The following is a 144179-nucleotide window of genomic DNA, read 5'->3' as shown; positions in this document are numbered from 1 at the left end:
TTCCTTTCTTCTATTACAAATACACCTTTACTGAACTCCCTTGTACAAGTCTTTTTGTCCATGAAGTTCTTCTATGGTATTGGTAGAATTTCTAGGTGGGGGTATCTTCAATATTACTTAATCTTGCAGAATCACTTGTTAAGATATTATGAATTTATAATGTACCCATGTCATGTGTGTGTGTGTTTGTGTGTGTGATTTTTCAATCATCAGCCCAGAGTTTGGAAGAGAGAAAGTAGGTATTTGGTGCCATCTATGGTTGATGTTTTATTTGAAGTGTGACAGAGGTCATGGGTCAACAAAGTTGAAATGGTAAGAAAGGAAATGAGGACTGGAGTGGAAAGGTAAATTGAAAAGAAATGGAGGTTCAAGAAGTTGAAGATTGCAGTGTGGTCAAAAGCAAGTATATGAGAGAACAGGAAGCTCTAAGGCTAGGATAATGTGATGAGAGTGTGGAATATTGTTTAAGATTTTTGACTGTACATCAGTTATAGTAATTATAACATATAAATCTCTATAGCAGAAATAAAGTGGAGATGAAGGTGAATAGACTAGAACATTAACAGAACTGGGAAGACTGGGTGTTAAACACATCACTTATAATTGCCATTAAATTTGTCCAGGATAACAGTTGGAAGTTACCCTAGATTATGTCACACATTTTGAAGGATCTTTTTCTGCCAGTTAGCAGATGGGATGCAGACCCTGAAAATGCAATACAGCAGCATGTGATCTTTGCAGAAAGAAGTTGGGAGCGGTCTTTATTTTGGCAGAGAGAAGGCTTTGGAATAAGGAGTGCTTGGAATTAAGACACAGGGGTTAAGATGCAATGGTTATTGCATATGCTCAGTCTGATAAGTGGTCAGGGCTGAGTTGGAACAGATGGCAAAGAGGAAGGGACTGCAAATAGCTATTCATGTCACATTTTACTCTATAATTTGATGCTTTGGGATCAGTGGAGATCAGTTGCTCAGTTGGGATCTCTATGGCACATTTCTATGCTTGTGAACACATCCTACCCAAAAGCTGTTGATGCTACTAGTAGAGAGAGAAGCTTCAGAAGATGAGAAGTAAATGACTTTATGAAGATGGGACTGTCAAATATGCTTTATTCCCTTTGGTAATCCGCAAACGGTGGAAAGTCACTTCCCACCCTGGAGTAATGGTAAAGTCACCATGCCATATAGTACCTTAGTATTTGAAAACTGAATTTACCAGGCAGTTGGGGAAACTGCCCAAGTGTGTCATTTTGATTATAAAGCAACACAGGAGTGGTGGGGCCTGCAATCCTGAATATGGTTGATTATTCCAGGTAGATGTTGAGGAATCACATAGAGTTACAGCTCTATCATTCCCATTATTTTATATTGTTACTGAATCTTCTCTCAGTCCAGGCCAGCTGTGTTACAAGTTGTATCTCTTGTCTCTACAGTGGCAATTTACTTGACTATAGACCAATTTATCTATCATTTCTTCTTGCCTGAAAGTGGAAAAGCAGAAACAGTTACATGCCCTCAGTTGGAGACCCTGGAATGCTTTTTTAACTTTCATTTCTCACTTGATTGAGTGGTTAGAGTAAACTCTGTAGTTTGGTGAAAAAGTATTTTGTTTAAACCCTCTGAATTCTCTTTGTCTCTGAGTATCTGTCTTTTAAGAAAGAAATTCTGAAGTTTAGCTATAAAGATGGACATGACTGGTTATTATTTGTTCTTACTGAACTTTAATCCTAGCTTATAGGTATTGATTGTTTCATTTAAAATTTTGTTTATTTTTTTATGACAGGATCTTGCTCTGTTGCTGAGGCTGGACTGCAATTGTGTGATCACAGCCCACTGTGGCCTTAATCTCTCAGGCTCAAGCAATCCTCCCACCTCAGCCTCCCAAGTAGCTGGGACTACAGACTTGCACCACCGTGCCAGCTATTTTTTTTTTTTTTTTTTTTTTTAGAGGTGGGATCTCACCGTGTTGTTCAGGCTGGTCTCAATTTTTCCTTCTGGTACTACCAGCACAACTTTGTCACACTTTTTAGGTAGCTGTGCCTTACACTTCTTTGCAAGAAATACTCTTGAGATAATGCGTTGGGATGGAATTTCCAAAATTCTCACATCCTTAATATCTTTTGTTGTTGTTGTTATTGTTGCTTTGTCCCGACAGCACGTAGGGATAAAAATTTAAAAACTTTAAAAGGTTGTCTGACACCTGTAATCCCAGCACTTTGGGAGGCTGAGTTGGGTGGGTCACGAGGTCAAGAGATCAAGACCATCCTGGCCAACATGGTGAAACCCCATCTCTACTAAAAATATAAAAAATTAGCTGGGTATAGTGGTGCGTCCTGTAGTCCTAGCTAATTGGGAGGTTGAGGCAGGAGAATCGCTTGAATCCAGAAGGCGGAGGTTGCAGTGAGCCGAGATCGCGCCACTGCACTCCAGCCTGGCAACAGAGTGAGGCTCTGTCTCAAAAAAAAAAAAAAAAGAAAGAAAAAAAAAGTTGTCTGTTTGCTCCCCTCACAGCCCTGTTAACCCCTCTGACTGTGGTGACCCCCAGCCATCTTCCACAAATAACCAGCCTTTGTCTTCACAGATGTTTTTTAACTCAGCACTTCTCTGGTCACAGTGTTAACCCTCTAATTGTATTTACCATTTTTAGGTATGATTTCATTATTTTATAGGTAGATTTTGAGGCAAAATTAGAATATATATGAATATATCTCATTTGACAAATAATGTTTATAAACTTCACCTACAACAGTCTATACTCATAAAACAACTTTCATAACAATCTATTAGAAACGTAATTTTTACCAAGAGGTGTGGCTAGAGAAAAAGGGTTGAGAAGAAGGAATCTAATAAGTTAGAATTTTCTCTTCAATTCTTTTGTTTATTTTTCGAGTTTCCTTTAGCAGCATCCTTAAAGCTAGAAAATGAGTGGTTGGTACCATGCACTAATGAGTAATTTTGTGAGAAGTTTGTGAATTGTTTCAGTGACTATGTTGGGTGGCTGCAAATAAGACATGTGAAGAAAGGATTTTCACTGTGTGACAACCAGGTAAGTTCCAAATTTCCTCATAGTCAGAAAGTGTCCAGATGAAGCAAATGTATCATAATTGTTCTATGGCAAAAAGGGCTTGATCATGGTCTGACCACTCCAGGCTGAGTTCTGTGCACTAGGCAAAGGAGGGAAGGCTGGAAAGTAGGGGAGAAAATTGACTTCAAAAGGCTCAAGAAGACTTTAGTGGTGCTCTTATCTGACAATGCCCCTCTCCAGCCTTTATTCAGACAAGGGCAGGCAGCTTTATGAGTGTCGGTTGGTTATAGCGGCTCCTTGCTGATATAAGGCAGCATCCTGCTTAGGGGCCAGTATCACACAACTTCATTGGGCTCTTCTCATTGCTGTGACTGTTCTTTAGGTTTTGCTATGAGGAGGGATTTTAACTAGGAAACCACATATACACTCTTACATGCTCTCCAAAGCTCTGGGACTTTGTAGTAGAGCAGCCTCATTCTATGTATCCTTTGCTGTAGGAGAGTTTGATGTTGGGCAAGCTAGATAGTAAACTTCTTGAGGACAGGACTGCATATACTACCCACACTGAATTGCTTTGTAAAGCACAGAGCACACAGAGCCTTAGAACAAATAGGACTCTGTACCCTGTTGATATTGTTCACTGAGAACTCATAAACCCACTATTAGGTAGGTACCATTCTCATATCCATTATGCAAGTGAGAAACTGAGGCCTAGAGATGGTAAGTAACTTACTTAAATTAGTAAATGGCAGAGCTGCAGTTCAAAGCCAGAAGTCTGCCTCCAGAGACCAAATGCTTAACTACTCTGAGATTTGTTAAGTTAATTTTGAACACTTTAATAAGAGAAGAAACTGTTGCTAGGACAAGAGAAAATGCTTTTTCTAGGATTGTACTTACAGCTGTAAGTAGAGCCAGAAAACCTAAAGCTTCCCCTGATGGAGATGTCTAACAGACCATTTATATGATACTCACGAGAGTGATTGCAATAGCAGATAAAATTTTTAACAATAAGCAAAAAAAGTTGTATAATTTATTATTGATTCAAATAGTTAATTTGAGAAGTTACTTATAAACTGCTGCTTTTCAAAAAACAAAGAAAAAATATGGTTTCTGAATTCCTTTCAATTTATTTTCTTTTTCCCACAATGCAGACAATTTGAATTTTTGTAAAGATTTTGAGTTAATTAATACACATTTACATAGAGCCTTCGGGGACAGGGCAATTGCTACTTGCTAGGCAGTGAAAAAATAAAGATGAAAAGTCCTGACACCAAGGAGCTCCTAGTTTCACAGGAGAAGCATAGGGGCCAGGCCAGTGGTATGAGAGTGCAGAGAGAATGAAGAATGCCTTGGAGAGAAGGGAATGGAAATAGATGTATAGAGAAATCAAGGAGAACTCCCTAGAAAAGGTAAGTCTTGAGTGTCAATTTAAAGCAAGGACTAAACATGAATTGGCAAAGCCAAACTTATTTTTTATTATTTTGGGGTCTAATGGAGATGAGAAAAAGTACACTGAGTATAGACACCTTAGAACAAATAGTAGCAAACTAGAAAGGAAAAAGAGCTGTGGTGGGTAAGTCAATGGTTCGTTTATAGTTTCTTATGGAATCTAGTTAAAGAAAAATAAATGCTACGTTTGTCTAGTTTTAATATAAGAATTATTTTGGTTGCAATTGATAATTTAAGAGTTTAATTTTAAAAAGTAGGGAGGGAAAGAAGAATGCATTGATTCACTAGTTTGGTGTACCTAGATTTAGGGGCTCAGATGATTGGATCTCGCTCCATCCCTCATTCTGCTCATCTTTGTATTAACTTCTTTTAGGCAGGCTCTGTTCAGAAGGCAGTAAGATGGCCTCCAGAAACTCCAGACTAACCAATAGAGCCTCTCAGCAACTTTACAGCAATATGGCTTCTTTTTTCCTAAGAGTGTCTACAAAATTTGTAGGGCAACTCTGATTCATCTGTTTGAGTCAGTTACCTATGTCTGAGCGTTCCCAGAGGGATGCAAAATTCTGATGGGCTAAATCTAGACCCAGGAAGGGTAGGATTGCAGTCAGCCCCACCCAAGCTACATGAACTGAAGTAGATATGGTACCTTTAAAGAAAAAGTAAGATCCTATTACCAACAAACAATGCCCAGAAGGCAATAAACAACACAAGTTCACAGCAATAGTACCTTTTCTTTCTGTAATATTCCCACAGAGTATCTTATTCTGATACAGTAGAATAAGGCCAATTTAGCATGTGTGTGCGAGTGTGTGTATGTGTGTATATGTGGGGAGGGAGGAATGCTTCAGGACATTGGTCTGGGCAAAGATTTCTTCAGCAAGATCTCAAAAGCACAGGCAACCAAAGCAAAACTCGACAAATGGGATTTTTATCAGGCTAAAAACTTCTGCATAGCAAAGGAAATAATAACAAAGTGAAGAAGAAACCTAAAAATTGGGAGAAAATATTTGAAAACTATTCCACTGACAAGGGATTAATAATCAGAATGTATAAGAAACTTAAATAATTCAACAGCAAAAAAAAAAAAATCCAATTAAAAATGAGGAGAAGACCTGAATAGACAATACTTAAAAGATGACATCCAAATGGCCAAGAGGTATATGAAAAAACGCTCAACATCACTATCATCAAAGAAATGCAAATCGAAACCACGATGAGATATTATCTCACTATAGTTAAAGTGGCTAATACAAAAAAAAGAGTAAACGAATGCTGGTGAAGATGCAGAGAAAGGGAATGCTCATACACTGTTGGTGGGAATGTAAATTAGTACAGCTACTATGGAAAACAGTATGCAGGTTCTCCAAAAAACTAAAAATAGGCCAGGCACGGTGGCTCACGCCTGTAATCCCAGCACTTTGGGAGGCCAAGGTGGGCGGATCACGAGGTCAGGAGATGGAGACTATCCTGGCTAACACAGTGAAACCCCGACTCTACTAAAAATACAAAAAATTACCCGGGCGAGGTGGTGGGTGCCTGTAGTCCCAGCTACTCAGGAGGCTGAGGCAGAAGAATGGTGTGAACCTGGGAGGCAGAGATTGCAGTGAGCGGAGATCACACCACTGCACTCCAGCCTGGGCGACAGAGCGAGACTCTGCCTAAAAAAAAAAAAAGAAAAGAAAAAGAAAAAAACTAAAAATAGAAATACTGTTTTTTTCCAGGATGGTGGACTAGAGGCTTTTAGTGTACCTCAGCCATTTGGAAATAGCAAGACAGTGCATAAAGAGGAACTCTGTGAGCTTTAATTCAACAAGGAAAATAAGAATCTACCCGAATCATGAAGGTCATCCCAGATCCCAGGGAGAAGAACACCAGAAGACAGCGCCCATGATGGTATCTGGCTCATAAATAGATCCTGGTACAGGGAGGTCCTCTCTGCTTCACACCCAGACAGATCTCCAGGCATTTGGAACAGCCACTCATCTGGTTCAGCAACATGAACTGGCCGATTTTTCTTGGACATAGATCACGGTGTAGCTGGTCCCTCTCCACTCCATAGCTGGGCAGATGTCTAGGCATTCAGAACACTAGCTTGCCTGAATCAACAGCCTGAGCTGCCCCACCCTTCCTGTGCAGAGGCCCTGGTGCAGAGGAGCCCTCTCTGTTCCATGTCTTGGCAGATCTCCAGGCTAGTGGTGCGCCTACTCTCCTGGATTAGGAGTTTAGCCCATTCCCTATCCCCATGCAGATAACTTGAGGTTGAGGAGTTTTCCCAGCTCCACGGCTTAGGCATACCTCTAGGCACTTGGTGGCCACCCACTGGATGCTCCTTCAGTGCAGGGGCTTGTGCTTACCGTCAGAACATCTGTAGGCAGAGCTGCTTCGTCCATTCCCACCCATCATGGCCCCCACACCCCCCAGGACAGAGCTTCTGCAAGTAAACAAGCATCAAATATATATCCATCCATTTTGGCTGCAGCCAGCTCTTACCTATAAGTGCTCTCTACTGGTATATAAGTCACACAACACAGGCCAACATGAAACCTGCTGAAAGAAGTATATAGGGCTATAGAAGCAAAGCTAAAAGATCATACTCAGCATTCTCTACAGTTGTAAACCCAAGGGAGTGTGGAGAAGGGGGAAGGGAAAAAATCCCCACAGTAGTATTATAGAGAAAGAGAGAAAAAGAAAAAATCCTACCTGCAAGAAAATACTTACAAAAGTTAGAAGGGCCAGCATCTCGAAATGAGGAGGAACCAGAGTAAAAATTCTGGCACCATGAAAAATCTGAATGTAGTGACACCACCAAAAGATCATACTAGTTCTCCAGTGGTCACGGACCAAAATTGAAACTTAGTAATGACAGACAAAGAATTCAAAACATGAATTGTGAGGAAGCTCAACAAGATCCAAGATAAGATTGAAAATAAACACAAAGAAACTTCTAAAGTAATCCAAGAAATGAAGAAACAGATAAACATCTTTAAAAGGAAATTAATTAGAGCTTCTGGAATTGAAAAGCTCACTTAAGGAATTCCAAAATACAATTGGAAGCTTTATCAATAGATTGGACCAAGCAGAAAGAAAGAATTTCAGAGCTTGAAGACCAGTCTTTCAAACAAACCCAGTCGGACAAAAACAAAGAAAAAAGAATTTTAAAAAATGAGCAGTCTTCATGAAATATGGGATTATGTAAAGCAACCAAACCTACAAATTATTGGCATTCTTAAGAGAGAAGGAGAAAAAGCAAACAACCTGGAAAACATATTTGAGAGAATAATTCAAGAAAACTCCTTAATCTTGTTAGAGAAGTAGACATCCAGATACGAGAAATGCAGAGAACACCTGTTAGATACTATACAAAATGAATATCACCAAAGCATATAGTCACCAGACTGTCCAAGGTCAATGCTAATGAAAAAATCTTAAAGGCAACTAGAGAAAAAGTCAGATAACATACAAAGGGAACCCTGTCAGGTTAACAGTGGACTTCTCAGCAGCAAGCTTACAAGCCTGGAGAGACTGGGGGCCTATTTCCAGCATTTTTTAAGAAAAGAAGTTCTGATTAAAAATGACATATCCCGCCAGACTAAGCTTCGTAAGCAAAGAAGAAATAAACTCTTCCAGGCAAGCAAGCACTACCATAATTTGTTACCAGTAGTCTAGTCTTACAAGAGATACTGAAGGGAGTCCTAAACATGGAAACAAAAGAACAATGTCTGCTACCACAAAAATACACTTAAGTACATAGCCCACACACCCTATAAAGAAACCACACAATAGAAACCACAAAACCATCAGGTAACAACTTCAAAACCTATCCTATTGTGAGTAACATATCACTATTAACCTTGATGTAAATGGTCTAAATGCCTTACTTAGACACAGAGTGGCAAGTTAGATGAAAAAGTAAGACCCATTCAACTGCTGTCTTTTAGAGACCCACCTTATAGGGAAAGCCTCCAAGTAAAAAGTTGGATAAAGATCTACTATGCAAATAGAAAACAAAAAGGAGCAGGAATCACTATTCTTATGTCAGATAAAACAGACTTTAAACCAACACAGTAAAAAAAAAAATCTTAAAGAAGGGCATTAAATAATGAAAAAGAATTCAATTCAACAAAAACTTAACTATTCTAAATACATACACACCCAATATTGGAGCACCCAGGTTCACAAAACAAGTACTTCTAGACCTACGGAAACACCTAAACAGACACACAATAACAGTGAGGAACTTGAACACCTCACTGTTAGCATAGATAGAAAGCATTGTAGCAGAAAACTACCACAGAAATTCTGGACTTCAACTTGACACTTGACCAATTGGACCTAATAGACATCTACAGAATACTCCACAAATCAACCAGAAAATGCACATTCTTTTCATGTGCACACAGAACAAACTACAAAATGGACCACAGCCTTGGCCATAAAGGAAGTCTCAATAAATTTAAAAAACTTGAAATCATACCAACCATATTCTCAGATCACAGTGGAATAAAAATAGAAATCAATACCAAGATGATCTCTCAAAACCACATAATATATGAAAATGAAACAACTTGCTCCTGAATTTGGGTAAACAATGAAATTAAAGCAGAAGTCCAAAAATTATTGGAAATAAATCAAAACAGAAACACAACATACCAAAATCTCTGGATTGCAGCAAAAGCAGTGTTGCAAGGAAAGTTTATTGCATTAAACATTTATCTAAAAAAGTTAGAAAGATCTCAAATTAACAATCTAACATCACACATGGAGGAACTAGAAAAACAAGAACAAACTAGCCCCAAAGCTAGCAAAGGAAAATAAGTAACTAAAATCAGAGCAGAAGTGAACCAAATTGAGACCCCAAAATCCATTCAAAGAATCAGTGAAACCAAAAGTTGTTTTTCGAAAGGAAAAACAAGATCAGTAGACTTCTAGCTAGATTAACAAACAAACAGACAAACAAAAAAGAAGCTCCAAATAAGCACAATCAGAAATGACAAAGGTAACATTGCAATCGATCCCACAGAAATACAAAGTATCTTCAAAGATTATTATAAACACATCTATGCACACAAACTAGAAAATCTAGAGGAAATGGATAAATTCCAGGAAACAAACAATATTCCAAGGTTGAATCAGGAAGAAATTGAAACCCTCAATAAGTCAATATTGAGTTCCAAAATTGAATCAGTAATAAAAATAACAATAAAAAAGGCTACCAACAAAAAAAGCCCTGGACCAGATGGATTCACAGCCAAATTCCACCATATGTACAAACATGAGCTGGAAGCAATTCTCCTGAAACTATTCCAAGAAAACAAGGAGGAGGGACTCCTCCCTAACTCATTCTATCAGGCCAGCATCACCCCGATACCAAAACCTGGCAAAGACACAGTGAAAAAAGGAAACTACAGGCCAATATCCTTAATGGACATAGAAAAAAAATCCTCAACAAAATGCTAGCAAATTGAACCCAACAGTACATCAAAAATTTAATTCAACACTTTTAATCCTAACACTTTGGGAAGCTGAGGTGGGCAGATCACTTGAGCCCAGAAGTTCAAGACCTGCCTGGGCAACATGGTGAAACCCCATCTCCATAAAAAATGTACAAAATTAGCTTGGTGTGGTAGCATGCTCCTGTAGTCCCAGCTACTCTGGAGGTTGAGGTGGGAGGATCACCTGAACTCAGGGAGGTTGAGGCCACAGCGAGTCGTGATCACAACACTGCACTCCAGCCTAGGAAACTAGAGTGAGACCCTGTTGCAACAACAACAACAAAAAATATTAATTCGCAACAATCAAGTAGGCTTCATTCCTGGGATGCAAGTTTGGTTCAACATATGCAAATTGATAAATATAACTCACCACACAAACAGAATTAAAAAAACACTATATGATCATCTCAATAGTCATGGAAGAAGGTTTTGATAAAATCCAACATCCCTTTATGACCAAAACCCTCAAGAAATGAGGCATTGAAGGAACATGCCTCAAAATAATAAGAGCAATTTTTGACAAACCCATACCAACATCATACTGGATGGGCAAAAACTGGAAGCATTCCTATGGAGAACTCAATCAAGACAGGGGTGCCTACTTTCATTACTCCTGTCCATCATAGTACTGGAAATGCTAACCAGAGTGATGAGGCCAGAGTAAGAAATAAAAGGCATCCAAATAGGAAAGCAAGAAACCAAACTATCTATCTTCATGGATGCTATGATTCTACACCTAAAGACTCTGCCAAAAGGCTACTAGAACTGATAAATGTCTTCAGTAAAGTTTCAGGATACAAAATCAATGTACACAAATCAGTAGCATTTCTATGCACCAATAATGTTCAAGCTGGGAGCCAAATCAAGAACACAATCCCATTTACAATAGACACAGGCACACACACACACACACACACACACACACACACACACTACCTGGGAATACATCTAACAAAGAAGGTGAAAGATCTCTACAAGGAGAACTACAAAACACTGCTAAAAGACATCGTAAATGAACAAACAGATAAACAGAACGAAAAACATTCCATGCTCATGGGTTAGAAGAATCAATATCATTAAATGGCCATATTGCCCAAAGCAATCTATAGATTTAACACTATTCGTATCAAACTACCAACATAATTTTCCACAGAACTGGAGAAAGCTATTCTAAAATTCACAGGAAGCTAACAAGGAGCCTGAATAGCCAAAGCAATCCTAAGCACAAAGAACAAAGCCAGAGGCATCACATTACCTGTCTTCAAACTATACAATAAGCCCACACTAACCAAAACAGCGTGGTACTGGTACCAAAACAGACATGGACCAATGGAACAGAATAGTGAATCCAGAAATAAAGCTGCACACCTACAGCCATCTCATCTTTGACAAAGCTGACAAAAATACGCAATGGGGAAAGAATTCTTTATTCCATACATGGTGCTGGAATAGCTGGCTAGCCATACACAGAAGAATGAAACTATACCCTTACCTTTCATCATATATAAAATTAACTCAAGATGGATTAAAGATTTTAATATAAGGACCCAGCCTATAAGAATACTAGAAGAAAACCTAGGAAATACCTTCCTCGACATTGGCCTTGGGAAAGAATTATTGACTAAGTTCTCAAAAACAGTTGCAACAAACACAAAAATTGACAAGTAGGACCTAATTAAAGAGCTTTTGCACAGCAAAAGAAACTAACAACAGAATAGACAAACTACAGAATAGGCAAAAATATTTGCAAACTACTCATCCAACAAAGGTCTAATATTCAGATTCTGTAGGGAACTTAAACGACTGAACAAGCAAAAAGCTAAATAACTCCATTGAAAATGAGCAAAAGACATGAACAGATTACTCTCAAAAGAAGACATACAAGTAACCAATGAACATATGTAAAAATGCTTCACATTACTTATCATCAGTGAAATGCAAATCAAAACCATAATGAGATACCATCTCACACCAGTCAGAATGGCTGCTATTAAAAAGTCAAGAAAACAAGAAATGTTGGTGAGGCTGTGGAACGAAAGGAATGCTTATACACTGTTAGTGGGAATGTAAAGTAATTGAGCCACTGTGGAAAGCAGTTTGAAGATTTCTCAAAGAATTTAAAACAGAACTACCATATGATCCAGCAATGCCATTCCTGGGTCTATATCCAAAAGAAAATAAATCATGCTACCAAAAGACATATGCACTTGTGTTTTCATTTCACCATTATTCACAATAGCAGAGACATGGAAATCAACCTAGGTGCCCATCAATGGCAGACTGACTAAAGAAAATGTGGTACATATACACTGTGGAATACTACACAGCCATAAAAAAGAACAAAATCATGTCCTTTGCAGCAACATGGATGGAGCTGAAGGCCATTATTCTAAGTGAATTAATGCAGGGACAGAAAACCAAACACTCAATGTTTTGACTGATAAGTGGGAGCTAAACATTGAGAACTCATGGACATAAAGATAGCAAAAATGGAAACTGGGGACTACTAGATGATGGAGGGAAAGAGGAAGGCAAAGGTTGAAAAACTATTGGGTTCTATGCTCAGTACCTGGGTAATGGGATCATTAATACCCCAAATCTCAGCATCAGGCAATATAGACATTTAACAAACCTGCACACGTACCCCCGAAGCTAAAACAAAAGTTGATTTAAAAAAAGAAATACCATATGATCCAGCAATCCCACTGCTTGGTATATATTTAAAAGAAAAGAAATCAGCATATCAAAGAGATGTCTGTACTCCCATGTATAAACTTTGATATTCAGAAAAGCCAAGATTGGAATAAACCTAAGTGTCTATCAACAGATGAATGGATAAAGAAAACGTGATATATATACACAATGGAATATTAGTCCTCCATTTAAGAAAAAGTGAAATCCTGTCATTTGCAACAACATGGATGAACTGGAAGACATGTTAAGAGAAATAATCTAGTCATATAAAGACAAAGGTAACATGTTCTCACTCATATGTGGAAGCTAAAATGTTGACCTCATGAAGGTCGATAGTGGAATGGTGGTTACCAGAGGATGTGAAGGGTAGTGGGGAGCAGGGATGAGGAGAGTTTGGTTAATGGGTGCAAAAATATAGTCAGATAGAAGGAATAAGAGACAGTGTTTGGTAATACAACGGGATGACTACAGTTAACAGTAATTTATTGCATAGTGAATTAATGCAATTTGGAAGAAATAACATAATTTGTTGTACATTTCAAAATAGCTAGATGAGTAGATTTAGAATGTTCCCAACCATAAAGGAGTTATAAATGTCTAAGGTGATAGATACCCCAAATACACAAATTTGACCATTACACATTGTATGCTTGTATCAAAACATCACATGCACCCCATAAATATGTACAACCATTAGGTGTCCATAAAAATTAAACAATACAAAATTTGGACAGAAAATAAAATAGTTTTAAAAACACCTGAGGTCTTCTTGTATGCTTTTCTTCTTGCCTGAAATGTGGCTTCTACCTTCACCCCCTCTCTAAGCTGGTTAACGTCTATTCATGCTTTATGTCTCAGCATGAATGTCATTTTTTGCAGGAAAGTCTTCCTTGATCTAGCAAACAGGTTAGTGCCTCTCTCACACATAGCCCTCAGCACTTTGTTTTCACATGCCTGCCACAAGCCTTGTTATTTAGTTTTACTGTGATATTTACTTAACTATTTGTTTTCCCTGACCATTTTGCAAGCTCCATGAGGACAGGCAATGTAACTAGGTCATTCACTATTGATTTGCCAGTGCCTAACACAGTGTCTGGCAAAAGTAGGTACAAAAATATGTGTTGAATTAATAAATAACCCAAATTAAGCTGTAATAATCTGAAATATTTGGTTAAAATTTAGAAAAACAACCCACCAAACATTCTCCTTTTTCTGTTAAAAGCCATATCTAACAACTATGTACCAAGATCTTGGTACCCATAAGATCTGTGCTTTTGATGAGATTTACAGTAGTTTGCTTTTTTCCTTAAGGACATTGCAAGCCTTGAAACTAATCATATTTTTCTCATTTACTGGAATTCTAGGAAGGTGAAGGATGAACTTTGCTGAATTCGTTAAAAATTTTATCCTGTTCTTTTGTAAACTGAAATACCCTTCAAACCCAAATAGGGGATAAGGAAATAAATAATAAAGAGTAATAGTATTTACTTTCTGGAATTAAACTCAAAACCAGAACAGGTATTTGGTATCCTACAATTATCTTTGTTAAGCCCGTGGTGGGTATCTGAAAAGAGCTGAGAGTAAAGGAGAGTTTTAAGGGGCTGTAATTCTTGCATTGGAGCATATTTTGGCTTGAAAAATTTTAAAGCTAATTACCAGAAGAAGAACTGAGTTTATTTATGGTGGATTATACTCCAGAGAGATCGCCTCCCATTTGCTTTCAGAACATTCGCTATCAATAGATTTATGTTCCTGAGGTTTGTGTAATCTGCCTCACATTGTAGTTACGGATGCTGGAAGTGTGGATCAGGGCAGCAGCTGGTTTGCCATCTCTTCTTTTTTCTAGGATTCCTCCTTTTGAACTAATTTCTGTAGCAGCCATTTAAAATGGAGGCAAAGAGTGTACCATGGAGATAAGAACCAAAGTTACCCCCACTACAGGATGGGTCTGATAGCCATGCACTTCTCTGGGAGGTGAGGTCCCAAGAATCAGGTCCCATGATCTTGATTATCACCAGATTTCTCTAAAGTTACCTTAGGACCTTGAGGTAGAGGAACGAGAGCAGAGAAAGTCTGTTCCTTGAAGATCCTGGTTAAGCATGAGACTCTTTCATGGAAGGGTCATGTTGAAACAATGTGCTTCTTGTGCTGGGTTTAATGGAGAAGCTTCATGTGACATGTTTTCCTAATTCTATTTCTATACTTGTTCCAAAGTATATTATTAAATTAAATCAGTTTTGTTGAAATACTGTTTTCCTTGATGATTCTTCTAACTGGCAAACCAACTTATTTGGTTTTGTGAAAAATAAAATATTATAGTTCTGTACAGAGTAGATGGTATAGTGACATTCAGTGTTAAGAAAGAAAGAGTTCTTTCTCACCCTCCTTTTAACCCATGGCCTAGTAGTTTAACACATTTAAAAACACTCAAGCAAGATGACCTCAAATAATCTTTACAGTGTTCCTAAGAAGCTAAGTATAAGTAAATGGTAACATATGGGATTCATTTTTAAAAAAATAGATTTTGATTCTAAACTGAGTATTTTTAAAAATATACTTTAGATTTGAGCAAGTTTAAAATAGCTAGAAGTAAGTTCAAAATGTTTATTGAAATAGTCTCCCTTTTCTACTTTTATTTATACTCAATATGTCTTCTCTCACCCTCCCTGTCCATTGCCCAAATTTCAGTCAAGAATGGGCAGTATAATGGGGTAAGACCATGTCCAAATAGTATCTAAACAATGGGATGAAACTAGTGAGAAATTTGTAAAAGCTTTTTTGGCATTAGAAAGAGAAAAAAAATTAAAGAAGCTAGTGGTGGTAGTCTGGTAATGGGGTGGGTTTTTAAAGTACTTTTCTCCTTCTTGGGCTCCAAGTCTACTGTTTAATTTTTCTTTGTTTCATAGAAGTCAAAGGACTATTTTTAATTGGATAAGTTCAATGAGGGGGGAGAGAAGATGATAATTGGCTTTCATTGTTGTTTGACTTCAGGGAAAATAGTTGTGGGAGAAGACTCATAGACAGAACCATAACCTAAGAAAGTTTAAAACAGAGGATAGGAGTAATTTGAAAATAAAAAAATTGTATTAGTGATAAATTACTTATTGAATACAGCAGGTGATAATCCTCACTATTTTGTGAAAGATTGGCATTATGCCCATCTGCCATGGTTGCTGTTCTTAGTCTATTCACCAAACTGGCTTTGTAATTTCTCCCCTTACTTAAATGATTTCTTATTTCTGCAGATGAAAAGAAATGCCAGAAAGAGCTAGAAATTCTTATCACAACTTGAGGATTCTAGAATTAAAATTTCAAGTCACTATAATGATCACTCATCAATGACCATGAAGAGCATTTCCTCATCAGAGGACTTTGCATGTTCAGCTTGAACATTTGGCAAGCAGGTGAAAAAAGGTAGTTGTGGCAGACATACTCCCAGGTGGCCACCAATGAGTGATGCCCTTGTATAATCCCCTCCTATTGAACCCACAGGGAACCTGTCATTTATTTCCAACCAGTGACAATTGGATGTCACTCTCATGAATATGTTTATTTATATAAGAGAGTGAATGACATCAAGGACCTAAAGACAACCTCCAGTCAACAGCTAGTAAGAAGTCAGGACCTTCGGTCACAAAGCACAAGTAAATGAATTTTGTCAACAATCTGAATGAATCTGGAGATGAATTCTGCCTAAGTTGAGCCTCCAGATGAGAACACAGCCTAGTCGACTTCCTGATTGTCGCCTGGTGAGATGCTGAGCAGAGGCCTCAGTTAAGCAGTGCTTGGACTCCTACATACAACAACTGTAAGATAATAAGTGTGTGTTGTTTTAAGCCATGAAGTTAATGGTAATATGTTTGTAGCATGGAAAGTGAATACAATAGTTGACTTGCTCCAGCTACTCCTTCCAAAGATAGGCTGCTGTTTTATTTATCTCTCCATGATTGCAAAAGATCTCATCACTTCCTTGGAAATATGAAAAAAAGGAAAACAAAACGGAAATTCATATCTTAATAAATTAGTTTGCACAAATAGAAGTAATGCCATTAGTAGACCTCCTTGAAAGTGGAAAAAGCAATTAATAAGAGAAGTGTATTAAGAAGCTGTGAAATAACTAAGTTATAAGGAAGTTTAGAATAAATACAGGAAATCAGTTATCTGAGAAATTAAAAAGACTTGGAAAGTTAGAAGAGTTTAATAATTTTTTGGAAAATCAATATATATTCTATGTAGGGGAAGTTGTAACAGTGACTGGGGCTTTTTTTCTTTTTAAGTAAATTATCTTAATAGTCTACTCACAGCATAATATTTATTTCATGGGTATTCACGAAGCATAATTGACTATCAACTACATTTTGAAATCTGCTGAATTTGACATTATTTTCCTTGGAGCCAATGTTCTATATTCTTTCTTTTACTTAGCATCTACTTAAAGCCTTTTTGCGTTCTCCTTTCCTTCCTACCAAATTCAGTTCTGATAAGGTGGTCTGGTATCAGGCATCCACTTTTTAAATCAGGGCTTTATATTCTCAGGACAATTTGTACTTTTAAGCCTTCTCTTGTTCATTCATTCATTCATCTGATGCATTTTTTTGTTGAATATGATCTAGATGTCAATATGTTAGATGCTGGGAACATTTAGCTATTGGTGAGCAAAACAGACCTTGTTTCTGTTCACCATCTAGTGAGGAATAGGAATATTAATAAACTAATATCAGAAATTGCAGCCTCCAACCAGCATGGGTTGGTGCATTTTGAGGTTAGCCTCCTCTGTATCATTGATACTATAATATCTCTTGGCCCAGAGAGACCTACTCTTGCCCTGGATAGACCTACTTTTTGAAATCTATGCACATGCTGCAATGATTCTATGATTAATGGATTGTTGAAAAGAGCATCTTTTTTTTTTTTTAATAGGACCATTGCATATACTCTCTGAGTACTTCAGAAACGCTGGCAATGAAAGCATGCTCTATCTGTGGCAGAGGGGAGGCACTGGGCAGCAGCAAATGGGAGCTAGCTTCATAGCTTCTTGCTCACTGTAGTGGAGGAAAATTCAGTGATGAAAGAGAGACTAAGCAGCAACATCTTCATCATCAATATGAGCTTAATTTCCCTGAATAAACACTTACACAGCTAGGAGCTGTTTTTGAGGTAGGCTAGGTTGCTCATTGCTGATGATGTCTGAAATCAGTTCCGAAAAGATTAATCTGACAATGGCCCAGAGTTTGGGGTCAAACTGGTGACAAAAAGAAAAGAAAAAGAAAAATGAAACCAGTGTGTATAGTTTATCTATTGAGCCTAAGACGTGGAAGAGAGTTATCAATGGGATGACAGGCTAACGTATCCCATACGTCTCTTCATATTTTTTGTTCTTTTAAAAATTATTTCCAGCTGGGAGTGGTGGCTCACGCCTGTAATCCCAGAACTTTGGGAGGCCGAGGCAGGTGGATCACCTGAGGTCAGGAGTTCGAGACCAGCCTGGCCAACATGGCAAAACCCCATCTCTACTAAAAATACAAAAATTAGCTGGGCATGGTGGCAGGCATCTGTAATCCCAGTTACTTGGGAGGCTGAGGCAGGAGAATTGCTTGAACCCACGAGGTGGAGGTTGCAGTGAGCTGAGATTTCACCATTGCACTCCAGCCTAGGAGACAGAGCCAGACTCCTAAAAAAAAAAAAAAAAAAAAAAAAAATTCCACTGTCATTCTCACCCTCTCACAAATGCCTGTATTTTTTTTGTTTCTATATGTTTTTGGCTTTTTTGTTCCTTACTTCAACATTTAATAGCTCACTCGTATACCTTTGAGATAACCTATTAATAAACTGAAATTAATGGGTAATTGAAAAAGTAACCTACTACACCCAGGATTCTTTGGTGTGTAATAAATGTGGAAAATGCTGATGATGAATCTAGACACTTTTCTGGTAGTGTTTTTAAAATAATGTATAAGAAATAAAAATAAAATCGGTTACCTCATACATAACTCATTTTACTCCCTATACATTTTATGTTTGACCTGTTTGTCACAAATATGTACTGATAAGCTTCAAATAAGCAGATGTTGTGGTTAATAAAACATCAAAATATTTTTTAATCAAGAAATATTTTGAAAGATTGGTCCCCACAGTAGATCATATTGTTTAGGGTGAATTTTGACTGTGTGACTTTGAGCAGTTATTTAAAATTCAACTTTACAAGATAATGCCAAAATTTTCTCAAAGTAGCTGCACATGTTTATCTTCTGCCAGTGGTGAATGAGAGTCCTTCTTGCTCTACATAAATTTACTTTTTTTTAAAAATTTTTGCTAAGCTTGTGGGGTTAAAATGGTATCTTATTGTGACTTTAATTGCTAATGAAGTTTTACATATTTTAAGATGTTTAATACATTTATTAGTTATTTCGATTTTCTTACCTGTGGAATGCCAGTTTATGACTTATGCTCTCATTTTCTACAGGGTTATCTATTTCTTACTGACTTATATGATGATGTTTTTGTGTATTATTTTTGGTATGAGGTTAAAATAATATTTCTAGTATATATCTTTTTCTCTTCTGTTTGTTTGTGTGTGTTGCAAAACCTTCTCCAAGTTTATAACTTGTTTATTTTTTTCTCACTCTATGGCATCTTTTGGTAAAAAAAATATTAATTTTTCCTTGGACAAATTCACCAGTCTTTGCCTTTATGGTTAGCACATTTTGTGTCTTAAGAAATCCTTTTGTTCTCAGGTAATAAATGCATTAGCCTTTTGTTCTCCCTACAAGTCTGACAGGTTTGCCTTCTGCATTTAACTTTTAATAATCCTAAAATTATGTTTTGTACACCTACCTTCATTGTGCTGTTTTTATATTTATGCAGCAGGTGCCTATGGCTGTCAACTGCCATCATGTAAGTTAGGATGCCTTACAACAGATGTGCCCAAATATGAATACTCTACAAATCAGAGCCACCAACTTTTCATCCTGGGGCAGATTTGCAAGCTCAGCTCCAAAATGCAACTTGTGACTTCTTGGAAAGCAACAGTTCATTATTTCAAATATTTTAAAAGCTGCATGATAATTTTGTATTTCAAACTAGGCTCTCAAAATTTTTAGTATTTTTGGTCTTTAGATGGCTAACTTGATGTTTTCTCTCATCTGGAAGAAAACGTTTTGTGACCGTGTGAGATAAAGGAATGATTAGAGGTGACACTATGAGAAACATCATCTAGAAATGCTAGATGACAGTAAAAGTAGCCGATGTTGACGAGAGGTGAGCAGCAACTTCTGTTCCTACTCTTTAAAAGAGTTTATTTTAAGGCTGTTAATAGTGACTTTGCATATTTTAGCAAATTCAATGTCTAGGGGTCTCATTTTTACACGGTAAAAATCCCGCCTTACATGAACTAAGAACAGTATATTCAAAAAATTGTCTGGAATTTTATGTTTGTTCTCCATGAAATGTCTAATTATCCAGAAGCTCTCGACCCTTTTCTCCTAAAAAGATATTAGGGCAAAGTTTTAAGGATGTCTAGTCTCAATGGAAAACTATGGAAAATGGCTTTAGTTTTTTTCTAATATGACTTTTTCTGTAAGAAACAGTTAAATACATGATTTTTTCTGTCATTTCTTTAGGGAATAAAAGGAGATCCAAATCATATTGACTAATACTAGTAACACTTGCATTAAATTGCATTGACATTGGTCTTCCATTTTATATCTGTGTCAAATTAAGTGATAAACTTATACTACATCAGATATCTGGCCCTGGGAAGATCTAGGACAATCTTATATGAAATTGATGATTTATTAATAGTTTCCAAAGGTGGATTTAGGCTATCCTAGATATTAAGCAAATTTAGAGAATGCCTTAGTTATTTTCTTGAGCTTTGTCTTAAAAATATGGGCTGAGAGCTGAGCGTGGTGGTTTGTGTCTATAATCCCAGAGACTCAGTAAGGCTGAGGCAGGAGGATCATTTAAGGCCAGGAGTTTGAGGCTGCAGTGAGCTATGATTGCCTGGGTGGCCGTGTGAGACCCTATCTTTAGTAAAATAAAATAAAATAAGAATATAGGTTGAAGGTAGTGTCATTTGGTTGAAACAATACAAAATAGTAAATTTTCAAGGGTATCAGAATGAAAAAGAGGTAATGTAGTTAAACTTAATCCCAAGTAATAACTATCCAGACCACTGGCCCGCTTTTAAACTGAGAACACACTTGCTTTCCTTTGCATCCTTTGCCAGAATGTGTGTAACACTTCGAGGTGGGATTTCAAGGACAGTCAATACAAGATTACTGCAGAATCTTATTTATATGACATCCTGGGTGTTCTGAGAAGAACCTGGGAAACCTATGCAATAGTTTATAGACGAGCAGGACTTCCATATTAGGTTTTGCCTTGGCTGTGAGCATGATATGGGCCCCTATTGCATAATCCCTCTTGATGGAGAGGTACCTCTTGCAATGAAAGTCAAATGCATTATTTTGGCTACTCAGTCTTCCCAGCTGCCACATGTCTCATTTTATGTCTAGTGGGCAGCTGGTTACAGCTGCCTGGAGACAGTTTTATTCATTAGAGTCTTTTGGTGAAGTCTGGTGCTTCTCGAAACTCATATCATGGGTAGTAAGGTGTCTCTCCACAATGATGCTGATGAGAGAGTCCATGCAGCTTTGGGGGCTTTCCGAGGACTCTCCTGACTGCAGAGGGATTCTGAAGCCTCAGTTTCCAATCCCGATCCAACATTCCATGTTTTATGGACTAACCATTCATTCTCTTCTAAACTTTACTATTTTTTTTTTTTTACCCAATGATCTTGATTATCCTACATCTATCTCTGAATCCTCAAAAATGGATAGAAATATCGATGCAGGGGAGAGACATAGGATAATGGCCTTCTAGGGTAATGCCTCTGCAGAATGACCAGTATTTTGGCACTATTAAAAGTGTGTGCTCTTGAAAGATGTTGTTACAAGTCTTGTTTCCAATTTGTGTAGGAGATCTAGTGACAATACTGGATCATGTGAGGGAAGTGTGTTGTGACAACAGAGCCACAGATGAGGAGGAACAAGCAAAGCAGTTCTAATGCTTACACTGGACAGATTTCTGAAAACCAAAGTACAACACAACAAAACAAATCTCTTTCTTGTTTGAGTCCTGATGTGTGTGCATTGCATTTGTTGGAGCAGTCAGACCAAACCTTCACACCGATAATACATCTTTTGTGCTCTCTTTCCCTTATGAGAAATTAGCATTTATGTTATCTATTAGAGGTGTTTTGTGGTATAGATAGGCAGAGATGTTGATAAGTCTTAAAATCTTAGAGTAGGGCACAGCACTAATCTACCACCTAATGGAGAAATCTCCTTTATAATTGTCAATGTAAGTGCCCACCCTCTGCTGGAATGCCATCACACTGCTTGAGGCAGCACCAAATGCCATAGGCAGACAACGTAAACTGAAGCTGGAAACAGAAAGGACTCCTTCGACTCCTAATTCACAAATTAACTTTCAAACTTTATTCATTTTTTTCTTCTCTTGAATTTAACTCTGTCTCTTTGTAACCTCATTTATTGGTCCTAGTTTTGTCTACTGCAGGTACATAGCAGAGTGTGCATGCCTTTCCATAGGATATGTAAAGAAAGAATGTGCTATCTTAATAATAAGGAATACTTATTAAGTACCAACCATCTGCTCAGCTCTATTCTCTGCTTGCAAAACATGGCCTCATCCAATCACTGTAATCCTATTGGATAATTCTTATTAATGTCCTGATTAATTTAATATTAGAGGCAACCGAGTCAGGCTCTGAACTCTGGCAGTTCCATGCCAGAGCCCATACTGTACCACTTCTCTTACCTTACCTCTTCTTTTTCTTTTTAACCCTCTGAGATCTAGACATCCCCTCCTCTCAGTAAGTTATCCTACAACAGAGTCTTCATCACTTTCTCTTGTTCATCCATGGTCATTGTTATTTGTCTGGCTTGAGGTCCTCCTCCTCCAGGTGGTCACACTGGTGATGCACTCAGTCAGGTTGTAGATGAGCAGGAAGGCCAAGCATGTCACTCTTACTGTGCATAACATCGAGTCATTAGTCAGCCTTCTTTGGGCTTTTCATTCACTGTCTCCCTTGGTGAGTGAGCCTTTGTCAAATGTTTGCAGATTCAAAAACATAGTTTTCTTCTTCCTTTGTTATCAGAAAAAAGTGCACTACATTTTACAACAGTTCTAATATTATTTTCCCTTTATTACAGATGGTTTAGCATGTACATTTTAACTTAAAGGAAGTCATTGGGACTATTAAGGACTTCAAGAAGGTAAACATTTTAGGAACTATAATGATGTGCTGAACTTAGAAAGGACAACAAGCAGGCAGCAAACTGTAGAAAACAATGCAGCTGTTCCATCCAGGTTTAGTAATTAGAATAATAATGGTACATTTGAAAGCTTTCACTTGTTTTCCTCCATTCTATTTAATATTGCTATATGATTAATACTTTTAGACAGCATACTATATCCACATATTAAGATCGTTTTGTCAAAATACATTAAAGATGCGCATGACTCACAAACTAACTTTTCTTATTTTATGGATAATGCTCATTCTTGTATTAGATCTCTGCTTCTTCTCTGTATTACTGTAACTAACTTTCCATTTCAATTCAGGAAGATCAAGGAATCCTAGGTCAAACCTGGTGAAAGTTCAATTATAATATGAGTTGAATCAGGTTGAAATCAGCCAGTAGAATGAAAATAAATATAAGAAATTGTTTTTCCTGATATTAAGTATTTTACTATGTTCACATTGAAGTGTACATTTTGTAGGAACTCTAGAATTCAGAAATAAAGTCATAATTTGGTTGCTCCTCTCATTAATTAGATACCAGTGTACCCTGTGCAAGGAAACACATGTTGGATATCATAGTACCTGCTGTATTAGGTTAGATACCCTTTTATATCATATGACATTATGAAAGGGAAAGAGGAGAGACAGTGTCAAGAAAAAGGAGGGCTGCTGGGTGAACCACTCAATTCCCCCCTCTACCCCAATCACATTTAATTTAATTACATTGAGATCCCAAACACATTTAAAACTAGGATCTCACTAAGATTGTAGGATCTCTGGAAGGGAAATAAAAATAAATGCCACCAAATAACGGTGCAGCAATTTTCTTATCAACCCGATGTTTGGGCCACTCATAGTTCATAATTTTTTTTCTTCATTACAGTTCTGAGAGGCAGGCTAAATTGTTTTAAGACAGCTTATTTCAAATGTCTCTGGAGCATTTGTGTTAAAAGATACCTTGTGCAAAAACATTCAAAAGTTAGATATGGTTCAAATTGTTTTCTTTACTCCCAGGTTTCTCAAAACCTTTAATATGGCAATGCACATTGAGAATCCAGGGAATATCGGAGTTCTCCAAACTTACTTGACTGCAGAACTTTTAAATTTTTTTCTGAAGAAAACCATGCAAAAATTAATATTACATGGGATACACTTTTAAAAATGCTCTTTTGAAGACTCATTGGCTAGCTGCAATGTTAAAATCAATATGGTAAAATTTGTTCAAATTGGGAGTTGAAATAGATTAGGCCTTACTTATATTAGTAATGACATGAGTTATTAATTCCTGCACAATATTTTGTAAATAACTCTAGAAACTCTGAACACTAACTGTAAGTTAGAGGAGGGATCTCAGGAGTTTATAATTTCGCTATTATAGCACCCACTAAGATTCCAATAACATTTGGAAAGTCTTTTTGCTTATAAGAAAATCCAAGCTTGGTTGACAAGCCATAAACTTTGCCTTCCTTTCTGGTGTTCCATATATCTCATGTCCTCTGAAAACCTTTTCAGTTTCTATTGAGTTTTTAAAAGTAATGTGTCAGGTTCTAATGCTCCTGCTGGTTTAAGGAAAAATGCTCTCACTAATAAATTATAATGAATTGTCAGTCTCAGCAGGCCTGTGACCTTCAGTCTGTGGGGGGTTCGAGGCTAAACTCTATTTCCCCCTCTTCTTGTTGGAGCCACTTTTCTTGTTCTAGCCTGTCCTCTTAATTTATGGGTGGGCTGCCCACAAGACAACTCACCTGCAAAAATAGTTCATGCTGTGGTGTTTATTATACTAAGTAGGTTTCATGCTGACTGAGAGTTTTTACAAGGGGATGGAGTTGCTGTCAAGATCCTCCATCATCTGAGCAAAGCTAGCACTCAAATTCTCTCATATTTCAGCATATTAAATTTAGTGGGGGTGGAAATGGGATGGCTGAAAGTGAGAGAAGAGACAGTGTTGTGAAGGCAGCTTAAGTGTCTTGTTCAGGGGCTTCTGCAAATGTGACTTCAGTAAAATGTATCAACAGGACAGCCAAATAAAAGGCATGCATTAGAAGCATTAAAACCATGCTCTGCTAGCACAAGGTAATGAAAAATCTCTGCAGCCTACGTGAAGGAATGCTGAGATGTGTAGCTTTAAGTTGATTTTTTGGTAAGCTGAGTGAAATATTCACTGGGTATGTTTTCTTTATTCTCCAGTTTTAAACATTCCTGGCTTATTAAATTAATATGTTCTCTTTATAGAGAATTTGAAAATAATAAAATACTGTCAAAAAAGAGAGAAAAAAGTCCTGCTCTGCTCTCTTAGGAGCAATTATTCTTAACACTGCAGTTTTCTTTCCAGTGAGTCTTCTGTGCAATTTTTCCATAGCTATGACAGTATAATACATAAAGTTTTGTTCCTACTTTTTTACATGACATGATATTATAAGCATTTCTCGTATTACTGAAAACCCTTTGCAAATTTATATCACTTATGCTAAACAGTGTTTTACAGCATGCATGTATTGTTATTTTCTTGTTGTGGAATTGCCTTAATACTGCGTTCAGTAGCTCAGCAACGTGGGCTTTTATGACTGTCTTCTTTTTCTTCTTCTTTTTTTTTTTCTTTGCAAAGTTTTGAAAATCTAGTTCCTTCCTGGAGCTCAGGACCTTTGCACTGCCATTTCCTCTGCCTGTAGGACTTTCCCCCAGATCTGCAGAGGCAGGCCGCTGGGAAACACTAGGAGATAGTCATTCATTTACTGTATACTCTGGCCCCTCTGGATCATGAGCTCCTTATCTGCCTTATTGTGCACTAACTCTCTAACCCTTTAGCAGGCCTGGCACATTGTAGGTGAGCAATAAATACTTATTGCATGAAGTTATAACATTGAATGATTAGGTTATTTCTTTTTTGCCTTTTTAAGCTTTTATTAATATTATTAAAAAAACCTTTGGGCTTATATTTTTATCTGCATTTTGGATTCTCTCCTTAGAATTGATTATTAGAATAAAAACTCCCAGGCCAAATGCTCAAATCTGAGCATTTTAATATTTTTGATACATGCCAGTTTTATCAGAAGAGAAGGGGCATCTTCTTCTAAGCTTAACCTTAACTCTAATTTTTATTCTCAGCAGAATTGGCTCATTTTTAAACTAAATCCAGTAAAAGTTGCTGAATTTTTTTTGCTAAATATTTTATGCAGTTTTAATTAGATTTCTTTGATGACTGCAAATTTGAAATCTTTTATTATCTGTGTTTCTTCTTTTATGAATTGTATAAGTGCTTTACTCAGTTGTCCCTTGGGTATCTTGGTATTTTCTTATAAATTTCCATGGGAATTTTTTAAAGCTAAAATGTGAGTCTTTTGTGTATGACATTTATGAAAATTTTTAGTTTTAAGAATCAAATCAAATCAAATAAAAATTTTATTTTTGAGTCATTTAGAATTCAAATTAATCAGTCTTTTTAAAAAAAATTGTTCCTTTCAGCAAGGAAAAAAAAATAAACCCATCAAAAAGTGGGAAAGGATGCAAGACATTTCTCAAAAGAAGATATACACACAGCCAACAAACGTGAAAAAATGCTCAATATCACTAACCATCAGGGAAATGCAAATTAAAATCACAGTGAGATACCACCTCACTCCTGCAAGAATGGCCATAATTAAAAAGTCAAAAACCAAGAGACATTGGTGTGGATGTGGTGAGAAGGGAACACTTCTACACTGCTGGTGGGAATGTAAATTAGTACACACGGAAAACAGTATGGAGATTCCTTAAGGAACTAAAAGTAGAACTACCATTTGCTCCAGCAATTCCACTACTGGGTATCTACCCAAAGGAAAAGAAGTCATTATATGAAAAAAACATATGCATACACTTGTTTATAGCAGCACAGTTCACAATTGCAAATATATGGAACCAATCTAAGTACCCATCGACCAATGAGTGGATTAAAAAAATGTATTATATCTATAACATGGTATATACTCAGCCATAAAAAGGAATGAAACAATGTCTTTGTAGCAACTTGGATGGAGCTAGAGGCCATTTTTCTAAGTGGAGTAACTCAGGAATGGAAAACCAAATATCATATGTTCTGACTTGTAAGTGGGAGCTAAGTTACGAGGATGAAAAGGCATAAGAGTGATGTAATGGACTTGGGGAACTTAGGGAGGATGAGGGATAAAAGACTGGGTATTGGGTACAGTGTAGACTGCTTGGGTGACAGATGCACTAAATCTCAGAAATCACCACTCAAGAACTTATCCGTGTAACCAAAAACCACCTGTACCCCAAAAACATTAAAATGAAAAAAATTAAAAATAATAATTTGTTCCAGAGTTTTTAATCTGAGAAAATCTTACCCTATTCAAAGATCAGATAAATATTCACCTATCTTATAAATTTTTTAATGGTTTGATATCTTTTTATAACTTTAAATTTCTTAATTGTCTGATTTTGTTTTTGTATATTGTATAAGGTGAGGATCTAAACATAATTTTTTCCAAATGTCAAGTAACTGTCCCTGTCTTTTCAAGTTATTCATGATGCCTCCTTATCTCGAAACACTTTTGAATTAATACATACAAATTCAACTATTGTTATTAAAATTAAAACAATTTAAATGTCTTCATATCTTTTAGAAAACACCTGATTTTGTTCTCTTAAAACGTGAACAAACTTATTTGGTTGTTTTACTGACTGCTGAGAAAGTGTTTTGGAATATTAGTGAAGACTTTGCAAAATCCTTTTAAATTATGTAACTTTTAATATCAAAATTAAAAAAAAATGCTGGTATAAGGAAAGATATCAAAATTATAAAGCAAGACAAGGTTGAAATAAAATATAATAATGTATAATACAATGATTTAATATCCAGAATACATGAAGAACTTGTATAAATCAATAAAAAGACAGCCAAACAAAAAAATGGGAAAAAAGTTAGAAATAGGCAATTCATAGAAGAAAAAATGAAAATGGCTAATGAACTAATAAAATATGCTCAGGCATGTGTAATTTAAAGCTGTAATTTAAAACAGAAAGATCAATTTGGCAAAAACATTTAAAAGGCTGATAACACTCAGTACTTTCGAATACTTTGTTGGATGTGTAAACTAGAAGTGTCATTTTGAAAAGCATTTTGGTAATTCATCTATGTGAATTAAAAATGAATATACACTTCAAACTAGCAATTTAATTTTCAGATTTTTAGACTGGGAAACTGCTCAGATATATCTCTGGAGAGACATTTTAAAGACCTTTTAATGGATGCTTAAAAGATTGTAAAACTGAACCATTTTTTTCACAACCTAAATTTTCATCAGTGGGTTAGTGGCTAAATTAAACATAGTACAAACACACTATAAAATACTATTCAACATTTAAAAAGAATGAGATAATGGTATCCTGGCATAGAGAGAACTGCTAAATGTAAAGAAAGTTTTAGAATAAAATATACAGCATAAACTAATCTGTAGTATGACTGTAGCTACACTATAGTCACGAAGCAATGCACTATGGTTTTAGATTCTGTTATCTACTTATCAATCAAACATCCAAAATATGTAAGTATATAGGGAATAAATCTGGAATGACAGATACTATAACAGTAATAGTAGTTACCTGAGAAACAGAGAATGGGGATTGATTGATGGTAAAGGCAGATTTCTACTTTTTTCTTTAGTTTTCAAATGCAGATTTTGAATAGGGGTGCCATTTATTTATTTGCTTATTTGGTTGCTTTCTAATTTTGTTTTTTACAAACCAATGCTGCAATAAAAATTTTGAAAATTTCTCAGGTATAAATATTTACTTTATTTTAGAAATAACATTGTATTATGTTAGGTGAACATGACCTGTATCATATTAATTTTTTAAAAAATTACTAAAACTTTCTCTGTATCTGAGTAATGGACAATACCTGTGAATATTCCATGTGTGTTTTAAAATACTACCTATTTTACCTGGGCTGAAGTATATATCTATACAGATAAACTTTTCATTGTATTACTCAAATCCTCTGTATTTTATGATTGTCTATTTTATCTGTTGATTTCTGAGAAAGGTTTATTAAAGGCTAACTAAATTATGGTAGATAGGTCATTTTCTCAGCTTTTGCTTTATGTATCTTTAGGCTGTGTTGCTGGGCATTTAAAATCTCTGAGATCTACCCTCTTGGTGGACTGTCTTTTATATTAATAGTAAATATCTCTTTGAGATTTTTACTTTAAACTCTATCTTATCTGATATTCATTAACATTCATTAATGCCACAATTGTTTTCATTTTATTAGCATTTTCCTGATATATTTAACCATTATTTTCAATGCTATTTTATTTTAGGTATGTTTCATATATATCATATAGCCACTTGTGATGTAATAAAAATATATCTGGCCAGGCATGGTGGTTCATGCCTGTAATCCCAGCACTTTGGGAGGCTGAAGTGGGTGGATCACTTGAGATCAGGAGTTTGAAACCAACCTGGCCAACATGATGAAACCCCATCTCTACTAAAAATACAGAAATTAGCCAGGCGTGGAGGCAGGTGCCTGTAATCCCAGCTACTTGGGAGGCTGAGGCAGGAGAATCACTTGAACCTATGAGGTGGAGGTTGCTGTGAGCAGAGATCATGCCACTGCACTCCAGCCTGGGCAACAGAGCAAGACTCTGTCTTAAAATAAATAAATATATAAGTAAATAAATAAAATAAAATATATTTGATCTTTGTCCTCAGTTCCTGGCACAGAAGTACTAAAGCCATTGGAATGTCCTGAGTGATAGGATGCCTTTTGCTATTCCACCACGCATGAACTTATGCTAGTGAGGTGAGTCAGGGTGGAGCCTGCTATAGCTTCAGGATAGGAACTGGTCACCAGAAATACTAAAGACATGATTGGAGGATGGGAACTTTCAGCCTCATTCCCTGACCCCCAGGGAGCAGAATGGGACTGGAGATTGGTTTATAAAGAATCTTGAACAAGATGTCCTGAGTTTCTGTGTTGGTGAACACATTGAAGTGCTAGGTGGGTTGGTACACCCCAGGAGGGTATGGAAACTATGCCATCGCCCCTCTCATGCCTTGCCCTATGCATCTTTTCCAGTTGGCTGTTTCTGAATTATATCCTTTTTAATAAACCAGTAAACATAAGCCAAGTATTTTCCTGAATTCTCCAAGTTATTCTAGTGAATCATGAAATCTGAGAAGAGGGTTAGGGGAATGCTCAAATTGGTAGTTGGCTCGGTAGAAGTATGAGTACCTGGGACACCATTTGCAGTTTAAGTGTCTGAAGTGAACGAGCCTTAACCTGTGGCATCTGTGCTAACTTCAGATAATTAATGTCAGGATTAAACTGAATGGTTGGACAACCAGTTGGTTTCTGAGAATTGGTTGTTAATGTAGAAAAACCACATTTGTGTTAAAAAAAAATCCTGCATGGCATTCTTCTTCTATTTTTTCAATGTTGCTATGTATCCTTTCATTCATTCAATATGACATTCAGTCATATTCCATTTTTATGCCTTTTATATTTGCTATTATCTGCATGGATTTGGTGTAGGCAGAGGAGATAATAGCATGTGCTCTGAACATCCTTAAATCCAAAATTGATTTTTACTCAGTATACTTTGGTATAATTTGATATCTTCTTAATGAAATATATTTGTAAGTTACTTGTATACATCAATGATTGAAACAAGTAATTACTTGTATGAGGAAAATGATACCAAATTTTTGTCACCTTAGTCTTGTACTAACTACCATCATTCTGCTTTAGCTGAAATTCTCATTATGAAATACATTTTGGCCCATTTTCTAGTGTTAAGTAAATATAAATTAATGGCAAATATGATTTTTTTACTTTATTTTTTGCCTGGTAAAACAATAGCAAAGTAACATTTTAGCACTCTTCAAAAGTAGTTGGTGTCACAGATACTTGGAAAAGAACCTAAAGACTATCTAGAAAGTTCTCAAATAAGGGGTTTGAACAGTGGTGAACTGTATCTAGATAAATCCTTATTTTCTTTAGTCATTGGGAAAATATATCAATATAATCTATTTCTTGAAGAAGCCAATAGTCCAAAGATTGGGTGTATTGTTATTTATGAGATATATTGTTGCAGGTTAGTGCTAACACCCTAACCCATACGGCCTAATGTGGAAAGGAAAGTGAAAACATTGTAGAAGAGAAATAAGTACAGCCTAAGGCTCTGTGAGAGGCACACTGTCCTTGTGACCACCCCAGCTTCCAGCCTCATTCATTCCTGTCTTATATATTATAGATGTTCAAAGACATATGTACATACAAAATACATACAGGAAATTTGCCAGAATATGCACATGTATGTTTCAAGACTGGGTTTTAAACTGAAATACTGGATTTTTAAAATCTGGAATTCTGGAAACACTGTGTGTGTGTGTGTCTGTGTGTGTGTGTGTGTCTGTGTGTGTGTTTCTTACATGAAAGAAATTTCCAAGGGATTATGAACACACACACCCACACACACAATTTCTGTACTTGCGAGACAGTCACATGAGTGTATAACGCTTATTTAAAGGCAACGAAATTCATTTTTGAATTCGTTATTTTTTTACCTCAATTCTTAAAATTAAGCTCATTTTAAAAACCTTGAAACAAATTTCTCCCTGCATTTAAGGTAATTATTTTTGACTACATGCATGTAGGTAGCCAAAAATTGCCTGCTTTTTTTTTTTTTTTTTTTTTTTCTTTTTTTGAGATGGAGTTTCACTTTTGTTGCCCAGGCTGGAGTGCAATGGTACAATCGCCGCTCACCACCTCTGCCTCCTGGGTACAAGCGATTCTCCTGCCTTAGCCTCCTGAGTAGCTGGGATTACAGGCATGTGCCACCACACTTGGCTAATTTTGTATTTTTAGTAGAGACGGGGTTTCTCCATGTTGGTCAATCTGGTCTCAAACTCCCGACCTCAGGTGATCGCCCGCCTCAGCCTCCCAAAGTGCTGGGATTACAGGCCTGAGCCACCAATCCCGGCCCCGTTTTTGATTTTTGTTTGTTTGTTTATTTTTTGTTTTTGTTTTTGTTTTGGTTTGGTTTTTTTGAGACAGAGTCTAGCTCTGTCACCCAGGCTGGAGTGCAGTGGCGTGATCTTGGATCTTGGCTCACTTCAACTTCTGCCTCCCGGGTTCAAGTGATTCTCCTACCTCAGTCTCCCGAATTGCTGGGATTACAGGTACACGCCACCACACCCAGATAATTTTTGTATTTTTAGTAGAGACGGTGTTTCACTGTGTTAACCAAGCTGGTTTCGAACTCTTGACCTCGTGATCCACCCGCCTTGGCCTCCCAAAGTGCTGGGATTACAAGCATGAGCCACCATGCCCAGTCCCTTCTTTTTTGTTTTTTATAGACTTTAATACAATGCATTAAGTTTGCCAGACATTCCATTCCTCCTAATTGTGAAGCTTCTTGATGAAGAGGGAGTGTTGGGGCATGGGGGATTCTTTGAAATTTTTTGTAAGTATTGACAAATTATTTCAAATATAATCTTATGGAGCAGTGTTTCATCTACAGATATAAAAATAGATCTATTTGGCCTGCTATTGTCATGTTAATATTTCCTTATATTTTATTTCAACTGCTAAAACAATATGACTAATCAAAGAATATTCTATCTTAACTTAGACATTGAGCACTGGGCTCAGGCTGTGCCTATAAATCACACACAATTGACTTTTTAGTGATCAGGTCCTATTGATGTGAGATATGAATAATATTTTATATTAATAAAATAGTTAACTAGAAACTGACATCAGCTTTATACATCAACATAAGCAAAATAACAAATATGTTTGAAATCTACATATTTTGTAACTTTTAATTAGTGTTCCAAATCCTTAAGCCTTGCAGAAAATATTCATCTCTGGTAAAAGTATTTCCCACCAAGTTAATTTATCCAAATTAAGGTAATCCCTTTTCCTATTTTCTTTTACTTGACCAGTTGGTGTTTACAGATTTCTAGGGTATTAACCTCTCAAGTTTCCATGTAGAGAATGTGCTTCCTTTCTGCTGAAACAATGGACCTCATGACTCAGTGTTTGCTTTGATCCTGAGTTTGATTTTATCTAGATCTTGTGGCTAGTATTGTTTTGATTACTGATGTGATAGTGCAGAGACTCTTTCTCACCATTATTCCTGTTTACTTTCCTCATGTTAAAGTATCTGAGTACAGAAAATCTGTAGAGAAAGAAATTGCAAAAATTAAGAATTTTAGTGAGAGCTCTAGAGCTGTATATCCAGCTTCCTACTCAACAGCACCTGATGTCTAATAGGCTCCGTAGACTTACATGTCCAAAGAGATCTTCTGATTCTCCAGCCCCACAACACTACATGCAACTGACACCAACAACAGAAAACCTCCACATCCCCTGTGTTTCCTCAGCTCAGTACATGGCATCACCAGCCACCTACTCCTCAATCTCAAATTCCATTAAACAACTCTGATTCTTTCTCTCTCTTATTTGTAACATCCAGCCCATTAGTAAACTAACTGACTGTTTTCCAAAGCACATTATTCTGACTGCCAGTACACCAGTCCGAGTCACTATCACCTCCAGCCTGGATTATTACAATAGCCTACTAGCAGTCTCCTTACAGTGTTTCATAATCTAGCTCTTGACTACCACTCTGACTTTATATACTATTAATAGATTTTAATTTTTAGAGTAGTTTTAGGCTCACAGCAATATTGAGTGTAAGATACGGAGATTTCCTATATAGCCCCTGCCTCTACACATGCATAACCTTCTCATTATCAACATCCTTCACCAGAATGATGAACCTGTACTAATGCATTATTATCACCCAGAGCCACAGTTTACATTAGGGTTCACTTTTGTGTTATAAATTCTGCGGGTTTGGACAAACTTGTGATAACATGTATCCAACATCATAGTATCATACAGAGCAGTTTCATTGCCCTAAAAATCACTCTTTTACATTGTGTTATGCCTCTTTTTTCCTCATACCTCAGCCACACTCACCTTTGGTCTTTTCCTCTAACTTGGTAAACCCCTTCTTGCTTTGAGGACTTTGTATCTGTTTCTTTGGCCTGGAATGATTGTAATATTTTCACAAAGTCAGATTCTTCCTTCCATTTACATCTCAGCTTAAATTTCATCTCCTTACCGATGATCCTGACCACATAATCTAAAACAGTGTTTTCAGTCACTAAATATTCTCTTGCTTTGTTTTTATCTTAATAGAATATGTCTAACACATATTTTCAAGTTTATCACCTGTAAGTTAAAAAAAAAAAAAGAGGTGCTTTGTTTTGTTTGATACCATATTCCCCAAGTCAGAAGAGGCCCTGGTATGTGGTGGGTGTCCAGCGAATGAATTATTAAATAGATAATAATAACATCCTGGAATCTATGGTCCTAGTGAGCTGAAGCTTGTGATTTATGCTTCACAACCTATGGAAACCTTCTGCCCCCTCTCTCCCCTAGTGACTATGTTGCCTTTTTTCTCTCTCACTTTCCCTTTTCCTTCTTACTGCATCTATACTTCACATTTCTCTTTACACAGCTTCTTCCTCACTCTACTTCACTATCATTCCTACTCTTCTTGCTCTTTGCCCCAAACTGGACATGAAACGTGCCTGATAATTCTTTTAAAAATATTTATTTTACTTGTTGAATAAATCTTTCATTTCCTTGTTCTTAATTTAAACAGCACATGAGCTGAATGTTTTATGTTTTTCTAAGAAAAAGCTATATACTTTTTTTTATTACTTCTGTATGTTGGTGATCCTGGAAAGATGGGGAAAATCTTCCCTACTCCTGCTTCTGTTCTGTTTTAAAGGTAAAGTCTTTTGAACGGCTGTAAGTCTGGAGTTTTACTGGAAGAGAATCATTCTTAGGAAGAAGAGGTACTTAATGAGCATCGGAAGTAATCTAGAAATCAACTTCCCACTCTCCTCTCCCTTTCTGAGGTCCTCTTCCTAGGGCTAACTACCTGAGACATGAGGATGAGAAGCTGGAGGAGACTCAGAGGGCACCTCAATGGAAGACAACTGTGACTCCAATGACCCAAAGCACACATTGTCACATTCCATGTGCTCAAATATGACACACTTCACTGACAAAGAAGGTTCGTTGGTTTTACTACACTACTTGTCATCAAAATGTAGCTGATTTTCATAGTTTGGAAATAGAATGTGTGCTAATGGTCTCATCGGGAAATGTGAATGTCCTGGGTGTTTTGTCTGGTTATGGGGTTCTGAAGAAAAGAGCTGCTCTGCAGAGATGGTAAGCTATTTAACAAGGGTATGTTTTTTAGTTTAAGCCAACAAAGAATTAAAATAACAGTGGGTTGCTAGCCAGGATAAAGTCATATCTGGGGTGTGTGTGTGTGTGTGTGTGTGTGTGTGTGTGTGTGCATGACATCAAAAGAATAGGGAAGAGAGCTTCAAGTATTTACTCTGATACTTTTAGAAATTTTAAGGTTTTAGGTACATTTACTTCCTTGTTTTTTCCTTGTGTTTTTCTTTCCATAGTATTCAAACAAAATATTGGCTCACCTCCCCTAAAATTAGCTATAAAGAATTGCAGATCACTTCTGTGCTGTGGGATGCAGGATTAGCTGGGAGGTCAGTTTGGTATGAAGCATTTCTTAAACCTACCTGACCTTCGAAATCATTTCATTGTTGTTGCATCTCTCAGGACTGGACATTTAGGGAAACTCTACTATAGACCAGTAGAACTCATTTGGTCATTACACCTACCAAATAATACATCTTCAAGAAATAAACTGTACTAATTCATTGTGGACTTAATAGTAGAACAGTATGGAAAGTTACCAGAGTTATCATTACTAAAGACTGGTATTAAAAAAAAGTAATTAAAAAAAGTAAAAAAAAAAAATTAACTTTCTCACTTACCAAGTTGCTTGGTTCTGTTCAGCCTGACTCATCATTCGTAAAAAGCTTACTCTCATCTTAACTTTTTCAGGGGCCTCATCTACTCCCCTTAGCTACCCTAACCATTCTTTTGAAAGATTCAAACTTCTCCATTGAGCTAAGAGTAGTTGGTCATGTATTAGTAATTGGTCTCTCTAATCTTCTCTTTGCTTTTTATACTTCAAAAAATTCAAACTACTTTTTAGATGAAAGAGAGGGAGAAAGAATATATGGAGAAAGAGAAGTCACCAAATTAAAATTAAACCATATAGTTTGTTTGGTTATAGTCTCAAAATAAACAATGATGGTATTTGAACATAAGGACACCAAATCAATGTTTTCTTGTGTTTGTGAAGTTGGTAAGAGGACTTGAAAACTATTTGCCACTCATTATATTCCTAAATTCTTCATTTAAAATGTGAAATGTCTAGGAATATTAGAGTTGACTAAGCAAATTATAAAATATGATATTAAGTCCTGCATGTATTGGAATTGCTAAGATAAAAGAAGTCAATTTTGTTTAATGAAGAAAATATTTCAGTTAAACAGGTGGTTTTATTATGAATGCTTGTAACTTTCAACTTTGGATACAGATGTGAATTCTAAGATGTTTTGACAATTAAAAAAATTTGACATGTAACAACTGAGAAAAGTTGTTTATTTATCTGAGAAAGGAGAAAGAAAATTCCTCAAGTGGTTTCCATTCTTTCATGCCAATCAGGATATTCACATGTGAACAGCATGGGTCTTGGGAGGGGAGAGGGGAAAAGGAGAAAAGACAAGAAAAGAAAAGAAAATATTTAAAATTTTGAGTAGTGCACCAAGGACAAAAACATGAACATATGTGTGCTTCTACCCAGACTGTCACATATCTGGAAAGTAAAGTTGAGGCCCCATTAAGAACTGGTCCAAGATGTAATAGTATCTTACACTTGCAAATGACATGTAACTTACAGATTTTAGCTGTACAGCTGTTGAAGACACCTGCCAGTGCCCTCCAACTCCTCAGATTTCTTGCCTCTGCCTCTGCATTATTGAAAGATCTGATCTGATTTCCATGAAGATATTTCTCCCTGTCGATCTAGGATATGGTAACTAAAAATGTATTATTCAGGCCTCATATGCCTTCATTGTAAATGCTGCTTTTTTGTTACGGGGGAGTAAATTACTAAACACTCATTCAGCAATTTGAAAGCATGAAGCCACTTATGATCGCTCCTAATTGTCTATGTAGTTCATCAGCTTCTTCATTCCTGGTTATTAGGTCATCAGGATACGATCTGTCTTTAAATTGAAAGGATTGGTGATATATCCTTAATGAATACAGCTTTTCTTCAGAGCAAGATAATTTTTTCCAGGTCCCTGACTTTGACATGGAGAAAGAGGTCTTGATTGCTGGACTCCCCAGGCATGACCCACCTGAGAGCTCCTTCTCAGGTGGCCATCACACTCAGTCCTTTAGAAGCTCTCTGAAGACTGTAACCCGCCAAACCTAAGCTTCGTGGGCTCCAGGATCAGAGGGCTCATTCATTCATTCTGCTCTGTGCAAGGCAGTCCATGCTGCAGTCATTGGGCATATATCAGAGTATAAAACAGGCAGAAATTTGTTCCCTCAAGGAGCTGATGTCCTAGTAGATGCCATAAATAAATAAGAAAAGTACATAGCATGTTAGAAGTGATAAGAGTTAAGAATAAAAAAATAAAAGAGTGAAGAAAAATGTAAAGTATCACGGTGGGGAGAGTGCTAAAATTTAGTTAGAGTGGCCAAGGAAGGCCTCACTAAAAGATTACTATAGTGGATACTGTGGTATGTCCTGCAGATCCCCCTTCTAGGCTAGACACATGTTCCCCCAACTGGCCGAGTGCTGGTAGCTGCCAGATCTCAGCTGAGTTACTCTCAGGGAATTACCTTCAGAAAAATCTCTCGACCGAGGTCCTACCTGGAGGTAGCCCACATTCAGTGATTGGTGGGGAAGGGGCCTAAAGACCAAGTGCCTTTGTTTCAGGTCAGTAAAATATTAAAAGGTCATCCCAGCATCAGAGCCTCCATGAAATAGACTGAGGCCTTGGCGTGACTGTATCACAGTTTATCTCTTTCCTCTTCACAGGAACTGGAATCATAGCTTATAAGAATCTCAGGCAAAATCCTTCCTGTGTTCCACTCTCCTGAACTATTCTAATTGGCAAATGTGAGGAGCAGGTAATACAATAAGGAGTGGTGCAGACTATGGTAAACTGGAGGGTACATGACCAGTTTAACAGGGAAAGTCAACACCCAGCACCAGCTGATTCGTTACCAAGCCAAAATGGGAGCCTGATGTTGCCAGATCTACCCACTTTATCTGGATTAAAATTAAAATTTTAATTTATTTTAATGTAAACACTCTGAATTTTAGATGTTTGACAACTAAATCAAATTTTTAAAAAACACTGCATGTCAAACTGCAGCTGTGGTCCATAGTTCACTAGGAAGCTGCTTGTTTGGGCCTTGACACTGATAGGAGATTTAGAGATCTTCACACAATTACCATTTGAAACCTGAGCTGGCTACTTTTCATATAACCCTGCACATAATGTATCACCTCTTCCTTGAGGAATTTGTACATATGTATTTTCCCCACTTGCCTTTGGAGAGAATAATTGGGTTGTATCTCTGTATCCCGCCAGCCACTAGCACAAAGCTTTACATGTGGGAGATACAGGTACATGTTTTTTCAATAAAAGAACAAGAAATACCATAGATTTTTAACCTCCCATAGATTTTCAACCTCCCATAGATTTTTAACCTCCAGTCCTGTTTTAAGCATTTCAGGTTACAATATTATGGGAAAAACGAAGTAAAATGGGTGTGAAAATCAGTCTTTGCAGAAGAGGTTTCCATTAAGTTGACACCAAAGGGCTTCTTAATAAAACTCTCTAACTTTGATTTAAATAATAAATCAGAATTGGTTTTCTGCTACTGTTACCTAAAGTGTGGTTAAATTTTGGTAATATAAATTGCTAACGTGTAAGTTGCAACATGGTGTATACTGAGGTGTAATTACAAGAACGTGGAAGATTAATATTTATATATGACAGGATTAAATATTATTATGCACTGTAAGTGTCTCTCTGTGGTAGCAGTATAGCTCAGATTATAAAGATATCCTGAACCACTCTTGAAATCTTTTTTAACAGAAGAACTTCCAAATATCAATACGTGCATTTAGCACATTTTAAAATAAATTTTATTTGATTTTGGATTCAGAGGGTACGTGTGCATGCTTGTTATATGGGTATATTGCATACGGGTGCGAATTGGGTTTCTAGCATACCCATTGCTCAAATAGCAGGCATGTACCCAATAGGTAATTTTTCGACCCTCCCCGCCTCACTCCCTCCTTGCTTTCGGAGTCCACAGTGTCTCATTTGGCACATTTTACTAACATTGTTACTAGCAGAAAAAGCCTCTGTGTTTTGCTCTTTATAAAGCACTTTCATTTGCCTTATCTCATGTAATACAACTATCTGCATGCGATATGGAATTAGTGAGATTATTTGCAAAAATCATATTTTATTTACAAAAAAAGCAAATTTCACATTGTGCTTAGTTAATGAGGTTATGTATTCAGGCACTTAGTAAAATTTTTAGCAAAACAAATAAAGATAAAAAAGCTAAAAAATACTTCTCTAATACTATTAGAAAAAGCAGAGTAGAATATTTTTATAAGCTTAGTATGGGGAGGATTTTTCTCCGTAAGAAATGAGATTTAGAAACCATAAAAAAAACCTGGCAGTTTTTATTACTTCAAAATTAAAAACTTCTGTATAGGAAAGACACCAATACATACACATTTAAAAAACAACCGTGAGAAAATATTTGTTTCTTTCTCTCTCTTTTCTTTCTTCCTCTCTTCCTTCTCTTTCTTTCTTTCTTTCTTTCTTTCTTTCTTTCTTTCTTTCTTTCTTTCTTTCTTCTTTCTTTCTTTCTTCTTTCTTTCTTTCATTCTTTCTTTCTCTCTTTCTCTTTCTCTATTTGATAATAGATGATAAATCTATCATCTATCTACCTATGAATTTATCTATGCTTCTATTTATCTAATCTGTATCTCAGATTAACAAAAATAATAAATTAACAAAAGTGTTAACAAAGTAATTAGAGTATTAACAAAAATAATACATCCAGAGTTACTAGCAATAAATAACAAAGAATTAAGCCACCCAGATCGTGGGAAGGGAGATGAAGTGGCAAGTCACTGAATAAGAATAAGAATAAGTAAGCTACAAACAATTGAAAAAGTATTTAATCTCAATAGCAATCATTCAAATTAAAATGTTAATAACATACTTTTAATTTTTTACTATCAAATAAACAAAAGTTTAAAAGCTTGATGATAGTGAGTATTGGCTAGTATTTGGGCAAACAAGGGGTCATACATTGTTTCAAGGAATATAAATCGGCACAAACTCTTTACAAGGCAATTTGACAGTATTTGTAAAGATAAAAATACACATACCCTTCCATCTGTAATTGTAGTTTTAGGAATTTATCACACAGAATGATGCCCTGTAAGTATTCTGAGATGTCTATACGGCATGCAGCATTCAGCATTGTCAGCAAAACACTAAAACAACTGACATGCCTGTCAGTAGCAGACTGGGTACACTATGATTCAGCTATTATACAAATAATACAGCTGTATCTATGTTCACCAACGTGAAGAGATGTCTACAATATAGTGAGTGAAAGCATACAAATTATAGAAAAAAGTTCAATTTTTAAAAATTATAAAATGTTTCTATATACACATATGTATTTAAAATACCTTAAAAATGTAAGAAGTATCCAAAAAGAAAAACACGATAAACACTATGAACTCTGGATAGTGGGATTAGGGAGGAACAATTTTTAATCTTATACTCTTCTAATAATTTTCATTATTTTTAACAACAAAGATTCTGCTTTTTCCTTGTATGCCCCTAGAGAGAATGCTGTTTTATTAGACCGACCCTCAGCATGCAAACTTGTATACCATATAACTTTCATGTCATAGACATCCAATTTTTTTTTAATGAAAAGTCTTTGGGGGAAGGACTGGTGGGGGAGACATGCTGACTTGGGGAATCACTGGGGCCTATGGGGACATTGTCCTATAGAATCAGAAATGGGACTCTGAATTTCTAGAGTGGGATTCAGGCTTGAGAGGTACGTGAGGGAGCTACTCCTACATGGATAGCTGTAAGAAATTAACGGAAGTAAAGAGAACCTTTATTTATAGATGATATATAATAATATGTTAGTACCAGCATTATTCCTGCCTAAAGTAGACAAAGGCTTCTGTCTCACTACATGGGCAATGCCCGCTGTCTGAGATTTAAGAGCTAGTTTGATTATATAAGATATAGTAAAAGTCATCCTCTTTTCTAAAGAACAACTAAAGCATTTTAAAATATAACTTACTGTTGCCTGAATTCATCTCTACTGTGGATTAAATTATTACTCTTCAAATATCACTATGTACAATAAAAGCCAAATATGCTCTGAGTCATGCATATCAACATGTTTTATAAAGCACATCAGACACTATTATGTAGTGTGTTCCCTGGATTCTCAACAAAGCTTTGAGGGATTCGTACTATTTTATGCCCATTTTACAAATAAGAAAACTGTATGCTGCCTAAGGCTATGTAAGTAATAATTAATACAGCCAGGGTTTTAACCCAATGTTTTAGGGAAGCAATCTGGTATAGCAGAAAAGCCCTAGACTTCTAGGCAGAAAGAAATGAAAAATTTGCTTGATGACAACACAATAAGCTACGTAACTAAGAAAGAACCACTTCTGCTGTTGTAGGTTGTAAGATCAGGTAACAATACTGCTATATTGGTACCTCGTCATTCTATAACTGTGAATTGGCCAGGTAATATACACTGTCCTTTATGGATGAATCCAGGAATATTTTTTCAGGTAACCTTTATAGCATGTCTTGAGACAGAGTCATAAGAAATCCTGGCCACAAAGCCAGTTACTTTCCTGCTTAACAAACTTAATACATCGTGGAATTTACTGTTGTACTCTGCCACTAAGGCAGTCCTAACGTAGGAACACATGCAGAGACGATAAATTTGTGAGTGTGTCTGGTAGGAGAGCTGAAACAGATGTGCAGAGTGAAGGACATCAAAGTTAAAACAATTACCATCTCAACAAATGGGTAGTTCTTCCAGATACAGGCTTAGCATTTTTAAAAGACCTGGGAACCCATTATATCATACTGGCAAATCAGAGGTGGTATATTCGGATGTGAAGCATTTGTAAATCACTAAACCAAACCAAAACAAAGATGAGTGGCCATTAGTTGTATTAAAAGATACTATCATTCAGCAGCAAATGTCGTGGCATACATTCAAATCATCTGGAGGAACAGTCATTTTTTCTCCTACCTTCCATCCCCTTCCCCAGCTGCCTCTCCAACATGGAAACATCTGCCATTGTTGTCTTGGCAAGGTTGAGAGTTGGGGCCAGCAAAGACCAGTCGTCTACTGCCAGGAAATGTTGACAATGGGGAAAACAGTGAGTAAATCTGTGGAAATAGCCACGTATAGGGGCAGATGTGGCTGGGTGCAGGGTGCGGGTATTTCTGGTTGGTATGTTTCATTCAGATGCTGGAATTAAAAACAGTTTCAAAAAAAAAATCACAACCACTTAATGTTCTGTTTTGCCTGTCAGATACAGAGGAGATTTGAAAAGCATTTTTTGTTAAGTGATTATTACATGGTTTACTGTAAGGTTATTAAAATATATAGGGCCTGGATTTAATAAATTAATAAATAAACAAATCTTGGTGCCTTTGACTTTGCATATAGGTATTTTCATATGAAATATAAATGGACCAAAACATAACTTTAAAAACATATTTTATTTTCCCTACCTGTAGCTTCATTGTCTTATCTTGAAAACCTCAATAACTGAAAAGACTTGTGCCTGAGATTATTTCAAAGAGTCCTTTGCCTGAGAATGGTATTTATTTGGCATTTTAGTAGATTTTAAATTCTTCTGCTCTTGTTTAACAATCTTTAAGAAAATACAAACTACTTCTCTGTATTTCTGACAAATCATAAATTGCCTAGATAGAAAAATAGCATTATAATGTATTAATAGCTGATGGCTGTTCAATATCAGATCTGAAGACTCTGATTTTTCATCATGTGCCCCCAGTGAAAATGCTGTTCTATGAAAATGACACCTCAGCATGCAAACTCATACTCCATTATGACTTCCCTGTCACAGACACATAGTTTACTGGTTCAAAAAAAAGGTGTTGTTATGTGCTGCGCTACTGGAATTGAATTAAATTATTAAACACAAGCTGCCAAAGAAATAATGGTGCCGCTGAATATTTCTGTGGCTTTGCTGATGATCCTCTGTGTTATTTAATGTTTGGTTGCAATTACAAGAATTCTCCAAAAGGGATGACAGCAGTTTTGAGTTGCTGTCTCCAAGAATAAAGAATATGCTGTGTAGCAAGGGGAATAATTAACTTTTGACTCTCATTTCTAAAAACAGATATAAATATAATTTAGTATGTACATTTAGAAATTGTTCTTTTAATTTCTAGGGTTCTGAGGTTATATAGTGAAGTTTTTTTTTTATGTGTGGCCATATAGAATAATATCACAGGGGTAGAGTTTCTTTTTTTTTTTTTTTTTTTTTGAGACAGAGTCTCGCTGTCGCCCAGGCTGGAGTGCAATGGCGCGGTCATGCATTGGACTGAAGCAATCACTAGTTTGCCAATTGCATTTATCTTGCCAGTGCTTTCTTATATCAGACGGAGTCCATGTGTGGACCATCCATGTGAGAATAGACTAGCATACTGTAGCTTTGTGTTCTAATTTCCCCATTTATGTATGCCTTACAGATAAGCCAAGATATTTAATACATTGATTAAATGGCATATTGAATTGTGTTGAACTCATGGACAAATAGATGAGTAAAGATAGAATCTGTATCCCCACTCACCACTGTTCTGAACTTGAAATATTTGTCCAAAGCAGGCTGTGTAGAGTCCTGAGGGACCAACTCAGGATACAAATTTAGCATGCACTTTAAACTTTGGTTGCTCTATCTTTCAAGCTGAATTTAAATCTCATTAATTTTTAGTGGAAGCACAATAGTTAAATATCTTGCAGATGTAGCTTGTGTATTTAAAATTCCTTAGAAGGTTTCCATTTAGGGTTTTTACTACATTAGCTTGATCTACTGTGCATGGCAATATGGCATATGCATTTCTCTCAGGATGTGCAACTTGATTTCATACTGTGGAAAAATCCAGAGCGTAAAATATTAGCATGAACGGTGTCAAGTGTCAATGCTAATTCTTTTATTACTGTGACATTATTTAAGGACAGCAATCATTCAACGATTTTAAATGATAGATATTAGGGCTTGAAAAATAGCTATGTGATCAGCTAAGACATTTCCTTGGAAAGGACAAAGTTCCAGAAAGTTCTAGAAAGATGACTGATATATATCTAATCATAGATTTCTCCTGCTTGTGCAAGATTACAGGGGACACAGCTGTTAACATCAGTGAATGAAATCAGAATGTAACTTTTCAAAATTGTTGCATGTATGTTATCAAACAAACTTGCCAATATTCCTGATTACAGGCTAAAAGTATTTATTTCCAAAGAAGTATGGTTACCTTCATTCTCTAGCAGACCCACATATTTTAGCACTTAATGAAGATGCCTTACAAGATGACAAAAACATATTTAATACTAATATTTGTGACTTCTAAAGAATTGAAGAGTTGAAGTCTTGTTTTTGAAGGAAAATTATTTAAGAGAAAAATATTCTAGGTTACATTGCGTATTTAAAAAGCTATGCTAAATATAAATTTCTTGCAGAAAATGTAGAGTAAAAGAAAATTCCATACAACTGATTTTCTCTTGGATTCAAATTTTTGAATCCTGAATGTAGGAATAGAACAACAAGACTCTTTTCAAATACTTTATGGAAAGACTATAATATAATCAGTGGAGGGATGCAGCAATAATATTTTACTTTATCACAGTATTTTCACTGTTGACAGCACTGTCACCTATATTATGTTCTCAAAATACATTCAGAATGAAGGTATTTATCACAATTTAAAGTTCTGGAAGTAACAATTCATTTATTCAGTGAATGCTTTTGAGTGTCAAGTAAGAGCACTTAAAAGCTACTGGGTTAGATGTTGGACATGAAAATACATTACACATTGTGTTAGTGGAAAAAGATAAATATAATATTCTAGCTTCTACAACGGGGGCAAACACAAGAGGTAGCAGGACAGCTAATCTGCCTACGGGAGTAAGGGCTTTGGTCCATGCAGAGAGGCTAAGGAAAGGCTAATTGTCAGTAGCAACCTGAAGGACGCTGGAGTCAGTGGGTCAGTGGGCAGGTGGGGGTGTGGCAGACTAGACAGGGAAGCCAAAGGCCAGAGCTGTCAACAAAGATGACATGCTAGGGACTACAGGAAAGTCACTCTGGCCAGAGCACAGAGTTTGATTTGAGGTGAAACTGTGGTTGAAGCTGGGATCAAATCATGCAAAATCTTGTGTGCTTTACAAAGAGGTTAGATTTAATTCTGTAGGTAAGAGAGAGCATTAAATTTTGAACAGGGGAATAACATGCTCAGACTCGAATTTTCATTCTGGCACTGGATTGTAGAGTGCATGGGAGGAAAACAATCTTGAATAACTTTTGAATTCTGGCTTGGGTGGATTTTGGTGCCATTGCTGGTGAGGATGGTGAAAGAGTGAATGATATGGTGAGATCAATGTGAATGTGCTGAGATTGGCAGGAGGAAGAAAGATAAGGTTTCTAGTGGTCACGTTTTAGTAAGAAGCTAGCCTGAAATGCTAGTGAATATAAAAATCAGCTAGTTATGAAAATCACCACAACTGGAGAAGTCATAGGCTACCAGTCATTTGGAGCTGGGGATCCCAATCATGAAGAGTAAGAGGAGTAAGTGTTAAGACTGGAGCCAGACTGCCTGGGTTCGGATCTTTACTTTCCTACTTACCAGCCCTATGACTGAAGGCAGCTCAATGACCTTGGACAGATTACTCTCTGTGCCTCAGTTTCTTTAACTGTGAAATGGGGATAAGAATTGACCTTAAAGAGGATTAAATGAGTTCCTAAAACTTTCATATTTTATTCAAATGTAAAGCACTTGGGACATTATTACCATTATTATTATCTTTATCATTCCTCTCTCAAGACTTCACACTGGGATGACTGTGTGGCCCATTGGACTACAGTGGTTCAGTTTTGTTCTAGCTGGACTGAGGAATTTAATAAGAGGTGGGATGTTCTTATCTCCAACTCAAAGCTCTTTTATCTACTTCGTGAGAACATGGGTTAGCAGCCAGGCCAATTTGAGGGAAGCTTGTAGGTGGCTTTGGGAATATAGAATCAGCTTGGTAGAGCCTATCTTACTTGAAGGACTGGAGTTACCTCGCGGAACTGGCTAAAGAGAAAATGGGGGAGGTGGGGCAATGAGCTGTTCCAGCAGAGGCTTCTGGAGGCCGGGTAAATGGTGACACAGCTCTAGAATCCTGTGGTGAGAAATGTCCAGACCTTTGAGTGTCCCCAAGGCATTCCACCTTGATGACTCATCATTCCAGGTACACTTTCTGGGAATCTGAATTAAAATCATGACTTAATATTTTGCTTATTCAAATTTAACCTAACCTTCAAGATTCAGTTCAAATCTTGCTTCCTCTATAAATCCTTCCTTGGGTACCCTAAACTAAAATAATCTCTCCCTTCTAATAAATATTTTTGTTGTGCAAACTATTGCAAAAATGGATAGAAAGAAATCTAACATTTGTTAAAAGCCTGCTAGTTAAGCACAATTTAAGAATTTTGCATGTATAATTTTATTTAATTCCAACTGTGGGATAGTCTTAATAATAATTGCCCATTGCTTGTGAATTTCTTCATTGTTGTCTTCAGTTGTTTCTTGTATAGTTTATATTTTATTTACATAATGCATTCTTCATTTTTATTTATATACTTTCTGTGAGCTTATTCCTAGAGTATTACAATCATAGAGCAGGAAGCATATGTTTTCTTTTTTAGAACTTAGTGCAGTGTGATCCTCTTTGATTTGCTCTAATAGGATCGGGGCTGTCATGCTGTACAACTCCAGAGAGTTTCCATTTACCTGGTGGTCTATGTGTATGGGGCTCCTGGCAGCTATGTAGTGTGCAGTGCATTTGCATTGATACTGGATAACATGCTGTTGGACCTATTAGTGAACTGAAAAGCTACGTTGGAAAAGGACTGGTGAGTTATTTATCTATTTGTTTGTTTCCCTGTGGAAGACTAAGCTCTTGGCAAGCAGGGCCTAGGTGATTCTGGTCCTGCCCTATCTTTCATAGCACTTAATACAGGGCTTTGTTAAAATAATATCTATAAATGATATTTCTTTGAGAATAGGGCAAGGGGGCTGAGCCAAGGTGGCTTGGCCACCCTACCTGTGCTCTTTCTTTCTTTTGCTCTTAATAGTAGGATAAATGGCTTTCTTGCACTATGGAGTGAAAGAAATAACCCTAAACACATTTAAGAGAAGATGGATAGAAAATGAACTCCACAGACGGTTACAACTCGTCCGTCCCTCACATATTACAAGATAAGACTAGGCAGGCCAGAGAGGTTAAATGATTTACCCAAGGTTACACAGCTTGCTGGCAGTGGAGCCTGGTCTAGTTTATAGGTCTCTGACTCCCAGTTCAGTGATTTACCATTACACACTGTCAGAAAGAATATCATGAAATGATTTCTTTTAAAGGAAAGGAAATTCACGTTGGATTTTATAGATTGTTTCCAAATAAATGTATTTTAGATTTCTGAAATTAACCTAACTATTGCTTATTTGACAAAAGCCCTCCAAACTCCTTTCTCCTAACACCCGCAGATTTTTGGGTCTTTAGTTATGTATCAACATATGGAGATACGTCTCTAAGCTTTTACATTTCTGATCAAAATTTATTCTTACGTATAATGCTGAACTGATTTAGAACATTTGCCTTTGTTGAAACAAAAGCAATTTATTTCATTCACATCAATAAGATGTAATTGTATGTACAGTGAGCCGCGCTCACCCGGGCTAATGAATATTCAACCAGTAGTGAGAGGAGGGCGCCCCTGGAATGATTACTAGGGTCCCTTTCTGATTTAGCATCGCACCCAAGAGTCAGGCAGGGACAACACAGCTTTCTCTTCCCAGCTCGATAGCTGGGCCCCGTGGCTCCGCCCACCCTGACGCAGGGGCCCGCCTGTCTGATTTGGGGGCTCTGGCAAAAAGCCTGAGCCCATTGATTACAGATCGCTGTTAATAAAGAGCATTTGTAATGCAGCAGTGGCGAGGCGGTCTCCGCACGCCGGTTCATGATGGCCCTTCAGGCTCCACAATTAAGTCGTCCAGCAGGCATGCCCCCTGTTGCAGCTGCTCTGTCAATCTCATTTTGGAGCACAAATGATCTTAGACCCGGTGTTTGACATGGGGTTTTAACACCAAAGAAGGCAATTCTGCAACTTCAAATGAGCCTAATTGGCTGAGCGCTCGGGCGTTCACTCAAGCTGCTTCAGTCCATCAGAGTGAGATTTCCAGCTAATTGAACTGCTCAGAAGGAAAAGGACCACGAGGAATCAAGAGGTGCCAAACCATTGGAGAGGGTGGTATATATTTTTTTCATGATAGCAAACTTAAAAATACATTCCTCCTCCTTAATCAGCCACCCGTCAACATAAAAAAGGTAGTTATCACTGCAGATGCTCACGAAGTTATGAACTAAAATTGAGTTGTTGCTGTTAAGAGTATAAACGTACATGTGTTGCTGATAAAGGACATTTCAAAACACTTGGTCTGTACAGCATTTTTCTGCATCACTCTCAAGGCTACCCTAAATAAAATCATGCAAATCTTAGCTGTGTGCAGATGATGGAGGAAACTAATTAAAAGTGCCTCAGTTAGAGTCAATGTGTGCTCATCCATCACCACTTTCTGTCTTGATTCCGCTGTTAAATGGGGATCATATGGGGAGAGATGTAATATCTATATCTGTAGCTTTATCTATAGCTGTATCCATATTCATATCTACGTAGCTGATATAGCCATATCAATATCTATGTATATTTCATCAGTAACCAAGAATAAATATTATTCTGTGGACAACAACAATTTATATCCCAATAGTAGGAGTATGATGAATAATCATTTGTACAACTCTTTGTGAAATATTGGTATAGTAACATGTTAGGTAGTATCTTGGAACCGAGGGAATTGATTTAATGTAAATTTTTCCAAACAGAAGCATTTCTTAAAAATGATTAATAACTTTTTAGGGGATGCTGAGTTCAACACACATATGTCTAATTTACACAAATCTGGTTTTACATAAGTCGGTGCTAGTTGAAAATAATTAGGGGGAGTTATGAAGAAGACACATAAAAAGATTTAGGGTGGGCTCAATTTTATGTAGATATGTTACTTCAGATATTAAAAGAGAGGATCCAGGAAATATTTTACTACATATTTTAAGATATGCAGGCAGTGAGTGAAATATGCTTAGCATCAGCCAATTTCCAGCCTGGTAGTATGTAGTATATACATTTTATGGTGCCCAAGTCTAGGGTCTAAGGAAGAATACCTATGTTCAGGCTCAGTATTTTAAGTCTTTAGAGTTGGTCAATTGAATTCCACCTCTGCTTTACTTTGTCACCTTTGGTAAGCCATTCAGGTCTCCTTGGCCTCAACTTTTTCATTTTAAAAAACAGCAGGACCAAGTATGCTCTACCAGCATTATCCTGAGGCTGCCTGATGAAAAGGGTGAAATGGTGAAGTGGTTTCTTCCCACTTAATCTCTTTACTGGCGGGACCTGTAAGATTTTATACCCTGTATATAGTAACATTTCTATTCAAAACCCAAAAGTGATTATATCCTCTTCAATTCCCCACTCAAGGCAGATTTAGCAAATAATCCTGTTTCAGAATTTGTCCAATTGAGATGAGTGAGTTTTGGAATCAGCATTGTGATACCTGCATGCTTAGAGTTCTAGAGCAATGTGGAATGATGTTTTGCTGAAACAAGGTAACTCTCTAAAGGCTAAGCTGGCAGTAAAAAACCCAAACTTCTCTTAAATTTAATTTTTATTTTTATTAAAGTAATAAATGTACATAGCTAAAAGGTCAGATAGCACTTAAAAGCTTGCACTAACGGTTACAACCTCTACCCAACCCCACTCTCCCCTAATTCCTGCTTTTCACAGGTGACCACTTGCTATTCTTGGAGCTTCTTCAGCATAATCACCTCTAATTTCTTTTTTTTTTTTAATTATACTTTAGGTTTTAGGGTACATGTGCACAATGTGCAGGTTTGTTACATATGTATCCATGAGCCATGTTGATTTCCTGCACCCATTAACTCGTCATTTAGCATTAGGTATATCTCCTAATGCCGTCCCTCCCCCCTCCCCCCTCCCCCCTCCCCCCCCCCCACAACAGTCCCCAGAGTGTGATGTTCCCCTTCCTGTGTCCATGAGTTCTCATTGTTCAATTCCCACCTGTGAGTGAGAACATGCGGAATCACCTCTAATTTCTAAGTACAATCCTGCCTCAGCATCCATGGGGAATTGGTTTCACGGCCTCAATTCGATATGGGCCAAACTCAGTATGGATACAAAAATCTGTGGATGCTCAAGTCCTTGTATAAAATGGTGTAGCATTTGCATATAACCTATGTACATCCTCCCTTATATAGTACTTTAAATCGCCTCTAGATTACAGATAATATCTTATGCAATATAAATAGTGGTTATAATGCATTGTATGGGGAATAATGATTTTAAAAAGCCTATATATGTTGAGTATAGACACAACCATTGTAGGCCTATCTACATTTTCCACCTGCAGTTGGTTGAATCTGCAGATATGTAGGGGAAATTGTAATATTGTCTAGTATTTCTTGATCCGTCCATTTTAGACACAATCTATTATTAATTTCTTGTTATGGAAGATGAGAAATTATTTTATGACTCTCTTAACTTTCCTATCTCCACCTTCCATCCTCCTAGTATATCTATTTTTTTGTTAAATCAATAATGTACATTTTGATAACTATGCAAATGCATTCATATAATGTGGCATAATTATTTTTGCTCTCTTGAACACCATTTTACTTTCCTTGGAGTCAAAATTGACCTCATTTCCCCCTTCATTTATTTATTAGTTTGTTTGTAATGGGTTTATTGAGATATAACACAAAGTTCCTGTGGTTGAAGTGTATAATTTAATGTTTTTTCGTATATTTATAGCTTTTTGCAACCATCACCCTAAACTAATTTTTGAACATTTTTACCACTCTGAAAAGAAACCTAGAACTCATTAACAGTCACTATCCCCTCTCCTTTTCCAACCACTCTGGTTGTAGGCAAACACTAACTTCTATTTTATCCCTATAGATTTATCTATTCTGGACATTTCATATAAAATGGAATCATATGATGTGTAGCTTTCTGTGTCTGGCTACTTTCACTTAGTATAATGTTCTCAAGGTTCATCCAAGTACCATATATCGGTATTTCATTCCTTTTAATTGCAAAATAATATTCTATTTTATGGATATACGTAGATTTTCATTCATCAGCTGATGGACATTTGGGTTGTTTACACTTTGACAATTATGAACGATGCTGCCATGAACATTTATGTATCCTCCATTTATTTTTACTTGTAAAGTTTCCTTTTCCTCCATCCTTATTTTTTTCTATATGTGCTTTCATATCTGATATATGACTATTACTGTTTTTTTTCTACACTGTTCAAATATATCAGATAAAATTTTCCCCCTTTTCTTCTGGAAACCTTTCATGTGGGCCTTCTTTTACCTTCTCTAATCTGCACGGTTACCCTGAAATCTGCTATATAGCTTTCTTACTGCAACATTCTTACAACGAACTCTATGCCACAGCCCTTATTTCCTGGATCCTGTGTCAATTTCTTTCTCAGTTGACCCCCCCCCCCACTGCCCCGCCCCCTTCCCCCTATAGCTGAAGCTGTGTGGCGCATGTGAAGGCACCTGGTCCAACTGCTGTGTATATACACATGCTTTCAATTGACTTCTCTTCATCCCCCTCCAGTCCCTGAGCCTCCTGGGATTCCCAGGTGAATTGGCTCACTTCTCATTGGCAACCGCTCTGTTCTGCTTTCATCTCCCAAATATGTATGCAGATGTCTCCTCTTTAGTTCTCTTTGTCCTTAAGATATTATATTTCGCTTTTCCCTTCACTATCATCGTGAAATGGTGATCCTGTGAAAATTCTTTTATATACAAAATATAACGAACCTCTCTTTGCTCACAGTTAAAGCTTTTTTTTTTTCTACCATGTTTCCTTAGTAGGGATGTAGAGTCTCTGGTACAATTAGTTTTGATGATTATCAAGTCTTTCCTCATTTTCTGTGTCTTCATGATTAAAAATGAGGTAAATAATACCCAGCACTCAAGGTTGTGAAGATTAAATAAAGTAACACGTGAGAGTGGCTACTATAAAATCTGGCACCCTATAAATGCCAGAGTTCATGCTTTATTTTCCTTTAAAGTAAAGCTGTCATATGAAACCTTACATTGATATAAGGCAGGTATACGATATATCTAGGGCCACTATTTGCTTACTATAGAAAATGTTATGGAATTCCTTTGGATAAATTTTGACTTACGAACATTTTGTCAGTAAACTTCTAAGTAAAGTTCACTCATAAGAATCTGGTTAGTACTGGATATGAGAGGTGAATTTCAATGAGGTGTTTCTGTGGGTGTGTTCAATTCTGTTTCTCAGCCCCCCTGCACTGAGTCATGCCCTGCATTGCCATGCTGATTGCGGTATCTCCCATCAGCATAAATTGTTGTATCAACCAATTGCCTCAGTTTGGTATTTTGTTTTTCCAAGGAAGCCCATGTTTAGGAAAATTGTGTTCTAAGATTATTATCTCTTCTTTATTCTTAAATAGCTTGTTTTGGATTTTGGGGAATTCTTTTGTAGTTTTTTCCCCTTTGGGGATGTATGCTTAAATAATGACACTGTGCCAATTTGGAGATCCATAAAGCTAAAAGTGCCATAGGTATCAATTAGCCTTTATTTCACCAATGAGAAAACTGATACCCAGAGAAGGGGAGTAACTTGCCCAAAGTCCTACAGCTAATTTACAGCCTAGTGTTCCTGACCTTTAGTCTTGCCCCCTCTCTTGCCTGCATCCTGCTGAGCTGTACTCTGTTTGTTCCAAACTATTATTCTTGCATATCTGAGTCATTTAAAATTCTGTCTTCAAGATTCATTTAGATAATTAAGTTAACATTTTTAAATTTTAAAATAAAAACATCTATTTAAAAGTACAAAATGTATTGTAAATCTCTAAATCATTTATTTCTCTCTCCAATGTTTTATTTTGAAGAATCTCAAACCTACAGAAAAATAGAAAGAATAGTACAGTGAATATTGTATAACCCTTTATTAGGATTAATTGTTGTTTTTGCCACATGTCTGTATACAATATATAAAGTACGTGTATGTGTGTGTGTGTGTGCATGCACATCCAAGTACTTAGCACGCATGTCCTAAGAACAAGCATATTGTCTTACATAATCACAATATCATGATTACATCTAAATAATTTGACATTGATAGAGCAACATTATCTAATAAGAAGTCCTTTTCAAAAGTATCCAGTTGTCCCAAATAAGCTCTTTATAGCTATGTGCTGTGTTCAGTTTTTGTCATCATTGGCTATTAATGTGTAACAAATAAATTCCAAACTTGATGGCTTAAAGCTATAACTATTTATTTATTTATTTAACTTATTTCTCACATCTCTGTGGGCTGACAGGGGTAGTTCTTCCTGAGGTAGTATCAGCTGGGGTCACTCATTTAACTACATGCAGCTGGCCGCTGGAAAGTTCAAGCACTCTCCAGCCAAGTCCCTTGGCTGTGGACTGGTATCACTCCTTAGCCTGTTAGGAACCAGGCTACACAGCAGGAGGTGAGCGGCAGGCGGGCAAGCATTACCGCCTTAGCTCCACCTCCTGTCAGATCAGCTGGAGGGATTAGATAATCACAGGAGCACGAACCCTATTGTGAACTGCCTGCAAGGGATCCAGGCATTGCGCTCCTTATGAGAATCTAATGCCCGATGATCTGAGGTGGAACAGTTTCATCCTGAAACCATGCCCCAGCCCCGTGGAAAAATTATCTCCCTTGAAACCGGTCCCTTGTGCCAAAAAGGTTGGGGACCACTGTCTTAAGGGCTTATCTGAAAACAAGGTCCACTGTCTTGTATTGGTCAAAAAGCCAGCGCAGGTTCAAGGAGGGACATAGACTCATCTCTTGATAAGAACAGAGTGCATGTACAGGGAGGAGAAGGGAGGGGTTACTGGCAACCATCCTTGGAGACTACCTACCACATCTTTTCTTTTTTAATGTCTTTCAGGACATTAACATTTTTGAAGAGCTCATGCCAGTTGTCCAGCAGAATTTTTACAATCTAGATTTGTCTACTTCCTCATTATTAGATTCAAATTAAACAATCTTGGCAAGGACCTCACCTAGATAATGTGTTCTTAGGAGGCATATAATGACAGTTTGTGCCATTGCTAGTGGTGCTAAGTATGATCACTTGGCTAAAGTGTGTCTGTCCACATTGTAAATGTACCTTTCCCTCTGTAATAAGTAAGATGTGGGGTGATTTTTTTGTGTGACTTTCCCAGCAAACTTGCACCCAATTGTTTTAGCATTCAGCAGTTATCCTTGCCTGTACCAGTGGTAGTTATACATTGGTGATTTAAAATCATATCTTCTAATTTACTGGTTGGTATTCTTCTTATTATTCTCACATACTTCCCCACTCCCTTATTTTTTATTGTTATTATCACTATATGGATTTTTAAAAGTGAAATATGTTAGAATCCATTAATATCATTATTATGTGTGGTGTTGAAATTGTCCCAAATTTGGCCAGTGAGCTCCCTTCAACCTGGCTTCTGTAAATTTTTGACATGTTCCTGTCAGTCTTCAAAAATGTTCTTGCTTATGATACAAAGCAATATTCCAATAAATGAACATGGTTTTTGTTCTATTATCTGTGTCATTCATAGAAGTTTTTCAATAAACTGGATTCTTTCTCAACTTTTGAGAAAAATTACTATTATTCCTCTCCAAAATGCTATTAACTCAGTTATAAGTCCCTTTGAAATTTCTTAATAATGTCTGTATTAATAAACCATTCTGGTTTTCCTGGGCTAATGGGCTTCCTGGAATGCAGGATCTTTAGCTTCAAAACCAGGCAAGTCCTGGGAAAACCGAGATGAGTAAGTTACCCCCATGCGAATAAATCTTTCATTTTAAAATAGAAAGTGCCTCTAATTTCATTATATTTTTCAAAGTTCTGTTGCATGCACTTAAGTTAATTTTTAAAATCTTCAGGTAATTAGATTACACAGTTGTGTACGATGTACAGTCAAGCATCGCTTAACAATGTGCGTATGTTTTGAGAAATGCCTCTAGGTGTTTTGCCATACGAACCTTATGGTGTACCTACACAAACCTAGATGGTATAGCGTACTACACGCTTAGGCTATAGCGTACAAACTATTGCTCCTAGGCTACCAACCTGCACAGCATGTGACTGTACTGAATACTGTAGAAAATTGTAACACTGTGGTAAGTATTTGTATATCTAAACATACAAAAGGTACAATAAAAATGTAATATAAAAGATAAAAAATGTTACACCTGTATAGGGCACTTAGCATGAATGGAGCTTGCAGGACTGGAAATTGCTCTGAGTGAGTCAGTGAGTGAGTGCTGAGTGAACATGAAGGCACAGGACCTTGCTCTACACTACTGTAGACTTTATAAACACTGTACCATCAGGCTATACTAAATTTATTAAAAATGTTATTTCTTCAATAATAATTAACCTGAGCTTACCGTAACATTTTTTTCTTTATAAATGTTTTAAATTTTTTTAACTTTTTGACTCCTATAATACTTAGCTTAAAACCCAAACATATTTCAGCTGTGCAAAAAATATTTTTTCTTTATATCCTATAAAAAGCTTTATATTTTATAAGCTTTTTTCTGTTTTTAATAAAACACACATATTAGCCTGGACCTACACAGGGTCAAGATCATTAATATCACTGTCTTCTACCTCCACATCTTGTCCCACTGGAAGGTCTTCAGGGTTACTAACACACATAGAGCTGTCATCTCCTATGATAAGGAAGCCTTCTTCTGGAATATCTCCTGAAGGACCAGCCTGAGGCTGTTTTACAGTTCATTCTTTTTTTTTTTTTTCCAAGTAGAAGGAGTACACTTCAAAATAATGACAAATGTATAATAAATACATAAATTAGTAACATAGTTGTTTATTATTATGGTCAAGTATTATGTACTATACAAAATTGTATGTGCTAGACTTTTATATGACTGTCAGGGCAGTAGATTTGTTTACACCAGCATTCTGTAGTGAGTTACACTCACAATAACTGTACTACAGTGTTATAATGGCTACGAGGTCACTAAGAGATAGGAATTTTTCAGCTCCATTATAATCTTTTTTTTTAAATTATACTTTAAGTTCTAGGGTACATGTGCACAACGTGCAGCTTTGTTATGTATGTATACACGTGCCATGTTGGTGTGCTGCACCCATTAACTCGTCATTTACATTAGGTATATCTCCTAATGCTATCCCTCCCCCCTCCCCCCACCCCGCAACAGGCCCCGGTGTGTGATGTTCCCCTTCCTGTGTCCAAGTGTTCTCATTGTTCAATTCCCACCTATGAGTGAGAACATGCGGTGTTTGGTTTTCTGTCCTTGCGACAGTGTGCTCAGAATGATGGTTTCCAGCTTCATCCATTTCCCTACAAAGGACATGAACTCATCCTTTTTTAAGCTCCATTGTAATCTTAAAGGACTACTACTGTATACACTGTCTATCGTTGACTAAAATGTTCTTATGTAGTATATGACTGTACTTTTGTTTAAGATCTTATGACTAATTCAAATTAAAAGAAAAAATGAAATAATTAAATGAAAATAACATTTAAAACCTTTTTTAACTAGAAAAATCAGGTAGATTGGTTACTGGCTGCCCCTGCAAGTCCTCAAGAGCCCATTTAACCGGGGAGTATTTGTGGTGTGTTATGGTGAAGACTTAATTATTAGAGTACTAAACATTCATATTGTAGTTTTTGCAGAGCTTTTCCAGGATTTCTCATTTATTTTTACATCAAGATTTCAGAGTAGGTAGGATACTGACTTGTTATTACTGCTGAGAAATTGAGATTCAGATTCAGAGTTACTTAAGATATCAGAAATTAGAGGTAAGAGCTGGGATGAGCACCCAGTTTTGTTTACTGTTTTGTTTTTTAGATAACAAGAAGTAAACTGAATTTTAAAAATAGACAAATAAATATGTGTGTTTATACATCTCCCCCACCCCACCCCAGAGCCTAAAAAATGGTGAGGATGGCTTCAGAATCCCAGAATTATGATTTTTAAAAATAAATGTATGAGGCCGGGCGCGGTGGCTCACGCTTGTAATCCCAGCACTTTGGGAGGCCGAGGCGGGCGGATCACGAGGTCAGGAGATCGAGACCACGGTGAAACCCCGTCTCTACTAAAAATACCAAAAAATTAGCCGGGCGTGGTGGCGGGCGCCTGTAGTCCCAGCTACTCGGAGAGGCTGAGGCAGGAGAATGGCGTGAACCCGGGAGGCGGAGGTTGCAGTGAGCCGAGATCGCGCCACTGCACCCCAGCGGGGAAAAAAAAAAACCCCCGCCAAACTACATCTCAAAAAAAAAAAAAAACAATAAATAAATAAATAAATAAATGTATGGAAAAAAAATTCCACAAATTTGACCAGAATGAATTTCTCTGAGTCTTCAGACGCTTTCCTTTTGCTTAAGAACTGACATTCACAATCTGGTAACTGTGGACGGGTGAATGCCTCTGTCTCCATCTCTTTTGTACCTTCACCTAGAAAGGGACTAGGCCCTGTGCAGCAGTCACCTTAAAAGCTCACTTCAAATTCATTATATGGAAGTCAGACAAGCTTGCATGTCAGGGTAACTGGTAGGCCGATGGGTGCTAACCTCATGTCTCCGCTCTGGGAAGATACTGCAGCCGATGACAGACTTTATCTTTCCAGTGGGTCAAGTGTAAAATAGCTAAGAGCCTTCTTGCAAATAGCCCAAGTTCCAATACTTCGACTTCTCAGAGGAGACAATTAAAAGTGGAGATAAATGCTCATAAAATTTCCCCCCCAAAATAAGGAAATTATTTTGCAGGAAAAGAAAGTTTAAAATTACATGGATCCTTTCAATACCATACTTTTGGGGGAATGAACAAGGTTAATGTTGGTGGTGAATCATGGTTACAAGAGCTAGTGTCACCCTGTCAGGCTGGAGTGTACTGGCTTGTGGCTACCTTGCTTGGCATATTTTTTGTAGAGATGAGGCCTCGTTTTTTATATCTGGACTAGTATTGAACTCCTGGCCACAAGCAAATACCCCAACTCGGCCTCCCAAAGTGCTGGGATTGAAAACATGAGTCACTAGGCCCTATTTTTTTTTATAGCACTTATTACTTTCTTGCATATTTATAATTCACTTTTCTTATGTTTATTTTTTTCTTCTTGTTTTTGCACTAGAATGTAAATTCATGAAGGCAAGGATTTATGTCCGTTTTGTTCTCTGATGCAACCTAAGCCCTTCAGTAAAAATTGTTAATTGAATTTCTATGAGAATGTGTCTGTATATGACTAAAGTAGTGCCTAATATAAAAAATTTTTTTTAAAAATCTTGGTTAGTATTTCTTTCTTTTTTTCTTTTCTTTTTTTTTTTTTTTTTTTTTTTTTTTTTTTTTTTTTTTTTTTTTTTTTTTTTTTTTTTTTTTTTTTTTTTTTCTGAGAGCTAGGGTGTTGCTCAGAAAGAGCCCAAGCTGGAGTGTAGTAGTACAATCATAGCTCACTGTAACCTGAAACTCCTGGGCTTAAGCAATTATCCCACCTCAGCTTCTCTAGTAGCTAGGATTACAGGCACATGCAACTGTGCCTGGTTAATTTATTTTTATTTTTGTAGAGATGGAGGGGTCTTGCTATGTTGCCCAGACTGGTCTCCAACAACTGGCCTTCAAGTGATCTTCCTGGCTAGGCCTCCCAAATTGCTGGGTTTAAAGGTCTGAGCCACCACACCCAGTCTTTGATTGGTCTTTCTTATGATGAAAATAACATATGCTAATAGTAACAAAATCAAACAAAACAGAAGTGTGTAAAACAAAAGAACATCTGCCTGCCATTCTCACTCATATCCCTGGAGATAATCACTGGAAATAGTTTGATATATCTTCTTCCTGATATTTCTCTGATTACACAAATGTATGTATTCCACTTAATGTAGCTTGTTCATCTTTCCAAGTAAGTAAATTTTTCCTTTAAAAAATTAAAAAGGTTTTTCTTTTTAATAAACGCATGTATTTATTCTGGTTGCTATAGTTTGTTGATGGACATTTATGCCACTTCAAATATTTTTCTCTTACAAACAATGATACAATGAATAGCTTGTATGTAGGAATGTGGCCATTCCTGTGGGTATTTCCAAAGATAGATTAGAATTCTTCAAAGACATGTACATTCAAGATTTTAAAATAGTCTGCCAACATGCCTCCAAAAAGGTTGCACCCATTTCCACAAACTTTAACATTGCCTGACCTTGCCTCTTTCTCCATCCCCTCGTAAGCACTAAATGTTTTGCTCTTTGCCAATTTTATAAGAAAATAGATTTTCTCTCAGCATTCTCTGATTGGTAGTAAAATCAAGTGACTATATGTGTAATTAGTAGTTACGGGTATTTATTCTATAAACTGTTGATCAATTTGTTCCCATTTTTTCTGATGGGTTATTTTCTTTTCCTTGAGTTTTTACAGGTTAGATAATATCCCTTTACTGATTAAATGCATTATAAAATTTTTCAGTCTGTCATTTATCTTTTCACTTATTTACAGTACCTTTCACTATACAGCAGCTTAAAATATTTACATTATTAAATCTGTCAATCTTTTTCCTTATGATTTCTACGATTTGGATCTTTCTTACCCCCAAACAGTATAGAAAACTTCTATGTTTTATCTTTTAGAACATCCTTAGATTCATTTTTGTTTGGCAATTTAACTAGAATTTATTTGTGTATCTTTTGAAGTTTGGATCTAAATCGATTTATTCTTAATAAATAATCATAGTTTTACCTCAAATAATTTACATAAATCAAGCTCATTCCTACATTTTAAAATGCCACCTTTATAAGTTCACTTAATATTCATGAATGATCTTCTGGACTGTCCATACTTCTCCATTGATATATTTGTCTTTTTTGCACCAGCACTACACTATTCTAATTACTGCAATTTATAGTATATTTTGATATCAAGTGGAGCAAGACCAGAACAAAAAAATTTTTAAATATTTTTATTTTTCTTTCTTCTTACATTGCCCTTTCCCAACCTAAATGCACTCTCTGCAGTTTGCTATGACTGTACTGATTTTCGTGTTTATCTTGGCTTTTCAAGATCTCATACTTTACATTCTTCTGCACTGTAGCCATTTTCCTCTTCCTTTCAGGCTGGATCCATTTGGTACAAGTAGTGTTGTTATTAAGATTCAGAAGAATTTAAACTTCATCTTTGCATGTCAAGTGAGTTAGACTTTGAATAATTAATTGACTACAGACACCTTTGGGTAGTGCGATAATTTCCAACTCATTTGGCTGAAAAGTAAAAGCCCCTGAATTTCATTCCACTTCATCCTCAAAAAATTATCCCATTTTGGCTTACCCACTTGGACATGCCAAAATTCATAATTTTAGAAAAGAAAAGCAATGGATTACGTGATAGTTTTTTCATTCATTTTAGCTGTTTCAATGGACTGCTTACTATACCTATACAATAATTTTGGCCTGGTAAGATCACTGATATGTTAGTAAAGAATAAGAATTAAAATTTCATTTGTAATGCCATCATTTTTCTTAATAGATGATGATAATAAAAAATATTATATTTGCAATGTATTTTAGATTTCCCTTCAAAATGGAATCTCATTTGACATAGGATGGATGTGTGCCTGGATATAGGTATGTTAAGTGAATGATACCTTAGGGACATTGCATACCAATTAAAATTAAATTTAACAGTGAAATATTAGAAGAAAATAATTTTTATTCTATTTCCACACAGAAAATGGAGTTTTGATTTCTGAATTTGATGGAAATAACATGATGGCTTTGGCTATAATTTTTTTCATACAATGTTTTAGATATAACATGGAATGTCTCTCTTCCCCCACCCCATATTGACTGCTGCTTCCCTAGCAGTGGGTTGAATGTGGAGTCTAGGCTCCCCTGCTGTTGAACATAACAAACATGCTGACCATGAGATTCCAGATGTTTCTACTTCTTTTTGTTTAAGACTATAGGACCTCCCAGGAGCAAATGTCAGCAAGGTTGAGTGGTAGACCCTGTCCCCTTCATATTAGGAACAAAAGTTTTCACCTTGAAGCATTGCCAAAAATTTAAACCTGGGTCCCTCAAAGAAGTAGGTCTCACAGATCCAGAGCATCAACTTGCATTGCCAGTGATATCAGTCAGAAAGGGAGCTGTCTAAATTGCAACATTACAAGTACATTTAGAAAGCGTGTGCTAAGTTGAAAGACAGCTGTACTCAGTTGATGCTGTAAATGGGCCACATGAATTTTTATACTGGGCTCTGATGGATGAACACACAGGGAGTAGTTTAGTTGTGATTTTTAACATTGGTTGGGGAGGAGAAGGATGTTGTGGGGAGATTGGAGTGGAAAATTGATGGCATCTAATTGGGTTAAAGAGAACTCATAATAGAGGCTCTGTCAGGAGAGGAAAAGGAAGGCTGGTGGAGTGAGTCATCAGGTGTTTGGTTTGATGAAACTCATTGTTTACCTCATTTACTCTGCTTGTCGTCCCAAATGTGCATTTGGAGCTCAGTCAGCAAGAGCTGGTTTTAAATTGAGAGAGCCTACTTAAAAACCCATTGACAAAATCTGAACTTTTGAAAAACAATCCTTTCACATTTTAGTGGTAAGTGAGCCTGGAGGTCAATGTCATGGAATGAATTAATCTCCTCAAGTACACGCTGTGGCTTACATCTGAGTTTAATGTGGTTGTTTTAGACTGATAGCTTATTAATTCATGTCTGTTTTCATAAGTTCTTTTTTCAGTCTTGGAACAGTCTTGAAACAAACAGTCCTTTCTAACAAGCCCTCTAAACTTCTACTTAAGGTACCACTAATACTGCATGAAGCAATTAGTGAGAAGAATTGAGAATTATAAATGTTCCTCACAGTGGTCGTTAGGAATTTGGGTTTTTGAGGGAAGAAAGGTGTGCTGCTTGGAAAGAAACACAGAACTATCAATACTGCTAATTTTTAAAAAGTCAGTCAGCAAGATGAACTAAACTAGGCAATAAATTTCAAGAGTGGTTCACACAGAGAAGCATACACTAAACCATGGTAAAAGGCAAAATGAAAGAAGTAAAATATTTCTTCATTTCAAGACTATTTTCAGACCAATGGCAAATTTTTCATAATGTGAAACTGGTGCTTTTGATTTTCTGGCACTAGGTGGACTGCAGGACGGTTACCCCATGCTTCCACTTCACCTCCCTCCAGCCTGCCTGCGCACTGTTAGAGTTTTCGCTGAGCTGAAAACTGCTTGTACATTGGCCATTTGACTTGCCAGCATTCTGCTCTGCTGTGGAAAATGTAGATCTTCAGCCACAAAATGTCTTTCCATTAGCGATGGCGGCTCTCCAAAGGAGGGCTGTGGTTTCAACACAAATGGGCAGTGTCGGCCAAAATGAATGCAAGTTTGAGTCTTCTATCTTTAAAAGGTGGATCTGGAGGCAATTTAGTGAGTGTAAATTACAATTGACTTTGGAAGAAATAACTCATACTCTTGAACCTCCTCAGATGTGTAGCCAATAGGGGGTAGCCAGGCTAACATGAAATTTTACACATCCATCAGCTAAAGAAGAGATCCAAATGTAAAAATCTAGCTATCATATGGATTCCCAACACCCCCTGGAGGACTTGCAGCCCACAAATCAATGAATGGTTTATGCTGAGCCAAAAATGTACTTTCACAGCGCTTCTCATTTTCCTTAACCATTTCAGAACACCATACATATGTGAGAGGCACAACAGCCTGAGAATTGCTCCTGCAGAAGGCACTCCTCAGCCATGAGAGAGGTACTCTTAAGGCAGCCACCGGGCATGTCATTGCTCAGCTCCTTAGCTCTGACAATGAACCATATTTAGTTACCTTTAAAATAGTCCAGGGAGACAATTCTGCCATGCCGATGTTCTGGTCTGCAGTACTCTAGAAGGGCTCAGATATGCTACTCAGTATCACTGATTCTCTTCATTGTTATGTCACTAATCAGATAAACAGCCTGATTTTGGTCACGGTCTTGCTCTCTTCTTTTGTGTGTGTAAAACCTGCACTTATTCACAGGGTTTCTTTTCTCTCTGTGTGTTCTGTCTTTAATGTTGCTGAATAGAAATGTATTTAATGTTAGCTCTGCATATGGATAAAAGGGACTTTTATGTGGTTAAACATTTAAAATGTTAATAATGAAATTACAAACAGCAAGGACTGTTTATTAGCAACTAAATGAATAAAGGTAATTTCTTTTTGGACAGCGTTACTGTCTAAGGCAATATACATGATAAATTTATATTATTTGTAAAAGATGTTTGATGTTTACATCTCTTGAATATATTGGCTTTTTAAATTAAGCAAGTTTTAATGACAAAATTTTTCTTCACTCTCCACATTAACAAATAATCAACTAAAATGTTCAAAATAAAGTCTTAATGTGGATTCTATATGAACTATTCTAAACAAGTAGGTATGGAAGAAAAAGTTTATCATTTGCAATAATATATGTCTTGGAATTCCAAGTTTGTACTGCATTAGATATGTGTGTATATATATATATACATACACACGAGCTTTTGCTGTTGTCATTACCTAAAGTTTTGATTACGAATTGCTTCCATCTGCTTCAGGGATCTAAACAAAACAGTAGTTTAAATATATCAGAACTTTCTTTTTCTGTCATGTAAAAGAATTCTTGAGGTTGTCAGCTCAGGGTTAGCATGGTGGCTCCATCATGTCACCAATGATCCAAGACCCTTTTAGCTTGCTGTTCTGTCATTGCTAGGGTAGAGAGTATGGCCATCCTTGAATATGCTCAGAATGGCTGCCAGTGTTCCAGACTTGTAGGTGAATTTCAGGCAAGAATATAGAGAAAGTAAAGGCCAAGGAAAAATGTTTTCCAACTGAGTCAGCCCATTTAAAGGGCTCTCCCATGAGCTCGGCCTGGGGACTTCCACTTAGAGCTCATTGATAAGAACTTTGTCACATGATCTGCTGCAAGGAAGGCTGGGGAAAATAGATTTATAATGAGGCACATTGAAGCCCCAAATAATATCAGAGTTCTGTTAGTAAGGCAGAAGGGAAAGATACATTCAATAGGCAAATAATGCTGTCTGCCACAGCTGTGGTTTGCAAGGTGCAACTGATGGGTACAGTGCTAAACCCATGGAGCAATAAATGTATTGCTTAAATAGGGATGTCTTTAAGGTAGTTTAAACTTAAACTTCTATTCTTATATGGACACACTAATAAACATAATGACTGCCTAGCATGTTCTTTCCTAGAATCCTTTCCCTTTGTGTCCCCTTTGCCTGGAAAACATTCTTCCCAGGATTTTGCATGGCTTTGTGCTTTACTCAGGTCTCTGCAAAAATGTCACCTTATCATTGAGGTCTTACCTGACACCTGGGAATAGATTCAGATTTTGCAGGGTTTGAAACTTTTATAATTTTGAAGGATGCTTTAACAATAGAAAGAAAGTTATGAATATCAAATTAGATATTTACACATGAAAATGAGTATTGATTTAGAATGGGAAATCACAACCAAAAAACATATAACTATCACAAATATCACAAATCTAGAAGAATAACAAAATAATTTGTATTAATGACTAGACACACCTCTTTAATGCTTTTCCCCCAATTTTTTGACCGTATATTCTTTGATCCCCTCTATATGTGACAATTTAAAAATATTTTCTATAAAGAGAATAAAAAGATAACCAAGTCTTTCTTCTATCATATGTTATAAGAACACATGTTTTTAAATTATTTATAATTGAAAGGTTCCCTTTCAGGTTCTAAACAACTTGTAATTGGTAATATCATGTAAATTTTTATGATTGTCAAATTTAGGAAAACTCTATCAAGTGTTTTTGATAGATAAACTTTAAGATTTTAGGGAATATCACTTTTCTTATCCATTGACTAATCTTAAATGTTCATTAAGACATTAATTAACCTGTTTATCATTAATGTCTTTATTACAGTGGCCTTTGTATTATCTTTGTTTAATTATCTTTGTTGATATCAGTTTTGTATTGTATTTGTTGATACCAATTTTTGCCCAATTATCCATAAATTAATAATCTGAAGACTGTTTCAGACTGAGAGAAGATCATGGGTAAAGGTAGGGATCAGTAAAGGCAAGGATTTCAGTTTTGGGGGAGTGTTTTTCACAAGTACAGCACGATGAGAGATAAGACTGGAAAGACGCATTGGAGCCAGGAGGGACAATTTTCAAACGCTGGTATGTGGCCAAGGATGCCTTCAAGTTATGATGCCTTTAAGTTGAAACATGGGAAGATCCCTTAATGGAAAATAGGGTGTACCAAAAGTAATAAAGCATTGGCATCCAGATTGTACAAATCTTTTATTTAAATCCTAATTCTAGTGCTTGTTGGTCTATGAAACCTTTCTTGAAATACTATAAGCAGAAAAAACAGTGAGCTATGTAACTGAATCTCACTAAATACAAATAAAAATATATTTCTAACCCAATTTTCCATTATCCATATCCTCAACATGCCAAACACCTACCCAATGCTAACATCTTAACCCCTGCCAACAGTCAATCTGGGCTAGTCAAAGTTTATTGGTTCATTTGGGCCAGCCAAGGATCTTTCTTGAGATTTTTTCTCAAACTACGATTGAGGGAAGAAAGATTTTTCCTTTTTGTCCATGGAATTTCAAGTACATGAGCCTGGCAGCTACAGTGGAGGACTGTCTCTCATCATGTAGGGAAAGTGGGCCTGCAGAAAGGAGAATGAAGCTGACCGAGAAACTGAGAGGCAGAGCTCTTGAGATCAGTGCTACCATGGGCTTCCCCGCCTTTGGTAAGTCAGCTGGTTCCGTCTCCTTCTCTTATCTCTTCCCTGCCTTGTTTCCTTTCCTCTCTTCCTTTTTCTTAAGCTAGGATATATGGATTTCCAGCCGTGGCAACCAAAGTCCTAATTAATACAAAGTCAAATATTGTCTTCCTTACTCAGTAGTCCAGAAGTCAATGCAGATATAACCAATTTAAAAAAAAAACTATATATTTTTCCTGAATAGAATTTTTCCTCAAGATTTTTGTTTCTGTCATTTAAATAAAAGAATATTTGAAGAAAAATATATATTACTGTCTTTCCGCCATTGGTCAAATTCTCTTTGAATAGATTCGTAAGGCTTCAAGAACAAGATGACAGGGAATGACTCTCCCCTGGCATCTGTGCAATAGTGCTGCCTAAGTGCATGACTGTAGTGTGAATATGGTCCCAAATCAACTCACAGGTATAGACTGACAGTAGAGCTGGCTTCTGGGGTGGGAACTATGGAAGATTTGTTACTCAGAATAAGGATGTTAAGGGAACTGCTATATTCTGGCCCAGGGACGATGAAAGCCTGATTTTCTCAGGCTAAGGAGGTTATTTCCCCCATTTCCCCAGGTTGCCAATCATGTATGTGTTCAGAGGCTCTTAGAGTTTTCTTGTTGCTCTTCTCGCTTTCACTCTACTAGGATGGGCTTGTGCGTGCCAGTGTTCTTTTCAGTCACTGAAGCCCTGGGAGGTGAGTTTCTCTCCTTTTACAACCATATGCGCTGTAATATAAGCCTCAAAACACAGGCTTCATTTATCCATTCAACCAATATTTATTGTTTTTGTTTGCATTCAATTATGCTGTCAATGATTTTGTACATGAGTATGCAATAAAAATGACAAAACAAACTAGAAAAAAAAAAAAATAAAGAAATAAATGAAAAGATAGTCATCTAAGACACAACCATTGACTGCTTCCTGGGCTTTGTGGCTGCCGCTTTTGTAGTTGTCCAGCTTCTGTCTGCCTTTCTTCTGCACAACTAGCCAGTTAACCCATTCTTTAGAAAATTAAGTTTTCCATAACTGTATGTGTTGGAGAATGTGTTGCTAGAAACCTGTTATATTAGAAGAGGGAAATTCTGGTAAACATGTCAGCTTGAACAATAAAAAACTCTATATGTACTTTGGAGCAACACTTGGCAACCAAATATCTTGGTTGTCAAAATGGGTCATTGAAGCTGGGCAGGAGGGGTGCACCTGTAATTCCACCTACTTAGGTGGCTGAAGCCAGAGGATTGCTTAGCTTTCAGAAGTTAGAGCTTAGCCTGGGCAACATAGTGAGATACCATCTCTAAAAAAATAAATAAAAATAAACCAAATAAATAAAATAATGAAATAAAAAATGACAATCAACTGGAGTACATACTTATAGTGATATTAAACAATAGAATATAATTTAATAAAGAAATGAAAAATAGCAAATATATAAAGTCACTTAGCTGGGAAAAAAACAGGCTTCAGGTGGAAATGTAAAACGGTGCCAATACCATGGAAAATAGAATGGCAGTCCTCAAAAAAATTAAAAATAGAATTAACATATAATCCAGCAATCCTACTGCTGGGTACATAGCCACAAAGACTGAAAACAGTGTCTCAAAAAGATATTTGTACATCCATGTTCATTGCAGCATTCTTTACAATAGACAAGAAGTAGAAGATACCTGAATGTCCACCAACAGATGAATTGATAAAGAAAATATGGTGTATACACACACACACACACACACACACACACACACACAGTGGAATATTATTCAGTGCTAATGAAAAGAAATTTTGTCATGTGCTACAACATGGTTGAATCTTGAGGACATTTTGCTAAGTGAGATGTAAGCCAGTCACAAAAAGACAAATACTGCATGATGACAATTATTTGTCAACCACCGAAACAGGAAGTAGAATGGTGGTTGCCAGAAGCTGGAGGAGCAGGGAAAGGGAAGTAGCTATTTGTTCAAGGGGTATAGAATCAGTTTTGCAAGATGAAAAAGTTCTAGAGATCTGTTACATAACAATGTGGATACAGTTAACACTACTGTACTGTACACTTAAAAATGGTTAAAATTGTAAATTTTATGTTACGTGTTTTTATCACATTAAAAAGATAGGCTTTAAGATTAGATTTCCTTCTTTTAACTAGAGATGGCATACAATGTCTTACAGCTGAGAATTCAAGGCTTCCTTTCCCTTGTCTCTTGCTCAGTCAATTTCCGTCTCTTTTTTCTTCCAAAGATGAGCCAGTCTCTGGCTCTTGGATTTTCTGGTGGGCAATCAGAAGGATGTGGGGAAGTGAATAAGACAGCAAAGAGTCTAAAGGGAGAAGGATGAAGTTGTATCTCAAGGATTTCTAAAAAGAGGAGAGTGAGAATCTCGTATGGAAAGATCAGGACCATCACTAGCCTATATAAAGCCTTTGGGTAGATTGAAAAAGGGGATCCTCTGGGTCAATAAAGTTCACCTGCTTGGTGTCTGGAATTTTGTTTGAAGCTGTAGAGCCTCTTGCTCCAGCAGGTAGAATCCTATCAGTGCCCATCATTTGATGTAAGAGTGCAGGCTAGATTCTGCTCCCATTTCCCCATTGTGCAATTCACGGGACTATTCAAAGACACTCTGGTGTATGGGAGATGAAAAGACAATTTTATAAAAAGATGTAAGCAGAGCCAAAAACTGTGTCTCTTTCATAAGCTTGATAAATTTTTTTCAGGGACTTAAGATTTTAAATAATGAGATAGTTAAAATAATTAAACCATATAAATAATGATGCAATAGACTACCCATGCATAGCTTCAAGATTTAATCTGAATCAATGTATGGCCATATTTTCTTCAGATAAGGTAGTTGAAGAAACTTCTTTTGTTTTTTGAGACAGAGGCTGGCTGTGTCACCCAGGCTGGAGTGCACTGGTGACTCATATGCAGCCTAAAATTCCTGGGCTCAAGTGATCTTCCAATTTCAGCCTCCCAAGTAACTAGGACTATAGGCTTATGCCACCATACGCAGCTAATTTTTTAATTTTTTCAGACATAGGATCTCACTATGTTGCCCAGGTTGGGAAGAAAACTACTATTGTAGCAGGTGGAGCCAACATGGCCAAATAGGAACAGCTCCAGTCTACAGCTCCCAGAGTGAGCGACGCAGAAGACGGGTGATTTCTGCATTTCCATCTGAGGTACCGGTTTCATCTCACTAGGGAGTGCCAAACAGTGGGTGCAGGATAGTCGGTGCAGCACACCATGCGCAAGCCGAAGCAGGGCGAGGAATTATCTCACTCGGGAAGCACAAGGGGTCAGGGAGTTCCCTTTCCTAGTCAAAGAAAGGGGTAACAGACGGCACCTGGAAAATTGGGTCACTCCCACCCTAATACTGCGCTTTTCCAATGGGCTTGGAAAATGGCACACCAGGAGATTGTGTCCCGCAGCTGGCTCAGAGGGTCCTAGGCCCACACAGTCTCGCTGATTGCTAGCACAGCAGTCTGAGATCAAACTGCAAGGTGGCAGCGAGGCTGGGGGAGGGGCACCCGCCATTGCCCAGGCTTGCTTAGGTAAACAAAGCAGCCAGGAAGCTCGAACTGGGTGGAGCCCACCACAGCTCAAGGAAGCCTGCCTGCCTCTGTAGGCTCCACCTCTGGGGGCAGGGCACAGACAAACCGAAAGTCAACAGTAACTTCTGCAGACTTAAATGTCCCTGTCTGACAGCTTTGAAGAGAGTAGTGGTTCTCCCAGCACGCAGCTGGAGATCTGAGAATGGGCAGACTGCCTCCTGAAGTGGGACCCTGACCCCCGAGCAGCCTAACTGGGAGGCACCCCCCAGTAGGGACAGACTGACACCTTACTGGGCTGGGTACTCCTCTGAGACAAAACTTCCAGAGGAACGATCAGACAGCTGAATTTGCGGTTCACGAAAATCCGCTGTTCTGCAGCAACCGCTGCTGACACCCAGCCAAACAGGGTCTGGAGTGGACCTCTAGCAAACTTCAACAGACCTGCAGCTGAGGGTACTGTCTGTTAGAAGGAAAACTAACAAACAGAAAGGACACCCACAGCAAAAACCCATCTGTACATCACCATCATCAAAGACCAAAAGTAGAAAAAACTACAAAGATGGGGAGAAAACAGAGCCTCCTCCAAAGGAATGCAGTTCCTCACCAGAAATGGAACAAAGCTGGACGGAGAATAACTTTGATGAGTTGAGAGAAGAAGGCTTCAGACGATCAAACTACTCCAAGCTACAGGATGAAATTCAAACCAATGGCAAAGAAGTTAAAAACTTTGAAAAAAAATTAGATGAATGTTTAACTAAAATAACCAAGGCAGAGAAGTGCTTAAAGGAGCTGGTGGAGCTGAAAGCCAAGTTTCAAGAACTACACAAAGACTGCAGAAGCCTCAGTAGCTGATGCGATCAACTGGAAGAAAGGGTATCAGTGATGGAAGATGAAATGAATGAAATGAAGCGAGAAGGGAAGTTTAGAGAAAAAAAAGTAAAAAGAAACGAACAAAGCCTCCAAGAAATATGCGACTATGTGAACAGAACAAACCTATGTCTGATTGCTGTACCTGAAAGTGACAGGGAGAATGGAACCAAGTTGGAAAACACTCTGCAAGATATTATCCAGGAGAACTTCCCCAATCTAGCAAGGCAGGCCAACATTCAAATTCAGGAAATACAGAGAACGCCACAAAGATACTCCTCGAGAAGAGCAACTCCAAAACACATAATTGTCAGACTCATCAAAGTTGAAATGGAGGAAAAAATGTTAAGGGCGGCCAGAGAGAAAGGTCGAGTTACCCAAAAAGGGAAGCCCATCAGACTAACAGCTGATCTCTTGGCAGAAACTCTACAAGCCAGAAAAGAGTGAGGGCCAATATTCAACATTCTTAAAGAAAAGAATTTTCAACCTAGAATTTCATATCCAGCCAAACTAATCTTCATAAGTGAAGGAGAAATAAAATACTTTACAGAAAAGCAAATGCTGAGTGATTTTGTCACCACCAGGCCTGCCCTAAAAGAGCTCCTGGAGGAAGCACTAAACATAGAAAGGAACAACTGGTACCAGCCACTGCAAAAACATGCCAAATTGTAAAGACCATTGAGGCTAGGAAGAAATTGCATCAACTAACGAGCAAAATAACCAGCTAACATCATAATGACAGGATCAAATTCACACATAACAATATTAACTTTAAAAGCAAATGGGCTAAACGCGCCAATTAAAAGACACAGACTGACAAATTGGATAAGGAGTCGAGACCCATCAGTGTGCTGTATTCAGGAAACCGATAAGGAGTCAAGACCCATCAGTGTGCTGTATTCAGGAAACCCATCTCACATGCAGAGACACACATAGACTCAAAATAAAGGGATGGAGGAAGATCTACCAAGCAAATGGAAAACAAAAAAAGGCAGGGGTTGCAATCCTAGTTTCTGATAAAATAGACTTTAAACCAAAAAAGATCAAAAGAGACAAAGAAGGCCATTACATAATGGTAAAGGGATCAATTCAACAAGAAGAGCTAACTATCCTAAATATATATGCACCCAATACGGGAGCACCCAGATTCATAAAGCAAGTCCTGAGTGACCTACAAAGAGACTTAAACTCCCACACAATAATAATGGGAGATTTTAACACCCCACTGTCAACATTAGACAGATCAACGAGACAGAAAGTTAACAAGGATACCCAGGAATTGAACTCAGCTCTGCACCAAGCGGACCTAATAGACATCTACAGAACTCTCCACCCCAAATCAACAGAATATACGTTTTTTTCAGCACCACACCACACCTATTCCAAAATTGACCACATAGTTGGAAGTAAAGCTCTCCTCAGCAAATGTAAAAGAACAGAAATTATAACAAACTGTCTCTCAGACCACAGTGCAATCAAACTAGAACTCAGGATTAAGAAACTCACTCAAAACCGCTCAACTACATGGAAACTGAACAACCTGCTCCTGAATGACTACTGGGTACATAACGAAATGAAGGCAGAAATAAAGATGTTCTTTGAAACCAACAAGAACAAAGACACGACATACCAGAATCTCTGGGACACATTCAAAGCAGTGTGTAGAGGGAAATTTATAGCACTAAATGCCCACAAGAGAAAGCAGGAAAGATCCAAAATTGACACCCTAGCATCACAATTAAAAGAACTAGAAAAGCAAGAGCAAACACATTCAAAAGCTAGCAGAAGGCAAGAAATAACTAAAATCAGAGCAGAACTGAAGGAAATAAAGACACAAAAAACCCTTCAAAAAATTAATGAATCCAGGAGCTGGTTTTTTGAAAAGATCAACAAAATTGATAGACCACTAGCAAAACTAATAAAGAAGAAAAGAGAGAAGATTCAAATAGATGCAATAAAAAATGATAAAAGGGATATCACCACTGATACCACAGAAATACAATCTACCATCAGAGAATACTACAAACACCTCTACGCAAAAATTGATAAACTAGAAAATCTAGAAGAAATGGATAAATTCCTTGACAAATACACCCTCCCAAGACTAAACCAGGAAGAAGTTGAATCTCTGAATAGACCAATAACAGGCTCTGAAATTGTGGCAATAATCAATAGCCTACCAACCAAAAAGAGTCCAGGACCTGATGGATTCACAGCCGAATTCTACCAGAGGTACAAGGAGGAACCAGTACCATTCCTTCTGAAACTATTCCAATCAATAGAAAAAGAGGGAATCCTCCCTAACACATTTTATGAGGCCAGGATCATCCTGATACCAAAGCCTGGCAGAGACACAACCAAAAAAGAGAATTTCGGACCAATATCCTTAATGAACATTGATGCAAAAATCCTCAGTAAAATACTGGCAAACTGAATCCAGCAGCACATCAAAAAGCTTATCCACCATGATCAAGTGGGCTTCATCCCTGGGATGCAAGGCTGGTTCAACATACACAAATCAATAAATGTAATCCAGCATATAAACAGAACCAAAGACAAAAACCACATGATTATCTCAATAGATGCAGAAAAGGCATTTGACAAAATTCAACAACTCTTCATGCTAAAAACTCTCAATAAATTAGGTATTGATGGGACGTACCTCAAAATAATAAGAGCTATCTATGACAAACCCACAGCCAATATCATACTGAATGGGCAAAAACCGGAAGCATTCCCTTTGAAAACAGGCACAAGACAGGGATGCCATCTCTCACAACTCCTATTCAACATAGTGTTGGAAGTTCTGGCCAGGGCAATCAGGCAGGAGAAGGAAATAAAGGGTATTCGATTAGGAAAAGAAGAAGTCAAACTGTCCCTGTTTGCAGATGACATGATTGTATATCTAGAAAACCCCATTGTCTCAGCCCAAAATCTCCTCAAGCTGATAAGCAACTTCAGCGAAGTCTCAGGATACAAAATCAATGTACAAAAATCACAAGCATTCTTGGACACCAATAACAGACAAACAGAGAGCCAAATCATGAGTGAACTCCCATTCACAATTGCTTCAAAGAGAATAAAATACCTAGGAATCCAACTTACAAGGGATGTGAAGGACCTCTTCAAGGAGAACTAGAAACCACTGCTCAATGAAATCAAAGAGGATACAAACAAATGGAAGAACATTCCATGCTCATGGGTTGGAAGAATCAATATCGTGAAAATGGCCATAATGCCCAAGGTAATTTATGGATTCAATGCCATCCCCATCAAGCTACCAATGACTTTCTTCACAGAATTGGAAAAAACTACTTTAAAGTTCATATGGAACCAAAAAAGAGCCTGCATCGCCAAGTCAATCCTAAGCCAAAAGAACAAAGCTGGAGGCATCACGCTACCGGACTTCAAACTATACTACAAGGCTACAGCATGGTACTGGTACCAAAACAGAGACATAGATCAATGGAACAGAACAGAGCCCTCAGAAATAATGCCACATATCTACAACTATCAGATCTTTGACAAACCTGACAAAAACAAGCAATGGGGAAAGGATTCCTTATCTAATAAATGGTGCTGGGAAAACTGGCTAGCCATATGTAGAAAGCTGAAACTGGATCCCTTCCTTACACCTTATACAAAAATTAATTCAAGATGGATTAAAGACTTAAACATTAGACCTAAAACCATAAACACCCTAGAAGAAAACCTAGGCAATACCATTCAGGACATAGGCATGGGCAAGGACTTCATGTCTAAAACATCAAAAGCAATGGCAACAAAAGTCAAAATTGACAAATGGGATCTAATTAAACTAATGAGCTTCTGCACAGCAAAAGAAACTACCATCAGAGTGAACAGGCAACCTACAAAATGGGAGAAAATTTTTGCAACCTACTCATCTGACAAACGGCTAATATCCAGAATCTACAATGAACTCAAACAAATTTACAAGAAAAAAACAAACAACCCCATCAAAAAGTGGGCAAAGGACATGAACAGACACTTCTCAAAAGAAGACATTTATGCAGCCAAAAAACACATGCAAAAATGCTCGTCATCACTGACCATCAGAGAAATGCAAATCAAAACCACAATGAGATACCATCTCACACCAGTTAGAATGGCCATCATTAAAAAGTCAGGAAACAACAGGTGCTGGAGAGGATGTGGAGAAATAGGAACACTTTTACACTGTTGATGGGACTGTAAACTAGTTCAACCATTGTGGAAGTCACTGTGGCGATTCCTCAGGGATCTAGAACTAGAAATACCATTTGACCCAGCCATCCCATTACTGGGTATATACCCAAAGGATTATAAATCATGCTGCTATAAAGACACATGCACACGTATGTTTATTGCGGCACTATTCACAATAGCAAAGACTTGGAACCAACCCAAATGTCCAACAATGACAGACTGGATTAAGAAAATGTGGCACATATATACCATGGAATACTATGCAGCCATAAAAAATGATGAATTCATGTCCTTTGTAGGGACATGGATGAAACTGGAAAGCATCATTCTCAGTAAACTATCACAAGGACAGGAAACCAAACACCACATGTTCTCACTCATAGGTGGGAATTGAACAATGAGAACACATGGTCGCAGGAAGGGGAACATCACACTCCGGGGACTGTTGTGGGGTGGGGGGAGGGGGGAGGGACAGCATTAGGAGATAATACCTAATGCTAAATGACGAGTTAATGGGTGCAGCACACCAACATGGCACATGGATACCTATGTAACAAACCTGCACATTGTGCACATGTACCCTAAAACTTAAAGTATAATAATAATAGTTTTTTTAAAAAAGAAAACTACTATTGTAGTACTAAAGATATAGGAAAAGTTGAAATCCACTTCCACTCTGTTTCATGTCTCCTCTTCCTTCCAAGAAGTAAGCTTCATACTGAAGTTCGTATTTCTCTTTCCTGTGTTTACACCTTTACTACAGATAAAGGTATAACGTAAATAATATATAGTATCTTTTGACATATTTAAATATGTAGTACCTTTTTGTATCTTGCTTTGTGCATTCAATGTTATATTTTTCAGATATTTTCATCTTACTATCTGCAGATAAGTTCTATCATTTTAACTCTCCTGTAGTATTCCATTGTATGACTATATCATAATTTACTTATCTATTTCCCTATTGAAATAGATGACTTAATGGCTTATTTGCAATTAAAACCAATTTAATCCTTGTATGCACGTTTTTATAAACCTAAATGAAAACACACCCATTCTGTTCCTTCCCTCATGCAAATAGAACTGCTGACGGACTGCTCAGAAAACCCAACATTCCTGGAATAAATATTCATATTAGGCCTCTGTTGTCAAAGTTGAGGCACTCAGAAAAAAAAGTTCATTCTTAGAAACTTTCTGACTCTGCTCCTGGCCTTCCTCTTTTCTGGGAGCTCTTCACAAGTGCTCTCTCCGTCATCAAGGTCATGAAGTGCTTTGATTCTTTATCTTGCAGAAACATCGTGCAGAAGGGAATAATATTCCTGAGTTTGAGTCCATATTGAAATTTAGCCCTAAGATTGGAAACTTGATGACAAAAGTAGAAGTAAAACAAAATATTACATAAAATCTTCAGCTTTCTCTCTTCCCAGAAATGGAACGGAGGCTGGAATACAGGTTAGGGTAGATCATCTCTTTGCCTGGGGCAACCTTTTGAATGAGCCATTTAGTTTCACAAAGGTAAGTAGTAACTACAATCAAACGAGATGCTTGAGATTAGTGGCTCCAGGGAGCTCCAGATAAAAACATATTGTCTAAGTGGTAAACAGAGTCACATCTTTACAAATATTGCTTTTGGGGCCAATTTTATTGTCTAAGCAGAGTTGAGCCTCTTTGCGCCTGAATAATGTTGTTAGTACTTGTGGAAATGAATAATTTGGAAAATACTGTCTAGTTGAGCTTACACAGAAGTGGAAGGAGTTGTTTTCATGGAGCATTTCGTGCAGCTCTGGCCACGAGCAGGGCTCTTTGGGGGCATGGCTGCCAAATAATTATTTAAATAAATTATAATTTATTTATTTGAATAAATGTTGAGTAAATGAAAGCAGGCTTGGAGTTGGAGTACAGGCCATTCTTCATACCTCTTTATGGACTGTGAGATCATGAAATCCATGAAGAGGGGCAATATGAGGACCTGCTATAGCTCGTGTGCAGGAGAGCAGGGAACCCAGAAAAACAGAAAATAAAAGAGCAAAGGCAGCCCTCTGGCTGTGGTGGAGGGGACCTTTGGTTAGCACATGTGATTGCCTCTTTGGGGTCTAGAAATATCATAGGGGCACAGAAATCATACAAGTGAGGAGACATTGCAATTTGAACACTGAGCATTAATACAACCTTATTTATATTCACAGGCTGTTGAAGAACCTGTGCCAGTGAAGAATGGTTAGAAGTATAATCGCTTTCTTTTTCCTTTTGAGGAACAGTGTTAAAAAGAAATGCCTGTGGTTTTTCCTGTCTATATGCACAGAAACTCTTTGGAAAGTGGCAAATTTTGCAGGGAGTATTTTAGGCTTGAAAATGAGGCAATTATAGAAAAGAAATGTGAAATATTTTTACCTAGCAACCCCAGAGGACTTGATTTACAAATGTACTTCATATATATTTTGCCTATAATTCCCTCAATATTAACCAAAAAAGGGCCAAATTTGTATGCCTTTTTACTAGCTGAGGCTGGGGTTTCACGACAATTTTTGTAACATTTTAATCTCAATATTACTTTTACAAATTCTTAAATTATTTTTTCTGTGATATCTAATTATTGATTGGATTGAGATGCTATATTTCACTTTTGACTACATTGACTAGATTTCCCAAATACATTTGACATACATAGATAATGAACGTGCATACTTCCATATGAATTTCCATACTTGAGGGCTGGGAGACACCTCATTACTTGTCTGGATCACTTCGGACTGTAAGGTTCTAGTTTGTAAAGGAACTCGTTTATTGTTGCTTTTAATTTCATTTTCAATTACAGAGCTCTCTGAGACCTTGCCTGAGGGGCTGTATGAATTTATTACATTGTTCCTCTACTGGTCATACATTATCCGTGCAGTATTAATGGGAAAACCAAAGGAGGTAAGGTAAAACCTTACAGCCTTTCGTTTTCCTCTTTTTTTCCCCACCCTCATCATTTGTCTGTCTCTGCCTTGTTCCGTTAGCTTGTTAACAGTATAGTTTCTATAGCAACACCTACTGGTTGTTATGATAATGAAAACCACAGCAAGATCTCCTGCAGAGAAATCCTTGATGCTGACAAGATCAACTCATATTTTCTTTGTCCAGTGTTTTCTATTTCTTCTTGGAACGACCCTTTCAGCAGAATATAAAAGATCTTCACTAATTATCTATGAAATAAACAGCTGAAGTCAGGCAGCCCTGACAACACATCAGATGTTAGCTTTATTCCAGTGCTGGTAAGACAGTGCCTGAAAGAACAAGCTAATTTATTTAGCTATAAATTTTACTACCCAGCACAGTTAACATGAAATAAAATGAAGGTCAGTCCACTTCTTCCAATTTGAGTTAAAAGGCTTTATTTAGAGAAAATTTCCCATGTACTCAGGTTTTAAGACTTCATCAAAATAGCCAAAGGAAATGTCTGATACTATTTTTGATGTGTGATAATAAGAGATTAAGAATAAAGAGAAAATAATACATTAAAAATAAAAATAAAATGTTGAATGTTAATTCTGATGAGATAGGCTTGGATAACCATTTACGTAACCACTTATGCTAAATTCCCTCTTTTGTCTCTATTTTAGAGATACTAGGTGCAAACTTTCTATCTTGTGTTCCCTTTCTGAATTATTCAGATACCTACACTGTTTATTCATTTTGCTTTATGTGACAGAGTCATACATATTAACTTAAAATGGGATAAATTGAGAAGTTATAGGTTTTCTTAATTGCACATTTACCCATTTTACGTCATTAATTAAAAACAAAGAACTATTGCTTAAAATATTGATTAATGTTTTAGCCCAAGCCCTTGATGCATTTAGGGTTTCCGGCCTTATTTCCCATCTATTCCAGGTTCTTTGTGTGTGTGTGGGTTGAGGGGGATGGTGCTGCTTCCTGACTCCCTTGAGAGCTCATCTATACATTTTTGTTTTAATGACATCTTCCTTCTAATGAACAAAAAAGTTAGCATTAAGTTGAACCCTTTGAAAATCTACATTAATTCTTTCCAGTCACATACTATTCATTCCATAAATTTAAATAGTTTTCTAAGGGTCTTAAAAAGTTAATCCATCTTCCAATAGTTCAGACATTAAATATCACTTAATGTCTTAATGCCTAGGAATCAAAAGCAATATTGAATGATACCATGCTTTCAATTTCAATTATTAACATTGAGTATGTATGCAAAATATTTAATTAAATTAAAACCCAGAAACTGATAAACCAAGACGTCAAGGGCCAGAATTCTTGTTTCCCTTTCCAATTTTCTTCACATCTTTGTATTTAGAGGAGGTTATAATATCTACCAAGCAAACTGGCAATTTCCCGAACTTGCCATCTCTTTAAAATACGTAGAAACACACACACATGCACGCACACATGCATGCACGCACACAATATACATGTTTGGTTCTGGGTAATGGGGTTAAAGATTTTTGTTTTTCTCTTAATACATTTCTGTATTTCTACCAAAATTTATTTATCGAGAGTGCCTTATTTTTATAATTAGAAAAAAATAAGGAAAAACTTCTTGGTAAAGTTAATTATGATAAAGACCTTCCTACTTGGCTTCATAAATTCTGGACAGCCTCTGGGTGTTACTTCATCTTGAAAATCTATAAATCTCATCTCCGGAAGAAGTAGTTATGCTAGAGACAATAATGAAAAAGCATTAAGGACCTTGATTCCTGAATCTCAGTGAAAACTATCTGAACCCCACATATTCCTTATTTAAGGTACAAAGATACCCAGATTCAAAATTCCACAGTCTAGCATGCATCTGAAAAGTACTTCACCACACACTCCTTAGAAAGTTGGTATCAGAAGCAACCGTAGGCTATGTCTGCTTTTCTGATATATTGGGGTATCCCTAGAGCACTTCTTGATTCACTTGCCTCATTATATCCTTCAGATTCAGGTATTTTTTCGGGCCTGGAATCCCAAATGGCTGTCATCCACTGAAATTTTCTTCAACTCTATAATCTTGAAGTTAAAATTTCTATAACCACAACCTGCATATTTCTCACTTTCATAGCTATTAAACCTTCACTCCAGCTACACCAAGCCTCCAGTTATCTGATTCTTCCAATTTTATCCAGACTGTCACTGGGTTTCCCTTGGAGCCCATTTTGTCTATGTGCCACAGTCAGTGGCTTCAGTGCTTTGCTCCTTCCTGTCTTGACTTGCTCAGCCACTGACCAGCTGTCTGCCTGTAGTGCTAATCTCGGTTATTCCCAGTGCGTTTTCTGCATATCTCCTCCCCCTTTCTTTCTAGTATGCACAAAGCTTATAACTTCTATCAAAGCCAATCAACACAAAAACTTTCCAGTGGACTATTATCTGTTTAACCACTCTCCAATTGATTTCTTTCTTTTTTGTATCAAACTCTCCGACGAGTGATCCAAACTCTCTTCCTTCTACTGTGGTACCATTTAATTCATTCTATAATTTCTTGTAGAAGCAAATTTCTGCCTCCATTTTTCTTTTAAAACTGGTCTCTCAAAAATTGCCAGTGTTCTCCTTAACAAACACAGAGGCTGTCTGTCTTTCAGCCCCCATTCTCCTCAGGCTTTCTGTAGCATACACCTGGGCAGACGGTTCTCTTTCTAAATGCCCACTTCCCTTGGCCTTCATAAATACCATTGTTTTCTGTTCTTTTTCAATAAATTTTATTGTATATATTTAAGGTATTATATATATATACCATATGTATGGATAGTAAAATACTTACTATAGTGAAGCAAATAAACATATCCATCATCTCACATAGTTACTGATTTTGTTTTTTGTGGCAAGAGCAGCCAAAATCTACTCTTTTAGGAAAAGTCCCAAATTACAATACAATACAATACAATACAATACAATACAATACAATACAATACAATACAATACAATACAATACAATACAATACAATACAATACAATGCAATACAATACAATACGATTACCCATACTCCTCATGTTGTATATGAGATCTCTAGAGTTGTTCTTTCTACATATCTGCTACTTTGTATCCTTTGACTTATGTCTCCCCATTTCTTCCCCGCTCCACCCCTGCCCTTGGTAACTATTTTATTCTCTATCTCTGTATATTTGACTTTTTATTTTAGATTCCCTATATAAGTGAGATTATATAATATTATTCTTTCTGTGTTTGGCTGATTTCACTTAAAATAGTGTCCTCTAGTTTTCTCCATTTTGTGGCAAATGAAGAATCTTTTTTTAAGGCTGAATAATATTCCATACACACACACACACACACACACACACACACACACACACACACACACAATCAGTTTTCTTTTTAATCCATTTGCCTGTCAACAGACACCTAGGTTGTTTCCATATCTTGGCTATGGTGAATAATTCTGCAGTGAACACAGGAGTGCAGATATCTTTATGAGGTGGTGCTTTCATTTCCTTTGGGCATATACCAAAAAGAGGGATTGCTGAGTCATATAGAAGTTCTATTTTTATTTCTTTAGGAACCCCCATATTGTTTCTATAATGGCTCCACCAATATACATTCTCACCAACAGTGTAAAGGGTTCTTTTTTCTCCATACCTTCACCAATACTTACTATCTCTTGTATTTTTAGTAATAGCCATCCTAACAGATATGAGGTGATACTTCATTATGATTTTGATTTGCATTTCCCTGATGATTAGTTAAGCTGAACACCTTTTCATGTATCTGTTGGTCATTTTTTATGTCTTCTTTGGAGAAATGTCTATTCAGGTCCTTTGCTCATTTTTTAATCACTCTGTTTTTCTGCTATTGAATCACTTAAGTTCTTTATAAACTCTGGCAAACTCTTCACTGGCTCTGTTTTGTTTTGCTTTTTCCCCTTTAACCAGGCCTCAGCGTTCTGGCTTTGTCTCCTTATACTTTTTCCCTTGGAGAACATGCTAATTTAAAAAAAAAATATGATCCCCATGTGCATAACCTTTTTACATGTCCAGCCTTACTTTCTTTCCCCCAATTTCATGCTTCATCTCACTCCAGGCAGAGAACTCTGGAAAGATCCCTGTAGGGTTTTTGTATGTACCAAATTTGAATATTTTGCTCTGTGAAGCCATGACACACACTGGTTCTCAGTGGGGCCTAGTTGGGGGCAAGCATGGTGATGATGGTGATCAGGGTGCTTGATGTAGGGCCAATCCTATCCCCAAGGGCTTACCAACAGGAGGGTGGGTGGCATGGTCTGCCCCGGGTGCAGACAGTAAGGGTGTGTGTTTCAGGTATAGAATTTAAAACAATAATAAACCTGAGTAGGTCTACTTTTTTATTATCATCATATGCCAGCAATTCTAAACAATGTTCAAATTCCTCCCCCTCAAAAAATCTCTTTTGTTGATTTATGTTCTAAATAGCTTATATGGTTCCTGTTGAGTTTTAACTATGTACATAGCCTTCAAGTGAGGACTTAAAATTACTTATTCTTTAATAAACACTTAGTTTACATTAAAGTTAATTTGAAGGACTTTCCTTTTCTAATCACCCCAAAATATTAGCACCCAGCTACTATATGCATTCCTTTCATGAATAATTTCAAAATTGTTCTGAATCTTTTCAGCCTACCTTGTGTGCAGTTCTTAGCTCTGACTCCTATGGCACTACATATTCCTACATTTAAGTAGAGGATTCAAAGTTAGCCAGGGTAGACAAAGAAACAGAGCTCAAGTTACTTCAATTCTGTCATACTAAGTGACCCCTTCAAGTTTTTATTTGTGTTTAAAACCTAAAAGAGTAGAACAGAGTGTGACTTATGAGGTGTGACTGTTTGGTTAGTGAAAATTTTAGTTTATACATGCAATATTTTACTGAGTAACATATTTAAATTTTACTTTTAAAAATGATTTGTTTGCTTTAAAACTAAAGAACAACTCAAAAATAATGCTTACTAATTATTACATAACTATTACTAAAAATAATTTTGTCTTATAGATCAGGTTGTTGTTAGGCTATAATAAATGTTTACATCATAGCTTCTCACCTCTTTCTTTGTCATTTATTCAGTGATTGTATCTGCCATCAATGTATAGTTTTCCTTGATACTATGCAAAATACAATATTCATATCACATACTAAACACCTCCCACACTCATGCAAATTAAATGACAAAGATACAAGATGCTGAAACTAAGGTAGTATTTTTATTTTCCCTTGCCCATGATTGAAATTTTCTGTGCTGAGTTCCTCAGTTTATTTTTTAAAACCTGGAGTATATGTGTGCACCTATAAGCTATACATTAATGATATCTACCTCTATAGATTATGTGTGTTTTTAAGTGCATTCATACAGTTTCTTTCTTGACCTCTCTGTAACATTTGATGTTATTTGATGCCATTGACCACACCCTCCTTCTCTCCTTTCTTCTGTGACATCCCTTTCTTGATTTTTCTCCTACTTGACTGACCAGTCCTTCCTTAGCTCACTCTTTGAATGCAGAATTCCCTAATGCTGTCTGGTGTCTCATTTCCCTTTTCGTCTTCTTGCATGGCTTTCAACTACCACCCATGAACCCACAACTCCCAAAAAGTTTATACCTTAGGCCACTTGCCTTTGCTTCAGGATCATATTTCCAAGTGGATATGCCACAGGTACCTCAAACTCAATGTGTAAAACTCATTATCTTCCTCCTCAGACCTGCTCCTCCTCTTATTTTCCTTACTTTGGTTAATGGTGCCAGAAATCTTGGAATAGCTGAAAGTTTAAAGCTAAAAATCATTCTAGGCTTCCCTCACCATTCCTATTTCCAAATCCTGTCCTTTCTACCTCATAAATACCCCTTCGATCTACTTCTTCCTCTTTATCCCTCCTATCAGGTTTTTCCTAAAAAAATTTACTGAACTGAATTCCTGAAACTGACTCCACTTCTCTCTTCTCATCCCTTCTTCCTCACTGAGGAAGATATATGTTCTAAACATATATCATATGGTGGCCCCTTCCTGCCTAAAATCCTCTATTGGATCTGTATTAGTCCATTCTCACACTGCTATAAAGAAATACCTGAGATTGGGTAATTTATAAAGAGAAGAGGTTTAATTGGCTCACAGTTCCATAGGCTGTACAGGAAGCATGATGCTGGCATCTGCTTGGCTTCTGGGGAGGCCTCAGGAAACTTACAACCATGGCAGAAGGCTAAGAGGAAGCAGGCATGTCCTACATGGCTGGGGCAGGAGCAAGAGCAGAGACGGGAGAGATACCAGGCACTTTTAAACAGCCAGATATCGCAGGAACTCACTATCACCTCAATGACAGCTTAAAGGGAGATGGTGTTAAAATCACCCCCATGATTCAATCACCTCCCATTAGGCCTTACCTGCAGCATTGAGGATTATAATTTGACATGAGATTTGGGTTAGGACACAGATCCAAACCATATCAGGATCCCTAATGCCTTCATGACAAAGTTCAAACTATTTAGAGTGTGAACCACAGTCTGTCATAATCTAATGCTTCTTCACTTTTCCCAAAATATTGCCAGTATCTCCTCCACTATCCCCTTTCCTTTAGACTGCTGGACTAGTTTGAGTTCCCAGTGCTGCTCATGTTCTCTCACTCATGTCTCTTGTCTCCATCTGAACTTTTCTTCTCCCTTCCCTATTCCTCTTCATAACCTTTTTCTTCCAGGCTAACCTGTCTTTGTCTCTTCTCCCTTCACTCCTCATGGTTTTTCTGTCTTCTCTGACTGCTTCCTCTCAGTCATCACTGTCTCTTTCTTCTCTAATTAACCCCTAAGTGTTAATCAGCTCCATCCGAGACTCTTCTCTCTCTTTAAACACTTTCTTTTGGACTTCTCACCTAATTCCATGGCTTTAACTATTAATACTATCTATATGCTGATGACTCCTGAGTTTTATATTCACCTGAAATATCTCCTGCATACCTCACGTGGAGGTCTCAGGCTTCTTAAATTTACCAGGTCCAAAGTGGAACATCTGAAATTCCTCACTTGTTCTCTCTGCTCCTCCTTTTTTCTACATTTCCACTGCTGCCCTGTGAATTCCAACCCCATCTTTTTTTCATATGCATTCTCAAAATAGTCTGGCCTCCCTGCTTCCATGTCTGCCTCTCTATGATTCAGTTTCCCAATAGCAGCCCAATAATATTTTATAAAAGTAAATCATATCAATTTTTTTTCTGATTAAAACCCCTTAATGGCTGCTCTTTACACTTTCAATAAAATCAAAAATTCTTGCAGTAGTCTTCAATGCCATCTGGTTCTTGCCTACTCCCCAAGCTCACCTCACTCTCCTACCTATGTACTACACTCCGTTCATATCACTCTTCTTTCCCTTCCTAAAACAGGCTAAGTTGATTTCAGTTGCTTGTAGTTACTTCCTGGGATCCTTTTTACTCTCCTCTACCACCTCATTTGACACCCTCCTCTCATCCTTCATGTCACAACCCAAATATCACCTTCTTAGAGAGGTTTTCTCTAACGATATTTTCAGAGTAGCTCCTATCCCCCTAATGTTTTCTACCAGAACAACTAATTTCTTGATGGCGTTTATTACACTGTCAATATTTTATTTACTAACCACATCATTATATGAAAGGCAGGGACAATGTCTGTCCTGTTCAGTGCTGTAATTCCAGTGTGTAGCACAGAGCCTGTTCTCAATACATATTTGTGAAGAAATAAATGAATACTTGATGAGCACACATTTTAGGTGTTATTTTGCCTTGGAAACATTTCCTAATAATCCCCAGCAAATTAAAGGTTCAGGTGAGTCCTGATGAATTAATGGTTTCTCTTAGATTCCTTCCTTCCATTTTATACTATAACAATTGTTTTCCTATGTTAGGGTTGCTGATTTTCTTATCATTTTTCCCCAAAAGATTGTGAGTTCCATAGAGCAAACTTGAGCTTTGTTCATCTTTGCATCTCTGCCAGTCCTAGCATATTATCTGGTGCATGGTTGGTGTCTAATAGTTTTTTGTTAATGAATGAATACAGCAGGGACTGAAGAATCAAGTTCAAGCTCCCCAGGGATTCCACCAAGTATTTTCCAGTTGGAGAAAGGAGTGGGGAAAGGGAATCACAATTTTGTTTTGGATAATTCTTTGGTGTGTAGAGCCATCTGGAGCATTGAGGACATTGTGTGTCTCTGGTTTCTGGGCTCTAAATGCCAATAGTACCCCCACCCACAGCCATTGTGTAACCAATACTGCCATCCCACCTTTCCAAATGGTATCTCCCTTTGCAGAAACTCCAAACAGCCCAGTCTTCAACTTGAATCTACAACTTGAAGTAGTGATTGCCTCTTAAACTTTTCTATTTCCCATGGAAACAGCACTATTCTTTCTGCATATATGTTTAGAAATTTTACAATATCTATTAATCTTTAATTCATCTTGGAGGTCATTAGGTTTGTTGGAATTCTGTGAGACCAAGGTGAACCTTTTTAATCAGTTTAGAAGTATCATCTATCTGTAGTATATTCATTTATAAATTATACTCTGTTTTCTCCTTAAAAATGAAATAGCCAGGTGCTGTAGCTCATGCCTTTCATCCCAGCACTTTGAAAGGCCAAGGCAGGATGATTGCTTTCCTGGGCAACATAACAAGAACTCATTTCTACCAAAAAATAAAAATAAAAATAATAATAAAATAGCCAGGTGTGGTGGTGGGTGCCCGTAGTCCCAGCTATTCAAGAGGCTGAGATGGGAGGGTTGCTTGAGCCTGGGAGGTCAAGGTTTCAGTGAGCCATTTTTGTGCTACTGCACTTCAGCCTGGGTGACAGAGCGAGTCTGTCTCAAAAAAATAGTAAAATAAAATAAAAACAAGGCAGTAAAAGTTATACACATGTAGTAAGAGAAAGCCAGAGGATAGAATTGTTTTTAAAAATAAACCAAATGTAAACAAATGAAAGAGAGGATTTAGCTTGTTATAGTAGTTTCTGAATCTAATTTGAATATGATCAGGGAGGAGTTTTCAATGGTCCTTTCTTTAAAAAATATGGGGCCCAGTTGGGTGGCTCACAGCTGTAATCCCAGCACTTTGGGAGGCCGAGGCAGGTGGATCACGAGGACAGGAGTTCGAGACCAGCTTGGCCAGCATGGTGAAACCCCGTCTCTACTAAAAATACAAAAATTAGCAGGGCATGGTGGCACACACCATATATAGATATAGATATAGATATATGGATATATAGACATATATACATAGATATATAGATATATATAGATATAGATATAGAGAGAGATATAGAGATATATATAGAGAGATATATATAGAGAGATATATATAAGATATATATAGATATATATATAGAGAGATATATATAGAGATATATATATATAGAGAGAGATATATAGAGATATCTATGGGACATTAGATAAGGATCAAACATTTTACTCAACAGCAGGTTGAACGCCTTGATGGCTTATAATAATCAATACCTTCTTCTTCAGAGCTCAGTCTTGTTAGTCTTTCCTAAAACACTTTGCTGCCTATAATGCCCTCGTGGTATGTGTTAACTTGCTCATAAGTGAAGTCAGTTGCTTCCTTTTTATTATGGTGCTGAATCTAGCAGAATTATATATTTCATGTAAAATGATATTTCTTTCCTAAAATGAGTGGTCTGTCAGGCAAACTTATTTCCTGAATCTGATTTTGTCCAAACTTCTGTTTCATGTGAGACAACATTATGGAAAATAACAGCATAGAGATTAGGCTAAAATCAGCTACATTACTAAATGGATATTCACACATAGCAGTGAATATCAATTTTTAAATATTTATTTATTTATTATTTTTTTCTTCCTCTAATTCTAATTCTTCCTCTAATTCTAGTGAGTTTAATTCTAATCATTGATTATGAACTACAAGTTTACTATCTGTGAAAATTAAATTGAATTCCTTTGCTGTTTCTGGTTTCAAATTAAGGCCTATAACCTCTCTCCCTATCAACTCACTTTGCTGGAAGCATATTTTATATGATTTTTTAAAATATTTTAAAACTCACTTTTATCATTCCCAAACTATGCTTTGCTAAGGCAGCTGAAGACTCTATCCTTTTTGTAAAAATTCAAACACAAATTTGTTTGATAATGTCATCAGTATCAATTCCTCTTTAATACTCATATGAATTGCGTCAGCTTGTCAATTACCTCAGAAGAAGACAATCCAAAGCTTGTTTTCTTGGTGTCCAGGTCTTTTTCCAAATGGCCTTGTTGGCTTCAGCCTGTGTAAGAAGGTGAGCCCCTTATCCCACATCTTTCTTCAGTAAACAAGCACTGGAGAGGAGGACAGAGGGAAAAGCAATTTAAAAATGTAGAGCTTTCAGGCAATTTAGAAACCATACAAAATTGGTACAAGCAGATTTCTGTTAGTAGTTTATTTTTTAAAAACTCTACAATTTTAATTATTTTTTCTATGAAAAATATTTCTATCTTTTTCTATTTCTATAAAAGAAACAGTAGCATGAAGGGAGTTACTGAATCAAGAATAAAAAGAAGAAATAGATTTGAGACTTAGGTAATTAATGAAATGCTTAATCTCAGTATAGAAATGATCTCATGCTGTGCATTCCACAAAATCCAGACTTGTATGCTATTTTGGCTCTATTACATATTCAAATTCATTCAGATTTAACTGAGAAATCACTTACTAGTGCATGAAAACATGGACCACCCTTTTAACATTTTCAAGTGAGGTTGTCAACTCTGTTTTACCCTATGTGAAATGTATGAGCTCAAATGATTTGGATTGTAAATCATCTATATTCCTGTAATTGATTGGAGCCAAGTCAAATGGAACTTGCTGTGAGCAGTCATCTGAGCTCAACAGAACTTGGAGGCAGTGTTATGAAATAGAAAATTTTAATGTGGAGATGTTAGCACAGATGTGGGGACACACTAAACATAAAACAAATAATTTTTCAAAAAGTTCCAAAATTCATTTGAAGCACATATTGGAGTTATAGTGTCACATTTTTAAAAGGACTGTTTTGCCTAAAGGGGAAAAATCAAAAAGGGATAGTAATGGTTATTTGCTTGAGATGGTCTTTGTAGTTTTAGTTATAAGAGTTAAAAAAAAAAAACTGGAGACATACTAACTAGGGAGTTTAGAGGGGACTTGAATAGTATACCACGGTACAAAATTTACACAGAATGCTCCGAAGCCACCAAAAAAAATGATAATACAAAATAATTACTTAACACTTAATTACATTTTTTAAAAAAGCAGAATACAAATTGAAGATATGCTTTGATTTTGGTTGTGCTGAATCCTGTGTGCTCGTAATTATTTGTGTGTATTAGGATGATGGGAATGTGGAATTTCCCTTGTTTCCTTTATTGCAGTACATATATAATTTGTGCATTAAATAAAAATTAGGTTATAAAATAAAGATAACAGTGTAATTTCCAATATAAAAATATTGTACAACTGTTTTCCATTGTTTCTGCTTCTGTTGAACTTGATTCTTAATACGGAACTGTGAGCTTGACTTCAGTGATTTTGTTGGTCACCAGATAGTCCCAGGATAACTGCATTTTACTGCTGAAACACCATCTGGACTTTGTTCAAAATTCTGCTTAGCGTGAATTGTGGTTGGCTAATGTCTCTCCCTGTACAAATATCATAAATTATCTACACTCAATAGGGACCTCTATCACTTTGTAATTTAGGTTATTTCAACCTTTTAAGACATGGCTATATGAGCTTTTCAATATTTCACACTATTTCTTTGTTACAATTAGTGTGTTATTAAAGGCAGTTAACGCTGAGATTTTTTTCTACATGCTCAGACCCAGACATTATATACTGAATTATTTCCATCCTCAAAAGTTGGAAATCTTTTTAAAAAAATATAATCAAAAATTGGACACACTGTTTTAGAATGAGAGTACCAAGGATATATTTCAGAGTTTTCTCTTACTTTAACTGAAGGAGGTGTGGAGGTAATTTTAATTTCTTGTCTAACTATCTCAAATTCCTTCCCTATCATGGTCTTGCTCCTTATGATCCTTGGACGTTCCTGCTCCTTATTTAGCAAGCAGCTGTTGGAGATGATAAGAATGTGGTAATAATCACCTCGAGGTGATTCTTTGCATTTACTGAAGGTAAACACTCCAGCCCCATGAGATGGGGGACATTGACCTCCCGGCCCCTAACTAGAGAAACTAGATAGAAGGCTTCACTTTGAATCTTCAGGAAAACAATGGCTGTCTCTTCATCTCTTTTGGGCTGATAGCCTTTTTCCATCCACTACATTTCGTCTCATACATACAAGGAATTACCTTGCAGGTGCTCAGCAGGCGCGTTCTTAACTTGACCCCGAAAAATTATCAAGACCATCACCTTTGTTCTAATCTCTGTGTGTGACAGTGATCCAATAGCCTGTTAGACTTGTGCTTTAGGCTTACTTTGGAAGAAGTGCTAAGAGGGCAAGCCACAGACCATGCAACAACGCACATAAATCTGAGCTGAAAAATACAGATAGGGAGCTCCTTGGAGTGATTACTTATTTCTCAAGTAAGTATCCCAGAGTTGGAGCGTTGAGTGGACCTGGTGGTATCTGGTCTTTACAACTGGCATCCCATGACCACCCCAGTCAGTAACCCAGGAGGCAACATCACAGACAGAGTAGTGAATTGATAATAGGGGTATAGTTGAGCATTGAGGTGTGGCTGCCCTTATCTTCCCACTGAAGTGACCCATCCAGTTCTGTTTTCTCCAAAATAGAGTGTTCCAGAGTGAGCCCTCCTGGAAACAAGCAACCCAACTGTTAGGACAAAGTAAGGAAAGGTGGGAGTAGTGAAAAGCTAATATTGAGTGCCTAGTACATACTGTGCACCGCACGGTAAATTGTGGAGATATTTGAACTTAATCTGACTCTATGGCCATTCTTCTATCAAATGCTGTCACTCATAAAATGTACAAGCCTAAAATCATTTGGGGGCTTTCTGGGATACTCTATGGAGACTTGATTGTGAACAGGCAGAGTAGGGGAGGATCCAATGGAGTGGCAGTCAGAAGATTTCAGGATGGCAAAAGGAAGGAGCAGGCAATGTGCTCTTTTTAGGTACTGGATGTTGGCTAGAGAAACAGTGACCACTAATGGGATAACTTCATATTTAAAACTTTTCAAAGAGCTTTTCCCTCCATTTTTTTTCTGTCCAGCTTCACTATTTACATTGAGATCAGGGCTGGTCAGACTAGATAGTTGATGAACTGCCAGAGTGAAGATTTGCATTCAGTAGAGCTGAGCTTGGAGGAGGGAATGTTATACACAGGGTAGAATAAGACTTCTAGAGTAGGGCATACAGTCAAGTCAAAGTCCACAGGAAACATCACAGGTCATGCCCTGGAAGATGTTGTATAAACATGAAGTCCCCAGTGCTAAAGGCAGGATTGAGGGCAGGGTCGGAGATGGAGAGCTTGAGATCAGATGGAGATGAGATTGGAGCAAAGGCAGAATGAGAGCAAGTAAGTTAAGACTGAGGCCTAAAGTAAAGTTTAGAATGAGTTCTTGAAATCATAGTGGAGGTCTGAACTTGCTTTTCTGGAAATGAGTTCATAGTATGTGGACAGGTAGGGCCAGCTTAAAGCTGAAAACAGTGTTAACATTAGCTTTGATTTTTAGGATGATCAGAAATGTCATACTATTTATGTTTTTTGAATAAGAAAACTGAGATCCAGAGATACTGACTAATTTTCAGCCACATAGAATGTAAGCGATGGAGCTGTGGTGAGTGGGATTTATAGGAATGGCAAAGGAGTAAGTGAGCACATCAGCACTATTCACGGGAATGTGACAGAAGTAGACAGAACTCAGCAGTTTTGACTCCATTTGTCTAGCCATTAGGTTAACACAGGTATGGGGGGACAAAACTCACTCTACAAATCCAAATGTGCATGAAAACTAACATTTTTTTAAAATCATATTTTAAAAATTTCTATGATGATCCCCTGCTCTGTGGCAAAATATCTCAGTCTACTCAAGCAAAATATCTCTTGCTCTCATAGTTGTCTTAAATTCCAGGTAGTGTGATATCTCCCAGGCCAGGAGAAAGAGAAGGGTGGGGGCAGGAATCTGGTGTGGATTCGTCTTTTCATAATGGCGTCTGCTGAATTATCCTTTGTCCAGGCTATTCTCCATGGGTAGCATCTTGATTTCTCGTAAGCTGCCTATGGCTCCCAGGCACAAGGTTTTGGCAGCTCCAACCAATGCCCTCAGAGGGCATGGACTTATTTGCTGCCACACTGGAGTGTAACAAAACCTGGTTTGTGTGTGTGTGTGTGTGTGTGTGTTTAGGGGTGATCTCTGGTCTTAGATGTAAAATAATTGTTCTCTTGTTAGAAAACTTACCCTGGTCGTTTCGTTATTTCCAGAAGTCTTGTCTCTGACTCCTCTTTTCCTCTGATGGGGACAACTGACACTTGCTCAATCTAATGTGAAGTATAGGCAAAAGCCAATATAGCAGATCAAGATCTCTTGCCCCTAAACCCCACTCCCCACTGCATGTAAATTCTGGAGTTGACCTTGCAGATAAGATAATAAAGACTCTTCATGGGCTATGGAGCAAGTGTCAGGATGCAGTGCATTTCTCTGAGACTCCCTGCCAAATATTCATCCAAATACCTTGATTTTCCTTAGCGACTGGATCGCCAAATACCTAAATGACTGGGTGTGATTGTAGCTTCTTCATCAGAAATTACAGCTAAGGCCAGGTCAGCCTGACATGAAGAGAAGTCAATTGCTTGTGGATAACCTCATCTCTGGCTGATATTCTTTTGTAAAACACATATGACCTTACATGTTTTAGGATCGTTTTATGAATGCTAATAGAATATTCTACTAATATTCATCTGTTAAAGACAGCTTTCTTTTTATCATAATAATTTATAATAAACATTGTGAATATATTTACAGTTGATTAAGGATAGTTTTTCTCTGATTCACATTTTTTTTTGTTTGTGTCCTATTCCAATATAGTGGTGTGATAAATGAATGTTACAGAAATTTTTGCATAAGACTGCCAGTTATTTTATAATAGTCAATTGTGTTTTTGTAAAATTTAACTTATTTCAGAGCTAATTATATCACATAGATACGGGAAACATTTATGGGATTTCTCTTCAGCTGCAAATAGAGAGGTGCTGGGTACTGTGAAATGGAACTGGATCGGACAGATTGAGTTCAAATAGTAGCTCAGTAGTAAAAAGTGTCACCTTAAAGCAGTCACTTAAATTCTCTGAGTCTTGATTTCATCCTCTGCAAATGGGTGCAAGATATCTGCTTTATGAGGAATGTGCCTTACATTGAACATCTGTTCCAAGGTACTGCATTGCACTTTCTTTAGCTGCCTTGCACTTTCTTTAGCTGCCTTGCTACTATTAGTAATTGATATTTACAAATAAGTCTAGCAAAAAAGTGAAAGCACACTAATACTGTCAAAAAGGTTATTAAATAAAATACTTTTCTGTGACCTCAGCTGAAGCTAGCTAGAGTTTCAGCAGAAGAAATGTCAGTGTCAGAAGACCTCGTTTCAAATCTCGTCTGTTATTTCTCACCTACTGACAAATAATTTCCTTGAGCCTCACTTTTCATTTGTAACAAACAGAGAGAGAGAGATAGTAATGCTTAGAGTTGTAGAACCTAAATGAGATAACACATGAACTTTTCTCATGATGCTTGCCCTTTATTAGGGGCACAATAAATGTTGTTGATTGAAACACTAAGCTTATTGAGAATCATTTCAATTAAATTTTCATAGTTAGTATTGTACTATGGCACCTCATTGTTCTAAGTAAATACATTAAAAAATATTAGAAAATGATCTTTCATAGGCTAGCTTTCTTCTCACAAAAATTCATGGTGATAATCATTGCATTTACACAAAAAGAATCCCTATGATAAAGTATCTTGTAATAACCTAAGTTTGCCTGTGACACAGCTTGTAATTGAATCTTATTCTCAACAGCAGGCTTATCCCTATCAGTTCTTTAATCTTACATTAATAACACCAAATTTTACATGATTAGATTTTTCAGACCCCAGTATTATGGTGAAGTTTATCATAGTTTTATTGCTGTGGCACTACTAGTATATTTGCTCAATATGTTAGTCAAATAATGAGTTATTACCATGTTAGAGATGAGAAGACAGCAGGGAGATGGTCAATATTTCATCCAAGAATAGACAGATGATAAGTGACCAGCAGAAGGGGACTGGTCTACCCAAGGAAAATTTTGAAACAGTTTGTCTTCAGAGCACACCTATCCACTCTACTTCCTTTCCAGTCTAATACGTAGAGCATCTTTTTAAAATTGCCTCAGGCTTTAAACTTCCGTCATCCTTTATCCATACCTTGAAGTTGTTAAAATGTATGTGGCTCATTCAGTGCTCACTAAAAATTCCATTTTCTCCCCTAAATTCCCCGACCTCCTTTGGAATTAGGTCAGGGCCAAATGACTAGGGCTGACCAATGGTCTATGAATGGAAGTGACACGTGTGATTTCCGGGCCAAGGCAGTTAAGAGCTGGTGTACTTCCTCTGCTGCTAACTCAACTCCAGAAACATTGAAAACTGCATTTGGGATCGCAACATCCAAGATGGAGACAGCCGGTGCCCCTGAGTCGCGGAGTAGAACGAAAATCTTTTGGCAACCTGCTTTGGACGTTGAGTGAGGGAGAAGTGACCTTTGGTGTGCTACAGCACTAAAATTTTAGGGATTATCTGTCACGGCACCTAGTGTGACTCCAGTAGAGAACAAGATATTATTTGCACTGTTACAATTATATGCTTACCTTCGTTTTGTAAAGTGCACATAATTTAGTTTTGTCTTTTCTAGAATTTTATATAAACGGAGTAATCTAGCTTAAATCTTTTGTGTCTGATTTCTTTTGCTCTGCATAATATTAATGGGATTCATCCAGGTTTTTGTATGCCCATTCCTTTTGATTGTTTAGTATTACCTTACTGTATGAATATGTCATAACCCCTTGTTGGATTGGGTTGTTTCCAGTTTTTGGCTCTTACAAAATAAAGCTGTTTTGAAAATTTGTGTACAATATGTGTATGAATATATGTTTTCATATCTCTTAGCTAAATATCTAGGAATGTAGTGGCTACATAGAAGTGTGTGTTTAACTTAATAAAAAATGCCGAACTGTCTTCTAGAGTAGCCATACCATTTTTTATTCTCACTAACAATATGTGAGAGTTCCAGTTCTCTACATCCATACATCCACACCAGACCTTGGTATCTTCTTTTCTTCCTCTTCTTTTTTAAAATTTAGCCATTCTAAAAGATGTGCAGTGGTATTTCATTCTCATTTTAATGTGCATATCCCCAGTGACTAATGATGTTGAGCATCTTTTCATGCATTTGTTTGCCATCTGTACGTCTTCCTTCTTTGGTCAACTGTCTGTTCAAATCTTCTGTCTATTAAAAAATCAGGTTGTTTTCTTGTGGCTGCATTACAAATTGTTTTATATATTCTGAATTATATATCCCTTATCAAGTATATGAGTTGCAAATATTTTCTCCTTGTTTGTGGCTTGCCTTTTCATTTTCTTAACAGTGTCTTTGGAAGAGCAGAAAATGTTAATATTTATGAAATCCAATTTATTTCATTTTTTCTTTTTTGATTCATGCTTTCTATGTTCCATCTAAGAAATCTTTGCCTAACCTGAAGTCACAAAGATTTTGTTCTGTGCTTCCCTTCTCGAAGTCTTATAGTTTTGCTGATGCATTTTGAAATAATTTTTATTTATGGTATGAGATACATTTATTTTGTATACAAAATTGTTCTAGCACCATTGTTGAAAATGCTATGATTTCTCCATTCATATTGACATTTTTGTCAATAACCTATTTATCATATTGTCTCAATTTATTTCTGGATTCTCTATTCTGTTCTATTGATCTATATACTTATCCTTATGCTAATACCACATTAGCTTGTTTACCGTAGTAATTCTCGAAATCAGGTAATGGAGGTTCTCCAACTTTGTCACCCCACCCCAAAGTTATTTATGCTGCTCTAAATCCTTTGGATTTCAACATAAATTATATAATTGGCTTGCTAATTTTTACCCCAGGACGCATAAGGATTTTGACTGAGAATATATTGAATCTGTACAGCAATCCAGGGAGAAATGACATCTTAAAAATATTGAGCTTCCAATGTGAACTCAGTATACTTTTCACTTATTTAGTTGTTCTCTAGTTTCTGTCAGTAATGTTTTGTAGTTTTTCCGTGTATAGGTCACATACATATTTAAAATATTCCCTATGTAGTTCATATATTTTTATGTTACCATTAATGGTATAATTTCTTTGTTCCAATTTTCAACTGTTCATCGCCAATATATAGAATTATAATTGATTTTTATATTGACCTTGGATTGTGCAAATTTACTGGACTCACTTATTAGTTTTAGTAACTTTTTGGTAGATTTCTTAGAATTTTCTACACAGACAATAAAGTCATCTGAAAATACAGACGAAATATAAAGTTTTAATAATGAAATTCCAGACATAAAAAAAATCTCGGTCGGGCACGGTGGCTCACGCCTGTAATCCCAGCACTTTGGGAGTCCGAGGCAGGAGGATCACCTGAAGTCAGGAGTTCGAGACTGGCCTGGCCAACATGGCAAAAATCCCATCTCTACTAAAAGTACAAAAATTAGCCAGGCATGGTGATGGGAGCCTGTAATCCCAGCTACTCAGGAGGCTGAGGCAGGAGAATCTCTTGAACCCGGGAGGCAGAGGTTGCAGTGAGCTGAGATTATGCCACTGCACTTCAGCTTGAGCCACAAGAGCAAGACCCTGTCTAAAAAAAAAAAAAAAACTCAGGGGAAACATTGGAAGGTACCATATAGGTATCATTAGTGAAAGATTCGTGAAAGGAGATGACAAATTAATCTGAATCTGAAGCTGACTACAGACCCCATGAAGGGGCAAAGGGGCAAAAAACAAACAAACAAACAAACAAACGAAGAAACAAAAAAAGAACTCTTCTCCTTCCACAGATTTATGCACTAAGTATTAACTGTAGTGCTCCTCTGGACTTATGCATTAAGGTTAATCAGCATAAGTTTAAAATTTACTTTAAAAACTTTAGTGCACTAAAGTTTAAATTATATAACTTCCTAAGGGGACTGAAAGAATTAGGGTCTGAGTTAAACTTTTAAGCAAAGTTACTACAATCATTTATTCAGGAGGTGCAGGAAAACCATAGTATTATGTTTATTCTTATAAGTCAATCAGATTAAGAATAAATAATTATAATTAACAAGGAGCAAATACGCAAATATTACTTATCAATCATATTCTCTTCTTTTAAGGTTACAATAAAAACAATTCCATGGTTAAATATTTGTTGATAAAAGTTCACCATATTTTATTCATTTAATTTCTTAATATCATCCAGCTCTCTCCTCTTCCTGCCAGCTTTGGCCATTTTGTCATGTCTGTGGTTAATTTACATTCTATGAAAGGAATATCTTCCAGAAAAATACGCTTATCTGGTTAAAAGCTATATAAAAGCATATTAAAGACCATAAGTCTTTCAAAATTTCAGAAGGCTATAGAACCAACTGTTTAAGTCAAAGAATATATGCATAATGTTTGTATGGATAGTTCATATAAAATAAGGCTAATCTTACACTATGGTTATGCTAGCTTCTCTCAAATGCATACATAGTCTTAAAATGTTCATCACATTTTTAAATTGTCAGTTTTATTTACTCCAAAGGTTGATATCCTTGAAATAGATTTTTTTTTTCTGAGAATACATTCCAGTTTATATGTAAATTGAAGCACACTCAGATTAAATTAAAATAACTGTGAATGATGGGGCAGTTTCCTCACATGAAGTCTTTTCTTACTTAACCTTTCCACATGAAAGAGAGAATCTGTACTTAGTGTCTACTGAACCTGTTTGACATTCCGGAGATGTCAGAATCCTAAAGAATACATTTTAGCTGGTCTGAGTAATGCTTTTGTTGCAAAAAAGAACTAAGCTGGAGAAGGATTTGTGATTTTTCAATTCTAGAAATAGTGTGATGAAAAAACTAATGATCCCACACAGAGTTTAGTGTTTGTGTAATGTTTATTCAGCCTAACAGAGGAGCGTTTTTCTCTGCTATTAATCCTCAGCGTTTCTTAGACTCTGGCATAAAGTATTGGTAGAAAGCAATGTTTCAGTAGCATGTTACATTTAATTAAATAAATATGGGAATATGAGTGAATCCCATAACTCTTTTTGAAGTCAAGCACATTTTCTAACCTAAGAATGTAACACTTTAATTTGTATTCATTTTCACTCAATAGAAAATTATATTTCCATCCCAATTCTCTTTTATCTTGCAAATTAGTAAGCAATAATTTAATGTAAGATCCAAAAATCTTTTCAGGTGATCATTTAAAATGTCCCAAAGTGAAAAAGGTGTTCTCTGAATGGCACATATTATCAATTCCTTTAGCTTTCTTAACTTTGTTTTTATTCTTTTTCCAAGTCACTTTGAACATATCCTATGAAAATATTTGGAATGGCTAGATCCACTAAGAATTCAAATTCCATTGTATGATTTCCTCAAATCTCTTATCTTTTAGTCTTTGCATTTTCTCAGGGAACATGCCAATTCTGATGGAATTGTCCTTTTAGCCTCCCAGAATCTCTTGTGCATCCTTTTGTAAAGCATTTTGGAATTGGTGTTACCAAATTCCAAACATGGTGGCAAAGAAGGGAGCTCCAATGCAGGCGGTGGGAGGCAGGAAAGAGAGAGAGAACTCTTCAGAATCTTAGTGAAGTTCAACCAAATTGTAAATCTTATAAGACTTACAACAACAACTTGGCATTTACTGAACACTTACTACATAGTAGGCACTGCAGAAAGTGCCTTCTGTAATTTGTCTCATTTAATAATCCCTCTTCTGTGGGGTAAGCACTCTCATTATGCTCATTGTAAGGTGGGGTAATTAAATAATTGAGAAATTAAGGGGCTTCTCTCAGGCTACATAAATAATAAATAGCAGAAGTGTGACATGAACTCAGGTTTGCCTAATTCCAATGCATATTGTAAATCCATGTCTCCAGCACTGCAACCAGCACATTCCAACCTACATCAGAAATGTAGGTGCATACATTTCCAAAAGGGCTTATTTTCTTCTGAAATTACTCAGAATAAGGCCACACCTTGTGTTTTTGGTTTCATGTTCCTCTGAATATTTGTAGCCAAACCCACATTGTCCCCCAAAACTTTGAAATCTTATTCTATGTTTTTTTTGCACAAGTCCCTTTGTAAATAAAAATGCCGTAAAAACAAAGAGGCATTAGGCTCAAACTAGCATGAAATTTGTGCTCTGTTAGTCAGCCAGATCCTGCTGATGGTCCCAGAAGGGGCTTTGCTCAAGACAGGGTAGTACTATGAGAAGGTAGTACCATGAGAAGGACCTCTGGGCTGCCTGCCCTTGGCTGTCCCAGCCAAGCTTGACCTTGATGCCTGCAAACACCTGCTTTGATTGGAGTTGTCTTGTTACTGAGTGGGGCTCAGCTTTCCAGAACTTTCCAATTTACAAAATGGAAATTCCTGCAGTGAAAGATGTAAAAATTGTTTTTAAATATTAAATATAAAAGATTAAAAATGCAAAAAATTGTAATCGTGTGATCCTTCTATTGCTCCCATCTTCCAAATGTGTAGCCATCTTTGACCTTTCGTCTCAGAAAGGGCAAACTGTTTATGTCCTGGTTTCAACTGCACTTGATTTCATAAAGAATGACTTCTACATGACAGAAGGTAGGGGCAGCCCCAATGACCCCTTTGCTCTAAAACTGCCATAGAACTGATGTAGCAGCATGGTGTGGGGGATGCCGGTGATATTTTCTTCCACCCATATTTATCAGTGCTGTATTTACCAAGCATTTTGCCCTGTTTTATGTAAAGGCAGAGTATGTGGCAGTTAAATTTTAGCTAAGGTAATTATACTTTATCTGCTGAAAATTTACACTAACAACTTTTAAAGTATTCCAATTATATGGAGTATTTTTCCCAATTTGTAATTGTTCTGTTGAGTTCTTTTGTGAATCTATTGTGATTTGTGACTGCTCTACTGAGTTATGAAGCAGCAAAGTCTTGCTGAGGAGGAATGTATGAGGAAGTGGGCTTTCTGATGAAGTCAACAGTCTGGTTAATTCAGATCTAATGCAAAAGTCCTTTTGGTTCAGTCTTGGAACAATCTTTTTCAAAAAGTAATTTGCAAACATAGTATATGGAATGGAATGCAATTGTTGATGGTTGAGGTAGTCTGGATTCATTATTTAAATGTAGTTCCTGAAAAGCGGTGTGCAAATTGATGGCCCATGGGCTCACTACTGCCTGCCTGCCTTTGAGTCCTTTCTTGTTTGGGCTCAAATTCTAGCTTCTTTAGGTACTACTTGTTCTGGGGCAAGCTCTTTATCTTTTCTAAGTCTCAATTTCATCATCTGTAAATAAATAAATAAATAAATACATACATACATACATACATACATATATAAATATTAACTACCTCAAAGAAATGTTGGGAGGGGTGAGTGAGTTAATTCATGCAAACATCGTAACACAATGCCTGGCACCCTACAAGTGCTGAATAAGTATTAGCTACCATTAGTACTCCTACCTTAACTTTCAGTGTTTACGGATCTCAATACATACTTTAAAAATTGCTGTCCTTTGGGTAAATACCACACAATCAAATTATTTCCTTGCCAACTCCCTCTTCCTTTTGTAAAGAGAGTTTAAATGTAGCACAGGAAAAACTGCCGTAGCTGGGTAGCTCTTGATGGGGGTGCATAAAATGTTTTGTGTGATTTAGCGTATGTAATAGTTATTTCGTGGATAATAAACATAACTTTAGTTAGGTTTGATGAATGCATCTGTAAACATAAGATAGTCTGGCTTACTGATTCAAGAATATGAATTTCAAATTCCTATTTGAGATTTGAAAAATTCCTTAATAACCTGCACGGTTGCTTTAATGGCTTTCTACCATGAAATGACTGATGATGGAGGTTTGTACCTAATTAGACTGTCTGCCTGTTTTTCCCTCCTTTCCTCCTTCTCTCTCTTTCTTCTCCTAAATTGGCAGGACAGGGGGAAATAGGAAAAGTCTTATTTGTTAGTTATTAGGTCTCTCTCTTTGGCCATCCTCTTCACAGTGGAAGGTCGAAGAACAAAGGTCACCTTCCAAGGCTCCTACAATAAGCACTCTGACCTCATTGCCAAATCGCTTTTCCAGAGAGTGCCAACAGATCATGTGTCACTTTTATGAACTTTAGTTCTGGCAAAGCTGATGTTATGTGCCACTTTCTTTTTGGTTAAAATGTATACTCTCTAAAAGCAAAAACTATAGATGAATAAAAGCATGTTTGCAGCCTGATTTCAGAAAATGTCTTCGTTTCTTTCTTAGAAATTGAAAGTATATTTGAAATATAGTATCACAGCAGGAACTGGAATTTACCGGTTAGCTCCTTGTTAGCATATTATATTTAAATAATGCACAAAACAAGGTTATAATTCATGAACCATCCTTTGCAATGAGTTCATTTAGAAAGTATATTTGAATTTCATTGAGTAGAAGAAGTCTGCAAAGAGGTGGTTCATCTAAACATCAAGGTTATGTTGTGTCCATTTAAAAGCCAGGTTTTATTGTTTTAAAAGCATTCACTTTAACTAAATACACAATGGCAGATTGCTCACAACTATGGTTTCACTAAAATGAATACATATGCTTTACACTTAATTTTTAAAATATTTTACTGTTTATTTCTGCACTTTAATTAATAGTTTAAAATGGGCTTTCATCCTTTAACCTCCAAAACTAACTCATTAAAAAAATGGAACAAAAACAAATCGGCTCCTCAAAAAACCAAAATAAAACTAGATATTGAAGTACTTTATAATTGTTAATATGCACATAAATCTCATAATTTACTTTCATTTATATTTATGGAGGAGAAAAATATTCATATTTTTGATTTTTTGAAATGATTGGAATTAACATTGGACAACTGGTATCTGTTTATTTCATACATTTGTCTAATCATTACTTTATTCAATACAGTATATACTTTATTCAATATAGCCTTAAATAGGCTGAATATATTCACTTAACATCTGCAATTATGTCATTTCATAAGGAATATTTATACAAAATATAGTCATTTTTGGCATTGTGATTCCAAATATTTATTGTTTTTTAAATGTACACCCTTTTCAAGTCTCTCTATAGATTTGAGTATACTTAAGTGATTGCTGTAATTTGTATCTAACCAAATTAATTAAACATTTTCAGTAGTTACATTTTAAAAAAATCTTACTCCAACTTGGAAAAAACAAACATTCTGTATATTTATTTTATGTTTAAAATAACAGTTGAGAACCCATAACATACTGGATTCTACAGATAAGAAAAACAGATTTTCACAATCCTGCTAGCTCTGATACGTTCACTAAATCTTGTTGATATTTTTACACATAACTCGCAGTTCATTTGTATACATTAGAAGCTTGTAGCCTATGGAAATGCTATTTACATGTGAGGGAAATAATATGTAATTTACCAAAGGATCAACAATTATTTCCAGTGGTAGATAGGCTGTGATTATTTTACAAGATGAAAAACCCTTATAAATTTACTTATTGCTGGTGCTGGATGATGAAATGTTGTAAATAGTTGTAAAAGATAGTATGCTTTTTTTTTCTAGCTTGAATTCACCAGTGCAGTGAATGAAAAAAATGGCAAAACAAAACCTTCAAATGATGGAATCATGGAATTACAGCATAGGAGAAAAAAGAAATTCTAGAAATTAATCATTCAAGTGCATCCTAGCTATGCAATGCTCCCGAGAGTAGAGCTCTGTCCTATTTTTACAGATCACCACAGAAGGAAATTATGTAATTTATACCCTCTAGTTACATTGATTAAAATAAACTGCTAACAAGTCTAATAATTCTATTTTGACTTGCTTATGTACATATTCGTTTCAGTGTGGAACAACCTATGACTCCTTTAACGAGTAATACCTGAATGGCAAGCTCACAAGGTTGTCTTCACCTGGTCGTCCCAGTCTGGGCCAAAGTACAGCAATCCTTCCCACAGATTCTTTCTGGAGGAGTGAAAATCCATCCCTTTCTTACATCTCTCACTTTCTCTTAACTCCCAACAGTGTTTCCCATGGTCGGCCATCTTTCATGGCACTGCAGAATTAAGGTGAAGGAGAATTATCAGGTGCTAAGTTCTCCAGTAGCTCTCTGACACCAGGCCCTCAGTGTACTGATGTCAAATTTGAGCCCTGAGAATAGTCAGTGTTTGAGACCAGAGTTTGAATACTTCAAATCAGAACTGTTAAGTTTGAGAATGTACCGGGATTTCACTATTGCCTCTCAGCAGCTTCTTTTTAAATGTAAACAACCCTGGAAAGAATAACACTTTGAACTATTACCTGCTGCAAAAGTATTAAGATTTATTTCTTCTGTGGTCTGCTGCTTAAAATGAAGTTTCTGAAATAAACTATCAGAAGATTTAAAAACCCTGCTGGACCTCGAGGAGGTCCTGACGTGAGTAACACAAGGAGTTGAAGAAATTTCAGAAGATCATTTTTAGGCAGAGAGTAATGGCCAGAATAGACAGGGTTTCTGGAGTGCTTACAGAGTTCCGGGTACTGTTTAAAAGTTTTTTTTACACCTAATGACTTGTTTGATTCTTATAAAAACCTTATGAGGTAGATTCTACAATTATTCCTCTTTTACGGATGGCAAAATTGAGGCAAAGAGAGGTTAAAAAACTCTAAGGTCACAGTCAGTAAGTGACAGAGTGGGGATTTCAACCCAGGTAGCGTGGCTCTAGTGCTTAAGCAATTCTGTCTATTCACCTGGCTCCTTATAGAGAACAGTCAAGTTCTGGAGGTAAAAACTTGTGAGGAGAAGCAGCCCAGAAAAGGAGTGCAGGAGCCCCACCAGCTAAATCACCAATTTTGATTTTGCTTCAGATCAGTTTTCACAATCTGGTTGGAAAAAGGATAGTCCTAATTCCATGATCTCTTTTAGAAATAGAAATGTGTTTTATTTCAACTCTGCTATGTCATGCCACTTCCAGTAAGCTTATCTTTTCTCTGTATCTCAGTTTAATTTTCAAAGAAATAATTTGATTCCACACACACACGAAAATGATCATAAGTACTTTTAAATGTGAAGTAATCTGTACAATGGTACGTACAGTTTGTGTGTGTGTGTGTGTTTGACATGAAGACCACCAAAAAAGATAAACAGCCAAAATAAAACTAATCTATAAAGCTGGTTTTGAAAAAGGAAATTTTTTTTAAAAAATTGGTAAACAGCTAAACTTAATCACTTCGCTTTTTATTGTATTAATGGATCTTATCTTCAAGGCAAGATGAAAATTTTGTGAAATTGTCTAGATAAGTCCTAAGGAAAGGTTACTTGTGTTCATTTGCCCTGACAGATAATGCTTCGTCTGCTCTGCCAAGTATGTGGATTTACTTGTTTGATTGATGGATGGATTGCTTATATTTTTGACCATAAAGCTATTGTTTTAAATCCTCAGGAAAACTTGACGTAATCATATAAGCCAACTATGGTTTCTGGAAATTTGGTTTTCTTTAAAAAGAAATTGAAAGTCATTTGGTGAATTCTTTGTTCTAAAAATGGCAATTCAGACAGGAAAATTCTGGGATTGATTTTAGGATCATGCTTCAGTTCCACACTTTTCTTTGCCAACAGAGACTTGGTTGCACTCCACCAGCCTGGTGTTGTGTTTTGGAACTTGGAACATCCCATCATTGAGAGTCATTACCATATATTGCTCCGGGAAATCAACTGTGTAGCTGTCAGTAATTTCCAGGAAAGCCATCCTACTCACTTTCCTGCTCTGAATCAACAAGCAGGTCTGTGATTACTCAGGCCCTAGGCAAACGTTTCTGTGATGAGGTCTATTCTATAGGGAAAGCGAGGAATAGGGTTGGGTCCATAAAAGTAGGTTCTTCCTTAAAGTCATGTGATAAGCATCAGCCAAACCATCTCCAATACTGCTTTCATTTCAAACTTTAACTATCTTGGATGCAGCTGGAAAGTTGTTATTTAACCCAATTACCCTTGGAGAGACTGGTCCTCTGGATGAAGGCAAGAAGATACACGATGAAATTAACAGTAGCAAGACGGGTAGCAGGAAGCTACAGTCAGCCCATTCAGAGGAGTAAAGATCTAATCAAGTACCAAGTCAGCACGGTAAAGTTAAAGTGTATTTGGAAAGACCCACCAATGCCAAGGTTTCCTTGCATAAAATATAGCACAAGTTCAGGCTTCTAAACTCTACATACCTCTGACCTTTGGCTCTTTTATGTCTCTATTTTTCTGGCCTGACAGACCACATGCCAATGTGCAACCCAGAATCCCTCACCCTTCTGATTTATGGCTTACAGCTGCTTCAGCGTCTCCGCCATGGCAGCTGCTTTTCAGATGTCTTCAAACCAGAGGGAGAGTGTTAATGTGAACTTGAGTGGCTGCAGAAGAGAGGAAGAAAAGTTGATGAAAAAATCATCTGAATTCAGCCCCAAAGCTTTCCCATTGATCTTTGCCTTCGGGGCCAAGCAAAATGTTTGGTTTATTTCATAAGCTAATTAGGTGTGTGAAAGGCTACTTGGCATTTACTATTGACTGAACCCAACAAAAGTGATCACCAGGCTAGGTAATCAATAAGAGATCGATTACAAGCGTGTGATTGGATTAGCCATTTGATCAATGCTGTGTGCTAATATATTAACAAGCAAATTACCGAGTAGCCCTTAAGAGCAGAATGCTGACTCTGATTGCATTACAAACTAGTGAGATCTAATGACCTACCAAGTGCAAGGGGTTAGTTATACAAATCAAGACCTGAAAGTATTTTTTTCCTTGAAGATTTCTCCCCCGCCAAAGAAAATGCTTTCTTAAGTGAGATTCAAATTAAATTACAATTAGCAAGCAGCTGCACTGAGACACCTAATTTCCAAGCAGATACCATTAATGAGAAAGAGGGCTTGAGAACTACAGATGAAACAGCCTAGAGACTTTTAGGAAGAGCTGGCTAATATCAAAAAGGGAAAAACAAAAAAATGTCAGAATAGTCACTAATATTTCTCTAATGAAATTTTGATTCGTAGTTTCCCGGTTTGGATATATCGAGCTCTTCCATGACAGACTCTAATGTCGCTTGATCTTTATTAAAACTATATATGTTTTTCCAGCTCCCATTTTGCAGGTAACCTGTTATGTAACTGCTTCAATAGCAGAATAAACAATGAGATGTGCGCGCGTGTGTGTGAGTGTGTGTGTGCGGGATGAAGAACTGTGGCTAGTAAAGTGCCCTTTTGAGAAAAAGAAAAAATCACAAGACAGGTTAGTGCAAAAGTAATTGCGGTTTTTGCCATTTTTTAAAGTAATGCAAAAACAGCAATTACTTTTGCATCAACCTTATACAATACGGAGTGAAGAAAATGTTCTCCGCTGTCTAAGTCTTTAGAACTTGTTTCCATTAGCTGATTCCATAAGCGACCTTACGAGAGCAAAACCCCACAAAACAGAGCTCCTCTCCAACCCTGCTTTCCCCATGATTAGGTGAAGCATTTGTTCAATTGATTGTGCTCTTTCAGATTCCCTAAGTGGAGACCAGGCAAGCCTTTGCTCACTTTCCCTCTTAATCCTTTTCCTTTGAAGAAACATTTTTTTTTTCCCCTTTGCCTCAGGGAAGCTGAACCGATTAGTCTGAATTCTCCAGTGTTATTTGCAGATGGAAAGGTCTCCCCGGGCCCGGAGGCAGAGTGTCAGCCGGAGCGGCGGCGAGGCCGAGGCGGGGCGGGCTCCCGCGGTGTGGAGGCGGGAGCCGGCTGGCAGGCTGCGGCCTCGCCCGGCCCGGGCGGAGCAGCTGACAAAACAGCCTGCCGGGCCGGGCCGCGAGGGAGGGCGGGAGGGGAGAGGCTGTCAATCAACATCACGGACGCGCAGGCGGGAAACGGAAGATCTGATGGAGCCCTGTCAGTTCCGAGACGCCAAAGTGAACCAAGATTGGGTTTGCCCGCGGCTGGGGACACCTGGTACTTCAGGGTTAAGTGTTTGGGCACTAGGGGCGCAGGCAGATTTTCCCCTACCTGATACACGTTTGGTGGGTTTCAATTTTTATACTTTAATACATCCGTTTCCGTACCCAAATAGCTAATTCAGTGCCATTGAGAGTACCTAGTGACATTTTTATGAGAACTATTTTTCCATTTGACTTAAAACTGGTGGTAGGAAGTGATCGCAGATGACAGTCCTTTCAGATCTATTCCTTTGTGTTATTCTTTTGTGTGAAAGGCCCCATTCTACGTTTTAAAATACTTTCTGTGCCTACAGAAGCATAAAGTACAGGAAGCTAGCAATATACAGTTACAGAGCTTTCTTCTCTTTAAATGAAACGATGAAGTCATCACGTTTATTGTTGATAGAATCTCAACTCAGTTTACCTCAGGGTGAAGTTCTGTGATAAATGACGTATCTTTGGAATCTGACGAAGCCTCAACTACAGTGGCATATGGTGTAATGATAAAATAATCTATGCTACAAAACGAGTTATTTCAGTCATCAATGATTACATTCATCATGAGGAACAACATACTTTGAACCAGCAGTAAAATCTCTTCTAATTAATCGTATGTTCATCAAAAACCTCAAACAGAGCAGTTAAAAGAATATCTCGCATCTCATAAATGCAAGTCAGGTGACTATAATGCTATAAACCACTTATTGGAGTGTTACTGATTAATGCCTCTGACATTATTCTACCCTTCTCCTTCTGTAGTGTTATTAATTTGAAGGTAGAATCATAAACATTTCTTCACAAGAACCAGCTGTATGGCTCTAGATGATAATGATTGCAATTATTTAAGATATAAACCAATGGAGGGCAAGCTTCTTGCTTATCACTGTGCCTGATTTAGTAACATGCTGGTGTGCAGGAAGAACTGAGACGGGGAAGCGAATGATAACAGGCAACAAGGAAATTTGTTCACATTCAGTAATTCATTTGGGGATTTGTGACTATTTCACTTGGGACAAAAACAAAATTGTTAAGTGACTTGACAAACATAGATCATTAGAATCTATTACACTCTGAACATCATCTAAAGTATATACACTTTCCAGTCCATAGTTCCTTTTTTTAAAAAAATGTCAATTTTATTTCTAAACTGTCTCATTTTACCTATTTCCATGTTAAATTTAATGACAGTTGATACTGAAGATTTAATGTGATACTTCTCATCAGTTTGCAGATAATTGTTTTGTAGAATATTACAGTGTCCTTCGGCTTTATCCATACCTTATAGAGCCTGTTGTGGCCTTCTTCAGTGTGAAAATGAAGGGTGTGTTGTTTTGCCTACTTTTATCAACAGAGGATCATTCCCAAACATAAGTGGTATCATTCTTGAAAGCTCCAGTAGGCAGGATTATAACTTGGTTGCAATAGACAGCTCAAGTGTTATCCTGTGAAAGGCTGATGATTAATGAAGATGAAAAAGCAGGGTTGCATGGTTAGCTGAAGCATGCATGAGTGATGTGGCTTACAAGAAGAAAGAAAAATGATGCTAATAAAAAAAAACTTTATTAAATACCCATTAGGATGGCTGTCATTTAAAAAAAAGTAACAAGTGTTGGAGAGGATTTAAAGAAATTGGGAACTTTCTACACTGCTGGTGGGAGTGTAAAATGGTGCAGCTACTGTGTAAAACAGTGCGGAAGATCCTCAAAATTGTTAAAGTACAATTAGCACACGATCCAGCAATTCAACTTCTGGGTATATACCCAAAAAAGTTGAAAGCAGGGGCTTGATCGGATGTTCCTAGCAGTATTATTCACAATAGCCAAAAATGGAAGCAACCCAATCTGTCTATTGCTGGTTGAGTAAATAAACAAAATGTCATATAGTCTCACAAAGGAATTCAGCCTTAAAAAGGAAGGAAATTCTGACACATGCTACAACACAGATGAACCTTGAGGACCTTACTCCAGATATAATAAGCCAGTCACAAAAGGGCAAATATTGTATGGTTCTACTTATATGAGATATCTAGAGTAGTCAAATTCTTAGAGATAGAAAGTAGAATAGTGGTGTCAGGGGTGAGGGGAGGGAGAAATGGGGAGTTATACAGAGTTTCAGTTTGGGAAATGAAAAAAACTCTAGTGATAGTTGAGCAACATAAATGTACTTAAGTCACTGAATGTCACATTCAGTGTAAATAATATAAAGCAAATTTTATGTTACGTATATATTACCACAGTTAAAAGAAAAATTCTAGTTAGGGGATAGCACACAGGGATAATCTATTATCTTCATGTGTCACCTCCTTTCTTTTTGAGGAGGAGAAAGCAGTTACCTGCCAAAGTGTATGTTGCATTTTTTCTCCTTCTCCCGTGGGCTCAGGCTACAGAAGAATATTTTTCATTCCCCTGCGGCCCTTGGCTGCCTGGGAGCAAAGTTTGAGGGAAATGCTGAACAACGAGTTGAACTATTTGGGCTGCTTTAGCTGGCTTTCCAGAGTAAAGTTTACAATTCACATAGGTAGACTATGTCGACAGGCTAAAATTCACACAGTAGCCTACCAGAAGGTTCCTTTACTGCACTGGGTGAGAGGTGGGAGGAAATAGCAAAAAGAGTTGCAACTTTCACTTGCTCCCCTTCATACAATAAATATTTACTGAGTGATTATGTGCCGGGGTCTATTACGGACCTCATTTGACTCAAGACAAAGTACCACACTCAGTAGGGAGCTATGGTCATTCCAGCCCTTTCCAGTTACTGTCTACACAAATTGCCATAATGATGGTTAATGTCTGTCACAGGGGTTAGGGCTGTAATACCAACAAACCAGAATCCTTTAAAAACATGTCACTGATCAATTTGTTTTGAGTTTTTTAATATTTTTGAATCCCACTTATAACTTTTGCCTTGGCCTTGAAGAGGAGCAAGAGTTTCATTAGTCTATGAATATTATTCAATGATCATCATAAATAGCACCTGCAGTTTATATAGAAGTTTTACCTACTATCCTAAACTGACTATCTTACACTCTTACATTTTGAGATTTGCTTTTTTGCCATATATTTCATGGCAGAGACTTTGGATCTAACCTATATACGGAAGTTAATTGATTTTTATCCTCATTTTAAAAGTTTAAAGTTTTTGGTACCTTCAAAAGGATATATGCAACATATATGTAAATTATAAAACATAACAATAAGATGAACATCTGTGAACTGACCATGCAACTTCAGGAATAGAAGAGTATCAATATTGTTGAAGCATCCTTCTTAATTCTTCTGCATCCCATATATCCACTCAAGAGATCGCACTAACCTAATTTTTAAAATCATTCTCTTTCTATTCTACTAGATATGTATATATCCCTCTGATGGTTAATTTTAAGTTTCAACTTCACTGGGATAAGAGGTATCCATATAGCTGGTGAAATATTATTTCTAGATGTGTCTGTGAGGGTGTTTCTGAAAGAGATTAGCATTTCGACTGGCAGGCTGAGTAAAGTAAATTACCTCACCAATGTGGGTGGAAATGACCAATCCCTTGAAAGACTGAAACAAAGAAGCAGAAGAAGGGCAAATTTGCCTTCCCTGCTTGAGCTGACATCTATCTTCCACCCTCTGACATTGGTGCTCCTTGCACCGCTGACACCACATTTCCCGGGCCTCTGAACTTAGACTGAATTACGCCACTGGCTTTCCTCATTCTCCAGTTTGCAGATGGCAGATTGTGTGATCTCTTGGATTTCATAACTGTGTGAGCAAATTCATATAATAATAGGAACATGCTACAAATAAAATATATAAAATATGTCATAATATGAACACATAAAAATTGATATAAGTATCCTCATATATATCTATATACAGTCATGCATCACTTAAGGACAGGGATACATTCTGAGAAATGCATCATTAGGTGATTTTAGGCATTATGCAAACATCATAGAGTTTACTGACACAAACCTAGAAGGTATAGCCTACTATATACCTAGGCTGTATGGTATAGCTTATTGCTCATAGAATATAAGCCTATATAGCATGTTACTGTACTGAATACTGTAGGCAACTGTAATACAGTCATAAATATTTCTGCATTCAATCATATCTAAACATAGAAAAGGTACATCAAAAATACAGCATAAAAAATAAAAAATGGTACAACTATATAGGGCACTCACTATGAATGGAGCTTACGAGACTAGAAATTGTTCTGGGAGGTTGAGTGAGTGGTGAGTGAATGTGAAGGCCTAAGATATTATTGTACACTACTGTAGACTTTATAAACACTGAAAACTTAGCCTGTACTAAATTCATTAAAATTTTTCTGTTCTCAATAATAAATTAATGTTAGCTTACTGTAACTTTTTTTTTGACTTATTTATTATTATTACTTTAAGTTCTGGGGTACATGTGCAGAATGTGCAGGTTTGTTACATAGGTATATTTTGCCATGTTGGTTTTCTGCACCCATCAACTCATCATTTACATTAGGTATTTCTCCTAATGCCCTCCCTCTCCCAGCCTCTCACCCCACTACAGGCCCCAGTATATGATGTTCCCCTCTCTGTGTCCATGTGTTCTCATTGTTCAACTCCCACTTATGAGTGAGAACATGAGGTGTTTGGTTTTCTCTTCTTGTGTTACTTTGCTGAGAATGATAGTTTCCAGTTTCATCCATGTCCCTGCAAAGGACATGGACTCATCCTTTTTTACGGCTGTATAGTATTCCATGGTGAAATTTTTAAATTTTTTAATTTTCCGACCATTTGTAACACTTAGCTGAAAACAAATACATTGTACAGCTATACAAAAATATTTTCTTTCTTTATATCCTTTTTCTATAAACTTTTCTATTTTTAAATTTTTTTTTTTTTTTTACCTTTTATAGTTTTTTGTTAGAAACTAAGACACAAACATATACATTAGCCTAGGCCTACACAGGATCAGGATCTTCAAATATCACTGTCTTCCACCTCCACATCTTGTCCTGCTGGAAGGTTTTCAGGGGAAATAATACTCAGGGAGCTGTCATCTCCTATGATAACAATGCCATCTTCTGGAAAACCTCCTGAAGAAACTGTTTGAGGCTGTTTTACAGTAAACCTTTTATTTTTAATAATTAGAAGGTGTGTACTCTAAAATAACAATACAAAGTATAATATGGTAAATACATAAATTAGTAACATAGTCATTTATGATCATTATCAACTATCATGTACTATACATAATTGTATGTGCTAGACTGTTAGGCAATTGGCAGTGCAGCAGGTTTGTTTACACCAACATCACTACAAACATGTGAATAATGAATAACTCCTTGCACTATGGTGTTATGATGGCTACAATGTCAGTAGGTGATATGAATTTTTCAGCTCCATTATAATCTTATGGGACCAACAATCTATATGTTGTATGTCATTGAAAAAATGTCATTATATAGCACATGACCCTATATCCTATTGGTTCTGCTTCTTTGAAAAATTCTGATTAACAGAAACACTAAGAAATGTATTGTTTTTATTTTGTTTTTGAATATTTAAAATGGTACTATATTGCTTATATTGCCTGCAACTTGATTTTTCCACACATCATGTTTCTTATAGTCACCCGTCTTCACATGGTAACTGTAGTTTTATTAACTTTTCTCTGATGTAGAGTATTCCATTGCATGGACACACTACAACATATTTATCTGTTCTCCTGTTGATGTATATTTGGGTTGTTTCGAGTATTTTTTCTTTCACTACTCTTAACATTGGGCTGTGAACATTCTTGTGCATGCCACCTGCTGCACTGTGCAAAAGTTTTTTTTAAGATGCAGTTTGAGAAGTGCCTGTTCATATCCTTCGCCCACTTTTTGATGGGGTTGGACATTTATGCTGCCAACAATCATATGAAAAAAAGCTCATCATCACTGGTCATTAGAGAAATGCAAATTAAAACCACAATGAGATACCATCTCATGGCAGTTAGAACGGCAATTATTAAAAAGTCGGGAATCAACAGATGCTAGGAGGTGAGGAGAAATAGGAACACTTTTACACCGTTGGTGGGAATGTAAATTAGTTCAACCATTGTGGAAGACAGTGTGGTGATTCCTCAAGGATCTAGAACCAGAAATACCATTTGACCCAGCAATCCCATTACTGGGTTTATACCCAAAGGATTATGAATTATTCTACTATAAAGACACATGTACGCGTATGTATATTGCAGCACTATTTACAATAGCAAAGACTTGGAACCAACCCAGATGCCCATCAATGATAGACTGGATAAAGAAAATGTGGCACATATACACCATGGAATACTATGCAGCCATAAAAAAGAATGAGTTCATGTCCTTTGCAGGGACATGGATGAAGCTGAAAGCCATCATTCTCAGCAAACTAACATTGGAATGGAAAATCAAACACCACATGTTCTCACTCATAAGTGGGACTTGAACAATGAGAATACATGAACACAGGGAGGGGAACATCACACACCGGGGCCTGTTGGGGGCCAGGGGACAAAAGAATGGAGAGCATGAGGACAAATACCTAATTCATGCAGGGCTTAAAACCTAGATGACGGGTTGATAGGCGCAGCAAACCACCATGGCACATGCATACCTATGTAACAAACCTGCACTTTCCGCACATGTATCCCAGAACGTTAAGTAAAATAAAAATTTAAAAGAGATGCAGTTTGAGGAGAAAATGCTGGATTATAGGCTGTGTTAATGTAAATTGCCTATTTTTTCTTTTAAAGATTAAAACACGTGGAAATTCCAATCTTTGCCACATATGCATCACTGTTAAGTTTTTCTAGTTTTGAATTTTTCTTTGATTTGGTTTTGTAAACTGTGGTGTCTCCTTTTACTCCAAAGCAATGCCTTTTCCATGCTAGTCTTTGAATACTTCTGTCATAAAGACCTCTGCTTTCCCAGATTGTACATTTCCAATTTCTTTTCCAGTCCAACTAAAGATAATTTCTACCTTCTACTCTTAACCCCCAGCTATTTCAAAGCTTGTCAAAACTGAGTATTTTGAGTTTATTTGGAAATTAATTAATACCAGACTTTGAGCACTACTTCAGTAGTTATATTGAAGATAATTAACACTTGGAGAAAGACATAATTTAGAAATATGCAAGTATATTTAATGCAACCCGCAAATATTCCAGCCAAGCATTTAAAGCATTGGTATTTCAATTAGGTTTTCTATTTATTTAATCAATTTATATTTATTAAGTACCCACTCTGGGCTAGGCGCTGTGCTAACTGTGGGTACAAAACATTCCACACAACAAGCATGACCTAGAAGACACGAAATATGTGATTAGCTTTATGAGAAAAAGAAATGCAGTGTTCTGCAGGACGGTGTCACAGGGACCAACCAAGGCTGCAGGTACAGGAAGCAGGGGCAAAGGGAGTTTCCCCAAGAGAAAGGACACCCAAATGAGACCTGCAAGATGTGGGACAGTCATCCAGGTTGGGAGGGGCCCAGTATGGTAGGTGGGAGAAGTATTTCCAGTTGAGGGAATTGCCCAAAGCCCTAAAGGGCTGGTGGACTAAGGGAGGAGAGAATTTTTGAGAAAGTGGCTTGAAGAGGTAGGCAGGGGTTAGATCATGTAAGATTTCAAGGATGGTTATACATTTTAAAATTTTTGTAAGAGAAGTGAAATGGCCTGAAAATGTAATGTTTTCAGTCTATTATTCTGGTAGCTATGTGGAGAATATATTAAAGCGGTGAAATTATTTGGAGTGAGGAGACCTAGGAAAAATTCTATACAGTGAGAGAGGAGGACTTGGACTAGAATAGGGGATGAGGGGAAAAAGAAAGTTGGACATTTTGAGAGAGTTTTAGAGGCTGGAAGCAGCAGGTCTTGGTGATCAATCCTGTGGGAGGAAGATGAAGACGAGGAAAGAATTAGGGAAACCTCCAGGTTTTTGGCTTAAACATTAAATTATTGCCCTCAAATTAAACACAAAGAAAGCAAAAGTAACATTTCAGGGTTATACTCCTGTACTACTGGAAAAGAAACAGTGTAGGCAAGACCAGCCAGAAAAAGAGCTGGCACCGCTGGAACAGGACAGAGAGGAAACAGCCGATATGTTTCACAGTGGGAATAATACTAGACCTCCATGTCTGCCTTTGAACAATTTGCTTCATCTTTTTCCCATGTGCCTTTCCTATCCTTGCTCTTCTCAACCCATTTTGAGATCTTCAACTGTTGCAGGCTAAACCCTTCTCTCCGTCAGGGTCTGCATCCAACACCATCCCCTCAGCAAAATGGCTCCTGGTCCCTCCTCAAACAAGTCCTTTCTCCTTCTGCTGAGCTTTCCTGGCGTTTGCTCCCTACTTTGGCTGACAAGGTCATCATTACTAACCTGTCTTATTTACTACACCAAATTGTAAGCCCTTTGAGGCAGAAATCATGCTCTACAGTTGTTTCACAGTTGTAATCTTTTCTACTTCTTCCCACCACTCTCCACTCTGCAACAGCTCTAGAACACCTGGGCTCTTACTGAAGTGCTCCAGAGGTACGGGACTCGTCATGCTCATAATCTTCATGAACTCTTACAAAGAGACAGGTGTTGATTATAAAATTAACAAAATCCACCAAAATTACATCCATTTTAAAATTGTTATTTGTAAAATAAAAAATCAAGCTTCAAAATATCTACACAACCAAGCACCAAACATCTAAACCACTTGGTGTTTATTTTTTTGCTCAGGATCAAAATACAGCAAATATTCGTATCTGTTGGACTTGGGCAAAAGTTTCTGGAGAAAGTTAAACATCTTGCATTTCAAAAAATGCATATGAGCCACATTTTTAAGGAAATATTTCGGAAATGTGATTCACTTTGTAGTTTTCTTTAAATTAAAATGAAATAATACACACATATGTACACATATATACTTGTTTTCTGCAAAGATAAAAGACAAGAGGCAATTTGAAGTAGTGATATTAATAAATGTTCAATTAAATAACACTTGGTAATTTTGTCTATAATTTTAGGACTATTTGCAGTGTAACTCTAAAGTTTTCAAATTCAAATCTATTTAGATTCTTTTCTTTGTCCATATAGAAGAAAAGGTATACCCACAATTTTATAGTGTGTATTTGTATCATATTTAATTTATGCACAGCCAGCATGCATTTAATGATGTTATTGATCACTATTTGTTTATTAGAGATTCTTGATTAAGAAATATTGAGTTGTTTAAAGATATCGATGCTTCATAATTATGTTGTAGTTTAATTTAAATGCTGCTTAACCTTGTGAAGAAGAAAGCTGTAGTTTTATCAGGTGTTTGCTTTATGCAAGGGCAACCAAGACACTGAAAGTTCGTGTCTGTCCAAAGTCACATTCTTAAATAAACTTGGAAAGAACCATGATGTCTTCCCTGTTAGGCTAGTAGTGATTATTTTCCCAATACATTTCACTACTGTATCTTTAATTTGTCTTGGACGTATCTCTATAGAATCAGACAGAATTTGGAGATGACACTAGATTCTGAAAGCATTCTACATTTTAGTCTAGGCCCAGATTTAATTGATAACATAAACGTTGAAACAATTCAACTTTTTTTTTAATTGCAGAGAAGCCTTAAGACGTAACATTATTTTAGTCTAGGCACAGATTTAATTGATAAAATGAATGTTGAAACCATTCAACTTTTTTTTTTAATTGTAGAAAAGCTTTAAGACATAACTTTTTTTTAATACAACAGCATGAAATCCAGTAGGATTTTATGGTTTGAAACCAGGAAAGACATCTAACAGCTAGAGAACAGAAATTATAAAAATATTCTCATATTCCCAGGAAGGGAATCATAGTTACTGTATTACTTTAAAATAAATAATTTATGTTATTTATATTAATACTTAGTTGGTAATTATAGTTTCTTAGTAAGTACAAACTTTTTTGAAATGTGTTATATTAGAAATAAAGAATCATAATGCCCATTATAAAGATTTTTAAAAATGATGTCCTAGGATTAATTAGAAGTAGTAGGAAGAGATATACACTTCTTTTATACCTTTCATAAAGTGTTGAGACTCTTTGATAATGTGCCAAGAAAAAGCATATGTACTCAATATATATGGTGTCATCTATCAAACCTCATGTCATCCTAGCTGAGTTATAGAATTTTATATTTAAAATGTTATTAATATTACTGCTTAATACATCTATGCATCAGAAGGAAGGTACGATTCTTTTACATATGCATTTATGTGTGTATTTGGTGGGGATAGTGCCTTTGGGTACACCTTCAAATAACCTGAAAGTAATGTTTTCAGCAAAGCTAGGAGTGCGTAGCATCTGCCCCTAACTTCATTCTACTTGTCATCATGCACTCTGGCCTTGACATTCCAAACCAGCAGGTGCCAAGGGAGAGCAGCGAAAATCAGGCACAGTGTGGATAGCAGAGATTCAGTGGCATCTGTGAGTAGCTTTGTCCTTTATGGCTGAATTCTCTCCTCACATCAAAGGACTATTAGTGAAATCTGGCCACCAGTGGTTTTATCCAGGCATAAAAAATACAAAACTATTCATAAGGAAATCTTGTAAAAAATAATGCATACAACTCATGGAAACAACAGATACAAATAACAGATAAGAAGGTTGATAGCCATTGATGGATAAAACTATTAACATTAGTAAATATAGGTTTTCACTCAAATGAATGCACTTTTAATTATTATGTCAATGTAATTTCAATAGTTCAGCTTAATATATACTCCAGTCAATATGAAAGATAGAGTACTATACCAACAACCTATTTTTCTTTGATTTAGCTTTTATTTATCTTCCTTTTTTAGTATATAAAATATATACATTTTTACATTTATATAATGCCATCAATAAAATGCCAGTTTTATCTTCACTCCTGGGTATGAATACTCCTTGACTCATTTAAGGATATGAATTATACAAGCGACGAACTCTTCCTTCCCTGTTACATAGGATGCTGGCCTGCCTTTTGTATTTGCAATCTGTATGCTGAATAAATTGGTGTATTTCTTTCCCTTGAAGAGGCTACGTATTTCATACATATGTGGCAGTTGTAGGTACATATGTCTGTTGTAGGTACAACTCACATTCATTGCAAGTAATTACATAGAAAGGGTTATAGTGGGCAAAGTGAGTTGATAAAAATGATAATGCAAGGCTCTATTTTTATTCATTTGCAATGATTTCCACATCAACTTCACTCAGTTTATAAATCTAAACATTAGTTCTCTTGCTGTCAGCACTTCAAACTCCACCTGGGATCAGTCAGCCAAGCTGTGCTTTCTGCCTCCTAGAATCATCATGCAAAATAAAGATTCTGCATTTGGAATGTAGCTGACAGGTTGTTTGATGATGCACCAGACAAAAAGGAATGCACTTTTCTTCCTCAGCTGTGTAAGCTCTTCTTTCCACAGGCTTATTTCTTTAGCAAGGAAAGCAGATGTGACTGCAGAAATAGGCACAAGGAGATGGAGGGAAGAGCAATCATTTCATAAGCACATTTTTAATTGCAGCACTTTTTTAAAGTTGTCTGATAAAATATTAAAATTTCCTGGTAATCAGTAGTGAATTAGCACTGATATCTTTATTCCTGAAAGAAAAAATATGAATGAAAATTTTGTTTGTGTTTTATATTTAAACAAAGAGTGTGATATTAAATAAATTGGAGATTATTTGCCAAATAACCAATTATGTCCATTTTATAATTCTTTTCCTTTGAGAAATTCACTGTTTAAAAAACATTCTTAACTTTTTCCTGTAGCACTGAGTGTAGTGAAATTTAACAAGCTGTTTATCTTAAACATGCTAGTCATGTGTAACTCATCTCTAGGATGTACAATGTTAAATTCACCAGATTCTTTTCTACTTGAGGCTTGGAGTACCATTTATTCATAATTTTTTTTCTTTTCTAGTGAATGTTTTTATTTCACACAAAAATGTTACCATTAAAATATGGCCTTTGTTTTTCACTAATCAAACCTGATATCTTAACAAAAAAAGAACTTTAAAAGTGAATAACTACTGAGAATCCAATTGCTTCCATGTCAAAGAGGCAGACTTTGTTATGGAGAAATCCAGTCTATTGTGGACTTATTGGATACCTGTAACTTTTTAAAGATATAACAAGTTAGTAAGTTGATTACATACATAGCAGCTAGAAACTCATCATACTGAACTTTTAGGTATCTGCACATGGGCTTTAGCAAACTTATGAAAGAAAGAGTTTTGATAAAGGAACTATTCTGTTCGTAGATTTAAAGGTGACTTTTGAATCATTCTCTCTGCTGTTTCTTCATCTCTCAAATATAAGTAAATAAGTTTATTTATATTAGACAACAAATAAAATAAAGTACCAAAGAACAGTCTGAGCAGCTGAAGAGAGTTGAAAGTTACCCTGCTATGGAAGGTGGTATAACAGACTAATATAAGTGACATTTCTGCAGAATGTAATTACATTACTTTTAGTGTTGTACTCACTGCATCGAACATAAAATCATCCTGGATACTTTGTATCAGTTTTTTTAACTTAGTAAGTTTATCATGAAATTAGTATTTGCCTATATAATTTAAAAGTTACCATTGAGAAAACTTTAATAAAATTGTATTAAACCTTGAAAACATCTCTCCCAGCCCAAACAGACATCATTTAAAAATGGAATGAAAAACACGTCTGGTAATGTGTCTTATAGGGCCTGTTGCTCTTGTACTGACCGTTTGTAAAGCCAGTTCATTAAACTGTTATTCTGGGCTATGTTCTAAGCTAATAGTGCAAATTTAAGGCATCTAAAACAATAATAATGCCTTGATGCAGAGTCAGTGAACTGTTCATTGACTTTGAGTTATTATGGGTTATCCCCACCGCTGGTTTCCCATGCCATTGGGTTCTTACCATAGTACCTGGGCAGACAATTTTCATTCTTTGTTTTCTTTTAAACAGCCAAATCAGAGATGCATTTGTGATGTATCTAACAAATGCACATTACAAAATTCATAAACTGATCCTTCCTTAGAACCGTAATATTAGTGAAAGAAAACAAAACAAAAACAAATCCTAACTGCTTTGGTAAAAAGAAAAAGTAGGAATTAGTGATGGATGGGGTGGCTTTGCATGAAATTGCTACTCAATAAATCCCAATGAGTATTGAAGGAGTGGAGAAATAAATACTTAACTATCAATAACTTAAGCAACTTTTTCAAATGGCCCTATGATTCCTCCATATTTTGGGCCCAAAGGGGTTAACTAGACACCCATCCCATGAAAAGCTGTGATATCTACTCTAGGAGATAGTAAAATGGATAAAGCATAATATAAAACATAATAGTAACTGAATTATCACAATATGTGCATAATTACTAGTGAAAATGGGGATGAAAATGCTATGGAAGAGATCCAGATAAAGTGTAAAGATAATTGTTAGTTATATTCCATTGTGGCCAATCAATATCTCCCAAAGAATAACTTTTTTTTTTTTTTTTTTGAGACAAGGTCTTGCTCTGTCACCCAGGCTGGAGTGCAATGGTACCATCTCAGCTCACTGCAACCTTCACCTCCTGGGTTCAATCGATTCTCCCGCCTCAGCCTCCCCAGTAGCTGGGACCACAGATGCACACCACCACACCTGGCTAATTTTTGTATTAATGGTAGAGACAGGGTTTCACCATGTTAGCCAGGCTGGTCTAGAACTCCTGACCTCAGGTGATCCACCTGCCTCGGCCTCCCAAAATGCTGGGATTACAGGTGTGAGCCACCGCACCCAGCCGAGAATAACTATTAACACACTCTTGTAATAAAACTACTGCTTATTTACTGCCACCATGGACTGCCTTCCAGATGCCTGGCACTTTGCTTCTGTTACTTCTGATTTATTAATATATAACAACCCAGCAAAGAAAATATTATTATTCTCATTTTATACATGAGAACATGGAGGCACAGAAAGGTGAAGAAGGTAATTTTCTCAAAATCACATGGCTAATCAGCTCCAGATCCAGGATTTCAATCTGTATCTCCACTATCTGTGTTCCATTGTCTCACACTCTTGCAAGAGACAAACCTAGTAAGTCCCTGCCTCTGCCTTTCTCTTATTTTTACAGCCATGGCCCCCTTCACTTGACTCTCAAGAGTTCATTATGCTCTGTCCAACCTCACTCAATCCCCCCACTCTGAAAAGGAGTTTTTTTTTCTTTTCCAACTTTTTAGGTTTGCCAGTACATGTGCACATTTGGTACATGGGTAAATTGCATGTTGCTGGGGTTTGGTGTACAAATGGGTTCATCACCCAGGTAGTGAGAACAGTACCCAATAGGTAGTTTTTTTAACCCTTACCCTCCTTCTACTCTCCCCGCTCAAGTATGCCCTAGTGTTTATTGTTTCCTTCTTTGTGTCTATGTGTACTCAGTGTTTAGCTCCCACTTATAAGTGAGAACAGGTGGTATTTGGTTTTCTGTTCCTGCATTCATTCGTTTAGGATAATGGCCTCTAGCTCCATGCATGTTGCTACAAAGGCCATAATTTCATTCTTTTTTGATAGATGCACAGCATTCTATGGTGTATATGTACCACATTTTCTTTATTCAGTCCACCATTCATGAGTATCTAGATTGATTCATGTTTTTGCTATTGTGAATCATGCTGCAGTGAACATACAGGTGCAAGTGTCTTTTTGGCAAAATTATTTATATTTCTTTGGGAATATACCTGGTAATGGAATTGCTGGGTTGAATGGTAGTTCTGTTTTAAGTTCTTTGGGAAATCTCAAAGTGCTTTCCACAGTGGCTGAACTAATTTACATCCCCCTAGCAGTGTATAAGAATTCTCTTTTTTCTGCACCTCACCGACATCTGTCATTTTTTGACTTTTTAATAATAGCCATTCTGACTGGTGTGAAATGGGATCTCATTGTGGTTTTCATTTGCATTTCTCTAGTGATTAGTGATGCTGAGCATTTTTTTGTATGCTTGTTGATCATGTGTATGTCTTCTTTTGAGAAGTGTCTCTTCATGTCCTAGAAAGGAGAGATTTAAGAAACTAGCTTGTCGGGTGCGGTGGCTCACGCCTGTAATCCTAGCACTTTGGGAGGCCAGGGCAGGTGGATCACAAGGTCAGGAGTTCAAGACCAGCTTGGCCAAAATGGTGGAACCCCGTCTCTACTAAATATACAAAAATTAGCTGGGCATGGTGGCGGGTGCCTGTAATCCCAGCTACTTGGGAGGCTGAGGCAGGAGAATCACTTGAACCCAGGAGTCGGAGGTTGCGGTGAACTGATATCGTGCCACTGCATTCCAGCCTGGGTGACAGAGTGAGATTCCATCTCAAAAAACAAACAAACAAACAAAACAAAACAAAACAAAAAAACAAAAACAAAAAAAAACAAGGAAACTAGCTCAGCACTCAGAAACCCAGCTCCAAATTACCTCCAGTGCTTGTCTGGGAGAAGTAGGTGAGATGTGAGCTTCATCCTTGTCCCTAAAACCCAGTCCCCACATGATAATTTTTGCCCTCTTGTTCAGAGTGCCCAAGTTTCTGCCTGGAAAGCCTAGTAATCTAGGCCTTCTAGGACTGGGTCCCTGGTTTAGCCCAGTTATCCCTTTCTTTCTCTGGACTGAAATTCTTCCCTTGAATTCCAACCAGGGGTCTGAGGCACTCTAGCTGATGACAGTTCACTCCTTTTGTGGATACCCTGGTATGGCCTGCGTCGATCTCTTGTTGCTGCAGATTCTCTAAGATGAGGCTTCTGATGATGGGACTCCTGTACACCTCCCCATCCTCACCTTCATCACTGCATACCTCAGTCATGTGGAACTACTTGCAAATCTCTAAATTTGGCCTGCCATGTTTTTCTGAAGAATTTGGCATAAACTGCTCCCTCTTTCTGGATGCTTTTTCTCACTCTTTCTTCCCCTGTTTTCTATGTCTGCCCTTATTTAGGGCTCAACTCAGCTTAGATATCACCTCCTCCAGGAAGTTGTCCCATGTTTTCCCAAGGCATTTGGGTTTACGTCTCAGTTTCCTTACTAGACTAAGAGCAACTTGAGATTGTCATTATTGTATCTCCAAAAACTAAGCCAGTGCCTGACACATTATAGATACTTCACAAGTATTTTTTTTCATTGATATAAAACTACTTACAAGGCAATTTACAAGGACCATAAATATCAAACAAGCAATACTTGGATGATACTGATCTCCAGTTCCTTACTCCTTGATACAGTAATTTCCCCCTTGATGTAATATTCTAATAGACTAGCTGACTCACATGAATCTTTTAGGCAACCATGAGTATTTTGGTTCCAGTACATAAGAATTCTAAAACCTGTTGAGAGAATTATTTCAACTTGTACTTATTGCAAGGACTAGCAGTGTGCATTTGTATAACTTACAGATGAGGAAACTGAAACCTAGGCAAGTGTCAGATCTGATGCCTCAGACAATGGGACATTTGAAATTATGTTCAGGTAATGATTTTACTGAAGCAGAATGTCAACATTTGGGACATGTTTCTTATTAAGATTATTCTTTGTCTATGAGTCGTATGAAAGACAAAGCATTTCTCCCTGGGAATTTTAAAAATTACTTCAATAGATATGGTCCCAGTGGGGGGTGGGGGAATCTCTCTTCCACATATTGGAAATAATAAACACCACTTAATTACATTATTGAATAATCTGGAAGGTAGCAGATTTATAGTACCACTGTCTACACGTCACCTGCCACCACTCTACATCCATAGTGTAGGCTCTTGGTTAGCCATGTAGCTAGCAGGTGCTATTCTGAGAAGGGAGAGAATCTTTGTCTGGGAGTAGTGATGACATACCCAGAAGACATAATGAGTATCTCATGTGGAATGGGGACTTTACAAAAGCCTAGAGCACGGGGTCTGAAACATGGCAGGAGTTTCCTGGCCACATTCTCAAATGATTAGGAACATGGTGTCCTTTTATACTTTGTGGAAATCTACTGTATGGTTACCATTCTTTAAGCACAATTGTCTTCTATTAGTGGAAAGAAAGGATTTCTCTGTGACATGTTGAATTTGTGTTCCTTTAGGCTAAACTTGGATATACAAAACGTTTTTTAATTAGACAATTTCTGACTATGTTATTTGAATAAAAAAGAAGAGAAAGGCTAAGCTTTCTGGTCCACCTAGTCTGGCACTAACATTTATCTCACATTCACTCCTTCAGCAAGCTCTTAGAAATCTAGATTATGCCAAGCACTGCGCCGGGCAATGAAGTATTGAAGATGACTATAGTTAGCAACGAGCAAGGCACCGTCACTGCTTCCAAAGGGCCTTAGAACCCTGGGAAGGGGAGTGGAGGGGACTGGTTGCCATTAACCAGGGTGAGTTTTTCTTTTCACCCAGTCTTCCTTTCTGGATTCAGAAAGCAAAAATGGCCCTTCAAGAACAATGCAAGGAACAAAATCCTTTCTTTCACCTAGCTCTCTAATTTTCTTCTTAAATACACTGAAAACTCTCAGCTGGAATCTGCAGCTTCCTGACCATTGGTGAGGGAAGATTAGTAAATTGCCACCCTGCCAGGGAAACTTGGGCACGTGTGACTACTTCCCATTCTGCTTGCATTCTCCGTGAGACCTCTGGGCTTGTATGAATTCATGTATAGAAGAGACAGACGTTTTATTCTTGGATGAACTTGGAAGAGGTAAATTAGCCTCCCCATTTTAGGCATTTAAATTATTCCTTAGTCCTCTTTAAACTATGAAGGGAAATACATTTTATCCCATGCAAATACATATCCAACCTTTTTTATTTAATCGAGTTCATGAGTCAGTCTCCTATTCTATTTTTATTTACTTATTTGGTAGTTTTGAGGAAATTTTTTCTGTTTTACTAACCACCTTAAAATCCTTCTTCAAATTAAGATCAACATCTGAGGCTAGAATTTAAACCCCAGAAAAGATAGTGAGTAAAGAATCTTTAATTTATGAAACTGAACAAGTTGACTTATCCAAACATCTCTAGGGCTTTAATGGAGGATATCTATAATTCTCTGAATTGTATTCCTTTCACAGTGATATTTTGTAATTCCATTCTATTACCCTTGCTTAACATTAATGAGATAAAAAGATCACATTATGGCGATTGATGTTCTTCAAATTGAATGCACGTTTCCATGTACAAAGCTGTCTGCTAATTTAAAAAACATAGCATGTAACATAGAATCATGACCATGGTCATCACTCAGCTGGGACCAGATAGCATTTTTTATCTATTCATTGGATTTAACAAGGCATGAGATGGAAGCAGAATACAAACTATGGGTAGATTATCCCGTATCCCTCCTTTTGGCCAATTCTTGGCAATCTCAGCAAGGAAACTGAGGCTTCATGTTTCCATGGAAATAAACCTCAAGGTCAAAGGGGCATATGGAAGGTCAGACAATGACAAAGGAACATCTGAGAGGCCATCTGGATGAGTGACCTGACATAATTAGCCATTAATCCCACTCTGGGGAACAATAGAGCTGGCAGAGAGTGTGTTTGGGCTTTGATCGTGGTCTGGGTGATCTCATGGGGAAGAGGGAAAAAAGCCCTACTTGGTAACTAAGCAGATTACCCTGGCATGCTGTTAACTAAAGACGGGGTGGCCGCGGAGGCCAGTGGGATATGCATTTTACATATTAGACTACATTTCCCTTTACTTACCACAGGGCCCTCTAGGGCCATGTGGCTTTCGGATTAGCTTCTGGGTAGCATTTTTTACAGTTTACAATGGAAAGAGAGCAAGATTCCCAAAATACGTTGCTTAAAATTCTCAGGCAACAGATGGGAAGATTGCTGAAGAGCCAATGGCATTAGCCAGCTTGGTGTACAGGTGTCAATATTTACTAAGCAAAGTTTGCCAGGGTGCCTTTTGGGAAAAAGCAGAGAGGATAGTTAATCAGTAAAACAATAGCAATCAGTCCGTTGTCTGTTTTTAGCAGAACGGTTAGAATTATAAGTTGTCTTAAATGGTAAGAAGTACTCATCGGCATCTGTCTTTCTCTTCAGCTCTTCTTTTTCATGTTTATTAGTCTCAGCTGACTTTGATCAGCTACCCCTCATATGTAGCTAGAATCCTATTTGAGGGTTGGTGATGTTTTGGGATTGGTTCTGTGCATTTTTGTAGGATGTAAAAATGCTAGCAGTCTTTGTAAATGCATGTGTTTCAGCAACTGCTGAAATCACCCTCTGCCCCCTAGAGATAACTGATTATACTTGCTGCGTAAAGGATGGTGACCAGATGAGTTAGTAAATATATTGGACCAAAGTCTCTTTATTTGAACAGCTTTCTGAATAATGAAATTTAAAAGTCATTGTGAGCTTTTAAATTTTGAAACCAGAATCTGATTAGTCATTTGGGTGTTATGTTAAGGAAAACTACACATGAGACAGTAGAAAGGGTACTGGGCTGAGAGTCAGGAGATAAGACATGTTCTTGTCCTAACTCTGCAACTAACTTGCTGTGCAGTCATTTTTGAGCATTTCTTTATCTGTAAAATGATAAATTACACTATATCAGGAATAGAAACTATATTTTATCTTGTCATGCCAATACAAGATGATAGGTTAGTGGCTGCCTGGACATCCACTGATAATTGTGAAAGACTCAGAGGGGTACCTAGGCTTAGTGCTAAAGAGTGGTTAGTAATGTCTGCATTGCTGTGGGAAGAGAAGTGCCAGCATGAGCACTTAATATGTATATCTCCAGATTTGATTATTTTTATATCACCCACAGTTCTAATTTTAAGAAACTTGGTGAGAGATTATCTAAATACTTTTAAAAACTCTTTAAAGTTGTGGGACACATCATTATTTGTGGTAGTAGCAGTAGAAGCAGCAGCAACAGCACAGGACTCTTGAAGTAGGTAAGATCTGGAAGTTATTGTATATGCAAAAATCAGATTAGCTTGGTTGACAAAATGTGATTATAGCTCCTCAAGCAGAATGTGAGCAACCAAGTCATAGGGACCACTAATGAAATCAAAATGGCAAATCAATGCTGAATGTAACCAACGACAGAAAATATCCCTTAAATAGTGTTATAGACAATTTCCATGTGGCCTTGCTTTTTCTGTCCATTAGAAGGTGGATTTTGGAAGTACATCTCAAACTGGTGATGCAGAATTTTGTCCCTCCTTCTTATCCATTGAATCTGTTATGTCAGGGTCTGCTTCTCTTCTGTGACATGTTAATTCAGAGGAGTGATTTATTCAAGCATTCTCATTGATGCAAAAGATCTTTTATTTCTCTTCTATGATAAAAGGTACCTTAAATCAGCATACAATATAACTTGAGTAATCATAATAAGTTATTTATGGTAATATACTAACATCTTTTGTTTATGGAATGTCTACCTGTGAGAATTTTACAAATGGAGTTTCAAGTGTTTTGAAAATTTTAATACTCAGTTTCCACTAAAACCATGAGTCCCCCAACCACTTTCACCACTGAGTCCATGAGTTCTAGGAAACCAAGTTGTCTGAAGACAGCCACATTTGGGGAAGGGCTGACTTTTGCTTCTTTGGCTTAAACTTCCCCTAGCTGCTTCAGCTCACTGCTAGAGAACTTTATGAATAGGTACTAATGTGCCCAGCATTCTTGACACTCAGAGGGAATCATTTATGAACATCCCTTCCTCATTGCAACATAATTATTTTCAGAATAATTAAGAAATAAACAATAACTCATGGCCAGAAAATAAACACAGACAATGAAGAGAATTTTGTTCTCAAAATTTGATTCTCTTTTTTCATGAAATGGTAAATGGAATATTTCACAATTTTTGTGAGCCAATCAAGAAAGGATTTTAAAGCTTGGTTGTCACTGCTCATCGTTCAAGACTAACACTAGCTATTTGCAAATTTTATGTGTGTGTGATTAACTTCATTTGCAACAACAACAAAAAAAATCAGAGAAGAAAAAAATCCACACAGCTATCCCTGTTTAGTTCATATCTACTACTTAAATGAAAGACTTTGTAGTCTCTTAGGAGTTGCAGACATAAGTTACACAGGCTCAAATAATGTTAACCTGTTACGAACTACTTTCTAAATGAACATGTATAGCTGAGTCCGTGTGTGTGTTGTAGTATAGCTGTAAAACTGGGAACTCTATGTTAACTTCCATGTCAAAAATGAGGAGTAACAAAAAATGTGATCACTTACAGCTTTCACATTGGAACTCAAACAGCAATCACAATAATTGTTTGGAACTTAAAGAACATATTTTGGGAAGAAGTGTTTTATCACTGACATGGGTAAGAATTGTGCACTCATGGTGAAAATAAAAAGTGAACTAATTTTTGGCCAGCTTTATTATTTTTTAAAAAATTCTCTACAATGCAGCCTCTTCCTGGCTGTGTTAAAGGCTGCTTTGCCTTTCACCCTTGGTACTCCACTGAGTGTGGGAAAAGACTGCCTGAATCCATCATAGGGAGTTGTATCCCACCACCTTCCTACACAAGTGTAACAGATCCTGAGGGTTCTTGGCCTGATTTGAGAAGATTATGGGGATTTTAAAATGATGAGATGCAAATTGTTTCCCAAGTTATCAGGATATAATTTGTGTCAATATCCCCACATCTTCTATTAACGTTTTATTCCAAAAGCCTCACATGTGTTGGAAGGGTAAAGCCAGACATCCCACTTATGTACAGTTTCCACAGTCAACTTTGTCTCTTTCCTAGTACTGTACAGCACAGGGCCACTTTCCCACTTCATAAAACTTCTTCCCAAGACCACTCTCCTTCAGTTCTTAATTTCTACAGGTCTCTCTGACGTATTTTCTATTCAGTATTTACAATTTACGATCATTTCTTAGTACATCACCAAACAAATCCAGATGTCTTCTCTACTTTTCAGAGAAGACTTCTCAGACCCTTAGGTAGAATTAATTTCTTCCTTCACTGAGATCCTAAACACTTTGCTCAAACCTCTATTCTTATTATACATATCATAATTATTTATTTATATAAATGTTGAACTTCCTCCTTAGAATGTGAACTCTCAAACAGTAAAAATTTGTTTTTTTCTCTCTAGTATCTTCTATAGCTGAGCAATAGTCAATAATCAATAAATCATTATAAAAATAGTGAATGATTGAATGAAAATTTAAATTGGTGTTCTCTGAGACTAACTCACTGCAATCTTCTTGTCCTGTAGATTTTGTCTAAACATACTTCTATTTTTTTCCTGAAAAAAATCATGCCTTGACTTTTATAGGACTTATTTTTATATACAAGTAATATCTTTATTTAATGATCTGTCTTGCTCTTTGCTGTGTCTCTAGTACCTAATACAGTGCCTGGCACTATGCAGATGCTCAAAAACAGTTATTGAATAGTTGTAAATATAGAGACCAAAAAAGCAAAATAATGCAAATTACAGATGCTATCAATATTTCCTCCAGTTGGACAAACATTTCTATGTTTCTTAGGGAAAACAAAAGGCAAAATTGGTGAGAGGGGTGATTGAGGGAAGATTACAGAGTTGGGAATGTGCTATCAAGCTCCAGTGCCCATGCCCACTGCTTTTTAGTTCTTGCCCTCTCCAGTGGAAGCAGGACTCCTGGAACGATTTTTATGAACCCAGGGAGATTCAACATGAAATTTTTGCTCCAGCTGCACTTGGACAGGCCCCACTCTCCAATTCCTACTACAAACACCTCTTCTGCCAGGCTCCACTGTACTCCCAGGTCCCTCCAGAGCAGAGGGGCTCTGGGAAGCGAACACTATACTGGGCTCATTTTTAAAGGTGAAGCTATCTTGTGTATGTGCGTGACCCTCTTTTGAGGTTACGTTTTTTTGTGCCCCAATGACTAACAGGTTTTTTTTAAACGTCTTATTTAGGACTTGTCTCCCTTCTTCCGATTTGACTGGTGATCATTTTTTTCTGTCTCTCTCATCAAACATACTTAATCTTCCCCTAAAACCTCATTCTATCTCTTATAGCATATCTTTCACAAGAGTCTCCAAGATCTGTTCTTTCTGCTGGCCCTGCTTATCTTTTGCTACTAATCGTGTTTCAGATCTGGGACTGCAAACTGTGTCATTCATCCAGAATACTTATTTTGTTTGAGCCTGAGGGGCTTAATACCTAGGTGATGGATTGATAGGTGCAGCAAACCACCATGGCACATGTTTACCTATGTAACAAACCTGCACACCCTGCACATATATCCCAGAACTTAAAATAAATTTTAAAAGAAGACTTTTAATAATTGAGAAAATTTCCAGAAATCTGTAGATTTTCAGTTTTTTCTTAAAATCGGAGTTGGAAATTCTTGGTCTACTTTACCACAGAAAAACAACTGGCTGAGGATCTGTCATTACTATCATACAGGATGGGCACGCTCCACTTCGCCCCCTGCCCCACCTCTCTGCCTCAACTTGTGTTGATCATTTATTGTCTAGACCAAGGCATTGGAGAAAGAGTCAACTATGGATGTAGAGGCCATCTTCCCATTCACCTTACTACTAACATCTACTCACTTTTAAAGATCTAGATAAAGAATCTCTTACTCAATGACATTGCCCTTCTCTCCTCCAAGCAGAATGTATTCATTCATTCTCAAGCATTTGACCTACTAGGTGCCAGGCAATGGGGATTCAGAGTAAAAAATTCAGAAGACAAGACAGAACTAGAGATAACACTTTGTCAGTCATTGGCCTCAGATGGTGTTTCAGGCACAGGATAGTGTACTGTCACCAAGAAGTAGAAGTACATGGAGAAGAAAAGAGGAGAAAGGTTTATGCCATCTCTGTTTGTAATTACTGCCTTTCTCATGCCATTTTCATGGTGTACGGGAATTATTTTTTTTTACAATCATTTAATTTCTTTCCCCAAGTATTTATTTCAAAATAATTCAGAAGTATGGGACGTGACCAAATAGTATAATGGATATACCCTTCACCTAGATTCACCTAGTTTGCTATGTTTGCTTTCTCTTTCCTTCCATCTCCTCTTTTTCTCTCTCCACTATTTGAAAGTTATTTGTAAATATCACTGTATTTCACCACTGGATACTTCAGAGTGCATCTCTTAATAACAAGGACATTTTCCTTTACAGCCACATTCAGAATATTTAATATTGAAACGAAACTTTATCTAATATACTTGTTCCTATTTAAATATTCCTCCATTGCCCAATAATTTCTTTTAAAGGTGTTTTTAGATTCAGGATCCAATCAATAGTCACTTGTTGTAGTTTGTTGTTATATATCTTTTGTCTTATTTGCTCTAGAAAAGTTTCATAGCCTTTTGGGAGGGGGCATAATGGGAGTGTGATATGGTTTGGATATTTGTCCCCTCCAAATCTCATCTCGAAAGGTGATTCCAAACGTTGGAGGTGGGACCTGGTGGGAAGTGTTTGGGCCATGGAGGTAGATCCCTCATGAATAGCTTGGTGCCCTCCCCACAGCAATGAATGAGTTCTCACTTAGTCCACACGAGATTTGGTTGTTTAACAGAGTCTAGGAGTTTCCCCTTCTCTTTCTTGTTCCCTTTCTTGCCTTGTGATATGACTGTTCCCCTTAGCCTTCTGCCATGATTGTAAGCTTCCTGAGGTCTCACCAGAAGCTGAGCAGATATTGGTGCCATGCTTCTATGGCCTGCAGAACCATGAGCCAAAAGATACCTCTTTTCTTTATAAAGCACCCAGTCTCAGGTATTTCTTTATAGTAATTCAAATGGACTGACACAGAGTGGGTTTTGTGGTGTTGACATTTTTAAAGAATTCTGGGCAGTTGTTTACAGAATGTGCTTCCATTTGAATTTGTCTGACTTGAATGTTTCTTTATGATTAATTTAGGTTAAACATTTTTGGCAAGAATATACATAGATGATATTGTATACTCTTTATCATATCACATCAAAGGGACATAATGTCAGTTTTTTACCATTACTGTTGACGTTAAATTTGGTAATTTAATAATAAAGTGTCCCTCAACTCAATTTTTCCATGTACTGCTCTCAACAAGTTTTCATCCCATAATTCTAGCATCTAATGATGATTCCTGACTGAGTCAATTATTGTTATGATGCTAGATACCAGTAAATGAATTACTTCCTGTTTCTTTAATTCCTTCTACATTTATTAGTCGACTTTTTAAAAGAATAAAGAAAACTTTTCCTTTTCTCCCTCCCTAAAAGCAAAGGAAAAGAAAAACCCTTTATAAGTATCAGTGTAGACTCATGGAATGCCTTTGTCTTTCTTTCTTTAGACAGGGCTTCACTCTGTCGCCCAGGCTGGAGTACAGTGGCATGCACTAGAGTCACTGCAGCCTTGACTTCCCGGGCTCAGGTGCTCCTCCAGCCTCAGCTTCCTGAATATGTGGGACCACAGGCACATGCCACCAAGCCCAGCTAATTTTTTGTATTTTTAGTAGAGATGGGGTTTTGCCATGTTGCCCAGGGTGGTCTTGAACTCTTGGGCTCAAGCGATCAGCCTGCTTCAGCCTCCCAAAGTGCTGGTATTACAGGCATGAGCCACCACACCCAATGACTCATGGAATTTTTTAAAACATTGAATGTGTAAAAGTTTATTCCTATCACTCTTCACTTTGACATTCAGCGGCAATTACTTATTTATAAGCTGTGTTCCCATTGGCCTGTGAACCTCTTGACTATGAGTCATAGAATATGTCTTGCAGATTTTTTCCCATTACCTAACACACATATGGAACCTATATATATTTATCAAATGATTGAGTTAATATAACTACCAAGTTGTCTATCAAATTTGTTCATGCTTTTAGCAATTAAAGTAATAAGATACTATTTATTATTTTTTATTTGACAAATATGAAAATATGCGAATACTCATTTTTTATATTAACTTTGTTAGGTTTAAAAGGCCACTCATAATAGTCTACTGGAGGATAATTAACATGTACTTAAAGTCTTTAAAATATACATTTTCTTTGACTCAACAATTTTACTTCCAATGATATAAAGGATGCCATTTTTGAGATACCAAACCAATGTGTTTTGTGGTAATCCCCTTTTAGAGTTGTTTGGCAGCTGCCCTACCCAATGGATCAGAGGAATTCATTGCCATGTGGAAGTGGGTGGGGGGCTGCCAAGAACAAGGGAATCATTGCTTGACTTTAAGTTTCAAAATAGAGGTTATTAAATCCACAGAGAGTTAATAGCCTAAAAGCAAATACTTTTGATTTTCAAAAGCCAGGCTTTAATGAGAAATGGGAAAAATTGCATGTTTCAATGAGTCAGAGCTTAAAGTACTGACCACAGAGTAGATGGTAAAGCAGAAAAAAATCTGGAAAATTATGCAAGACTTTCCTGGGGCCAGAGAGGAGGACCCAGAGACAAAGGGAGGGGCAGCAAGGAGTCAAACGTGAATGTCCTTTTTTCCACCCTTACCGGTTGAACACCACAGAAAGCGCACATTTTTGAATGGGAAGCCAAAAGCCTGTGCTTTGATTCTCATTTGCTACCCCTTCAGGAGAATTGCAGAGTGGCCTGCACCAACAGGAAAGTAGAAATGCCAACATGGCTAGCTTAAAGCAGAGAGGAGTCAGGGCTCCATAGGCTGTATGTGGTTGACAAAGAGTCAGAGATTGTCATAGGCCCAGGGAAGAACACTGGGCACAACTGAGAATTAAGGTCTTAATTTTAAAGACTTTGTGTCTTCAAAGGAGTAGAGGTGATACCAGGCAAACAGGCAGCCCAAAGCTGGACTCAGAGGTAAGCATCAGTGTGCCGAGTGTGGGGCATCATCAAGCCACAAAATCTACCCCTGGGAATGGCCCATGCCAGAAAATAGATCAAGGGTTTATCATCTGCAAACTTGGCAAGTGGGGATGCATGACTTCAAACTCGTACAAGAGACCAGAAAGATGGTCTCTATGGATCGTAGAGCTATCTGAATACATAAGCTACCCCGTACTCAGACACCATCTTGTAAAGAAGGGAAAGTTTAATATTTGTTGAAAGACTGTGGAATGAAGGAAAAAAAATTAAATTACAAAAACATTTATAGTGGCATCTTATTTTTGTTAAGAAAAGCTACATTTATAAGTATGGGTGGAAAAACGTCTCTGTGTGTGTGTGTATATATATACGTATATGTGTATATATACACGTATATATGCATATATATACGTGTGTATATATATGGATGTATATATGCATATATACATATATACATATATGTGCTTATATATGTATATACACATGTACGTATATATGTGTATATACACACATATAGATATACACACACATACATACATATACACACGTGAATAATAGTTACTACAGGATGGTGGAAATACAGGTGATCTGAATTTCTTTCTTTTTTTTCTTATTGTACTTTAAGTTCTAGGGTTCATGTGCACAATGTGCAGGTTTGTTACATATGTATACATGTGCCATGTTGGTGTGCTGCACCCATTAACTCATCATTTACATTAGGTATATCTCCTAATGCTATCCCTCCCCCCTTCCCCAACCCCACAACAGGCCCTGGTGTGTGATGTTCCTCTTCCTGTCTCCAAGTGTTCTCATTGTTCAATTCCCACCTATGAGTGAGAACACGTGGTGTTTGGTTTTTTGTCCTTGCGATAGTTTTGCTGAGAATGATGGTTTCTAGCTTCATCCATGTCCGTACAAAGGACATGAATTCATCCTTTTTTATGGCTGCATAGTATTCCATGGTGTGAATTTATTTCTTTAAATTTATTTTTATCTCCTAATTTTCTACAATGAATAGGAATTTATGTAATAATTTTTGAAAATAGCATTTTTAGGTTTCTAGTGAATTGCAAATACTTTGAGAATGAATAGTAAACAATTTGGTTTTAAAAATGTATTTTTGTATACATTATTTTAAAAATATAGGACATTTAGAGTTAAGTTTCACATATATCCTTTACCAAAAACATATTCAATGATTTGATTCTAAATGTGGAGTCATTAAATATTTGACAATCATATTCCTTATTTTTGAAAAAGATTCAACTTTCTTGCTGAATCTTTGTCCCTGTATTTGTTTCTTTGCCCAAGTTCACTTACAGGCCAAACTATAAGATGCTTTTTCTATTGGCAAGCTGGTCACAAGAAGATTATTAAATTTTAGGGTTGGTTAGGACCATCTACTCTGAAGTCCCATACCGAGTGAAATAAATACTTCCTACTTTGTTCCTACATGGAACAAAGTAAATTTTAAAAGTATAGTAAAAAGTATAGTTAAAAAAGAGAACTCTGTTTTTATTACATATGTGGGAAAATTTCAATTTGTCCACCTGTCAAAAATTTCTTAGTCTTACTGTTAATGGTCCAAGATCAAAGCAAGGTCTGAGAGTAGGTGTTCTGGAGTTGTTTGGGGTTAGGTCAGTTGTAGCAGTTGTTTGCATTTAAAGTTAAGTTTCTGTTCCATGTACTACCCATCCGATCATAAAAGGGTAAATGAGATGAGATTGGCCAGCAATTTATACCTGGGTCAAAATTTAAGAGGATTGTCAATGTACGTGGCTCTGGAGCCGGAATATTGTCTCCTTTTGAGGTACAGTGCATTTTCATCATGCTATTGAATGGCTTTTGTTTTTGTTGCTTTTTGTTTGTTTGGTTATTTGATTTTTAGGCTTTGTTGTTGTTGTTGTTAAAGTAGATGTGCCTTTAAGCTTTGTTTACTCTTGGCAATAATAGATCTTTTTGCTTTAAGGAAACAAAGCTTATAAAAAATCTTACATGGCATTTTGGACATCAAATGGTTCTTACAAATGATTTAATTATAAGTCAATCAGGAACATGTGGATTATATTTCTCTTCCTAAATGCTCATTGGTTTAACATTGCAGGCAAGCTCTTAGAGTGCTTCATAATATTTGTTGTTACTTACTGGCTTTCCAAATAGTAATGAAGTAATGGAGAAAATAAAAATTCAGGCTGGGCACTGTGGCTCACACCTGTAATCCCAGCACTTTGGGAGGCCGAGGTGGGCGGATCACAAGGTCGGGAGATCAAGACTATGCTGGCCAACATGGTGAAACCCCGGCTCTACTAAAAATACAAAAATTAACTGGACATGGTGGCATATGCCTGTAATCCTAGCTACTCGGGAGGCTGAGGCAGGAGAATCACTTGAACCGGGGAGTCAGAGGTTGCAGTGAGCCGGGATCGCGCCACTGCACTCCAGCTTGGTGACAGAGACAGACTCCGTCTCAAAAGAAAAAAAAAAAAAATCAAAATTTAGATCCCTTTCCCCAATCACCTCAAACTGTTAGAAGGACAGTTTCTGTATAAGCATTCATTCATAGGCAGAAGTAGTAGTTAATGGAACAAAATTTGCCCAATGACATGCTCTATTTAAAAAATGTTCTTTTTGTTATAGTAGTCAAAACTGACTTATTTCTTTGTGAAGATAGCTTAACCTAGGGCTTTCTTGGTTAGGGTACATCATGGCATTGCACATTGGCACGTTTTTCAGTGATATTGACATGCATTGCTTAAATGAATGAAAATTTTTACTGTATGTGACACGTTTTGTAGAAACTATACTTTCTTATACCAGTTCATAGACTGATGCATGTAACCTTGCTCTTGAAAAATGAAATTGTATTTTTTGCCATATTTATAATTTTATTTCTATTTTTTTTTTTTTTTTGCTCTTTTTCTTTGAATAGGAACATCAGCTGAACTGTGCCTGAAACTCTTTCTGTATACATTTTCTAAGAAACCCTAAGGTGTGGTAATTGCTAAGGTGGACAATTATCTCAGGTGTGGCATTATCTCAGTCCATGCATTCATATGTAAACCCTATTGGCAAATTCTCTTTTCAAATGACTTAGTCATATAATCATATTGATTTAGCTGATATTGTTATTCTTCTTTCACACTACTGCTAACCAAGAATCAAATTCCCTGCTATAGCCTCCTAGGCCCTGGTCTGGACTGCTTTGACCTCCTTTTGCACCCTTCTCTGCCTCACTGTTCTCCAGCCACACTAACCTACCTTCTGCTTCTCAAAGGAAAGCAGTAAGCATGCTGCCACCTGCTCTTTCCCAGGCCTCAGCGCTGGTGGGCCTCAGAGATGCTTTCCCTGTCCACCTGTTTGAAGACACTGCATGTCTACTCCCTTGAAAATTCTCCTTCCATGCTAAATTTCCTACATTGGATATGTCACTATTTGGATCATTTTAATGCATTTATTTTTTTTCCTACCTGCTTCCCTTCATTAGAAAATAAGATTTAGGGGAGCTTATTGTCTTGATCAATGATGTGAGAAGGAGGTTGGCACATAGTAGGTTCTAAATCAACATTGTATAATAAAGAAATAATGAACAAACCAATGTTACTTTCATATAACCCTTGCAGAAGACTGTATATATATTTTTAGAGAGATGGGTTGCTGTAAAAAAATAGAAAGAATGACTCAGATAAAGAACTTTAATACTGGAGCTTCTGCTGGAGACTAGGACCCCTAAGTGTGCTCCATGTTTTCCTCTGGTCCAGAGAATTTCACCTCTGGTTGAAGAAAGAACCTGATCCCCACCAAAGGATAGTGCCCAATGGAGAGGAAGGGTCTCTAGGACCATTCCTGGAGAGATGGATTAACAACAGGGAACAAATGGCTATGTCACAGCATAAAGAGAACACTGCTGAAGAGATGGTGGCCAGGAAAGCCACACTGCTTGTTCCTGAAGCTTTTAAGAGATGGAGAGTTGATAATGGGTGAGTGATCTTCATGATCGAATCTACTCAGAAGAAAGGGAAAATGAGAGCTGTCTGGAGTTTTGGTAATTTGTCCTGCAGGGCTTGCCAAGAGAGAAATTATTATAATTTTAAAAATCAATATTATTATTATGCTACCTCCTAATTATAGCCCCCAGGTTGTTGTATTCTGGTAAACTTCATTACATATTTTCAAATAAAACCTGCCCCTACGCTGCTTCCAAGAACCAACACCCCTTGGGTGCCACAGCTATACTCATCTTCATTTGAGCTCAATATCCTGTTTTTATAGTATAGTCTCCTTCCTCTCATCATTTGAGAACATTTCAAAAGTAAATTGGCTTTTTTTTTGGTGTGACCTCCTCCTTTCATGTCCCTAAAAGAATTAAAGCTGGGCAGCAAAAATAATATTGCTTACATTTTTACAAAAATTATTATTTACAAAAATTATTATTTACAAAAATTATTATTTGAATGTAGAAGATTTTCAGTCTATGAATTATAAAGTTTTATTTTGTTCCTACTAATTTTAATTTGAGAGATTGAATGTATTTGTATAATTTGATTTAAGGTTTTCAGCTGGGAATAATAAAGTTAATAATAAACGAATAAATTTCTTTCCCCTCAAATAATGAGCAGAGTAATGACTAATGTGTGTGTGTTTGTGTATGTGTGCATGTGTGTGTGTGTGTGTGTGTGTGTGTATGTGTGTGTTGTCTTTCTTTTGGTTATAGATGAAATAGTTTACAGATGGTGACAATAAGTAAAGGACCAGATCTCTCATTCCTCATTCAGTTCAGTTTAATACAAACCAACAAACATATCAAACAGATATAATTTAGCCAAATTAAGATTTGGACATTGGAGAGCCTGCCTATGAAAACAAGTGTTGTGATTTTCACAACCATAGGGCATAATTTGGTGATTAAATATGACCTTATTTGGTGGGCAGGAAGTTTCAGTCCAACATAGATCAAGGTAAGAATCTAATTTCTGAATAGAGCCAACTGATAAAAATCAAGATGCCATTTTGAGTAATCTAAATTTTTTCAGTCACTTTTCTTTGGATTAGAGTGTTCTAATAGGTAGCATTGCACAAAGAGGAAAGTTTTTTGGAAGTGGGGAAATATGGCTTTGTTTTAAATGTTTTATTTCTTAAGTTGGAGGGCCAAGTAAATGAGGGCAAAAAAGAATTGTTAGGGTCAATGCTGGCAGTGGGGGAGTGATGGTCACAGAAATGAATCGTTTAAAGAAAGGGAAGATCTCACACCTGCATAGATTAAGGGAATAGCTATTATGTGAGCCAAGCCTCCTTTTTCTGATCTCCAGCTTTCCCTGTTCCATCTTTTTTCCAATTCGAAAATGCTAGAAGAGGCAGCACAGGCAGCAGCAGCTCCAACAGATCACAAGCCTGGCACTGCCAGCATCTAGGCCAGTCACAGCTGCAAATCTTCCTTCAGCTTTGGGGTCCCTGGCATTAACTGGCAGCTTTTCTAGGCTCGTGGAGCAGCTAATCAACAGCACAATTCACGCAGGGGGAAGAGGGAAGAGGCTCTCTTTCAGGCCACCTCTGTAGACCTTCAAGTCACACAATGTATTTTTAAACAATAGTATAAACGTGGCATATAGACACTATCTAATTCTGAGATGTGTGATGGGTTAAGTGTATTTAACTATAACTTTAAACACATTAGGGCATCAAATTGTCTTGCAGCAACATCTATTATTTCAAAGTAGATTTTTGAGCTCCAGACAATGGCATGCTTGTTTCAAATAATGTTTCCCATTATATTTCCCTAGAAAGGCTCCAGAGAGTTTGCTGCAATGAGATTCAAATTACTCACGAGTTTACTACACAGTTCATATGAAAATTCTGGTGGGGAACATTGTCATGGATGGGGTAGCAAAAGTAATATTGTTTACGCATCTAATTTTTAGAAAAATAGTTCTCTTGATCTAATTAGAAGGTCTAATAATTAGAGGAGAACCAAAAGTTACATGTGAATTGGCAAGGCAAGACCTTTTGGAATACGTGAAAAGTCCATTGTTATCTTTTATGAGGAAGGGATATATGTAGGCAATGAGAAATAGTCCTCATGTACTCAGTTTGAGACCTGCTTTGGCACATTCACTCTAACTTTCTTCTCTATTTTCAGGGAAATAAAAGGAGCCTGAAGGTATTGAAGCAAGTACAGAGGAAAAATAAAAAGAAAGAAAAAAAATAACTTTCTAGATGATAATGGTGAAATTGGTCCTTATTTATTTATTTATTTAGTCTGGAAAGGATTCAAGAGTAACAATTTCTGTCTTCGAGTCACTACATTTCTGTAAAGATTAGCATAAATAAAAGGAGAGTCTTCAAATACAAGGAAAGTTTGGTCAAGGAACACAGAGGGCTCCTCGGGCATTTCTGCCCCATAAGTATGATGGAAGATTGGCTCAGACCCCAATGTTCTCACTAAAATACTTGTTGATTCCAGCAGGGCTAAATCACTCAGGGTCATCTATAGCATTTATGTCCTGCCCGCACTACTTTCTGTTCTCCCACTATACCCTGTCCTTCCTCTACTCTCACCCTGGCATGGCCCAAACACAATGCAATCTGTTTCCTTATTTACACACATACACACAGACACACACATGCACTAGCCATTAATGAAAGACCCTTTTGGAAGCAGCAGACTTTATAGAAGGCTTTGGGGAGATAATGGTTTATACCAGAAAAACTCAAGCCACATAAACTTAACAATTAGATGTCATAAACCCTTTGCCATGCCTCCCAATTCACCCAACTGTTCCTTATTTATACTCTTCTGTTTCTCCCCCACGCTATTTGTTTGTCTTTTCATCACTCCAAATTGCAATTGCATAGCAACTTAATCCCTTTTTTGCTTGCCTTCTGCCAAACCTTGCTGTCATGATTTCACTTTTCAACCCAACCAGTTTATCAGGTATTTTCCCAAACAAAAGACAGTTATTTTCTTCAAAGGCATTCTAACACCAACTATTTCAAGGTATTATTATTTCTTTACTTTGCTACAGTTTGAAATAAGAGGAACATATTTATATATTAAAATGATTAAGTGTAAAACAGACTGTCAGATGAGGTGATGTACATATCAGTTCTAGGAGAACCCTAGATGAAGAGAAATGCATTTATTGATTCAAGAATATTTATGTGCTCAGTTATTTAAAAACTAAAAAGCAAAGAACGTCCTTGCTGTCAGGGAGTTTACATTTCAGTGGAAGAAGACAAGCAAAAATCACATAAATAAATCAATAATAGAATATGTCAGGTGGTGATATGTGCTATGGAAAAAATAAAGACGGTGCCTACAGAGTAAACAGGATATAGGTATGATATTCTACACAGCATTCAGCAAAGTCTTGAAGAAAGTAAAGCTGTAAGCCATGCCAATATCTGGGGAGAGATTCTAGGAAGTGGAAATAACAGATACAAAGGCTCTGAGTCAGGGGAGTGTGAGGCTGTTTTTAAAGAATAGCCATATCCAAGTGACTAAAGCAGAGTAGGTGAGAGATAAAATCAAAGGCTGTCCAATGTGATGGAGGGCCATTTAGGAAATAACTTTAGAGTTTATTCCACGTGAAATAAAAAAAACCATTGAAAGACTTTGTGCAGAGGAGTGCTGTGACATGACTTTTTTTTTTTTAATTGCTGCTATGAAGATACTGAAAGGGATGAAAGTAAGAACAGAAACAGGAACACCAGTTAAAAGATTATTGCAATAGTGTAGACAAGATAGATGATATTGGCTCAGACAAGGTCAAGAGTAGTGAAATCATGAGAAATGATCAAGAGTGATGCTGAGATTTTGGGGTAGATCAATTCGAAAGAGGGAGTTGCCATTTACTGCAGGAGAAGCAGGTTTAAGGAAGAAAATTAAGAGTTCAGTTTTAGACATGTTATGTTTCAGAAGCATAGAGCAACAAAGAACAGGTGTAAACTGAATACACACTTCCAGAGTTAAGGAGAGTGGTTGATGATCATATAGACCATCATGTAGATGGTATTTAAAGCCATGGGACTGGATGCAATCACATCAAAGTGTGGTTCCAAGGATGAAACCCACAAGAAACTCAGAAGATGTGGCTAGTACTGAACTAATCAACCTCATCATCCCACTGAATAATACTGAGAGGTAGACTCTTTGAGAGCCCTTTAAGCTTTAATGCTGAATTGCCCTATTTTACGACTGAAGAAATTTATGGCTGCGCCTGGGAAGAATCTCTTAAAGCAGGTGTAGAGCTTATGATTTCTGAAGGCTTCATTTCCTAGGTCACTTCGAAGCATAAAAGTGATGGGAAAATGGTGACCATGAGTGTGGAGCACCCTCAGTAAGGTTGGCTAAGAAAGGTTAGGGGGGTAGGGCATAGCTAGAGGAGGCTCTTGGGCAGAGAGGCTATTTTTAGGATAATAAGACTTGAAGTATTTAAATGCCAAAGAAAGAATCCATTTTAGAGGAAGCGGGCAATTTAAGGAGAAAGGGTGTAATTGGTAATGTATGGCTCCTGAGGGAGAACAACGGGCCAAATCTAAAGCACAAGTGAAGGAACTGGCTTCAGGAGGCAGAACAGCTCCTCTACGGCTAGATTTAAATGACAGAATAATATCCCATTGGATAGATACACTACCATTTCTCTATTATTAAATGAATCTTCCCTCCCTTCCTTCCTTCCTTCCTTCCTTCCTTCCTTCCTTCCTTCCTTCCTTCCTTCCTTCCTTCCTTCTCTCTCTCTGTTTCTGTCTCTCTCTTTCCCAGTCTCCCTTATTTCTTTCACTATTACAGGTAATTCTTGTATGAATATCTCTAGTTACAAGTAGAAAATGAGCGTTTAAATCCTGTTCTGTAAACACTGGTAATAGTTGGGTTTTTACCAATATCATATCACTGTAGTTACAAGTTCTTTTTGTTTAAGATGCTATTATTTTGGCCTTTCTTATAGTAGTATCCTAACTGATAAATCCTAACTAATTTATACCTAATTTTACTGCAGCATTTTCACAATATATTATGTACTACCCTATAGAAACTTGTCTCCCTACCCCACTGAGAACTGAGTTCCTATCACTGTCCTAGAAATATTATTCTTAGATAACTACTAAATTTTGTCAAAAATTAAAATTAGTGAAATAGGGAAATATAATATGAAACAGTTGACTGGGCTTCAAGAAGCATCAAACTGTAGCATTATTATGAAAATTAAATGACAGAAAATAAACAGCATTGAAGTCCTGAAAATTTTTAATTACTATTTTAACTAGAATGCAAAGTTGTAGATTTCCTTCAAAAGCCTTATTTGTTCATTCTTAATTTAAAAAAAAGATTTTTAATTCATTTAAATGTTATAGAGTCTATTCTGAGTTACACATTGTTCTCAGTGCTGGGCACACAAGAATGGATGGTGCCTGCTCTCAGAGTTCAGCTAAAGGACTTAACAAGTAAGCTAAGAAGATAATAGTAAGACAATATACAGTGATGAGTACTACAATACAGATAGACAAAATTAATTGGAACATATCCATTAGGATATTTTTATAATAAAGGCCGAAATACAGTAGCTTAAACAAATAGAAGTTTATTCTCTCACTGAATAAGACACCCTGAGGCTGTTAATAACTGCTCCACAGTGTGGGTGACTCAGGCTCTTTGAGTCCTACTGCTTTGCCAGCCTCATCTGTTGCTTCTATTTTTGTGGTCTGAGATGGCTGTTCAGCTCCCTCTACAATGACTATAATCCGGTGAGCAAGAGGGGAGATGGGGAAGGGGAGGACTAGAGCCATCCTTCAAATGACCTGAAAGTGGTATACAGCACCTGTGATCACGTACCACTGGCAAGAACTTCATTACACAGCCATACTGGAGAGGCTGAGCGGTGTCATCTTCAGTGGAGTGTTGACGTGCCCAGCTCAGGGTAGTGCAACTAAAGGAGAGGTGAACCTCTACCACCCTGGGCAAAAGAGAGGTCCACGAAGGATTTGCAAGAAAAGTGAGGTTTGAGTTGAGAACTTGTTTTAAGAATAGGGCCTTGGATTTAAATAGTATTTTATTAATAATGAGCAATTTTTCCACACATTATTTGATACAATACTGACAATAGCCCTGATAGGTAATCAGGACCAATGTGACTAATTTTATATCATAAATGAGAAACAGAGCCTTGGGTTAAAGTGATTGTTCAAGGTCACTTGTCTAATAAGGGATCCTAAAATAAAACCCATGTTTTCTGACTTCTCTAATCCAATGATCTTGCAGGGAAGACAGCAAAATTTGACTAGTATTGAATTAAATTGGTATTTATTAACTTATGCCTTATTTCAAAGGCATTTTCTATTTAGGGACTCTTTGTTGCTTCAGCAATGTATCATCCAATTTAACAGTCTGTAAAAGTAGGTGGAATGATGATAGGAGAAATATAAATTAAGTGTTATTTTCATGAGTTTAATTTATCA

This window comes from Hylobates moloch, unplaced genomic scaffold, assembly GCF_009828535.3.
Source record: "Hylobates moloch isolate HMO894 unplaced genomic scaffold, HMol_V3 SCAFFOLD_2, whole genome shotgun sequence".
Classification (NCBI taxonomy): Eukaryota; Metazoa; Chordata; class Mammalia; order Primates; family Hylobatidae; genus Hylobates; species Hylobates moloch.
The sequence above is the reverse complement of the archived record's forward strand: the minus strand, read 5'-3'. Positions refer to the sequence as shown.